We start from the raw sequence: 143,299 nt of genomic DNA, 5'->3' as shown, positions 1-143,299 counted from the left end.
GAATACAGCAAATAGCTGCTGTTTTTATGAGTAAGTTCATGTTTAAGTTGTTATTCAGCATTGTCAGCACATAACATGTGCATTCTCCCTACTTCCACTCGTGCTAAAACCAGCAGTGCAGCTGTAAAGTATGAGTATAGGAAAGTGTTCCCATAAGCTTGCCTTGTTATTATTAGCGGCTTGTTTCTTTTTTAATATCAAGGAATATTTCACTTTCTCTGGTCATAGGAGTAACTTTGTAAGTTGGTGCATGAGGCAGAAATAATGCAGTGCGACTTCAGTTTCGTCATCAGCTGGAAGACTGTGTCCCCTTTTCTCAGCGGAGGGAGGGCGAGATGGTGAGACAGCCTCCCCTCAGACTGACCATCAGATGCAGGCCATCAGTCCAGTAGAATGAAAAAAAAGATCATTATTATGCTCTCTCTGATGTGCCTCAAAAGTAATACAACACATATTACCAGTGTGATCATATACCAACAATGTTTAAATATAATTTCATAATGGTCTGTGAAGAACAATGACAGGGTAATTCAAGCATAGCCAATATGCAGTGATAATGTATTGGGCCTATAGCTTACTGTACAAACCTCATTGCTACAGAACTGTTAGGTTAATGTAGAATAAGCTTATGTTTTTAATAGGTTAATGTGTAGGCTTAAGTTTTTAAGCCATGTTTTCAACAACAAAAAATGATAGTAATAAATCTGAGAGGTAGATCTTTGCTGGCTTTTGGACTCCGTGATCTTGACCCAAAAGGTTGGTGACCATATCCCTACCTCGTCCTCTAAGTATGGTGTCCCCCTACCTCATCCTCTAAGTAGGGGGGGTCACCCCTACCTCGTCCTCTAAGTAGGGGGGGTCACTGTGAATTGTGCCGTAAAATTTGTTTTCATGTATGATTTTGGGTGGCAGGTAGCCTAGTGGTTAGAGCTATGGGCCAGTAACCGAAAGGTTGCTAGATCGAATCCCCGAGCTGACAAGGTAAAAATCTGTAGTTCTGTCGCTGAAGGCAGTTAACACACTGTTCCTCGATTAGGCCATCATTGTAAATAAGAATTTGTTCTTAACGGACTTGCATAGTTAAATAAAGGTTAAATAAAATAAAAAACAAATCTTAAAGGGATTTGAGCCCTAAGAAGTTTAACGGGATCGATTTGACAACAGCCAGTGAAAGTACAGGGCGCCAAATTCAAACAGAAATCTCATAATTAAAATTCCTCAAACATACAAGTATTGTACACCATTTTTAAATATGAACTTGTTGTTAATCCCACCAGTGTCCGATTTCAAAAAGACGAAAGCATACCATGCGATTATGTTAGGTCTAGTCACAAAAAAACAGCCATTTTCCAGCTGAAGAGAGGAGTCACAAAAAGCAGAAATGGAGATAAAATGAATCACTAACCTTTGATCTTCATCAGATGGCACTCATAGGACTTCATGTTACACAATACATGTATGTTTTGTTCGATAAAGCTCATATCCAAAAATCTCAGTTTACATTGGCGCGTTATGTTCAGTAATGTTTTGCCTCTAAAACTTCCGGTGATTTTTGCAGAGAGCCACATCAAATTACAGAAATACTCATCATAAATGTTGATGAAAATACAAGTGTTATACACGGTTTTAAAGAAACGTCTCCTTAATGCAACCGCTGTCAGATTTCAAAAAAGCTTTACGCTGAAAGCACAGCGCTCAGCAACCAAAACAAGCCATACAGATACCCGCCATGTTGTGGAGTCAACAAAAGTCAGAAATAGCATTATAAATATTCACTTACCTTTGATCTTCATCGGAATGCACTCCCAGGAATCCCAGTTCCACAATAAATGTTCATTTTGTTCGATAGAGTCCACTTATGTCCAAATACCTCCTTTTTGTTCACACGTTTAGTTCACTAATCCAAATGCACAAACCGCAGGCACTAAGTCCAGACGAAGTCAAAGTTCCATTACAGTTCATAGAAACATGTCAAACGATGTTTATATAATCAATCTTTAGGATGTTTTTATCATGAATCTTCAATAATATTCCAACCGGAAAGGAAAGGGAACGGAGCTTGTGCGTGACTAAACTAAAGGCTTTCAGCCAGACCACTAGTTAAAATGGCTCTTATTCGCTCCCCTTTCACAATAGAAGCCTGAAACAACGTTCTAAAGACTGTTGACATCTAGTGGACATCCATTTACACTGGATATTGGATAGGCAAATCACTTGAAATACTACAAACCTCAGATTTCCCACTTCCTGGTTGGATTTTTCTCAGGTTTTTGCCTGCCATATGGGTTCTGTTATACTCACAGACATTATTTCAACAGTTTTGGAAACTTTAAGAGTGTTTTCTATCCAAATCTACTAATTATATGCATATTCTAGCTTCTGGGTCTGAATAACAGGCAGTTTAATTTGGGCACGCTTTTCATCCGGACGTGAAAATACTGCCCCCTTGCATAAGAGGTTAACAAAAAAGGAAAGGTTTGGTTAAATATTTGATACACGGTGAAGCTGCAAATGCTAATATGACTATTGACTAGCCATCTGTAACCCTCTTTCACCTGACAGGTTGGCGAGTCGAAGGATGTGGTGCGTAAAGATGTGCGTGCCATCCTCACCATGCTGTGTAAGGTCTACCCTGCCAGCAAAGTCTTCCCATTCCTCATGGACGGGACCAAGTCCAAGAACTCCAAACAGAGAGCTGGTAAGAAAGAGATTTTAGTTGTGACTGAGGTTGACCAAGGCTATAAGGACTAAAACAGGTTATAGAACTCATTACAGTAAGTGATTGTGTCAGAAATGTTGTAATTCATTGTAAGAACGTTCAGGTTCTTAACCTCTCTAGGGTACGTGGGACGCTAGCGTCCCATCTGGCCAACATCCAGTGAGATTGCAGAGCGCCAAATTCAATTACAGAAATGCTCATTATAAAAATTCAGAAAACAAAACATATTTTACATAGGTTTAAAGATTAGCTTCTTGTTAAACCAACCACAGTGTCATATTTATAAAATGCTTTTAGGCAAAAGCATACCTAGCCCAGAACATACCTAGCCCAGAACATAGCCCAGTTGACAAATTATTACAAACGGTAACCAGCCAAGCAGAAGTGTTACAAAACTCAGAAATAGAGATAAAATTAATCCCTTACCTTTGATGATCTTCATATGGTGGCAATCAGAAGACATTCATTTACTCAATAAATGTTCCTTTTGTTCGATGAAGTCTCTTTATATCCAAAAACCTCCGTTTTGTTAGCGTGTTTTCTTCAGTAATCCACAGGCTCAAACACAGTCAAAACAATCAGACAAAAAATCCAAATTGTATCCGTAAAGTTCATAGAAACATGTCAAACGATGTTAATATTCAAACCTCAGGTTGTTGTTTAGCCTAAATGATCTATAATATTTCAACCGGACAACAACGTTGTCAATATAAAAGGTAAACAAGAAATGCGCATGAAAAAGCTCTGCAACACGGTAGGATACTCGTTCAGATTAGTCTTACTCTCTCATTTATAAGAATACAAGCCTGAAACGATTTCTAAAGACTTGACATCTAGTGGACGGCATAGGAACTGCAAATGGAGTCCTAAGTCAATGGATACTGTCATTGAATAGAAAACTACAAAACCAACAAACAAAAAATATTTCCTGAATGGATTTTTCTCAGGTTTTCGCCTGCTAAATCAGTTCTGTTATACTCACAGACACTATTTTAACAGTTTTGGAAACTTTAGTGTTTTCTATCCAAGTCTACCAGTTATATGCATATCATATTTTCTAGGCCCGAGTAGCAGGCCGTTTAATTTGGGCATGCTTTTCATCCAAAATTCCGAATGCTGCCCCCTACCCTAGAGAAGTTAATAAACACTCTATGGGTCTAGTTTCCCAGACACAGATTATGCTTAGTCCTGGATAAAAGCTATTACATTTTATGGGGGGAATATTAAAATATGTTTTAGTCTAAGACTAAGCTTAATCTGTGTTTGGGGAAACTCTGAATACCTGAAGTGTGACGTTCCTGTCTGAAAAGCTCCAGATCTTACCATCTCTCCCTGTATTTCCCCAGAATGTCTTGAGGAGCTGGGCTGTCTGATAGAAAACTATGGGATGAATGTGTGTCAGCCAACACCGGCCAAGTCCCTGAAAGAGATCGCTGTTCACATCGGAGACAGGGACAACTCCGTACGCAACGCTGCCCTCAACACAGTGGTGGCTGTGTACAACGTCTGTGGCGACCAAGTCTACAAACTCATTGGCAATGTAAGCTACTCACTAGTACAATGTACTGAAACAGTGTACAAAACATTAGGAACACCTGCTCGTTCCATGACACAGACTGACCAGGTGAATCCAGGTGAAAACTATGATCCCTTATTGATGTCACTTGTTAAATCCACTTCAATCAGTATAGATGAAGGGGAGAAGACATGTTAAATAAGGATGTTTAAACCTTGAGACAATTGAGAATGTGTGAACTTCAGAGGGTGAATTGGCAAAACAAAAAATGTAAGTGCCTTTGAATGGGGTATTGAGGTGCCAAGTGCACACCGGTTTGAGTGTGTCAAGAACTGCAACATGCAACTCAATATTAGGAAGGTGTTCAATATGTTTTGTACACAGTGTAAACTTCAGTACAATAGAGGGTATGTCACAACGCAGGATCATTGAGTTAACCAGCTAACTTGCTTAAATCTTCTGGAATTAATACATTTTTTAAAAAATATGCTTGAAATGGGCATGGACTTTTTCAACCAACAACCATTTAATGTATTAATGAACCATTAAAATCTGAATGTTTATCAAAGTTGGCCAATTTACTATCCTGCTTTGGACTAGACCCCTCTGGATATATCATCTCCGGTGTTAATCTCAAACATCCTGTCTTTCTCCTGCAGTTGTCTGAGAAGGAGATGAGTATGTTAGAGGAGAGGGTCAAGCGTTCGGCTAAGAAGACCCCGGCAGCTGCCCCACCACCCAACAGACAGACTGCAGAGAGGGAGAGGCTCCAGAGAGAGCACCCTTCCAACCCCAATGCTACCTTCATGAGGAAGCCTGCTCAGCAACCTCAGGAAGAAGTGCCCAACAAGCTCAAGTATGGGAAGGCTTAAGTCCCTGGCCTAGTGCCTCCTCAACTACCTGCCACAGCATGGCTCTCTCTCCTAACAAACCTACCTATGGGGTTTTTACTATACTTATGTCTGGTGATCTACTAGATAGTACCACTTTTTTACCATTACTAACATTCATGGTAAAGAAATTCTGTCCATGTCTTAAGACCTATCTACAAACCCTCGTAGAAATATCTTAATGCTCCTTCTCAATGTCTCTTGAATGTCTTTCCTCCTGCTCTAACCTATGTTTCATTGGGTACAACTAAAGGCATGTGACTGGCCTGCAACTCATTGACAGTCCAATGTCGGCAACCCTAAACTGACCCTAACTTTGAACAAACCCCTAACGCAAACTTCAAACCTAAATTGAACCAATTTTAAAATTCTGTGTGTTTGCTGGTCAGTCACCCTTTAGTTTTCCCAGTATCGTTGCATGGTGTGGTCTCTTAATCCAGAGCCTCTCTTCTCCTTTATAATTGCTCTTTTCTTATCGCTGCTCTGCTCTCCATGGACAGAATAATGTATCGCACATATAGGATGTGAGTACTGCCGAGCCTCTTCCAGTGCCTCTCCCAGTGCCCTCTGCTCTTCTCCAGAAGCACTCCGAATGGGGCTGTAATGTAACACTCACCAGTCTAAACTAAGTAGTTAATTTACTGTGTCCTCCCCTCCTCGTTTGTTGCAACTGTCTTAATGTGTCCATGGTAATCTTCCAGTGTCCATACTAGCCAACCACACTGTATTGGGCATGCATTCTAAGTAGTAGGCTAGTGGGGGATATTGGAACAGAGCTATTGTGTGCTGCCTGCCTGCCTCTCTGTAAGTGTTGGTTTCCATGACATGGTTCTGATTCTGAATGATCCTCTTCTGTCCTCCCTCCACCAGCCAAGCGCGGGCTCAGAATGCAGAACGGGAACACTCACACCCCTCTATCCCCAAGGAGTTTCAGCTGGATCTAGACATGATTGAGAACGACCACACACGGGTCAGTGAGCTGCCTGACCTGGTCCAACACAAACTGGAGGAACTGCTGGAGCCCATCATGATGCCAGAGCCCAAGTAAGTGTCCAGCTGCCCTGAGCAGCCCTGGTACTCTACCCAGCTGCCCTGAGCAGCCCTGGTACTCTACCCAGCTGCCCTGAGCAGCCCTGGTACTCTACCCGGCTGCCCTGAGCAGCCATGGTACTCTACCCGGCTGCCCTGAGCAGCCATGGTACTCTACCCGGCTGCCCTGAGCAGCCATGGTACTCTACCCGGCTGCCCTGAGCAGCCATGGTACTCTACCCGGCTGCCCTGAGCAGCCATGGTACTCTACCCGGCTGCCCTGAGCAGCCATGGTACTCTACCCGGCCAACTTTATTACTTTGTTCTGAAATAGCTGTGTTCTTAGCTGGCTGGGAGAGATGTGTGTTGATGGATCTTAAGTGCAAGAGACTTAAGGACCCTGTCATCATAAGACCAATCATCACGAGAGATCTCATAAGACACATGGTTATATAAGGTGTGAGTTGCTTGTCTTCCCTCAGGATCCGCTCTGTGTCGCCCCACTTTGACGACCTCCACAACAGTACTGCGTCCACCATCAACTTTGTCATCTCCCAGGTGGCCAGTGGCGACATCAACACCAGCATCCAGGCTCTGGCCCAGGTACATCATTGACTCTAGTGTAGGCACAGGAGGTTGGTGGCACCTTGGTTGGGGAGAATCAGTGGAACGGTATCAAACGCATGGTGTCCAGGTGTTTGATTCCATTTGCTCCGTTCTAGACATTATGAGCCGTTCTGCCCTCAGCAGCCTCCACTGAGGCATAGCAACATCACTCACTGGGGAAATACCAGGCTTTGCTGTTCAACTTTAAACCTCAGCTCGTTTTTATTTTTGTTGTTGCAATGTGTAATGAAAACATTAGAAATCCTATTCAACCAAGTTCTCACAATAATAACCACAAGAAATGGAATTAAGGTAATCTCTTAACACCCATGTATTTACCTGAGGTACTCTGCTCTGGTTAGGAGAGAGTAAACGGTTGATAACTGCAGTACCAAAGTGTGTGTGGTGTGGGCTTCTCTTGTCTCTCTGTCTGTAACCCTTGTGCCTCCCCCAGATTGACGAGGTGTTGAGGCAGGAGGACAAAGCGGAGGCCATGTCAGGTCACATTGACCAGTTCCTCATCGCTACCTTCATGCAGCTGCGCCTCATCTACAATACACACATGGCTGACGACCGCCTCGACAAGAAGGACATCTTCAAGCTCTACAGCTGCATCATCGGCAATATGCTCTCAGTGAGTGTGACTACACATGAACACCACTAGGGGGTTCTGTTTGACCATTTTAAGGCCTGAAGATTGGCAAAGGAATTGTTCTTTGTCATTGGTAAAATGTTATAATAAATACAAACGTTTTTTAGCCAAGCACACCTGAGTAGGCTTAGTAGACTAGTGTTGACATCTGTGTCCCTGTCCTGGGTCTGCCTCCTGTAGCTGTTCTCTATGGAGAGTCTTGCACGGGAGGCGTCGATGGGCGTGCTGAAGGACCTGATGCACGGTCTGATCACCCTGATGCTGGATGCCCGGGTGGAGGACATCGAGGACGGTCAGCAGCTCATCCGTTCTGTCAACCTGCTGGTGGTCAGAGTACTGGAGAAGTCTGACCAGACCAACATCCTCAGGTCAGATTCCACTCACTCTCATTTTTCTTCCTCCTGGTTTAATAAGGAATTTCTACTTTTCTCATCTTCTATTCATATTGAAATGTACCTACCCCCAAACAAACATCCTATGTTTCCTGATTGTATATGTTTGAGTTTCCAGTGAGTTCCAGTATCTAGTGTTTATACGGAGTCTCTGTTCTATGTCTATGCAGCGCTCTTCTAGTGCTGCTACAGGACAGTCTTACCACTTCATCAGGGTCACCTATGTTCGCTGAACTGGTCATGAAGGTAATATCTCTGTTTCACTATTTTCTTGTGGGAGAGTTTACTTTTGTTGTTTTACATACTATTAGGGCTGAGAATTGTTAGGGACCTCACAATATATTAACACAGTACGATATGTATTGCGATTCGTTACTGTGATTTTATTGCGATTTGATGTTACAAACATTGCTCACAGGTACAGCCGACTAGCAATTATTATTTATATTTTTACAAGTGAATACTTGCCATCAAAGTATCGGTATAATATTGCAATACTACATACTACATACTATGTACATTGTCACGTGATTTTCTCAGACATAAACTTCCTATTCTTTGTATTCCCAACGAACACATAAATGGAGGATACTGAATTTGACTTTAAAAAGTGGTGAATTTCTCCCTTTACACTGCCTGTACAATCTCAAACTGATGATTGGAATTAAATTGAATTTATTTTGTTCTGTGTCTGCAGTGCCTGTGGCGTATGATCCGGTTCCTGCCAGAGACCATCAACAGCATCAATCTGGACCGCATCCTACTGGATGTTCACAACTTCATGAAGGTGTTCCCCAAAGAGAAGCTCAAGCAGCTGAAGAGTGATGTACCCCACAGGACCCTCAAGACCCTACTGCACACACTGTGTAAACTCACTGGAGCCAAGGTACTGCGCGGACACACACACACACACACTGTGTAAACTCACTGGAGCCAAGGTACTGCGCGGACACACACACACACACACACACTGTGTAAACTCACTGGAGCCAAGGTACTGCGCGGACACACACACACACTGTGTAAACTCACTGGAGCCAAGGTACTGCGCGGACACACACACACACACACACTGTGTAAACTCACTGGAGCCAAGGTACTGCACACACACACACACACACACACTGTGTAAACTCACTGGAGCCAAGGTACTGCGCGGACACAGCCAAGGTACTGCACACACACACACACACACACTGTGTAAACTCACACACACACACACACACACACACTGTGTAAACTCACTGGAGCCAAGGTACTGTGCGGACACACACACACACACACTGTGTAAACTCACTGGAGCCAAGGTACTGCGCGGACGGACACACACACACACACACACACACTGTGTAAACTCACTGGAGCCAAGGTACTGCGCGGACACACACACACACACACACAGTGTGTAAACTCACTGGAGCCAAGGTACTGCGCGGACACACACACACACACACACTCACTGGAGCCAAGGTACTGCGCGGACGGACACACACACACTGTGTAAACTCACTGGAGCCACGGTACTATACATACACGTCATTCACAGACAATGGTTTAGTGATTTGTTATGTTTTATGTATACAGATGAATTTCCCCCTTGAACAATTAAGTTGTATTGAATTGAACCACCTTACTATTTATTAGTGCATTATTCAGGGGTACTGCTGTCTATTTTCTCTGGTCTTCATTATTCAGGAGTACTGCTGTCTGTTTTCTCTGGTCTTCATTATTCAGGAGTACTGCTGTCTGTTTTCTCTGGTCTTCATTATTCAGGAGTACTGCTGTCTATTTTCTCTGGTCTTCATTATTCAGGAGTACTGCTGTCTGTTTTCTCTGGTCTTCATTATTCAGGAGTACTGCTGTCTATTTTCTCTGGTCTTCATTATTCAGACAATGGTTTAGTGACTTGTTATGTTTTATTTTCTCAGATGTCTTCAATTATTCAGGAATTGAACCACCTACTGCTGTACTGTTTTCTCTGGTCTTCATTATTCAGGAGTACTGCTGTCTGTTTTCTCTGGTCTTCATTATTCAGGAGTACTGCTGTCTATTTTCTCTGGTCTTCATTATTCAGGAGTACTGCTGTCTGTTTTCTCTGGTCTTCATTATTCAGGAGTACTGCTGTCTGTTTTCTCTGGTCTTCATTATTCAGGAGTACTGCTGTCTGTTTTCTCTGGTCTTCATTATTCAGGAGTACTGCTGTCTGTTTTCTCTGGTCTTCATTATTCAGGAGTACTGCTGTCTGTTTTCTCTGGTCTTCATTATTCAGGAGTACTGCTGTCTGTTTTCTCTGGTCTTCATTATTCAGGAGTACTGCTGTCTGTTTTCTCTGGTATTCATTATTCAGGGGTACTGCTGTCTATTTTCTCTGGTTTTTGTTAAGTAGACCATAGGTAGGCTGTTGTGGTTGTTTTGACCATGTTGTTTTGCGGTGGCTAGATCCTAGACCACATGTCCATGATCGAGAACAGGAATGAGTCTGAGCTGGAGGCCCACCTGAGACGTGTGGTTAAACACTCTGGAAACTTCTCTGGCATGAAGTCTGACAGGGGCACAGAGAAAGGACAGGTATGTTCACATAACCCAACCTTTATTAGATTTATTGAACACCAAGTGAATACACTGAATTAAAGAGAATTGTCAAGCTTCCATGAAGCCTAATCTCTTCTTCCTGCTTCCAGGATGACAGGATGTCGAAAGCTAAAGTGAGCGACATCCTCTCTGAGATCTTCAAGAAGATTGGTTCCAAGGAAAACACAAAAGAGGTGATTTTATTTTCTTTATTATTCCTGTTCGTGTATTCATACCTTAGTTTTACTGTTTTCATCCCCCTGCTCAGTTCCTAATTGTAAAAGATGTGTTCCCAATAATTTCCAGTCCCACTCCAGAATTGTTTTAAGTTGGCTGTGTGTGGTGTGATCTCTCCAGGGTCTGACGGAGCTGTATGAGTACAAACAGAAGTACTCAGACGCTGATCTGGAGCCCTTCCTGAGGAACACGTCTCAGTTCTTTCAGAGCTACGTGGAGAGAGGCCTGCGCATGATTGAGTCTGAGAGAGAGGGCAAAGGCAGGATCCAGCCTTCTAGCACAGGTAATAACCCTGCAGGATTAAAAGGGAATTATTGGTCTTTACCTTTTTCATACTTTATCTGATATGACTAGTGTCTACCCTGGCCAACCCACAGACTTTAGTCCCAACCCTTCACCTGAGCAGTAGGGAATGTAATCCTATAACATTGGCTCCAGTGCTCTGGTATAAGGAGTGTTATTACTGTTGTGGTTTACTAGTAGCTAGCTACTGTATGTCAATCCGTTGATATTATATGCATCTGCTGTACTGGTTAAAAAGCAGCTCAGTAGCTGTGAAGAGTTGAAGTGTGATGTTTCTCTTTCTGTTCCAGTGATTCCCCAACATGGCCTAGACTCTGGCTCAGTGCCTCTGAACGGAGAGGAGATGAAACCTGCTGTGTACTATGAGAGACTGAAGATACTGAGACAGAGACAGGGACTGGAGAACAACTCCAGGGTTAGTTTAATATCGATCTCATTGATGCCACTTGGCTTACCAATTTCACATTTAGATTTATATATTTATATTACGATGTAGATTTGTAATACTTGCTGTATTGACGAGTGTCCCCATTATATTATAGCTATTGATGAGTGTCACACAATTGTAAACCTTACCACCTGTTCTCGCCTACCTTTTTTTCTATATATTCTCTCCCCTCCTCTCTCTCCCTCCTTCTCTCTGTCATTACAGCAGGCTCAGCTATTGCAGCAGGTGGAGGGGGACAGTGGACCGACGCGTCCCATCACGTCCCTGCTGTCCAAGCCCTCGGTGGCCTCCTCCACAGACATGCTCCAAAGCAAACTGTCTCAGCTCAAGGAGTCCCGTGAGTCCCACTTCCAGCAGGAGCAGTCCCACTCCCACAGCCCCACACGCTCCTCGTCCCCTGCCGCCAACCTTGACGACCTCAAGAAGAGGCTGGAGCGGATAAAGAGCAACCGCCAATGAGTGACCCCCTGACCCCACCTCTATACCCAGTCTATCCAATGAGTGACCCCTAACCCCACCTCTATACCCAGTCTATCCAATGAGTGACCCCTAACACCACCTCTATACCCAGTCTATCCAATGAGTGACCCCTAACACCACCTCTATACACAGTCTATCCAATGTGTTAGCCAGCCTCCACCCTGAAACCCACCGAGCATTGGCTTTACCCACCCCCAAACCCATCTCTTATCCTGGCCTTATTTTTCAGGGCAATCCCCTCTTCTGTGTATAAATTGAAAAAAAGAACCTGTCATTGTATAATATTCTATAAGTGGACTAGTTTCTGTTTAGTATCGTGGCACAATTGTTTGTACATACTCATGTGTGCTAACCACTCAATGCTTTTAAGTGTCAAGTTAGGGTTATAGTGTACAGTTTCCATGTGCAAAATGCTGTAATATGTGTAACTTAACCTGTCCTTTTTTAGGTTTTAGAACTCCATGGTCAAACCATAACATTTCTCTGAGCCTCCAGCAGGGTTGGAGTGTGTTCCATTTCAATTCATGAATTAAACTGACATTCCAATTTTTTTTGTATTGTCATACAGAAGTATTGAGGAAAATCAGAATTGGAATGTCAGTTTACTTCTGAAATTGAAATGGAATTGACCCCAAACCTGTTTCCAGGCCTTGTTAATTTATACCACTGTTTGCTGCACTTGCTAATGAGCTTTTTCATCTATGAAGTTAAGACTCATAAAACCTGAAGGATTCTGTTCTCAAAGTGAAGGAAGGAGCATGGCATGAAGGAATTCATGTTTTGTAAATAAAGTTTGCATTACTAAAATCTGCTGGTTTGATGATGTGCCCATCTTGCGTACTGTAGCAGAATGTTGCTCATTCTGACTCATTGTTTTTATTTAATTCAAATGGAAGTAGTCTTAAATTGTTGCTCTTATGAGTGTTTAATCTGTAGTGAAAATGGCAATAAAGCAAGTTTGTTTTTGAACAAACTATGTTTTGCATTTTATTCTTGATCATGACGCAGGTGCACCTTGTGCTGGAGACAAAAGGACACTAAAATGTGCAGTTTTGTCACAACACAATGCCACAGATACCTCAAGTTTTGAGGGCATGTGCAATTGGCATGCTGACTTCGGGCATGTCTGCCAGATAATTAAATGTTAATTTCTCTACCATAAGCCTCCTTCAACGTCATTTTGAAGAATTTGCCAGTATGTACAACCGGTGACCACACGTAACCACGCCAGCCCAGGACCTCAACATCCGGCTTCTTCACATGTGGGATCATCAAAGCCACCCGGACAGCTGATGAAACTGAGGAGTATTTCTGTCTGTAATAAATCCCCTTTGTGGGGAGAAACTCATTCTGATTGGCTCGGCCTGGCTCCCCAGTGGGCGGGCCTATGCCAACCCAAGGCCATGCCCTTTTTTGAAAGAATCTGCCAAAAACAATCAGATTCTGACAGAAATATGGCTGAGACGCAAAGAAAATTCGAGGGGATAAATTGTCAGTATAATACTGCCATTGAGAAAATCTAAAACAAATCGAAACATGATATCTTTCAAGGACAGTCTCTCAAAAAGAAGCATTCTTGCGTTTTTACTATTTTACTATTGCTATTCAAAATGCTCTGAACAAATTAAGGGACTCGTTTACAAACATTGGCATATTCTAAGTACGATGACAGAAACTGATTTACCACCCCAAAATACCCCTGTACAAAGTCTATTTGCGCCTCTGCCGGATGGAAACTTCAAGTGTAATGGCTGCGCGTAATGCAATGGCACTAACAAATGTTGCTCCTTCAAACACCCCCAAACAGGGAAACAAATCCCAATAAAATGTGTTATCACGTGCTCCAATAAGGCAGTTATTTATCTTAACTTGTCCTTGTGGTAAAAAGAACTCTACGTATCCAGTTACGGACCACTTTTTGGAAGCGAACCACTCGATATGTCCCTACGTTCTATCGGCATCGAACACGTGTCCCTCCCTAGGAGAGGGGTTGACCTCGACAATTTATTGTTAAAACGAGAGGCTGCCTGGGTCTTTAATTTAAAGAACCTTGCTCCCTTCGGTCTCAACGTAGACTTTGATCTGAAGCCATTCTTGTGGTTATTGTAATTGTGCTATTCATTGAAAATGTTTGTAGGTCTATGTAGCCAAATTGTATCTATGATCGTATGCTATTCATTTGTGTTTTTTATATGTTCTATTTATAGCTGTAAATGAACCAATGATATCAAACCAAACCCGGCCATGGTTACAGACACGTGTGTGTTCTTTGACACTATATTAACTAGTGACCCGCAGTGTTCGTCATTATATGAAGACAGTTTGTCAGTCGAAACGTTGGTTATGAGGTTATTAAGTTATTGCATCTGAGCTAGCTCCTAGAGTGTGCGGATCTCTGTTTCTTTTTCAACTGTTTAACTCCTCTCGCCAGCACCTCGCTTTAACATGTGTGCGTTTCTCTCGCCTCTCTGCAGTTCACGTGGAATCCGTAGATTAAGGTCTAATGAATTTATTTCAACTGACTGATTTCCTTATATGAACTGTAACTCAGTAAAATTATTGAAATTGTTGCATGTTGCGTTTATATTTTTGTTCAGTATACACTAAATGTATATTAATAAAGGTATTTCAGGATTTCAACAGGTTTAGGCCAAGATTTAATCCGAACATGGTTTATAATGCTACTGCGCTAGACAGCTGACAATGTGCCTGTTAAAGGCTACTTCCCAGCGGTTTGCGGAGTTCACATTCATGGTTAACCCTTTGAATGTCGGCTCAAGTGTAAATGACCTTTTCAAAGGCAAAATGTCCCCTATACCTCAGCTGCGCTATAGCATGCGTCGGATTGAATCCAAGTCTTAAAATGGTATTTTCAACATTTACAATAAAGGCAAATATACATATCGCAATTGTGTAGATAAATACAAAATCTGGGGTATTGCCTCAAATATCCATAAAACGCTGAAAAAGCACACTATTTAAAACAATCTCATAACTTAATTATTTTTCAATCCATACAATCTTTTAAAATTCGAGTACATCTCAAAGGCCAAAGGTTACCTGAAGATGTGGCATAAACATGCTGGAAAACATTTGTGATCAAATTGAAATTGACTGGCAGTATATTCAACTTCCCGTAGATATTTCTGTCTCCAAATCTTTCACTAAGCACGCTATCTTTGGTTTTGTATATCCTAAGTTGGTGTAAAAGAATGGAAAACACAGTAGATTCATATTGGCATATTCTAAGTACGATGACAGAATGGGTAATGTGTTTTTGGACCGTCCCTTGGTCGTATTCTCATGGGGCAGAAATCTCAGAGATCAATTAGTAAACTGATTTACCACCCCAAAATACCCCTGTACAAAGTCTATTTGCGCCTCTGCCCAAGTGTAATGGCTACGCGTAATGCAGTAGATTCAACAGTACAGCCTCCAAGCATGCTTTGTGACTACATACAAGGGAAGAGGAGGGCTGTATTCAAACAAGTGCAAGCATACAATACATTTAGAAACACTCGCAGCAGCCAAAGACAAATAGCATGACATATAAGAACGGCATGATCAACATTATGTGTAACGTGCCAAATTCTTGACAAATTACGATGTTTTCTGATTCAGTTGTAGGTACATGCAACACAAATTATTTGACATACAAGTTACACGTTGCTTATACAAAAGGCAGTGTCATTTTAGAACAGGGGAAGTTTGAGGTTGATTCATTCATTGTAGCCACAGTTTTTCTCTGTTGGGATGTGCTTATTAGTTCATTGAGCAGCTGACATGGCATGTTTACCTATAACTATGCTACAGCACACGCAAACAGATAGGGTTGGCAATGTATCTTTCATCAACATGTTTTCTATTGCAGATTTCTTGACAATGACATGCATCACAACAAACCTCATTCTTTTTTCAAATCTATTTAGTAACAGTGTTGAGTGCTGGGAGGACAAGTCTATAACCATTCTCCTAACCAGTGGGCTCAGAGTAGTTAAATAGAAATAAAATAAACAGCATTGTGGATGACTGGAGATTAAGCACAGTAGGCACCAAATCAGCCCTGTTCACTGTAAAATCGATCATAGGCCTACTGCTGTATTAAAGGGACGGTCTTTGTCAGAAGACAACATGCATAATCTTGGACTTTGACTTTCAATTTCCCTTTGTGTAATCTATAGAAAAGTGTGCAAACGTTGAATAGAGCGAACAACATATGACTACTGCAGAGTTGGTGAACTTTGTCACTTGTCCAGGAACAGACATTAGCACTGGGTCTGGCCCAGGCCTTTAGGAGGGAGTTTGAGCCCCAGGGAGTTGGTTCCTAGCGGGTCGATCATGTTCTTGTAGCGTTCTCCTCTGTGCTTCATCAGGAAGGGACCCCAGTCTGGCTGAGGGGCGCACACTAGCTTCAGACGCTGAAACACAGTAAAATTCATCACCATAAGATGTCATAATACCAGGGCACACATCAGGACAACATTAGAACACTGTTGTATAAAACCATTGTCCCTTGAGCCAGATGTCCTGGAACAAGTGTAGTAACATAGCATTAGAAGAATATTCCAATTATTTTCACTCTTTTGTAGGATCTTACCAAGCATCTCATCTCAATTTCACTATCAACCTACCTTAGGCATTATTATGCTACATTAACTTATTAGGATACATTATTGGACCACTACATAACATGGAAGATGAGAGAGACAGTAAATGTCTTTAGCAGGGGGAGGGGGAGCTATATTAAATGTCTTAAGCAGGGGGGGGGGGTACATTAAGCAGAGGGAGTGGGGAGCTACAGTAAATGTCTTAAGCAGGGGAGGGGGGGCTACAGTAAATGTCTTAAGCAGGGGAGGGGGGAGCTACATTAAATGTCTTAAGCAGGGGGGCTACAGTAAATGTCTTAAGCAGGGGAGGGGGGAGCTACAGTAAATGTCTTAAGCAGGGGAGGAGGGAGCTACATTAAATGTCTTAAGCGGGGGGAGCTACAGTAAATGTCTTAAGCAGGGGAGGGGAGCTACATTAAATGTCTTAAGCAGGGGAGGGGAGCTACAGTAAATGTCTTAAGCAGGGGGCTACAGTAAATGTCTTAAGCAGGGGAGGGGGAGCTACATTAAATGTCTTAAGCAGGGGAGGGGAGCTACAGTAAATGTCTTAATCAGGGGAGGGGGGAGCTACAGTAAATGTCTTAAGCAGGGGGGGTAGCTACATTAAATGTCTTAAGCAGGGGAGGGGGAGCTACATTAAATGTCTTAAGCAGGGGGGCTACAGTAAATGTATTTTAAGCAGGGGAGGGGGAGCTACAGTAAATGTCTTAAGCAGGGGGGCTACAGTAAATGTATTTTAAGCAGGGGAGGGGGAGCTACAGTAAATGTCTTAAGCAGGGGAGGGGAGCTACATTAAATGTCTTAAGCAGGGGAGGGGAGCTACAGTAAATGTCTTAAGCAGGGGAGGGGAGCTACATTAAATGTCTTAAGCAGGGGGAGCTACAGTAAATGTCTTAAGCGGGGGAGCTACAGTATATGTCTTAAGCAGCGGAGGGGGAGCTACATTAAATGTCTTAAGCAGGGGAGGGGGAGCTACAGTAAATGTCTTAATCAGGGGAGGGGGGAGCTACAGTAAATGTCTTAAGCAGGGGGAGCTACATTAAATGTCTTAAGCAGGGGAGGGGAGCTACATTAAATGTCTTAAGCAGGGGGAGCTACAGTAAATGTATTTTAAGCAGGGGAGGGGGAGCTACAGTAAATGTCTTAAGCAGGGGAGGGGAGCTACATTAAATGTCTTAAGCAGGGGAGGGGAGCTACATTAAATGTCTTTAGCAGGGGGGGGGGAGCTACAGTAAATGTCTTAAGCAGGGGAGGGGAGCTACATTAAATGTCTTAAGCAGGGGAGGGGAGCTACATTAAATGTCTTAAGCAGGGGAGGGGGAGCTACATTAAATGTCTTTAGCAGGGGAGGGGAGCTACAGTAAATGTCTTAAGCAGGGGAGGGGAGCTACATTAAATGTCTTAAGCAGGGGAGGGGAGCTACAGTAAATGTCTTAAGCAGGGGAGGGGAGCTACATTAAATGTCTTAAGCAGGGGGAGCTACAGTAAATGTCTAAAGCAGAGGGAGAGGGAGCTACATTAGTTAAATGTCTTTAGCAGGGGAGGGGAGCTACAGTAAATGTCTTAAGCAGGGAGGGGGAGCTACATTAAATGTCTTAAGCAGGGGAGGGGGAAGCTACAGTAAATGTCTTAAGCAGGGGAGGGGGAGCTACATTAAATGTCTTAAGCAGGGGAGGGGGAGCTACATTAAATGTCTTAAGCAGGGGAGGGGGGAGCTACAGTAAATGTCTTAATCAGGGGAGGGGGGAGCTACAGTAAATGTCTTAAGCAGGGGGGGTAGCTACATTAAATGTCTTAAGCAGGGGAGGGGGAGCTACATTAAATGTCTTAAGCAGGGGGCTACAGTAAATGTCTTTTAAGCAGGGGAGGGGAGCTACAGTAAATGTCTTAAGCAGGGGGGGGCTACAGTAAATGTCTTTTAAGCAGGGGAGGGGGGAGCTACAGTAAATGTCTTAAGCAGGGGAGGGGGAGCTACATTAAATGTCTTAAGCAGGGGAGGGGGGAGCTACAGTAAATGTCTAAAGCAGAGGGAGGGGGGCTACATTAAATGTCTTAAGCGGGGGAGCTACAGTATATGTCTTAAGCAGGGGAGGGGGAGCTACATTAAATGTCTTAAGCAGGGGAGGGGAGCTACAGTAAATGTCTTAATCAGGGGAGGGGGGAGCTACAGTAAATGTCTTAAGCAGGGGGGGGAGCTACATTAAATGTCTTAAGCAGGGGAGGGGGAGCTACATTAAATGTCTTAAGCAGGGGGAGCTACAGTAAATGTATTTTAAGCAGGGGAGGGGGGAGCTACAGTAAATGTCTTAAGCAGGGGGGGGGGGCTACAGTAAATGTCTTTTAAGCAGGGGAGGGGGGAGCTACAGTAAATGTCTTAAGCAGGGGAGGGGGAGCTACATTAAATGTCTTAAGCAGGGGGGGGAATCTACAGTAAATGTCTAAAGCAGAGGGAGGGGGAGCTACAGTAAATGTCTTAAGCAGGGGAGGGGGGAGCTACATTAAATGTCTTAAGCAGGGGAGGGGGGAGCTACATTAAATGTCTTAAGCAGGGGAGGGGGGAGCTACATTAAATGTCTTAAGCAGGGGGGGGGGAGCTAATAATAATAATAATAATATATAATATATATGCCATTTAGCAGACGCTTTTATCCAACAATTTTAAGCAGGGGAGGGGGGGGCCTACAGTAAATGTCTTAAGCAGGGGAGGGGGAGCTACATTAAATGTCTTAAGCAGGGGAGGGGGAGCTACATTAAATGTCTTAAGCAGGAGGGGGAGCTACATTAAATGTATTAAGCATGGGAGAGGGGGTACATTAAATGTCTTTAGCAGGGGGGGCTACATTAAATGTCTTTAGCAGGAGGGGGAGCTACATTAAATGTCTTTAGCAGGGGGAGGGGGGAGCTACATTAAATGTCTTATGCAGGGGAGGGGGAGCTACATTAAATGTCTTAAGCAGGGGAGGGGGGAGCTACAGTAAATGTCTTTAGCAGGGGAGGGGGAGCTACAGTAAATGTCTTTAGCAGGGGGGTGTGGGAGCTACATTAAATGTTTTAGCAAGGGGAGGGGAAGTTACAGGAAATGTCTTTAGCAGGGGGAGGGGGAGCTACAGGAAATGTCTCTAGTGGGGAGGGTGGCTACAGGAAATGTCTTTAGTGGTGGGAGGGGAGCTACAGTAAATGTCTTTAGCAGGGAGGGTGGCTACTGTAAATGTCTTTAGCGGGGGGGGGCTGCATTAAATGTCTTTAGCTGGGAGGGGGCTACAGTAAATGTCTTTAGTGGGGGGAGCGGGCTACAGCAAATGTCTTTAGCGGGGGGAGGGGGAGCTACAGTAAATGTCTTTAGTGGGGGAGGGGGGAGTTACAGTAAATGTCTTTAGTGGGGGAGGGGGGAGCTACAGTAAATGTCTTTAGTAGGGAGGGTGGCTACAGGAAATGTCTTTAGTGGGGGGAGGGGGAGCTACAGTAAATGTCTGGAGTGGGGGAGGGGGGAGTTACAGTAAATGTCTTTAGTGGGGGAGGGGGAGATACAGTAAATGTCTTTAGTAGGGTAAAGCTACAGCAAATGTATTTAGCAGAGAGGGTGGCTATAGTAAATGTCTTAGGAAGAGAGAGGGGGAGCTACATTAATTGTATTTAGCAGGGGAGGGTGGAGCTACAGTAAATGTCTTTAGCAGGGAGGGTGGCTACAGGAAATGTCTTTAGTGGCGGGAGGGGAGCTACAGTAAATGTATTTTGTAGGGAGGGTGGAGCTACAGTAAATGTCTTTAGCAGGGGAGGGTGGAGCTACAGTAAATGTCTTTAGTAGGGAGGGTGGCTACAGGAAATGTATTTTGTGGCGGGAGGGAAGCTACAGCAAATGTCTTTAGCAGGGGAGGGGAGCTACAGTAAATGGCTTTAGTGAGGGGATCTAGAGTAAATGTCTTTAGCAGAGAGGGCGGCTACAGTAAATGTCTTTAGCAGGGGGAGGGGGCGCTACATTAAATGTCTTTATCAAGGGGAGGGGGAGCTACAGTAAATGTATTTAGCAGGGGGAGGGGGAGCTACATTAAATGTCTTTATCAGGGGGAGGGGGAGCTACAGTAAATGTATTTTGCAGGGGGAGGGGGAGCTACATAAAATGTCTTTAGCAGGGGGATAGCTACAGTAAATCATTTCATACCTGGATGAAGGTGCCGGGGGCCAGGTGCATCTTGATGCCAAACATGATGGGGATCCAGATAACAGAACACACCACCATGAGCCAGCCCATCACCATGGACCAGGTGGGGTAGGTGTAGGTCTCATAGGTCATCACCTTCCAGTGGTACAGACTCAGACCCAGAATAAACTGTAGTACAGGCAGAAGACAGGGACAACCAAGACATTAAAGGCTTCTGAGCATTAGGTGAACTATAGAAATATAATTATTAGAAGGGATAAAGCCCCTGCATTTGGCTAGAACAGGGTGCACGTTATTGGTCCTGGGGCCCACCCTGGGTGCACGTTTTGGTTTTTACCCTAGCACATTTCACAGATGATTCAATAATCAAAGCTTGATGATTAGTTGGTTATTTCAATCAGCTGTGTAGTGCGAGGGCAAAAACCAAAATGTGCACCCAGGGTGGGCCCCAGGACCGGGTTTGGGAAACCCTGGACTAGAACACTCATGGAAACACTCAATATGACTGACATGGTAAAGTGATGCACAATGCCCATGTAATTCGACTTTTATGCAGTTAACACTGTTTCTTATGCTGAAAGCAACATGTTCTATATAAAATCACACAGAGCAACATGAGAATACAGAATATATTTAATCTTGGCCTGGGGATGGTAGCACCTACTGTGAGAATGGTGGGGGTCACAAAGGCCCAGCAGACCCTCCAGAACATGTTTGGCTGGAACCCGATCATCATTTCAATGTCTTCACAGAACCTCTTCAGACCTAGAACACAACAACCAGATAGTGTGAGTCCTTTCACACACAGTACCAAGGTTGATAATGTTACTCAACCACAATTAGTAAAGCATATCTTGAAAACATTTACAGGAAGGCTTATGCCATATAAGGTCTTTGTCGAATAAGGTATCTTTCGAATACAGTCTGAAAAAAACTGTACAAACACTGGATCAGTGCCTGTCAAGACGATACATGACTCACCATAAATGTATGATACTCCCACAAGTTCAAAGATGGCGATGATGATCAGAGAGTATGAGGCTGCATATGTGTCCACCAGCTGAAGCATATACATTCCATTCTGCCAGAATGGGATACAAGACCCATCAGAGCACTGAAAACATAGCAGTCCTCTACACAGCCTCACTGACTCTCAATGTCATTTTATTAGTTTGACTGTGTATCCTTAATGTTTGAGACGTGTCACTCAGACACCTAAACTGTATAATACATTTGCGATATTGACTTAATTACTAGGGCCGGGATCTAGTTGTTGCAGAGCAGCGCACGACACAGCGCCTTCTCAAGGCATACGTCATTTATGGTAAACGCTACAGATGAGTGAATGCTGAGGATCAGATTAGGCCTTACCTCTGTGATCATGGGGTACCCCAGGATGTAGAAAGAGGTGCAGCACCCCAGGGTGAAGAGGGCCTTGTACTTCCTCAGATATCTGGGGAACTCATCTGACACAGACGTCACTATGGTCTCAATGGTGGCAAACTGAGACAGGGACAGTAGATACTTAGTTAATACAATAGATTCCGTCGAGCAACAGAAAGCAAAATGACATAATCTTGGTACTACACATACTTACAATGAACCACTAAGACCCTGTGGAGGTCTTATCAAACACTAAGACCCTGTGGAGGTCTTATCAAACACTAAGACCTTGTGGAGGTCTTATCAAACACTAAGACCTTGTGGAGGTCTAATCAACCACTAAGACTTTGTGGAGGTCTTATCAACCACTAAGACCTTGTGGAGGTCTTATCAACCACTAAGACCTTGTGGAGGTTTTATCAACCACTAAGACCTTGCGGAGGTCTTATCAACCATGAAGACCTTGCAGAGGTCTTATCAACCATGAAGACCTTGCAGAGGTCTTATCAACCTAATGAACCATTAGGGCGACGCACAATTGACCCAGCATCGTCCGGATTAGGGGAGGGTTTGGTAGGACGTCATTTTAAAATTAAAATATGTTCTTAACTGACTTGCCTAGTTAAATAAAGATAAAATGTAAATAAAAGACCACCAAGTAATTAAATACAAACACTTACATCCACAGAAAACAGAAAGCAGAACAATAGTTACCATGGTATCCAGTCCCAGGGTGAGTAGCATGAGGAAGAAGATGATGGCCCAGAAAGGAGAGAGAGGAAGTCTGGTGAGGGCCTCTGGATACACTACGAAGGCTATGCCAGGACCTGCAGAATCACAACAAGACAACAGAACTGTCTAGTTACACTAATATTACCTCAAAAAGTTATTTTAATAGACTAGAATAACGGTTTTCTTTACCCCCATCAGCCACCTGTTCGATGGGCACTTTCAGCTCATGAGCCATAAACCCGATGACAGAGAAGATGACAAACCCTGCAAAGATGCTGGTGGCACTGTTGGTGCAGGCCACAATGATGGTGTCCCTAAAAGATCAAAGACAGTCTGAAATTGCATCTACAGTATAGTTTGCATGTAGGGCATGTTTCCTGGACCCTTAAGACTAGTTCTGGAGTAAGAAGCATACCCAATAGAGAATCTGTGTCCGGGAAACCGTCCCATAAGGTTTAACCCTGCTCACCTGTAGCAGTTGTTATGGAACTTGTTGTAGGAGGACAGCGTGATGAGTCCACCCCAGGCTGCTGACAAGGAGAAGAAGATCTGGGTTGCAGCATCCTTCCACACCTTGGCATCGTAGAGTTTCTCCCACTTGGGAGTGATGAAGTAGAGGATGCCATCCCCAGCTCCAGGCAGAGTAACTCCTCTGACCAGCAGAATCACCAGCACCACATAGGGGAACGTAGCTGTGAAATACACCACCTATAGAATAGAACAGAATCCAACAGAATCCAACAGAATCCAATCCAATAAAATAGAATAGAAAAACTTTAATAATCCTATAATCCTATTGTCAATCAGTGCAGCAACGTAGGCACAAAGACAACAATCCAAAAACAGACACCAATGACCACAACATATATCTCTGAAGAAAAGCATCAAAAGAATAATATAAGTATGTTGGCTGGAAAGTGACAATGATTACCTTCCCAGATGATTTGATTCCTTTAGCCAGTGAGGCGTAGACAATAGCCCATGCCAAGAGAAGACAGAGGGCCAGAGGCCAGCGGATTTCCCCTGGGTATTCTATTCCTCTGGAGATGTTCAGTACATTATATCTACATGGAGAGAGGGAGTGGGAGACATCAGGCTACAACGCAATGCCTTCAACTCAATAAGATATTATTTTCACTGACACACACACACACACAGCAGACATATTTTTTAAAAATTGTATTACATAGCCTAACATGATAAACAATACGTACTTAAAATACTCTTCACTTGGGCTGACATAGGTTTTGTTGATCTCAGATGTGATGTTAGTGAGTTTGCTCAGATTCCCAATGACATCAGCAGACAAACACAGTGTAGTATTCCTTATAGAGGTGGCGTTCGCATCACGCAGAATGCATGACTCTGACAGGACAACAAAAGCGAAGAAAGTGGGTGGTAGCATGTGTGAGTAGTTCTGTGGTGGCTAAAATTGATGGTATGAATAAATCCACGATGCAGCGCAAGAAGAACAGATGGATGCTAGAGGGCGTCACAGTAGCCTTTCCTCCAGCGAGAATTGTGTCAAGTAAGCATTTGCACGGTATCTTACATTAATGCTTTGCCATAGTATTCGATTGTGGCCTATTTATATGACTTACAATCCAAAGGATTTTATATCCCTGAATAAATGAAATGCACAGTATTTTCTCACAATAAACATTTCTAACAACAATGAATCCTTGCATTCCAAATTGGAAGGTGTTCTGTCTTCTGAATACTTACCAAGAAGAAGCATGTCTTTGTCCTTGCAGTGTTGAGTGTTCCATTTATTCTTGCAGTTCGCCCAGGGGAGTGAGCCCTTCAACGAAGCGAACAGGTAGTACAATGTCCAGCACATTATTATGTTATAGTATATGGCTATCAAGACTGATATTATCAACATGGCAATCCCGCAACCTAAAATAACGAATGAGACGAAATATAGAAATTACTCTTTTGCACCTGAAATGTATAGGTTATAATAAAAAATAGACTATGCTTACGTACTGTTCAAGTATGATCGCTGTTGTTTGGCTTACCTTGAAGAGCAGGGATTGCTTTCCATACGGACACGGGTCCTTGGCTTGCAAACTGCCCCAAGGACACCTCCAATAAGAATATGGGGATTCCAGCAAGACCCAACATTATTAGATAAGGAATCAAGAAAGCACCTTCAGGAAGGAAGTGGAAACGGAGTTGAATGTCAGGCAGCTCAATCCGATTACACTTTTGCATGAAACAGGCTGAATGGTGAAATTATTGGACAAGAAATATGTAATTTCACAGCATATAAATGTAAATTGTAGTTGAATCACAATTATTATTCGTTTTATTTAATAATATAAACTGCATTAGTATCAATATTAAACGAATCAATTAATTATTATTATTTTATGTAAATTGTTCATTTATTATTATTTAATTGATTAAAATAGGCTATTGAAATAATAGTCAAACGCTAAAACGAATAAAGTCTCCAAAATAAATAAACAGATAGGGATTTCATTATTTTATATATTCTGTTTTCTTTGCTGAGAATAGCAGATGCAGTTGATGAAGGGTGCAAACGAATCAAATTGTTTTGCAACATATATGTGTCCTTTACCTCCTCCATTTTGGAAGGCTAGGTATGGGAATCTCCAGACGTTTCCCAAACCAACAGCATATCCAACCATTGAGAGAATGAAGTCCATTTTATTGGACCAGTTTCCTCTCGCTTTATTCTCATCCCCTCCTTCGTCATCATCATCCTGAAGGAAACAATTAACGTTTAACGGTTATTTAAAAACACAAATATATGATTGATGTCGAAAAGTCTTTAATTATCACCGATCAATTTGATCTGTTCCTGCACATTTCACCATTTTTGTAATTATACATGTAGGACTATTCATTCTAATGATTCTGTTTCGATTAGGCTACAATCATGATGCGTTCCATCACTTCAACACAAAGGGCGCTATTTGGTTTGATATGTCCCCAGGGAAGGAGAGGAGAGGGCCTGCAGCGCTACAAACTACTCCGCAACACCCTGCTCTGCAGTAAGTAATGCATTGGGACGGAACACCAGCAAAATGCTATCAGGAAAGTGAAATTCGTTTAGGCAGCACACCAGTTTACACTTGACAGATGGAATCAGCCACTGGCTATGTTCTGGGCATGCTTTTTACTCGCGTCATGCCTGAGTAATAAAATAACGGACTCTTACCCCGTCCCCGGTCACTGTGCCAGGTAGAACCGAAATGTTTTCATCTGTCCCCAGTATCACAGTGGTGGGACTAATCACCGTCCCCGTGCCATTTTGCTCTACTGGGATCGTTGTAACACTTTCATTGGGACAGGGATCTGTGCCATGACTGTGTGTCGTAAAATGATCCACAGAGGCACATTCGGCTCCATCAACGTCGGTATTATGCGTTGCAGGTGCGTGGGTTTTATACGTTCCTTTTCTTGTGTTAGGCCTATCCACCGGTTGAGAAAAAGTTTGTTCATCGGTTTTTGAAGGATGCTGCCAGTTTGAAGAGGGTAGATCTGGGACATTATCTTGTTTGTTTATTGCTACTCCTACCGCTCCAGTATCTGATTGTGGTAACGACTCCTGAGTGGAAGGATCAGATACCTGCCGGTTGTTCATCTCTTCAGAACAATCCTACAAAAGGTGAAATTAAAATTCGTTAGAATATAGGCGTATACATACAACTGTACAAAGTAAATGGTAAAATAGACTAGAAAATCAAGTGACTTAATTGGTGGCAATTCACATATTGGATAACATATATACAGTTAGGCCTAGTGCATGTGTTGTTTTAGTTCAATACTATTATTGCATAATTGTGGCAATTCCTTGGTGGGGCATTGGTCGACTCTGGTTTGGTTATTTATTCATTATTGCAGAGATTCTTTAATTTTACGGCTCATTTGCTCTCGGTCATTCCGTGCAGCAGCAGCAGCGGCCCCTCTCTCTGATTGAATAGGCAATAGACAAGCTGTTGAGCCCCTCTCCCCCAGTCCTAGCCCAGCAAGCATTCTCCACCGCAGTAAAACGTAAACACAACAAACAGATCAAATGATTACCTGCGTAGAACCAAAAATCGTTATTGTTTTAAAATTGAGATACATAAAACTACTTTGCCAAAGTAAAAACACACAAACACAGGCACATATGCTATAAACATGACTAAGCTACTGACAATAGAAGAGAATCTTGCAAAAATTCAAAAATATATGCTGGAATAAGATTAGCCAATAAAATTACTGAACAGAAGTTACAATTAAACTGAACAGAAGAAGTCGAGTAAGGAATGTTTCGCTGCCTGGAGTAGAGAGAATGAGCTGTAAATAGACGCATCATAGTTTCAGCACAATGCATTTCAGCACCATGGACGGCGACCGTGGTTCGACTACTGTACAGTAGTCCACTCAGTGTTGACTGAATAAGTGCCACTTGTGATTTTTCATCAATTTTAGTCTAAAATAACTGTACGTAGCCACAATCATTGTTTAGGCTAGGAATTGAATATCAATGAACGCATCTCACCATGTTTGTAGTAAATTCCAGGACAGCCGGAAGCTGAGAAGAGAAGTCAGGACTGCAGCGAGATTGAAAGAAACTGCAAATGCAAAGCTCTGTCGGTGGGAGTTTATTTAGCCTACGTCATAATATTGCAAGGTGCCCTTCGAGGAACGTTTTACTGCTAATATGTATTCAATGCATCTTCAGTTGGAGATTCACAATTCTTACAGGAACAACTATTCATGCCTAATGCCGTTTGCACGCTTTGTCACTCGTCGTTCGCTGCCAGCTCTGGTGTTTGGCTGGACAAATTAATGGACAAAGTATACACGAGGGAATACACAAAACAATTAAAACCGACATTAATCTCGTCACATAAAGAGAAATGCGACTTAACTATGGACTTCACAGGTTCGTTTCAGGGCAATGTCCTGAATAATTGAAATACAATTATAATTATTTTATAGTTTCCATGTTATGATTAGTAAACCTACAATGTCAGAGTGCATCCAGATCTGACAATTTTCTGTTTTCTTCATCCCCTACAGCACATTTTAGCCATTCAGCAGGAATGAACGCCTCAGCAGCGCGAGGCGAGCTAAACATCTGTGCTTGGCAGGGATAAGCTCTTCCACATTTAACTGGCCAGTGCCCAATACCAGTTTAATTACTTTCTCAACCAAGATTAATTGTAATTGATTTATTTCTACACCTCTTTTCGTCTCCCCTTACACCATACTTTGTTTCTCAGACCAAGGCCATTCTGAGAAGAAATACATTGTAAAAAATAATTATCACATTTTTATTGAGTGGATTGGAAATATTTTCTATTGGATATCGTGCTCATCATATTTGCTAAAAGCAAGCAGGAAAACATGTTCAGTGAAAAATAACTACTATTTATTGCATTTAATTAATCAATATAGGCCTATTTAAAACAAATCTGACTTAAGGAAAGATAAACAAATTATGGCTGAAATGAATAATCAACACCATAATAACCTCATACTCATTACTAATAATTTATTATTTCAGTAAATATATTTGAATGTGTATCTGGAGGTGAGAGTTTCTGTGTGTTATTTCCTAACAGCTTCTGTTGATCTATGTGTCCAGTGTGCTTGTAGGGCCAATGATGCAGAACTAATAGCTTTTAGTCCTGAAACAGCTCCCTGCTCCCAACAGCAGAGAAAAACCCAAAGCTCTGGGTCCAGTTCGTTGTGTGTGTGTGTGTGTGTGTGTGTGTGTGTGTGTGTGTGTGTGTGTGTGTGTGTGTGTGTGTGTGTGCGTGCGTGCGTGCGTGCGTGCGTGCGTGCGTGCGTGCGTGCGTCAGGGGATAGTCCTTTAATGAACACTGGCATCCCACTAAAGGACTCCTCAAGATGCCATCTCCTAAACAAACTGTTTGCAGCCAAGAGGCAGAAGAGCTCCCGAGTGGCACAGCGGTCTAAGGCACTACATCTCAGTGCTAGAGGCGTAATTACAGACCTTGGTTAGATGCCAGGCTGTATCACAACTGGTCGTGTTTGGGAGTCCCAATTGGCCCAGCGCTGTCTGGGTTTAGCCAGAGTAGGCTGTCATTGTAAATAAGAATTTGTTTCTTAACTGACTTGCCTGGTAAAATAAAGAAGAGGGGGAGGGAGAGAGACAGAACACTGCTATCTCTCCCTAGGCAGGGTGACATAGATACTTATCAGGATCAACCTCAAAAGGTACAGAGAGTAATTAATCATTTTTCCTTTAGTGGTATCATGTGGGAACAGCGTGTGTCTGATGCACGTCAGTAGCATGTCTTAGGAATAGCCAGATAATGGGGTTGTATGGGGTTCAGTGAAGCGTGAGCTCCTCACACTCACCAGAATAAGGCACAGGGATAGTTGGCTTACTAAACTACTCTAGAATGACGGCGCATGCATAAGGTCCTAACCCTAACCCTAGCTTCATGTTCACAACCCGGCTCAACCCTAACCCTAGCTTCATGTTCACAACCCGGCTCAACCCCAACCCTAGCTTCATGTTCACAACCCGGCTCAACCCTAACCCTAGCTTCAATTACAACCAGGCTCAACCCTAACCCTAGCTTCAATCACAACCAGGCTCAACCCTAACCCTAGCTTCATGTTCACAACCCGGCTCAACCCTAACCCTACCTTCAATCACAACCAGGCTCAACCCTAACCCTAGCTTCAATTACAACCAGGCTCAACCCTAACCCTAGCTTCAATTACAACCAGGCTCAACCCTAACCCTAGCTTCAATTACAACCAGGCTCAACCCTAACCCTAGCTTCAATCACAACCCGGCTCAACCCTAACCCTAGCTTCAATCACAACCAGGCTCAACCCTAACCCTAGCTTCAATCACAACCAGGCTCAACCCTAACCCTAGCTTCAATTACAACCAGGCTCAACCCTAACCCTAGCTTCAATTACAACCAGGCTCAACCCTAACCCTAGCTTCAATTACAACCAGGCTCAACCTAACCCTAGCTTCAATCACAACCAGGCTCAACCCTAACCCTAGCTTCAATTACAACCAGGCTCAACCCTAACCCTAGCTTCAATTACAACCAGGCTCAACCCTAACCCTAGCTTCAATTACAACCAGGCTCAACCCTAACCCTAGCAGCTTCAATTACAACCAGGCTCAACCCTAACCCTAGCTTCAATTACAACCAGGCTCAACCCTAACCCTAGCTTCAATCACAACCAGGCTCAACCCTAACCCTAGCTTCAATTACAACCAGGCTCATCCCTAACCCTAGCTTCAATCACAACCAGGCTCAACCCTAACCCTAGCTTCAATCACAACCAGGCTCAACCCTAACCCTAGCTTCAATTACAACCAGGCTCAACCCTAACCCTAGCTTCAATCACAACCAGGCTCAACCCTAACCCTAGCTTCAATTACAACCAGGCTCAACCCTAACCCTAGCTTCAATTACAACCAGGCTCAACCCTAACCCTAGCTTCAATCACAACCAGGCTCAACCCTAACCCTAGCTTCAATTACAACCAGGCTCAACCCTAACCCTAGCTTCAATCACAACCAGGCTCAACCCTAACCCTAGCTTCAATTACAACCAGGCTCAACCCTAACCCTAGCTTCAATCACAACCAGGCTCAACCCTAACCCTAGCTTCAATCACAACCCGGCTCAACCCTAACCCTAGCTTCAATCACAACCAGGCTCATCCCTAACCCTAGCTTCAATCACAACCAGGCTCAACCCTAACCCTAGCTTCAATCACAACCAGGCTCATCCCTAACCCTAGCTTCAATCACAACCAGGCTCAACCCTAACCCTAGCTTCATGTTCACAACCCGGCTCAACCCTAACCCTAGCTTCATGTTCACAACCCGGCTCAACCCCAACCCTAGCTTCATGTTCACAACCCGGCTCAACCCTAACCCTACCTTCAATCACAACCAGGCTCAACCCTAACCCTAGCTTCAATTACAACCAGGCTCAACCCTAACCCTAGCTTCAATCACAACCAGGCTCATCCCTAACCCTAGCTTCAATTACAACCAGGCTCAACCCTAACCCTAGCTTCAATCACAACCAGGCTCATCCCTAACCCTAGCTTCAATCACAACCAGGGTCATCCCTAACCCTAGCTTCAATCACAACCAGGCTCAACCCTAACCCTAGCTTCAACCACAACCAGGCTCAACCCTAACCCTAGCTTCAATTACAACCCGGCTCAACCCTAACCCTAGCTTCATGTCCACACCCTGGCTTAGCCATAACGCTAACCATAACCCTAGCTTTATGTTCATACCCCGGCTCAACCATAACCCTAGCTTTGTGTTCATACCCCGGCTCAACCATAACCCTAGCTTTATGTCCACACCCCGGCTCAACCATAACCCTAGCTTTATGTTCATACCCCGGCTCAACCATAACCCTAGCTTTGTGTCCACACCCCGGCTCAACCATAACCCTAGCTTTATGTCCACACCCCGGCTCAACCATAATGTCCGCACCCTTTGTTTTTCATAAACATTGATGTTTTTCAAGGCAATTAAATACAAAATACTTGACAAATAGGAACGTGAATATTCCAGATCCCTTCATCTCTCTGAGCCATTTTCAAATGTTTGTCCCCCCATGATGTGGCTCAGTTGCTGTATTAGGCAGGACATCAAGTCCCCCATCACTTCCACTCATTTATCAAGACTAAAAGGCCCATCTCAGCCTGTCTTCTATGCATCTGTCTCTCTATGTCTAGGCACCTGTAATGAATTTTCTCCCCTGACAGTCCTGATTAGGTGACCCAGCTTGTTTAATGTCTGTGGACTGGGTGCTGATGTCTATCAGTGCCCTTTAATACACATGCTGTCACACACTCAAACCCTGCAGAGGCTAACCAGAAGAAGTGAACACAAATACAGACAGGTCAATGGATATTATGGGGATTGTCAGTTATTAATGTGTGGTATCAACAAAGAACACATAGCAATTCAGTCATCTGTAAGAAGTGAACCCAACTACAGAGCAAATGGATATTAAAGGATGTGTCAATTCGCTTTTAATGTGTGGTATCAACAAAAAACAACATTATTTTCCTCTTTCAGTGATTAACACCTACTGGTCAGTATTCAGTAGAGATGATGCATCAAATAACTCTCATACATCTAGAGACATTTAAGACTGAAGGGAGGTTCATGATGTGAGAGGACACTGTCATGATTTCCACAGCAGTCAGGCATACATTCGTAATGGACAGGAGGTGGCTGGTGTGGTGTTTCTAGTCTATATAACTCAGCAGGGCACCTCCACAACATCATGGAGTTCTCCTCAGAATGCTATTGACCCCTATGTGACCACATGTTCCGCTTCAGTGGGCGCCATATTAATCCTGATAGCATTCCATCACTGCCAGTAGCAGATGTAAGGTTTTGTCAACCTTATAGGAAAAGCTCTAGACAACACACTTTATTACTGAGAGCTGAGATTGTGGTCTCCAATTCACAAAACTAGAATAAGATTACATTTCTACGGTCAAACCCCCCACTCAGGAACACATTTAGTTGCTTATTCGTTTACCAACAACCCCGCAATCTTCTCCAAATCTCTCCTTTCCCTTCACCAATGGCTGACCTCCACTGTGGAATCTCCTGTATCCACTCAGCCACAGTGAATACACCCATCAACATACATGTTTATATACATCATTGGAATACACCCTGGGGGTCTATCTGCCCTTGGGCCAGGCAATGGTTTCCTTTATTACCCCCATCAGAGCAATATGGCCTCTGTGCATTGACTGCACAGACCAGCAGAGTACAGCCCTCATCTGTAATTTAAAATGTAATTTCACAGTCGGCTGCTGCCTCACTTCACCTGTAGCAGAGACATTTGTAGGGAGAATTACATCTGACATCATCTCCCACCATGTAGTCTCCTCGCTACAATGCTGCAGCCACAGCTCAGCTCAAGGACCATTTCCTCCTGTTTTGTTACGGTTCTTTTTACTCGATGGTTGAACGACTGAAGGTGTAGCTGTGTGACTGTGATGGTGTAGCCGTGTACGTGACTGTGAAGGTGTAGCCGTGTGACGGTGTATGTGACTGTGAAGGTGTAGCCGTGTGACGTGTATATGACTGTGAAGGTGTAGCTGTGATAAGTGACTGTGACAGTGTAGCCGTGGGACTGTGAGAGTGACGGTGTGTGACTGTGATGGTGTAGCTGTGTGACTGTGATAGTGATGGTGTGTGACTGTGAGCTTCAGCCCTACTGACAGGATGAGTGATTACTGTGTACGTCCTCAGTCTCTAAAGCTCCCAGAAGAGATAATGAGACAATGGGACTTCATTTATCTTCTATTTCCCCCTCTCCTCACACACAAACCGAGCAAACGGTCTTGCTGAAAAGTGGGAGACAGACACACACGACTAGACTTGAGGTCAGCAATCATTGGATAAAAGGTAGCAGATTTGACTTTGTCAAACTAATTTGGGCCACTCCCATTGTAGTAAGAGAGCAAATACATTAGGGCACTCCTAAAGCAAAAAGTATAAATAAATGGTCAGTATATATGTTAACTTCATATTCAAGCATGTAATACAAATGGGAATTCTTATAACACATTTTTTTTAACAGATCTGTATACATTTCTATTGAGCTTATAAGACCGGTAATTTCCTCTAGATAAAATTCTGGCTTCGAGGTGCCGCACATTTGTCATTTTTGTAGTTTCACACTGTATCACGGCTCATTTACAGATGCCTGTATGATGCTTTGCCACACTTTCAGCTAGTCAAAGACTGAGGCTGTGGTCATTCAACCAACGTGGTACTATTAATTTCATTGAAATTTGGGCAGAAATGCTGTACCTCAGATGGAAAATGTAAAGTAATATCAAGTTTTATGAAAGCTTTGGATTTGAAGTCAAGTGCCTCATTAGAGACCTGCGAGTCCTCCAGACCAGCAGTACGGATGGGAAAAGACACCAGAAGAGCCTTACCTCCAGCTATAGAAAAATCATTTGCACACCCATTAGATTACCAGGTTCATGGAGAACTGATATTTCCTAGACATACAATAACAGAATGGGGTTATAGGTCAAGCTAAAAGAGGGCTTAAACATGGGTCCATTCACACAGTATAGAACGTGCCAGTGGCGCCCTGGGGTTGCTTTTAACTGAAGCTCCCAAATGGCCTTTAACATATGACCTCTCACTGGGTACTGGCTGGGGGATGAAGTGTGTGTGCTTTGGTTGGGCTCAGGGTCTGAATAAAATAAAATCTCTTTCAATGAGCATCGCATTCACTTCATAGCCTCCGCATTCAATCTCTGCATTATTCTGTTATCGCGACAGCCAGACCGGTGTAACCAGACAGTAGAATTACTCAGTGCATTTACTACAGTCCCAGCCATGCTTTACAATGTATTTAGAGTTATCCTTAGCTTCCTGTCAGTGTCCCGGTCTGTGTAACAAATCTATTCACTATAGACAGCACTCCTTTTGACCAGGGCTATGGCCATCTCAGATACACCCTCGGCAGTCATGCAGTTCCCAGGACTGCAGGACTGAGGATAATGATAGTCCCAGTGGACCACAGAACAACACTGACATCAGCTAGAAAAGGGGAGGTAAAGACATGGAATTTCACCCACTAATTCATTCATAACCTTCATTGATACTTGCCACTCTTTTCCATAAATCAATTTGGCATCATCCTGTGAAGCACCCAATGCCATATTTATTTCAAAACAGTTGCAAAAGGAACACATAAAGAATAAGCTTTGTAGAGGATGTTTCATGCAGGCTGTATAAAAAGGTATGTTAAAAAGAGAGAAAAAAAGGAGAAATGAAACCAAAGACAAAGTAAATACATTTATAAAATCTATTTAAAGAAACGCAAGAAATAATCTCACACAGTAGAGGGCGCCCTTGAATTGTTCTGGGGCTGAATGTAAATTAAAATGAGAGTAGTCTATAGTCCTTTGGTTGTCCCAGCTTAACAGATCCATCTATATCTGCGAGTGCAACTAAAATTGTGGATGAAGATTGTCCAGGTAAGTAAAAAAAAACAAGTGAAACACTGAAAGTTGGAAACTCCCAATCAGCAGGGTAAGAGTCAGTCCTCCACCCAGGTAAAAGGCAGGCTGGAACGTACTGAGTGGTGTTCAATTATTTATAAACATGAATATTAAATTACCTATAAACATATGAATATGTAGGTCTATGGTGGTTTAGGGGTTTCTTGTCAGTGTAGACAGGCTGGAAAATTGGACAGTTAGGGTTTCTTGGGAGCAAAGACGACAGGTAGGACCCGTCGGGAGTTGCTTTTCACCCAGGGGTGGTTGATGACGCTCTGCAGGGGGAGCCGCATAGAGGGACTGTGGCGGAGCAGCTTAGAGACCAGGTCCCGAGCACCATCAGACACCACCTTGGGGAACTGCAGGTCAACCTGAGAGATGGGAGGTCATTCATTACAGTTTAAAAGCTGCGCCTTGGGTGAATATCTAACTACTACATGTATGCCTATTGTATTTAAATAGTCAGAAATCACAATGGAACTACTCAAGCGATTACACTTGAATTAGGGATAATATTACTACTGGATATACAAGTAATTGACGATTTTTTAAAAAAGCGAACCTTTGTGATGCGTTTGTACGTGTCGGTGTGGCTGGCAGTTTCAAACGGGGGGTTTCCAACTAGGCACTCGTAGCAGAGCACCCCGATGGACCAGAGGTCCACCTTCTCATCGTGGATCTTCCCCTCAATCATCTCTGGGGGCAGGTAGTCCAGCGTTCCACACATTGTGCGGCGCCTAGAGGGGGTAAGACAGCAGCTAGGTAAGTGACGAAGGTTTTCCTAACGGCAATATGTCTACAAATAGACAGTCAAGATGAAGAAAAACCCAGTGAATTCATGACATTCAGTGTATTTGAGGAGATCACTTTGAGCTAGGCAGGGTGCAGAATCTCCAATCTTGTTGACATAAACAAGTAGTTATTTGGGATGCAACAAGGTGATTTGTAGATTAGTAATTCTGTACAATCTGACGGTAATGTAGTCTCAAACATACAAATGGACAGTATAACATATGAGGCTATAGAGGGTTCAGTTCAGGGTTCGCTCACCTTAAGGATGGGGCATGGACAGACCAGCCGAAGTCTGCTATCTTCAGCTCCCCACGGAGACCCAGTAACAGGTTCTCAGGCTTGATGTCACGGTGTATCACCTTCCTCTCATGGCAGTACTGCAGCGCATCAGCCAACTCCTCCATGTACTAAAAAAAGGACACACAGATATTAGACATGACTTATTTCCACGTTGCAATTCAAATGCAAATAAAGTAATGCCAACTTAAATCAATGCCAAAATGTAGCTACCATTATCAGACCAAATGATTACTTTATTATTACAAATATACTATCTAACAACCAAATGCTATGATTGGAGGTCTTGGGTGAAAGAAGCAACAGATACTGATTATTCAGAATAGAATTAGCTTGTCTATGCAACAATAAAATGCCAACTTCTCTTACCGTAGCAGTGCGCTGGTCATCGAAGCGACCACATTTCTGCAGCTCTTTGTACATCTCACCCCGTGGGGCGTACTCCAGGATCAGAAAGACCCTTGAGTTGTCATGGAAGTAGTTGTAGAAGCGCAGGATGTTGGGGTGTCTAAAGGAACAGGAGGAAGGAATGATTTAAATCTACCTTCCCCAACCTGAGAAAATAAATACATCCTGAATTATAAAGGGAATACTGGTCAGTTTCTAAACACCAGCTGAAATCTACTTACTGAAGTATATTTCATGATGTTGGTGTTAACCAGCAAGTCAAAACATTTCCCGCAGAGAAATCACTATATTAAGGCAACATCACCCTATACCCCCACTAGGCTAGATTCAAAAAGTTGAGAAATTCCAAATCAAGGTACTAGTGACCTAAGATGGGACTGAATCTCAATCTCTCTTCGGAGCTGGTGCTCCACGCCTTCCTTCTCCATCTGAGACTTGAAGAGCACTTTCAGTGCCACAATGAAATTCAGCTTCTTATCCCGCGCAACGTACACGTTCCCAAACTTGCCCTTGCCCAGGGGCCGCCCGATGTCAAAGTCATGGATGGTGAATTTCCTGATGAGGAGAGACGTAGCGATTGTAAAACCACACCTTCATGACACATCTAGTTGATAAAACCTAAAAATGCTCAGGCGAATTGACCCTTCTTAAACAAATTCCAAATGCACAACATCAGGGTGAGGTGACGATATTACTGGACAGAAGACTTACTTTGCCGGAGCGGCACCGGAGGAAGAGGTGACAGGCTCTCTCCCAGGACCTGTTGTGACATCATGGGGATTCAGAATAGAGCAAAAAACATATTTGGTACATTGTTAGCACCATTAAAAGTGGTGTGATGTGTTTCTATACAGTTTCAGATGGCACATCAGACAGAATGGTAGCTATAGAAATGTACCTGTAATTGCGTTTTTGTCTGTAGTCTCTGGGGCAGAGGGTATTTGAACTCTCTGTGGACCCACAGAAACCATTGAAGTTGCCATCTATCAGGTAGAAAAACATCCTGGATTAAACCTAATTGCCTCTAGCTCACCAGCTCAAAGTTATGAATTCAAAATGGTAGCCAGCCAAATGGGCAACTTTATTTTATAGCAACTATAGCTAGCCAGGAATGGAGTAGATGGGGTTCCCAGCTTCACGATGTACATCACGGTGGAGTTGGGTTGCGACGACTGTTGGTAGAGTACCTCCGACTAGATCAAGTCGCTCACAGTCGATAGGAGGAGGTTGGTGGTTGTATTTGATTAACGTTTTATTAAAAAGGATGGATTTCATTTTTTTTTTTTTAAACAACAAAAAAAAGCTACCGAGGACAAACATTATATACACAGTAAGGGTTTCAGAATTTACATTTTGTAAGTATCGACCGACAGCGACACGATGTAGTCAGAGCTACAGGGTTGTCACTAGTTACAACAAAATCATAATTATGGATAAACCTCAGCCTTCTACAATGTTTCTTCTTAAAGGGAAATGTAAATGTTTGAACTCCATATTCATCATCTCCAGCACCACCCCAACACACACAAACTAGGTGGACACCACTTCAAAATTAGTGGATTCGGCTATTTCAGCCACACACGTGGCTGACCGGTGTATAAAAACGAACACACCGCCATGCAATCTCCATAGACAAACATTGACAATAGGAGGGCCTGTACTGAAGAGCTCACTGACGTTCAACGTGGCACCGTCATGGGATGCCACCTTTCCAACAAGTCAGTTCAATATTTTTGCTAGAGCTGCCCTGGTCAATTGTAAATGCTGTTATTGTGAAGTCGAAACGTCTAGGAGCAACAACGGCTCAGCAGTGAAGTGGTAGGCCACACAAGCACACGGAACAGGACAGCCGAATACTGAAGCGTGTAAAACTTGTCAGTCCTTGTTTGCTATACTCAATACAGAGATCCAAATTGCCTCCAGGAAACAACGCCAGCACAAGAACTGTTCGTCGGGAAATGTGTTTCCATGGCCGAAGATACGGCACACACGTCTAGGATCACCATGCGCAATGCCAAGCGCCGGCTGGCGTGGTGTAAAGCTTGGACTCTGAATCAGGTTTCACAATCAGGCAGTCCATCAGACAAATTTCTGTTTGGCGGACCTCAGGAGAATGCTACTTGCCACAATGCGTAGTGCAAACTTGTTAAGTTTGGTGGAGGAGGAATAGTGGTCTGGGGCTGTTTTCATGGTTCAGACTAGGCGCTTTAGTTCCAGTGAAGGGAAATCTTAATGCTTCAGAGCACAATGACATTCTATGCTTCCAACTTTGTGGCAACAGTTTGGGGAAGGCCCTTTCCTGTTTCAGCATGACATGCACAGAACCCTGACCTCGACCCCATCGAACACCTTTGGGATGAATTGAAACGCCGACTGCGAGCCAGGCCCAATCGCCCAACCTCACTAATGCTCTTGTAGCTGAATGGGAGCAAGTCCCTGCAGCAATGTTCCAACATCTAGTGGTAACCCTTCCCAGAAGAGTAAAGGCAGTTAAAGCAGCAAGGGCGGGGGGGCAACTCCAGATACCCATGATTTTGTTCGACGAGCAGGTGTCTACACGCTACATGACCAAAAGTATGTTGATGTTGGGGTGGTGTTAGAGATTATGAATATCACGCAAAAACGTTTTGAATTTAAACCTAACCACACTGCTAGCCTTATGCCTAACCCTGCCCTAAGCTTGTGGGTTAGATCTAACGCCAAGGAAGCTCCGATTCCAACATACAGCTCTGCAAGCGTATTAATGTCAAAATACATTTGTTACTCACAAAAATAATAAGTCTGTGGTAAGCACAGGCTTAGGAGATCTTATACATTTTGTTCTATGAAAATCTTTAACAGAAGAATTTGTATAAAACATGTTTTAAATAAGCACATAAATGCTTTAAAAATCAGAGGTTACCTGACTGATATCTCAGAACAAAACATATAATATCTCATAAGCCTGTGTTAATCTCAGACCCTATTCTCTGCGTTTAGTCATCCGTCGCCATCATCTCATGTTTCAGCATGATAATACACAGCCATGTCGTAAGGATCTATACACAATTCCTGGAAGCTAAAAATTTCCCAGTTCTTCCATGGCCTGCATACTCAGATATGTCACCCACTGAGCATGTTTGGGATGCACTGGATCAACATGTACAACATGGTACTCCAGTTCCTGCCAATATCCAGCAACTTCATACAGCCATTTGAAGAGTGGGATAACATTCTACTGGCCACAATCAGTGTGATCAACTGTTATGCTCCATGAGGCAAATGGTCATCAGACCAGATACTGACTGGTTTTCTGAACTATGCCCCTACTTTAAAAAATACAAATTATGGTATGTTACCAACAGAGGCATATCTGTATTCCCAGTCATGTGAAATCCATAGATTAGGTCTAATGAATTTATTTTAATATGAACACTAACTTGGTAAAATCTTTGAAATTCTTACATTTATATTTTTCTTCAGTATACATATCGGGCATAACGGGAGTAAATTAATACGAAACTCCATATTTGGTGAGTAACGTACGTATTTTGACATAACGATTGCTGCGCTGTCTAATGGGCTTTTGGTTTGTTGCTTCCAGCGCGTTAGTTAGGAGAACCGTAATACCCATCATATCTAACGCACAGATACTGGGGCAGCCTAACCTTACATTAAGACCAATAAGTTAGTTCACACGATATTGTCATTTTAACTGATTGTGGTAACTAGTGACACTCAATCCATTGATGTAGCTACATCGTGGAGTTGGGAAAACTCGGCAAGGAAAGGAGGGAATCATCAAGGTAAACAGGACCAGTGTGGCGAAACTTACCGGTCTTTGTAGGCCTTTAGGATCACAATTCTCCTTATTCTGCAAAGAGATTGAATAGTTTAACAAGCTAAGTTGGCTAACGTCATCATTGGCACTGCCCAGAAGTTGACGTTGGCCATAGATAATGTTTTAGCTAACTAGCTAGTACCCTGGCTAATGTTAGCTAGCCAAAGCCATTTTTCAAACAAAGCTAACGCAAGCTATTAGCTAGTGACAACAGTAATGTAGGAAGAAACTTTAGTAATTTAATTAACAATCAAACTCTTACCTGCATCATACTGACGCATTTAGCTATATGTGAAGTATAATAACTTTAAAACCAAACGGCACCCTATTCTTTGCGCTTCGACCGCCAATCTTTCAAAGCCACTATCGTTATGTGTGATTGGTTAGATCAAATGTACAACTCCTCGTTGATTGGTCAGCCCAGCAGTGACGCGCTTCCGTTTTACTTCCTGTGTTTTTCTGTTGTTGATGTTTGTGGTGTCGTGGTAGCTAGCTAGTTGTGGTGAGTTCCACAAAAAAAAGGCGAATATGATGACCATAATCAGAGGATACCTCGCGTCATTGTTATCTAAATATTGTTTTTACATTGGCTAATATATTTATTTACACAATATTTAGATAACAATGACGTGAGGGATCGAGCACACAGCCATGTAATCTCCATAGACAAACAATGGCCTAGAATGGCCTTACTGAAGAGCTCAGTGATCTTCAACGTGGTCACCCTTCCAACAAGTCAGTTTGTAAAATGTCTGCCATGCTGGAGCTGCCCCGGGTCACTATAAGTGCTGTTATTGTGAAGTGGAAACATCTAGGAGCAACAATGGCTCAGCCACTATGTGATAGGTCACACAAGCTCACAGAGCGGGACCAAAATTGTCTGTCCTCAGTTTGTGACAACCCTCCCACTCTGTGCCGTTTTTTTCTCTTTGCTCTTGTTTTCCTTAATAGGATGTCGGTGGGCGGAGCTGGAAGGGTCGTCAGCGACATGGTACACACCTGTGCCTGGGTGTGTCCCGGGATAAATACACCTCTTCCCCATTCAATGAGGAGATACAGGCCAAATGGACCACAGATACACCCATGTCCATAATGCTGAAACTGACCTAGAAGGGAGGAAAGGGGAGAAAGGAGAAAAAATACAATCAATTGTGTGTGTATGAAAGTGTCTCCCCCTGCACAGTTGTGAACTATAATTTTAATGATGTTAAAAAAAAAAAAAAAGTTTTTAAAAAAAAGTAAACACCACAAACTCATGTCGGGAAAAGAAAAAGGCGAAACTAATCTACGCCCGTTCTGATAAAAACCTTAGAGCATCTAGCCTCGGGGGATGCCTTGCTTGACCACACCCTCCTTCCTTGTTCCTGGCCTGCCCTGTCTCTTCCACCAATCCATTTGATTCTTTGTTTCTTCCAGCCTTGACAGAAAGAACCTGAATTGTTTTCAATGCCACTTTGTAATGTCATATTGTTACCAATGTACTGAAGAGATTAACTTTTACATACTCTGTCAATGTGTAAATAAAACAAATGTTACTTTATTTTTATATGAATAACTAGCAAAGTCAGTACTGTGCCATGTTGACAAAGAAGGAAAGTGGAGCCTTATGATAAACACTTGCTTTCTGGTCATACGAGGGTTTTGACGAAGACCTTGTAAGTCGCTCTGGATAAGAGCGTCTGCTAAATTACTTAAATGTAAATGTAAAAGAGCAGAAGCTCTGAGCTGTCCGATCAGGTCCATTGCTTACTGAGTGGCATTGAGGTGACTCCATGCAGACACACTGTTAGATTTTGGTTGTGTCCGTTTGTTTGCTTTGGCACCTAACACCCCTCATTATCACATTTATGCATGCAACCACTCATTTACACTACTGATTACACACACCATTGTTAATTGTATTTAGTTTACTTCAGTTAATAAATATATTTTGTTATTTCTTATCTCCAAGTTGTCTGCCGTTTAGTTATGAACTTTGAGACGTTTTGTGAGAAGTTGCAAAACCCCCTACAGTTTCAAACTGCCTCTGGAAGCAATGTCAGCACAAGAACTGTGTGTCGGGAGCAACACGAATTGGTTTCCATGGCTGAGCTGCTGTACACAAGCCTATGCACCATGTGCAATGCAAAGCACCGGCTGGAGTGGTGTAAAGCTCGCCGCCATTGGACTCTCACGTTCTCTGACGTGATGAATCACGCTTCACCATCTGGCAGTCTGACGGATGAATCTGGGTTTGGTGGATTCCCGAGAACGCTACCTGCCCCAATGCATTGTGCCAACTATAAAGATTGGTGGGGGAGGAATAATGGTCTGGAGCTGTTTTTCATGGCTCTGTCTAGGCCTCTTAGTTCCAGTGAAGAGACATCTTAAAACTACAGCATACAATGACATTCTCTGGACAATTCTGTGCTTCCAACATTGTGGCAACAGTTTGGGGAAGGCCCGTTCCTGTTTTAGTATTTCAATGCTCCCGTGCACAAAGCGAGGTCCATACAGAAATGGTTTGTTGAGATCTGCGTGGGAGAACTTGACTGGCTTGCACAGAGCCCTGACCTCAACTCCATCGAACACCTTTGGGATGAATTGGAACACTGACTGAGAGCCAGGCGCAATCACCCAACATCAGTGCCCGACCTCACTGATGCTCTTTTGGCTGAATGGAAGCAAGTACCCGCAGCAATGTTCCAACATCTGCAAATTAGTGGAGTCAGTTATTTCAGTAACTCCATATTAATGCCCATGATTTTGGAAATGATATTCGACGAGCAGGTGTCCACATACTTTTTTCTTTTTTTATAAACTTTTGGTGTGGCTGAAATAGCCGAATGCAGTAATTTGTAGTATCCACATACTTTTGTGTATATATGGTGTAATTTAAAAGTATGCATCAAGGTGTCTGTAATATAATTCATTTGTCAAAAACAAATGTATGCATAAAAAAATGAATCACTATTGCTTCCAAAATCTTTTTTTACAACTGAGGTGAAGTGCCAAGATGGCTGTTAGGTGGCTTCAATACAGTGCCCCCTATCAGTCATCCAGGGTTTATGCACATCATTGGTACAACTCCACTGTTCATTTTCACACTTCCTGTGGATGAAGTCAGGAAAATATGTCTCATAAAAATAAAAGTTCATTAAACACCATAAAGTATGCAGCGCTCATTGTTGAGAGCAACTTTGCAGAGGTGACCGCAGTAGGAGGATGCAGACGCCTCAAGAAAGGCTTCCTACCGTGTTCCATTGGAATGATATCAGCCCGGCCAAACAGAGACCTGTGTGAGAAAGGGTAGAGAGAACCCCTTCCCCTAGACCTACTTCCCCTCCCCTTGCAGTCGATGTGAAGCAGGAGGATACTCACATTCAGTAATGTGCAGTCACTGAGCCTGCAGCCCTGGATTTGGTCCTGATGAAGATCAAGGACCAATTTCTTAGAGATAGAGGAACTGCAGTAGAAGTTGAAGAATCTGGCAGCACAACACTGCTTTGGTCTGCAGAGATTTGCTGGGTCCGTTGAGAACATACGGTTGGGCTCTCAACTGGCGCAGCGGTCTAAGGCACTGCATCTCAGTGCAAGAGACATCACTACAGACTCTGGTTTGAGTCCAGGCTGTATCACAACCGGCCGTGATTTGGAGTCCCTTAGGGCGGTGCACAATTGGCCCAGTGTTAACTGGGTCAGAGTTTGGCCGGGGTAGGCCATCATTGTATATAATAATTTGTTCTTAACTGACGTGCCTAGTTAAATGATACTTTTGTTTAAAAAATTGCGAGGTATCAGAAAACCTCTCTCGTCATTGTGGTTGAATCGGTGTTTGCAATTAACTATTTTACTGAGGGACCATAATTGTATGTGTTGTGTATAGAGGTGAGGTAGTCATTCAAAAATCATGTTAAACACTATTATTGAACACAGAGTGACTCCATGCAACTTATTATGTGACTTGTTAAGCACATTTTTACTCCTGAACTTGGTTAGGATTGTCACGGTTTTCATGTGGTGAAGGAGGTGGACTAAACTAGTGATTCCATGTTTAATCATGTTAATCCAAAACACAAACTCTATTGAACACATACTAAGGACATCAAAACACTCAGGACAATCACCCACAATATTATTGCTAAATATGTGACAACGATAAACACCTGTTTGAGAACCACTTCAGACATTTTCCTAGAACACCCCACTAAGCTACAATTCCACTAAGCTACACACCACATACAAAAACCCATGTCACACCCTGGCCTGACCAAATACATGAAGAAAAACACAAAATACTACGACCAGGGCGTGACAAGGATTGCCATAACAAAGGGGTGGAATTCTTATTGACTCAAGACATTTCAGCTTTTCATTTTTTTATAATTTTGTAAACATTTATTATTATTATTATTCCACTTTGACAATTTAATCCATTTTAAATTCAGGCTGTAACACAAAATGTTTTTTTAAATGTTTTTGTCCAGATGACATGATTTTCATCCAAGGACCATTTGGGCGTTCCAAATAGTTTTCAGTGTCCCTGAACATGCTGGGATAAAACTGACATTGAAAAGCACTTTTTAGTATATCTTAACTACCGTATCCAACTATGTTTAACTAGACAGACACAATTGTACATATCTGCCTTTATATCAGTCATAATCAGAAGATTTACAAGTCACAAGCACCTGATTGGCACCTTCTGGCATTTGACTGAACCGGCGGCAGCAACAACAAAGATGGTCTGAGTCAACAAAGCTAAAACAGCCACGGCTAGCCTTCCTGGAAGAAAATCTGTAAGTGACTACTTACTTAAGTATAGTACAGTATTGTAAGGTGATCCAGTCTGGTTCCTGATCTGTTTGGGCTCTTGCCAACTCCATTGCTGTCATTGTCAAGCCAAACATTCTTTGTCACGATAATGAGTGACAAGGAGTTGGCATGATACTACACACACACAATGGTACTACTAATGAGGCAAGTGCTTTCAGGCTTTTAATGATCCAGGAGATCATAGAGCCTAATCAGGAAGTCTTGAGGAAGTAATGCTGCCATTTTAACTTATTTTCCCAACAATGAAGCAATATTTCTGCTTATGATAAACATAATGTTTATTACTATTGATTTCAAGAGTTATGTAAATGAAGGACAATCTATTTGATGACCAATATGTTTAGCTTTGTGTTCAATAGTCCCTGCCACAGATGGATGAGTGTTTCCTGTTCATGACTCGTCTTGCACTGGGCCTGAAGCAGAGGGACCTGGCCAATCGCTAAAGCGTCTGCCAGTCCACTGTGAGCCGCATCATCACTTCTTGGGCCAACATCTTGTACTGCCTGCTTGGCTCCGCCTCCATCTGGATGTCACCAGGGAGCGTCAGGGCCCACCTGCCCCTGGAGTTCAAGGACTATGCAGAAATAACGGTTCTGGTAGACTTTACAGAGCTCCGCTGCCACTCACCATCCTCCTATCTGCTGTCGTGTCTTTACTATCATTAAATTGAAGACTTGTAGTTTTTATCAAAGATTCTCTGTAATTAGTATTACTGATTAATCGTGTAAATGGAATTAACTAGGAAGTCGGGGCACCAAGGAAAAATGTTCAGATTACATAGTTATCATTTCCTAAAATAACTTTTCAGATATTTTATCTGATCAATTAGTCTTCGAATTAATGAATTATTTACTTTACCTCACGTTAGTCTCATTCCAAAAGTCGCAAATTGTTGGTTATCTGCACGAACCCAGTCTTCACTATGAGTCATCCATACATCAATTGTCTTAAATCATTTATTTATTACTAACTAAGTAATTCACAGAAATGCATAAACAAACAGTAAATATGGTTACAAGAAATGATAGGAGAATGTGCCCTAGTGGGCTAAACCGGCATGGCGGCTTGCTAGACAAAAGGGAAGTGGGGGTCGACTAAGAAGTCACTACAGAGTTAATAATTATAACAATTGAAATGCTAATCCTTTGCACATGAACGCTCACTCATTTGGGAACAATTGCAATCAATATATATATATTTACGCTCAGTGTGTCGTCTTGATCGCTGGTGAAAAGTTTGTTTCTGTTGGAGAGTTTCATCCTCTCTCTCTCTCTCTGTCTCTGTCTCTCTGTCTCTGTCTCTGTCTCTCTGTCTCTCTCTCTCTGTCTTGGTTAGAATGGATAGTTCAGAGACATTCATTCATTTGTTATAGAATGGATGTTTCGGCGGTTGTCGTTCTTCGCGTTCAATGATACCGAATTCCTAACTGCAGACTAGTAATTAATATCGCAGACTTGTTCTTATTCTGTCGGTATCGATAGTCTAAGAGTTTAACCACGTGGTATGGTTAAAAGATTCAGCAACGGTCTACAACCTTTGTCCCCTCCTAATGGAGAAAAACATGGTCTGGTGCTAATTTCTCAAAGTTGGGTTTTATTCAGAATTATTCAGCAGAAAGGGGCTGTCCCAGGACGCCTGACTCTAACTGGACTCAGGGGCGGTCCTCTGATTTAGTTGACTCAAATTCCGTTTTTGAGTTTTCCTTCATTAAACAGTCCAAAATCACATTGTAAAATTGTGTAAACAGTACCATACTCACTCATTCATCTTACACAACAATTAGATGTAAACCTCATATCTGAGGCTATTATACAAACAGAGTTATGGTAATGTGGCCACACGGTCTCCCATTAGCTTCCCCAAGTTGTAACAAATGGACCAGTTCATAGCTGGATTCTTCACCGATCTTTTATACTTTCTCTGGAACATGACATTTGTTCCTACATCAAGTTCTGTGAGGTGGAAGGAATTCCTTTGTTCTCTATGAAAATGTACTCTCTCTATACTATGTGTCCATTAGGAGATCCTCAGGGATTTACGATGTCTCTCTGGCCACAGCAGCCTAGTTGAAGGAGGAAAGGGGGAGGTAGGGAGAGGGGAATGGGGCTCGCAACACCCAAAGAGGCAACATCATGACACAGCTGTACAGTCTTTCTCCACCTTCAAGGTAATGGTGGGGATGGCACTACATGGCGCAGCCACGTCTGTATCTGCACTCTATCCTGGAGCTGTAAGTGTTTAGGAGATATTCCTGCAGTGTGGCATCGTTCCCCTACTCACTACAGACGTGGCCATTATGGTGGATAAGGGCCCCGGTGTGGACGACCTTTTAAGTTCCAACGGCCAACTTCCTGGTCAAAGGGCACACAGATGCCAGCAGGGCGCAATGTGATGGATGATGAAAGGGTAAGGGGATACCTAGTCAGTTGTCCAACTGAATGTATTCAACTGAAATGTGTCTTCCACATTTAACCCAACCCCTCTGAATCAAAGAGGTGCGGGGGGCTGCCTTAATCGACATCCATGTCTTCGGCACCCGGGTACTGCCTTGTTCAGGGGCAGAAAGACAGATTTTTACCTTGTCAGCTCAGGGACTCGGTCTAGCAACCTTCCGGTTACTGGCTACCTGCCCGATGAGACACAGATCATTGCAAAACTGAGGGGACCGGTAGAGAGGACAATGCGTAGAGTCAAAGACCACAAGCTCTTTGAGACAGTGATATACCTGTCAGATATAATAATTCAACTGTTCACAGTGGCATGCCTGCTGGTCAACTACCAACATGAACAACTACCAGCAATTAAAGTACCAAGGCACAGGCGGAAAGGAAATGAGGGGGGAGTTGGGCCTCTTGCTCCATCTACTCCTCTCTGGCCAAATACTGTACTGCTAGAAGGGGTTTTGAAGAACCAGTAGGGGGCACTACTCTCCTCTCTTGGTCTAAGTAGAACACAATACCCCACAAATGATGCAGTTCTTCAAAGAGATGTTCAATCAGTGGAGGCTGGTGGGAGGAGCTATAGGAGGACGGGCTCATTGTAATGGCTGGAATGGAATAAATTAAATGGTATCAAATACATCAAATATATGGAAACCACACATTTGACTCTGTTCTGTTTATTCCATTCCAGCCATTCCACTGTGATCAACCAATGCTCAAGAGCTTCACTAAGTTGTTGTTGTTGGTTGTTGTTTTTTTAAAGAAAATGTTTATTGTAATTCCAGGAAAAGAGGGCCACACATCACCCAATTCACCGAAGTCAATACTGTATGTGTAGAAAGCTCTACCTCATTCCTCAGAGTGGTTTGGACTGTATCACAGCTCCTCTGAAGATGTGAAAAAACAAGTGTTTTGTTCTCCACTGAAGAACAAAACAATGAAATAACACAGGAATCTTAAAACACACTTGTGTCAGTATAATTGCTGCAACATTAAAGACATGGCTGCTATACATCTGCTATTGAGAAAACATATGAAGAAAAGGCAATCACAGGTCATTCCTCTGCAAATGAGATATTGACTGGTTTATGAACGGTTTCTTATGATAGAGATGGTATTTTCTGTACAACTGTGTTAAGTGCTCTTTTGGAAACGGAAACACATTTGTCTGCATTTTATTTTATAACAAAAATACAACGTTGAACCCAATTAACGTTCAAATCCTCAAATATTTACTGTATGTCAAATATAACAGATAATAAAAGAAACCATAGAGCCTCCAACATATAATCAATATAAATGAATAGGCCCGTGAATATAAAACTTTAGTCTAAACGGTATGGTCCCTCCGTGTACCATTGACTGGGAGGTTGTGCCGTCCACAGACTTATAGTCCTAATGATCAGCCATTCTTTCTGACTGGCAGTCACCACAATACGAACACACTCAATGTCAAAGGCAATCTTGTGGTCCACGTCTTGAACCTCAATGTTGCCAAATTTAAACTCCCCTAACGTGATGTAGGAAGAACACTGCCTTCCTCTCTTTGTCCCCACCAGCTTCTCTCCTACTTCCAGAGCTCCATGGTGCAGGATGTCGTTCTGACGATCGTCCGTTCCTGTCACAATTTTTATCTTGCTGATTTGAGTTGGTTTGTGTAAGATAATGACAAAGAAGTCTCCGGTAGAGGGGTGTTTCCCCCAAAAGTATTCGTCCACACTGCTATAAGCCTTGGTGGCGTCATAGTTTTCAAATACTTGAATGTTTGTGTACAGGCTAGCAGGAGGGTTGTCAGGGATATCAATGGAGTCTTCTTCAAAGTCATCATCCTTCAACTTGTTCTCTGCCCCTTTATATGAGGAGTAGTAGCCCATGTGCTGGAACAAGGAGGGCTTGAAGCGGATCACGTCTTTCTGGGCAAGCAGGTCCCGGAAGTGAATGAGGAGCCAGTCACAGGGCATCTCCTGGTAGAACATGAGCAAGAAGTGGGCCAGGCGTGGCAGGTCTCTTGAGTGGTAGAGCTTCCCTATGTAGCCAAGCTTGGAGAACTCCAGCATCACCCAGTAGGACCCTTCCCTGGAGGTGACCACCTTCTTCAGGGATGTCAGAAAGTTCCGTGAGCAGCGCACATCATCCTCCAGCATCATGTAGAAATCAGAGAGGTTGGTGCAGAAGTTGAGGAGAAAGGCATAGTCCACGTTCTGTTTGGAGCGGAATCGTACCCTGTCCTCTGGGTCATTGTAGTTCCTTTTTAGCCCATCCAGTGATGGATAGTACTCCTCAGGGGCATGGATCACCAGGAGATGCCCAGCGATGATGTGGTGGGCAAACTTCCTGGAGATGTCCTGCACCAGGTTTTCACACCAGGCCAGGTCAAAGTCTGCCAGGTGGACCACCACCACAATCTCTTTCAGCTCCTCATAACTGGACTGGTCAAAAATAGATTTGATCGTCTCCATGAGGTAATTTCCTCTTTTTCTTTTCACGGATGACAATCCAATGGTTAGATATTCTGTAAACACAAACATTGATATGACTATATAAATAATAATAATAAAAAAGACAAATAAATGACTTTCAGGATCAAATACATGTGTATCTACAGGTATATTAAAAGGTACATTTACTCTTTCGGGGCACTGGGTTCCCAGCGAGGTAACGATATGTGACGTTTATGGTCCCAGAGAAATTAGTGAGGTCTCTGAAGGTGTGAACATATCTCTCAGTGTTTGAAGGATGCATTGATGTCTCTCTCAGCGGTCTTTTACCCGCCTCCTAAAAAAACGACGACAGCATTGTTACTCAAAATGTAAAATACAAATATGACATCATAGGAAGGAAGATCCAGAGACAGCCTACCATCATGTATCCATCCTCCATGTAGAGATTGAAGAAGAGGAGACAGGTGATCAGGACCCCCAGAAAGGGGATGGTGGAGCGTTTACGGAAACACCTCATCTTGTCCAGGGACTTCCACACCAGCCTCATGATGGAGACACTCACTGGTGGAAGAGAAATAACAGCATTAAAACAGAGCCTAATCAGTTAAAGGATATCATTGATGTGCACAGATTTCCTGTAGAGCTCTGGAAGATTTTTATTTAATCCCCTAAAGCAAGTTGTTTGAACAAATTGGTAGTTTTCATTCGCAAAAGACTGTCTGTAGACTGTCTGGTAGGTCATATTGATTTACATCCCCCAAAGTCAATCCAGTTTTGTTGAATGTACAGTATGTCTATGTGAGTGCGTACACAGAACTGCCTGTACAATGTGTTTTTTGTGCTTGTTTGAATTCAGCAGTGCATGTATGCATATGTAAGGGTATGTACACCTCTGAAAAAAATTAAGAGACCACTGCAAAATGATCAGTTTCTCTGGTTTTACTGTTTATAGGTATGTGTTTGGGTAAAATGAACAGATGTATTTATTTATTTGTTATTTTACCAGGTAAGTTGACTGAGAACACGTTCTCATTTACAGCAACAACCTGGGGAATAGCTACAGGGGGGAGGTGAATGAGCTAATTGTAAACTGGAGATTATTAGGTGACCGTGATGGTTTGAGGACCAGATTGGGAATTTAGCCAGGAGACCAGGGTTAACACCCCTACTCTTACAATAAGTGCCATGGGATCTATAATGACCTCAGAGAGTCAGGACACCCGTTTTAACGTCCCATCCGAAAGACAGCAGGCTACACAGGGCAGTGTCCCCAATGACTGCCCTGGGATATTGGGATATTTTTTTAGACCAGAGGGAAGAGTGCCTCCTACTGGCCCTCCAACACCACTTCCAGCAGCATCTGGTCTCCCATCCAGGAACTGGCCAGGACCAACTCTGCTTAGCTTCAGAAGCAAGCCAGCAGTGGTATGCAGGGTGGTATGCTGCTGGCATTGTTTTATTCTATAAACTACTGACAACATTTCTTCCAAATTCCAAATAAAAATATTGTCATTTAGAGCATTTATTTGCAGAAAATGACAACTGGTCAAAATAATAAAACAAATATGCAGTGATGTCAGAACTCGAATAATGCAAAGAAAATAAGTTCATATTTATTTTTAAACGACAAATTACTAATGTTTTAACTTAAGAAGAGTTCAGAAATCAACATTCAGTGAAATAACCCTGATTTTCAATCACAGCTTTCATGCGTCTTGGTATGCCCTCCACCAGTCTTTCACATTGATGTTGGGTGACTTTATGCCACTCCCGGTGCAAATATTCAAGCAGCTCAGCTTTGTTTAATGGCTTGTGACCATCCATCTTCCTCTTGATCACATTCCAGAGGTTTTCAATGGGGTTCAGGTCTGGAGATTGGGCTGGCCATGACAGGGTCTTGATCTGGTGGTCCTCCATCCACACCTTGATTGACCTGGCTGTGTGGCATGGAGCATTATCCTGCTGGACAAACCAATCCTCAGAGTTGGGGAACATTGTCAGAGCAGAAGGAAGCAATTTTTCTTCCAGGACAACCTTGTACGTGGCTTGATTCACACATCCTCCACAAAGACAAATCTGCCCGATTCCAGCCTTGCTGAAGCACCCCCAGATCATCACCGATCCTCCACCAAATGTCACAGTGGTTACGAGACACTGTGGCTTGTAGGCCTCTCCAGGTCTCGCACGCTCTGTGAAACTTGGCAGAGGATCGGTGATATGCATATGTATACATGTAATGTACTGTGTGTGTGTGCGAGTGTGTGTGTGTATGTATGTGTGGTGTGCATGTGTGCATGTGTGTGCGCTGACACATACACACACTTGTACAGTGTGTTGTACGGCCCTCGATCTCCAGCCATTCCCAGTGGACCTCTGGCAGAGAGCTAATCTGGGTCAAAGTGCAAACTTCTGAGAAGGGCCTGGGAGAGGCTCGCTTACACATGAATCAGTCCTCCCGTCCTCATTATGCTCGCCACTGATGGAACCACAAAGCCTTTCATGTTTCCTTCTGACCTTAAAGGTAAATACTCAGAGAGCTTTCACTCTGGGAGCAGCTTGGATCAAAAGCCTTATTCAATAGGAGCATATTGTTCCCCAATATAGGACAGAAGTGGGAGAGAGTTTGGTGTACCTGGAAGTGTTGCTGACAGACCTGCAGTATATTGGTAGAAATATGAGCTGTGCTATTGCAGGGTTGTCTGATTTACAAATGAACATTTTCTGTAATGTACAGTATAAACAGCCTCTGAGATGAATGTATGCTGACAGGAACAAATTGATCGTACTCTTCCCATAAAGAAAACATATTATTGAAGAGGTGAATATAGTCTTTACAGACAACTAACTGCCAGCACACCAGCCGAGGTCCACCTTTGGCTCATTTCCTAACAATTTCCAAACTTCCTGTAAATTTAATATGAATATACATCGCTGTTCGAGTCAATCCTTTTGCAATACAGAAGGATAATGAAGAAAAAGTGCTTTAAAAAAAGCCAATTAATCTTATGTAAAACGGCTGCTCAACGCGGCTAATGAGATGCCATTTTAATAAGCGGGTGTGTTGTACAACAAAGCCATTTTGGTAAACACTATTGTTCATTTGTTTGCTGTCAACATTCAGGTGACATGCAGCCTAGGCGCCAGTCTGTTTCTGCATCAGCCAACTTGTTGTTGCCGTGTCAAACATGGGGACCAGTGAGTCGATTTTAAAGTTCTCCAAGCTTTGCACCGGCCTCTTCAAATATTCATGTCCAACACTGTGTGTCGTCTTCAGCACAGTAATGTGATGTTCCAGTGTGGGCTGAAGAACTGCCACTAGCCAGCCACAGAAGAGCTTCATTGGTATTAAACCTACAATTTCATCAAATTCACCACTAAAAATACTAAATTATACTACAAATTACAGTCACATTTACCCTGTAAAAATGAGAAGTAGCCACCATGTGACACCAATCTCTTCAACCAACCCAGTCAGCTACTTGATCTATGAGGCCCTTATTGAATGGATGATGACTGTTATAGCCTTAAAATATCATATTCAACATATGATCATGGTGTACAGAAAGCTACACCATTTATTCACTCAGCTATAGCAGTCCATAAACAATGGCCGCCTCTCTCCTTCCAAATAGCAGTGACGCTGAATATGGTTATGGTGTCATTGAGTGTCCTCTCACCCCCCACCCCACCCTGCACAGTGCTGCTGGGCTGTGACGGACTGTGGAGTCCATTTTGTCACCTTGTTTCATTCTGTGTCAGATTGGAAATGCATGGAGGATTATTGCCTGGTGTTCAGGATGAGTGATGATGGGCACTGAGCCTGGCCTGCTCTTTCTCTCCTCTTGTTTGTGTGGGGATGTCAGAGCTCAGCTGAAGGAAAGAGTAATCGATTATCTTGGTCATGGGTGTTAGTGGACATTTCAGTTTGTTTTATTGTGTCTCGGGGAAAACATTCATAACGTCACTAATAACAATAGCAATGACTATTGAAACAACAAAGAAGAGGAATTAGGAAGATGGAGTACTTCTTCCAAATGATATGGATATATCCATCAGACATGCACACAGCTATGAGGAGCTGGAAATGCAGCTGAGATTTGCTGGCCAATTTGTATGTAGCCACAGGATTCCTTTAATTAAAACCTCTTAAATATAAGGTGTCCTTTCTGGTACCGGTTCCGACCATAATTTTTGCTTAACAATCGACATGTAGATGGAAATGGCTTGCATTGAGCAAAAGCCCTGGTTCCCACAGACAGTCATTTTTTTCTGTACCTGTGTGAAGTAGTATGCGAAATCTGAAACCACTTGAAGCTGGGATGTCCCACCTACCATTTCATTCGCTCTTCCGACTGTCCATCAACTCTTGGCTCCTACAGCTCAGCCACTGACAAAGAATACCATCGTTACATTGTAGCACATTCAGAGATTTATAGCCATTCATCTAAAAATAATTAATAGATTTTAAACAAAAAAACACTTTCTGTTTGTCATAGACTGAGGTGGGAGGCGAGTTCCTAACGAGTTCAGGAAGCCAAGCTAGAGCTCTGTGAAACATTTTGACCTAAAGAGACTTAAATAATATCCACATTTTCTCTAACACTAAACATACCAGTGGAGGCTCCTCTGAGGAGGAATGGGAGGACCATCCTCCCCAGTGAATTTCATAAAAATAAAAATTGTAAAACAATAAAAAAGTTATCCTTTTTAGATAAAACTATAAAAAATATATTGACATTTCGCCAAATAATTTACTAAAACACATTGTTTTGCAATGAAGGTCTACAGTAGCCTCAACAGCACTCTGTAGGGTAGAACCATGGTGTAGCCAGAGGACAGCTAGCTTCCATCCTCCTCTTGGTACATTGACTTCAATACAAAACCTAGGAGGCTCTTGGTTCTAACCCCCTTCCATAGACTTACACAGTAATTATGACAAATTCCAGAGGACGTCCTTCAACCTATCGAAGCTGTTGCAGCTTGAACTGACATGTTATCCACCCAATCAAAGGACCAGAGAATGAATCTAGTACTGAAAGCATAGACTACAGCTAGCTAGCATTGCAATGCAAAAAAATGTGGTGAGTAGTTGACTCATAGAGAGAGAAAGACAATAGTTGAACAGTTCTCAGCAAATCGATTTCTTCAGGAATGAAGTAGAAGCAAGAGAAAGAGAGAGAGGGAGAGATTATTATGTTTTTTTTCACTTTCAGTTTAACTTAACTTACAAACACCCGGCTCAAACAGAGGGACGCTATGTTAGCTAGTTGGCTATGACTATCCAATACAACATTGGAACTCTTCCAAGTCAAGGTAAGTTTTTGGTTTTATTAATGTATTGCCACCGGGGCCCGCCAGTGTAACTGCTAAACTGCTTATTGACTTTACACTAACGTTACTGCACGATTGTAGCGGGTTTACTAACGCATCAGTTTTATTAGCTATGTTGACTAGGACATTACTTGAGCTAATATGGGGACAATGATGTACCCCGTGTGTAACGATTAGGACATGGTTTGGTTTGGAAAGGTTATTTAGCCTGGTTACGTACAGCTGATGTGTTGTGCATTGAAGTCCACAAAAGAAGGGAAAGGGTGAGAGGAGGAAAGTACATAGAGGCGAGAAGGAATACAACGTGGCTGCTATGAAAATTATCTGTGTTTATGTGTGATCAGTGGTGTATTCATTCCACCAATTCTGTTGAAAAAAACACTTCTTAAACATGTGGCAAACGAAACAGGGATAAAAATACCTGACTTTGTCCAATTGAAACTCTTGTTTGCAACAGCTGTCTGTCACCTCCAATGAGTCTTCAGCAGTTTATATATTTTTTTAATAATTTCTTTGAGTATGCAGCATTACTAGTTATTGTTTATGGCTGCCTCATAATAAATTATGACTATTTATTTATTTATTTATTTATTTATTTATTTATTTTACCTTTATTTTTAACTAGGGAAGTTAGTTAAGAACAAATTCTTATTTACAATGACGGTCTACCGGGGAACAATGGGTTAACTGCCTTGTTCAGGGGCAGAACGACATCTTATATTTTTACCTTGTCAGCTCGGGGATTTGATCCAGTAACCTTTCGGTTACTGGCCCATCGCTTTAACCACTAGGCGTAGATTACATTTTCGTTTACATTTAGTTGCACTTAACTGGTTAATTACATCATCTCTGTTTTTATCTCATGCTGTTCCACCTGAATGTTTCCAGTGCAACTGTTGATATTTGATGTCAGATGAACTGTCAGTTCCCAGGGCTGATCAATTGGTTACTCTACATTATTTTACAGATTGTAAAATCTAGAACTAGTGGACCACTGGATCCATCCAGACCCCTGTGTTTCTACACAGGGAGAGAGTCAGTGAACAGTGCAAGTTATACTGGGCACATACTGGTTGAATCCATGTTGTTTCAACGTAATTTGTCAAGTATTGTGATGTGGAATCTATGTAGAAAAGACATTGGATTTGCAAAAAGTGACATTTCAACCACTTAATTATGTCATCACGGAACCAATTTTCAACATAGACAAATGAAATATGAAATATGTTGAATTTGATCATACATACATCATAAATGGATTATTCCTGTAATTTGAAAGTTACACATCTTGAAAATGTCATTGCTGTCAAGCAAAAACATGTTAGAACTATGGCAACAATGGACAAATTAAAAGAATCCCAAAAGATAGTTTTGGGAGGAATTTACCTTTAATAATGAATATGTTGGATTCATGTCTCCATTTCAACCAAAATCTAAGTTAAACTAAATCAAATAAAACTTCATTAAACATGCATTTAAAGTTTGATTTGATGTCCTTTTCTTTAACTTAGATTTTTTGGTTGAGATGGAGACGTGAATGCAACATATCAATTATACATTTGTAGACAAACTGGAATTAAAATCACACTAGATCACTGGCACAAAATATACATCTCCTTCAAATGTTGATATTTTGTGTTGACAACCAAACACAAACTCAATGTCACTTTTGCAAATACAGTAAATACCTTGTTGACAAGTTAATAGGCTATCAAATTATATGTTGGATTCACATCTCCAACTAAACCAAAAATAAAAGTTAAAAAATAGGATTAAGCTAGTGGCTCAGATGAAACTATCCAAGCATTAGATACAATGCATTCGGAAAGTATTCAGACCCCTTGACTTTTTCCACATTTTGTTACATTACAACCTTATTCTAAAATTGATAAAAATGTTGTTGTTTTTTCTCCTCATCAATCTACACACAATACTCCATAATTACAAAGCAAAAACAAGTTCTTCGAATTTTTTGAAAATGTATATAAAAAAAACCTGGAAACATTTAGATAAGTATTCAGACCCTTTACTCAGTACTTTTTTGAAGCAACTTTGGCAGCGATTACAGCCTCCAGTCTTCTTGGATATGAATGACACTACAAGCTTGGCACACCTGTATTTGTTGAGTTTCTCCCATTCTTATCTGCAGATCCTCTCGAGCTATGTCAGGTTGCATGGGGAGTGTTGCTGCACAGCTATTTTTAGGTCTCTCCAGAGATGTTTGATCGGTTCAAGTCCGGGCTCTGGCTGGGCCACTCGAGGACCTTCAGAGACTAGTCCCGAAGACACTCCTGCGTTATCCTGGCTGTGTGCTTGGGGTTGTTGTCCTGTTGGAAGGTGAAACTTTGTCCCAGTCTGAGGTCCTGAGCACTCTGGAGCAGGTTTTCATCAAGGATCTCTGTACTTTGTTCCGTTCAGCTTTCCCCCAATCCTAACTAGTCTCCCAATCCCTTCTGCTGAAAAACATCCCCAAAGCATGACGCTGCCACCACCATGCTTCACCGTAGGGATGGTACCAGGTTTCCTCCAGGCGTTATGCTTGGCATTAAGGCTAAATAGTTCAATATTAGTTTCATCAGACCAGAGAATCTTGTTTCTCATGGTCTGAGTCCTTTAGTTGCCTTTTGGCAAACTCCAAGCGGGCTGTCATGTGCCTTTTACTGAGGAGTGGCTTCCGTCTGGCTACTCTACCATAAAGGCCTGATTGGTCGAGTGCTGCAGAGATGGTTGTCCTTTTGGAAGGTTCTCACATCTCCACAGAGAAACTCTGGAGCTCTGTCAGAGTGACCATTGGTTTCTTGGTCACCTTCCTAACCAAGGCCCTTCTCCCCTGATTGCTCAGTTTGGCCAAGCTCTAGGAAAACTCTAGGTGGTTCCAAACTTCTTCCATTTAAGAATGATGGAGGCCACTGTGTTCTTGGGGACCTTCAATACTGCAGACATTTGTTGGTACCCTTCCCCAGATCTGTGCCTCGACACAATCCTGTCTCGGAGCTCTACAGACAATTCATTCAACCTCATGGCTTGGTTTTTGCTCTGACATGCATTGTAAACTGTGGATACTTATATAAACTGGTATGTGCCTTTCCATATCATGTCCAATCAATTGAATTTACCACAGGTGGACTCCAATCAAGTTTTTGAAACACCTCAAGGATGATCAATGGAAACAGGATGCACCTGAGCTCAATTTTGAGACTCATAGCAAAGGGTCTGAATACTTATGTAAATAAGGTATTTCTGGTTTTTATTTGTAATAAATATGCAAACATTTTTAAAAACCTGTTCTCACTTTTTCATTATGGGGTGGTGTGAGTGGCACAGAAGTCTAAAAGCACTGCATCTCAGTGCAAGAGGCGTCACTATAGTGCCTGGTTAAAATTCAGGCTGTATCACATCCGGCTGTGATTGGGAGTCCCATGTGATGTGTGCAGAGGGTCCCTGGTTCGCGCCCGGGTATGGACAAGGGGACGGTCTAAAGTTATATTGTTACATTGATGCTGTTGACCCGGATCACTGGTTGCTGCGGAAAAGGAGGAGGTCAAAAGGGGGGTGAAACGGCTAGCTTAGTTAGCGGTGGTGCGCACTAAATAGCGTTTCAATCGGTGACGTCACTTCCTCTGAGACCTTGAAGTAGTTGTTCCCCTGCGGCTTTTGTGGAGCGATGGGTAACGATGCTTTGTGCGTGACTGTTGTTGATGTGTGCAGAGGGTCCCTGGTTCGCGCCCGGGTATGGGCGAGGGGATGGTCTAAAGTTATACTGTTACACCTAGTTACATTTTTTAAAATAAAGAAGATGGGAGATGGAGAGAGAAAACACTGCTCTCTCTCCCCCCTCAGGGTGAAATAGATACTTATCAAGACCAACCTCAAAAGGTAAAGGGAGTAATTCATCAGCTTTCCTGTAGTGGTATCATGTCAGTAGCATGCCTTAGGAACAGCCAGATAATGGGGTTTAGTGAAGCGTAAGCTCCTCACACTTTGGAATAAAGCTGTAACGTAACAAAATGTGGAAAAAGTCAAGAGGTCTGAATACTTTCAGAATGACCTGTACATCTCCTTTAAATGTTGATATTTGGTTGCATAGTCAATGTATCACAATTCAATATGACTTTTGTAAGTACAGTAGATAGCCTTAACTTTAGACTATCCTACAAACTAATGTAACAACCTTAAAATTAGTGAGGTTACTGTAACTGTAAAAGTATTATTATGTAAACATAGAACGCATGCATGGTCAAGATAGCATGTCGCAGGTCTGTGGAGATCTTCACAATATAAATATGTCAGAATCTCCAACAGCATCGATCACTTGCACTCTGTACTTGTAATGTAATCTCAACTGCCATCCAGGTCATTTGGTTCTGCTGGATGAAGCACAGTGATAACACATTAAGTTGCTGTATAAATACAAAACATCTGATATTGTATTCCCATGTGAATTTGGTTGTGCTTTTAGATGGTTGAAAAGATAACCCATAGGGAATTCAACAAACTTCTGGCGGTCTTTTTGACTGGGTGAATAAAGGTAGAAATCTGACTGTGTCAACCAAAAATGGCCCACATTTCTACAGTATGTTGAAATGACGTTTAAAAGAAAAAAAAGTTTACTCAATCGTTAATCTCGGCACCCAGAACAAAATTGCTCAATTGTTGATGTATTTGTCTCATGAATCATCCATTGGCCCAATAAGCATCAATGGGAGGTGATTCGCATCTTGGCATGTGGGTGGGTACACTACTCACAACACATTTGACTGAGGTCATTGCTCAGTCTGCTCTCCAGCGTAGATATAATCAATTCCCTGTTATTACATTATTCCAGTTGCTTGAGGCCCTGGGCCATCAGGCTGTGGAATATGATATTGTTGGAGACTTTCCCAGTGTGATGACTGTCTCTCAGCGTTGCACCAGGAGGAGGATTGGGAACTATCCAGCTAGTCTGAGTCCCATTTCCAATGACGAATAGCCCTCTTGTCAATAATGCCCCGAGGGACCATACTTGCCATGGATCATTCAGGAGACATGACAGTGTGTGTTGTTGCACAAATGCCAAGAAGAGAATAGGGGTGATATCAGACTGTGGGAAAATCTGTTATTTAGATTTTTCATTTGATTTCAAATGATTTTACATGTGAGAGAATGGCTGTAGATACAATAGGGAATAACATTATTCGGTAAGATATTATTACAGATGAAAATGACAACTTTTGCTAAGTCCATCACATTTACATTGATGTGAACGCTGAAACGTTGTGTAATGTGCCCTGCCCATGTCAAATAAAACCTGTATTCACAAGCCTATTGACTTGTAAACACCTCACTTCCCTCCCTTATACTACCTTGTAGTAAAATTCACTGGGCATGTTTTGTTAGTGTTTCCAACCCAAAAAATACCAATAAAATCACTACAGTCTTGAAGTTAACATTTCAGGAGATAGTAGGAGAAGATTCAATGGTGCTGTATACAGGTCTCGATTAGATGTTGGTCTCCATAGTGACCACCAGAGTAATTGTAAGGTAGCATCAATAAGTGGGTCCTGCAGGGTTGATCTCAGTGGTACAGGTAAAGGGGAAAAAAGAATGTAATGACTGATGAACATAGTTATATACAATTGTTTCCAACAGGCAGTGTTGATTAATCACACAGGGTGTTGGTGACACCAGACCCAACCCCCTCTATTGGAGCTGGGTAGTGAGGCTGCAGGGAGGCGCTGCTCTAGAACACAGTGACACAGTGACTCAGCTGACAAGAGGGGTGAACATGTAGTAGCAGAAGTATCTGAGTTGGGTTCAGGATCAGGGACAGGATCAGGTTCAGTTTCAGGATCAGGTTCAGGATCAGGGACAGGTTCAGGATCAGGTTCAGGATCAGGGAGAGGATCAGGTTCAGGGATAGGATCAGGATCAGGGACAGGGATAGGATTGTGTTCAGGGACAGGATTAGGTTCAGGGACAGGATCAGGATCAGGGACAGGTTCAGGTTCAGGGATAGGATCAGGATCAGGGACAGGGATAGGATTGTGTTCAGGGACAGGATTAGGTTCAGGGACAGGATCAGGATCAGGGACAGGTTCAGGTTCAGGGATAGGATCAGGACCAGGATAAGGGACAGGATTGTGTTCAGGGACAGGATCAGGTTCAGGATCAGGTTTAGAGACAGGATCAGGATTAGAGACAGGATCAGGATTAGAGACAGGATCAGGATCAGGGACAGGATTAGGATTAGAGACAGGATCAGGATTAGAGACAGGATCAGGATTAGAGACAGGATCAGGATTAGAGACAGGATCAGGAATAGAGACAGGATCAGGATTAGAGACAGGATCAGGATTAGAGACAGGATCAGGATCAGGGACAGGTTCAGGATGTGTCAGGCAGCAGCAGTTATTGGTAGAATACTGATGAAGGGGTGATATTCCTCATACTACCCGTCCTGTATCCACAGAACTCACACTGTCTGCTTTGCCATCCCACAAACAGTTTGGGTGGAACTAAGTGTGGAAAACCCAATCACCTTTTATCCTACTAGGATTACTTGCAGAAAAGGCTGACAAATAGTTCTGTAGAGAATGATAAGGCAACCTAACAGCCAACTCTGCAAAAACGATACCAACAACTAATTGGCACTGAACAGCCAGACTCAATTAACCTGAGGCATTCTATCATTCCTAGCCTGTCTGTCTAGTTCCCAATCTGCTCCTCTGTCGGCCTGTCTGTCTAGTTCCCAATCTGCTCCTCTCTAGGCCTGTCTGTCTAGTTCCCAATCTGCTCCTCTCTAGGCCTGTCTGTCTAGATCCCAATCTGCTCCTCTGTCGGCCTGTCTGTCTAGTTCCCAATCTGCTCCTCTCTAGGCCTGTCTGTCTAGTTCCCAATCTGCTCCTCTGTCGGCCTGTCTGTCTAGTTCCCAATCTGCTCCTCTGTCGGCCTGTCTGTCTAGTTCCCAATCTGCTCCTCTCTAGGTCTGTCTGTCTAGTTCCCAATCTGCTATTCTGTCGGCCTGTCTGTCTAGTTCCCAATCTGCTCCTCTGTCGGCCTGTCTGTCTAGTTCCCAATCTGCTCCTCTCTAGGCCTGTCTGTGTTCCCAATCTGCTCCTCTGTCGGCCTGTCTGTCTAGTTCCCAATCTGCTCCTCTGTAGGCCTGTCTGTCTAGTTCCCAATCTGCTCCTCTGTCGGCCTGTCTGTCTAGTTCCCAATCTGCTCCTCTGTCGGCCTGTCTGTCTAGTTCCCAATCTGCTCCTCTGTAGGTCTGTCTGTCTAGTTCCCAATCTGCTCCTCTGTCGGCCTGTCTGTCTAGTTCCCAATCTGCTCCTCTGTCGGCCTGTCTGTCTAGTTCCCAATCTGCTCCTCTCTAGGCCTGTCTAGTTCCCAATCTGCTCCTCTGTCGGCCTGTCTGTCTAGTTCCCAATCTGCTCCTCTGTAGGTCTGTCTGTCTAGTTCCCAATCTGCTCCTCTGTAGGTCTGTCTGTCTAGTTCCCAATCTGCTCCTCTGTAGGTCTGTCTGTCTAGTTCCCAATCTGCTCCTCTGTCGGCCTGTCTGTCTAGTTCCCAATCTGCTCCTCTGTAGGCCTGTCTGTCTAGTTCCCAATCTGCTCCTCTGTCGGCCTGTCTGTCTAGTTCCCAATCTGCTCCTCTGTAGGCCTGTCTAGTTCCCAATCTGCTCCTCTGTCGGCCTGTCTGTCTAGTTCCCAATCTGCTCCTCTGTAGGTCTGTCTGTCTAGTTCCCAATCTGCTCCTCTGTAGGTCTGTCTGTCTAGTTCCCAATCTGCTCCTCTGTAGGTCTGTCTGTCTAGTTCCCAATCTGCTCCTCTGTCGGCCTGTCTGTCTAGTTCCCAATCTGCTCCTCTGTAGGCCTGTCTAGTTCCCAATCTGCTCCTCTGTCGGCCTGTCTGTCTAGTTCCCAATCTGCTCCTCTGTAGGTCTGTCTGTCTAGTTCCCAATCTGCTCCTCTGTCGGCCTGTCTGTCTAGTTCCCAATCTGCTCCTCTGTAGGCCTGTCTGTCTAGTTCCCAATCTGCTCCTCTCTAGGCCTGTCTAGTTCCCAATCTGCTCCTCTGTCGGCCTGTCTGTCTAGTTCCCAATCTGCTCCTCTGTAGGTCTGTCTGTCTAGTTCCCAATCTGCTCCTCTGTAGGTCTGTCTGTCTAGTTCCCAATCTGCTCCTCTGTCGGCCTGTCTGTCTAGTTCCCAATCTGCTCCTCTGTCGGCCTGTCTGTCTAGTTCCCAATCTGCTCCTCTGTAGGCCTGTCTGTCTAGTTCCCAATCTGCTCCTCTGTAGGCCTGTCTGTCTAGTTCCCAATCTGCTCCTCTGTCGGCCTGTCTGTCTAGTTCCCAATCTGCTCCTCTGTCGGCCTGTCTGTCTAGTTCCCAATCTGCTCCTCTCTAGGTCTGTCTGTCTAGTTCCCAATCTGCTCCTCTGTCGGCCTGTCTGTCTAGTTCCCAATCTGCTCCTCTGTCGGCCTGTCTGTCTAGTTCCCAATCTGCTCCTCTCTAGGCCTGTCTGTCTAGTTCCCAATCTGCTCCTCTGTCGGCCTGTCTGTCTAGTTCCCAATCTGCTCCTCTGTAGGTCTGTCTGTCTAGTTCCCAATCTGCTCCTCTGAAGGTCTGTCTGTCTAGTTCCCAATCTGCTCCTCTGTAGGTCTGTCTGTCTAGTTCCCAATCTGCTCCTCTGTCAGCCTGTCTGTCTAGTTCCCAATCTGCTCCTCTGTAGGTCTGTCTGTCTAGTTCCCAATCTGCTCCTCTGTCGGCCTGTCTGTCTAGTTCCCAATCTGCTCCTCTGTCAGCCTGTCTGTCTAGTTCCCAATCTGCTCCTCTGAAGGTCTGTCTGTCTAGTTCCCAATCTGCTCCTCTGAAGGTCTGTCTGTCTAGTTCCCAATCTGCTCCTCTGTCGGCCTGTCTGTCTAGTTCCCAATCTGCTCCTCTGTCGGCCTGTCTGTCTAGTTCCCAATCTGCTCCTCTGTAGGTCTGTCTGTCTAGTTCCCAAACTGCTCCTCTGTAGGTCTGTCTGTCTAGTTCCCAATCTGCTCCTCTGTCGGCCTGTCTGTCTAGTTCCCAATCTGCTCCTCTGTCGGCCTGTCTGTCTAGTTCCCAATCTGCTCCTCTGTAGGTCTGTCTGTCTAGTTCCCAAACTGCTCCTCTGTAGGTCTGTCTGTCTAGTTCCCAATCTGCTCCTCTGTAGGTCTGTCTGTCTAGTTCCCAATCTGCTCCTCTGTAGGCCTGTCTGTCTAGTTCCCAATCTGCTCCTCTGTCGGCCTGTCTGTCTAGTTCCCAATCTGCTCCTCTGTCGGCCTGTCTGTCTAGTTCCCAATCTGCTCCTCTGTCAGCCTGTCTGTCTAGTTCCCAATCTGCTCCTCTGTAGGTCTGTCTGTCTAGTTCCCAATCTGCTCCTCTGTCAGCCTGTCTGTCTAGTTCCCAATCTGCTCCTCTGTAGGTCTGTCTGTCTAGTTCCCAATCTGCTCCTCTGTCGGCCTGTCTGTCTAGTTCCCAATCTGCTCCTCTGTCAGCCTGTCTGTCTAGTTCCCAATCTGCTCCTCTGAAGGTCTGTCTGTCTAGTTCCAATCTGCTCCTCTGAAGGTCTGTCTGTCTAGTTCCCAATCTGCTCCTCTGTCGGCCTGTCTGTCTAGTTCCCAATCTGCTCCTCTGTCGGCCTGTCTGTCTAGTTCCCAATCTGCTCCTCTGTAGGTCTGTCTGTCTAGTTCCCAAACTGCTCCTCTGTAGGTCTGTCTGTCTAGTTCCCAATCTGCTCCTCTGTAGGTCTGTCTGTCTAGTTCCCAATCTGCTCCTCTGTAGGTCTGTCTGTCTAGTTCCCAATCTGCTCCTCTGTAGGCCTGTCTGTCTAGTTCCCAATCTGCTCCTCTCTAGGCCTGTCTGTCTAGTTCCCAATCTGCTCCTCTGTAGGCCTGTCTGTCTAGTTCCCAATCTGCTCCTCTGTCGGCCTGTCTGTCTAGTTCCCAATCTGCTCCTCTCTAGGCCTGTCTGTCTAGTTCCCAATCTGCTCCTCTGTAGGTCTGTCTGTCTAGTTCCCAATCTGCTCCTCTCTAGGCCTGTCTGTCTAGTTCCCAATCTGCTCCTCTGTAGGTCTGTCTGTCTAGTTCCCAATCTGCTCCTCTGTAGGTCTGTCTGTCTAGTTCCCAATCTGCTCCTCTGTAGGCCTGTCTGTCTAGTTCCCAATCTGCTCCTCTGTCGGCCTGTCTGTCTAGTTCCCAATCTGCTCCTCTCTAGACCTGTCTGTCTAGTTCCCAATCTGCTCCTCTGTAGGCCTGTCTGTCTAGTTCCCAATCTGCTCCTCTGTCGGCCTGTCTGTCTAGTTCCCAATCTGCTCCTCTCTAGGCCTGTCTGTCTAGTTCCCAATCTGCTCCTCTGTAGGTCTGTCTGTCTAGTTCCCAATCTGCTCCTCTGTAGGTCTGTCTGTCTAGTTCCCAATCTGCTCCTCTGTAGGTCTGTCTGTCTAGTTCCCAATCTGCTCCTCTGTAGGCCTGTCTGTCTAGTTCCCAATCTGCTCCTCTCTAGGCCTGTCTGTCTAGTTCCCAATCTGCTCCTCTCTAGGCCTGTCTGTCTAGTTCCCAATCTGCTCCTCTCTAGGCCTGTCTGTCTAGTTCCCAATCTGCTCCTCTGTCGGCCTGTCTGTCTAGTTCCCAATCTGCTCCTCTCTAGGCCTGTCTGTCTAGTTCCCAATCTGCTCCTCTGTAGGTCTGTCTGTCTAGTTCCCAATCTGCTCCTCTGTAGGTCTGTCTGTCTAGTTCCCAATCTGCTCCTCTGTAGGCCTGTCTGTCTAGTTCCCAATCTGCTCCTCTGTCGGCCTGTCTGTCTAGTTCCCAATCTGCTCCTCTCTAGGCCTGTCTGTCTAGTTCCCAATCTGCTCCTCTGTAGGCCTGTCTGTCTAGTTCCCAATCTGCTCCTCTGTCGGCCTGTCTGTCTAGTTCCCAATCTGCTCCTCTCTAGGCCTGTCTGTCTAGTTCCCAATCTGCTCCTCTGTAGGTCTGTCTGTCTAGTTCCCAATCTGCTCCTCTGTAGGTCTGTCTGTCTAGTTCCCAATCTGCTCCTCTGTAGGCCTGTCTGTCTAGTTCCCAATCTGCTCCTCTGTAGGCCTGTCTGTCTAGTTCCCAATCTGCTCCTCTCTAGGCCTGTCTGTCTAGTTCCCAATCTGCTCCTCTGTCGGCCTGTCTGTCTAGTTCCCAATCTGCTCCTCTCTAGGCCTGTCTGTCTAGTTCCCAATCTGCTCCTCTGTAGGCCTGTCTGTCTAGTTCCCAATCTGCTCCTCTGTCGGCCTGTCTGTCTAGTTCCCAATCTGCTCCTCTGTAGGTCTGTCTCTCTGACAGAGTAATGAAAGACCAGTACTACCACACAGATTTCCTCCAAGACCACTGGATCACTACTTCACTGCAGGCGGTTGAAAGGTCTACCCATGTTCTCACCAAATCAATTGTAATTGGTTTCATTCGGGCAATAATTTGCTCATTGCTCTGCTATTTCAGTCTAAATGCAGCTCAAAGCATCAATCTACAGGTTATGTGGTTAAATACAAGTTCTAACAGTCGTATAACCTTGTAACAATGTGTGGAAAGTGTAAGGTGTTGTACGTGAACAGGGCTGTGGTTGCCTATGTTAAAAGGTTCACCACCGGGTTCACCACCGGGTTCACCACCGGGTTTCACCACCGGGTTCACCACCGGGGTTCACCACCGGGTTCACCACCGGGTTCACCACCGGGTTCACCACCAGGTTCACCACCAGGTTCACCACCAGTTACACCACCGGGTTCACCACCGGGTTCACCACCGGGTTCACCACCAGGTTACACCACCGGGTTCACCACCAGGTTCACCACCGGGTTCACCACCGGGTTCACCACCGGGTTCACCACCGGGGTTCACCACCGGGTTCACCACCGGGTTCACCACCGGGTTCACCACCAGGTTCACCACCAGGTTCACCACCAGTTACACCACCGGGTTCACCACCGGGTTCACCACCGGGTTCACCACCAGGTTACACCACCGGGTTCACCACCAGGTTCACCACCGGGTTCACCACCGGGTTCACCATCGGGTTCACCACCGGGGTTCACCACCGGGTTCACCACCGGGTTCACCACCGGGTTCACCACCGGGTTCACCACCAGGTTCACCACCAGGTTCACCACCGGGTTCACCACCGGGTTCACCACCGGGTTCACCACCAGGTTCACCACCAGTTACACCACCGGGTTCACCACCGGGTTCACCACCGGGTTCACCACCGGGTTCACCACCGGGTTCACCACCGGGTTCACCACCAGGTTCACGCACGGGTTCACACACAGACTGTTAAACAGCCACCACTAACATAGAGTGGCTGCTGCCAACACACTGACTCAACTCCAGCCACTTTAATAATGGGAATTGATGGAAATTGATGTAAAATATATCACTAGCCACTTTAAACAATGCTACCTAATATAATGTTTACATATCCTACATTATTCATCTCATATGTATATGTATATACTGTACTCTATATCATCTACTGCATCTTTATGTAATACATGTATCACTAGCCACTTTGAACCATGCCACTTTGTTTACATACCCAACATTACTCATCTCATATGTATATACTGTACTCAATACCATCTACTGTATCTTGCCTATGCCGCTCTGTACCATCACTCATTCATATCTTTATGTACATATTCTTTATCCCTTTACACTTGTGTCTATAAGGTAGTAGATTTGGAATTGTTAGGTTAGATTACTTGTTGGTTATTACTGCATTGTCGGAACTAGAAGCACAAGCATTTCGCTACACTCGCATTAACATCTGCTATCCATGTGTATGTGACAAATAAATTGGATTTGATTTGAGGTTCACACACAGGTTCACCACCGGGTAAAACAGCATCACTCAAATGAATAAGAGCAACACTGAAGATTCAGCTCTGGTACACCTGAGGCCAGATGGGAGTCCACAGACAGACAACAGGTAGACTGTCTTGGACATATTTTTTTTTCTCATTTAGACATCAATGCGGTACTGTGTGTTTCCCCAGACCTGGCATATATGTATGAGATGCAGCCTGTCTTGCACTCAAAAAGTTCAGTCAGTGATGATTTCAAAGAATGTGTGAATGAATGCTACTTTGAACCAGACGTTATACCTCCAGCTAATACAAAGGTCTCATATGTAGAGATTGTCCACATAAGCAGAAAAGAGAAAGGTGCCATGCATGTACTGCTCCCAGTGATGTTGTGACAAGGGAATGTGTCATTTATGTGATAACGACTGTTTATGAGAGTGCTAAGCCAAGGCATTGATGGGCTTTGCGATGCTGGAGAAATGCCAGACAATAAAGAGCAGTCAGGATCAGTAGAGCTGGTCTCCACTGACTCTCTGCAGTCAGGATCAGTAGAGCTGGTCTCCACTGACTCTCTGCAGTCAGGATCAGTAGAGCTGGTCTCCACTGACTCTCTGCAGTCAGGATCAGTAGAGCTGGTCTCCACTGACTCTCTGCAGTCAGGATCAGTAGAGCTGGTCTCCACTGACTCTCTGCAGTCAGGATCAGTAGAGCTGGTCTCCACTGACTCTCTGCAGTCAGGATCAGTAGAGCTGGTCTCCACTGACTCTCTGCAGTCAGGATCAGTAGAGTTGGTCTCCACTGACTCTCTGCAGTCAGGATCAGTAGAGCTGGTCTCCACTGACTCTCTGCAGTCAGGATCAGTAGAGCTGGTCTCCACTGACTCTCTGCAGTCAGGATCAGTAGAGCTGGTCTCCACTGACTCTCTGCAGTCAGGATCAGTAGAGCTGGTCTCCACTGACTCTCTGCAGTCAGGATCAGTAGAGTTGGTCTCCACTGACTCTCTGCAGTCAGGATCAGTAGAGCTGGTCTCCACTGACTCTCTGCATTGTTGATGCTTCGCTCCCTGGGAGTCTCGCTACGTTATCAGTGATCATCAAAGGCACTGTCAAGAAAATTTGAAACTGGGGCTTCCAGAGGCTGAAACTGGGGCTTCCAGACGCTGCCTGCGACGCTAGACACATCTAAATGAGACAGGCTTATTAATTCTTCAAAAGCCACCAAGTTTCCTTTTCCCTAAGACTGATTTTGGTACATTTAAAAAGTGTAGAAACTCAGTTTGTGTACATTTTACTTGAGGTAAACCTGAGAGACTGTTTTATGCTTATGGGGTCAAAAAAATTACCTTGCACAATGCACATCTACGTACAGTGTGAAATCTACATCCCAACTGTCTGAAACATCAACGCTTTAGTTATATTTATGATTGCAAAGTAGATTGACTCTTTAAACAAGAGAGAAGAAGCCAGTACTTCAAAATGCACAGAATTTAATACCACTTCACCAATTTAATACCACCCAATATTTCATTGGCTCTCTCTCTCTCTCTCTCTCTCTCTCTCTCTCTCTCTTCTCTGGAAGGGATGATGAAATGATGCAGATAAGCTCTGGAAGGGATGATGAAGATGCAGATAAGCTCTGGACCTCCCTCTCCACAGGAAGATATAATGGTCTTCTCCTTTTTGAAAATGTCACAAAAAAAAGGGAACTGTTAATCTCAATAACTTGAAAATAATAATAATTTAATTTGGTGGGTGCTTGTATTTGTCCAATTTCACACATGCACAAGTGTGTATTAATTAACACGTGTGAATTGGAGAATTGGAATGACTCAACCTGACAAAGGAACTGAAACAGAGCTCATTCCAAACCGACAGGTCATTTATTCTACACTCCAATTCCCGGCGCATGCAGTAACTCAATTTTCCCATTTTTGGTAAATTAGTCTAGTCAGCTATCTAAACTTGTTGTAATCATGGTCGAATTACTGACCGGACACACCAGGCACGTGCCCAGGTGCCCTGACCTCCAGGGGGCCCCCATTGATTTAGTTAGTCTCACACAGATATCATATTAACATGGCAGAAGTCCTGGCAAAATGTGTAGAATTGCGGGAAATTATCTTAAAAACTGCAAAAATATTTCTCCACCTTATGGCAAAATGTGTAGAATTGCAACAAACTTGCTGTGAAATTAGTTATAAAATTGCAAACTCTCTAAAAATCTGCCTAGGGCCCCAAAAATGCTAGGACACACACTCCCTCCCTCCTGACCTCCTCACACCTCCTCTCTACTCCATGCCTGGAGCCAGACTCTTGTGTTGTCTACCTCAGAGAAGCTGGTACTTGGCATAAAGAAGAGGCTCCAGTGGATTCTGTGCTCCGCCTGCCAATGGACTCTTTTGATCAGCCGCCAGGTGATGACAGACAGGTGATAATCTCTCCGTCCCTATCTTATTCCCTTTCTATTTGTTTTTGTATTCTGTATTCTCTCTCTTTTATACTCTCTCTCCTATTCAATTCAATTCAAAAGGCTTTATTGGCATGGGAAACATATATTTAAAGGAATAGACATCTCAAATGTCATATTATGGCTATATACAGTGTTATAATGATGTGCAAACATCTCCCCACTTCCTCTCTCCTTCTCCCTGATCTGGAATGTGAGCACACAGGCTTTGGTTCCTGTTGTCTGTCCTGTAGGAAGAACAGCTGTTTGCATGAATCTTTAATGCACATTGTTCATTCACCCACATCAGTGTATCTCCATTCTAGCAGATGTATATCTGTATCCCCTCATTCTCACTTTAAACAACTTCAAGAGCTGGTTATTCATAGTGCTCAAATCTGTATTCACTCATCGTTTTTCTATTCTATGGGGATTGCTCAAATTGAACTTGATCATTAAAATGTTTTAAAAGCGTTTCAACAACTTGCAAGTGGTAGTGAGACAAAGTAAGATTAAGAATAACAATCTCCTCAAAATATAACAATCACATCTGCATTTACCTAAAGTGTGAGAGAATTAGTGGCTTTTGTTTGTCCATGAATATAATAGGAAAAAGGGGATACCTAGTCAGTTGCATAGGGAAAAGGGGATACCTAGTCAGTTGTATAGGGAAAGGGGGATACCTAGTCAGTTGTATAGGGAAAGGGGGATACCTAGTCAGTTGTATAGGGAAAGGGGGATACCTAGTCAGTTGTATAGGGAAAGGGGGATACCTAGTGTCAGGATTTGGCCAGGGTTGTTCCGGTTTTTGGTCACTAGAGGCCCCCATTGTGCCTTTTGACCTTTTGTTTTCCCTTGATCCCCATTATTATTTGCACCTGTGCCTCGTTTCCCCTGATTGTATTTAAACCCTTTGTTTTCCTCAGTTCTGTGCTCTGTGTTTGTATGTTAGCACCCAGCCCTAGTACTCTGTGTACTCTTGTTGATCCCGGTGGACTCTCTTGAGGAATTCTGTTTTTTTGTTCTTGTTTGTTTGTTTGTTTTTTGAGTATCTTTTGAGGCTTTTTGTGCTATTCCTTCCACCTTGTGGATTTACCTTTTTGTCTTGGAGGATTACCTTTGTTCTTATGGAATTCCTTTTGAGGTTGTGGAGTTACATGTTTTCCTGAAGAACTTCACTTTTTACTTCATTAAATACACCGTCTCAAGTACTGCTGTGTCTGCCTCATCTTCTGGGTTCTGCCGACTATTCGTGGCTCAGTTGGTTAAGTGACTGTTTCTCACTCCGGAGACCCGGAGTGACCGGGTCCTGACACCTAGTCAGTTGTATAGGGTAAGGGGGGATACCTAGTCAGTTGTATAGGGAAAGGGGATACCTAGTCAGTTGTATAGGGAAAGGGGATACCTAGTCAGTTGTATAGGGAAAGGGGATACCTAGTCAGTTGTATAGGGAAAGGGGGACACCTAGTCAGTTGTATAGGGAAGGGGGGATACCTAGTCAGTTGTATAGGGAAAGGGGGACACCTAGTCAGTTGTATAGGGAAAGGGGGACATGTAGTCAGTTGTATAGGGAAAGGGGGATACCTAGTCAGTTGTGTAGGGAAAGGGGGATACCTAGTCAGTTCTATAGGGAAAGGGGGATACCTAGTCAGTTGTATTGGGAAAGGGGGATACCTAGTCAGTTGTATAGGGAAAGGGGGATACCTAGTCAGTTGTATAGGGAAAGGGGGATACCTAGTCAGTTGTATAGGGAAAGGGGGATACCTAGTCAGTTGTGTAGGGAAAGGGGGATACCTAGTCAGTTGTATTGGGAAAGGGGGATACCTAGTCAGTTGTATAGGGAAAGGGGGATACCTAGTCAGTTGTATAGGGAAAGGGGGATACCTAGTCAGTTGTATAGGGAAGGGGGGATACCTAGTCAGTTGTATAGGGAAAGGGAGATACCTAGTCAGTTATACAACTGAATACATTCAACTGAAATGTGTCTTCCACATTTAACCAAACGTCTCTCTCTGAATTAAAGAGTTGCGGTGGGCTGCCTTAATCCACATCCGCGTGGGTTAACTGCCTTGCTCAGGGGCAGAACGACAGATTTTTCCCCTTGTCAGCTCACCCAACGCTCTAACCACTAGGCTACCAGTCAAACATATTTATTTTGCCACATGATGGGGCTGTGTGCTTAACCCTGTGTTGTTGCCCGCAGCAAGTCAACATTCAAGCCTGATGGTATAGGGATGCCTCACTGCACTGAGATGCTCTCGTACAAAGAGCAAATTACTTTCCTTTCCTTTGGGATGTAGTTCAGTGGATTTTTAAAAGACTACTTGGTATAGTCTTATTGCTACTGTATACGTGTGTGTCTGGTGTTGAAAGGACTTCTCTGCTAACCGGCCAGTTATCCTTCCAGGTAAAAGGACTTAAGCCGTCCCAGGCTCATTATGGCAAATCTCCAAAAGCATAGATGGAAATAAAAATGTTCTTATGACTGTAGAAGAGGCTTATTACTGAAGAAATCAAACCAAAATGCATTCATGGCATTTAGGCATGTATCAGAAGACATACCTGCTCGCTAAAGTCAATTTACTTTGTGGGTTGTAGGAGAGCCTAGGCTGGCGTCATAGATGGATACATTAATGGCTCTGTCATTAGTTGTGGCGGACTGTGAAAACAAGAGCAATGATCAACAACATAACCTCATTACCTTGGTGTTTTCAAAAATCACAAGTTTCACATGCCTCTTTTCAGAGATTCTGGGATCTTCACAGGGAAGTGAATGGGCTGAGGGTGAAGGAGAAAGAGTAAACCAGAGAGAGGGAAAAGGAGAAAGAGGGTGGTCCACAAGGCCCATCTCATTATTCAGAGAGACACTCGAGGCCACCGGAAAAAGCGCACTTCATTGTTTTTGTCAAACTCAGTCCGGCTTTATGGCGTGTTCAGTTCTTAGGGCCTCGTAAAGAGAGAGAGAGACAATCTGATCACCTCACCCTGTTTCATACACAGTGCTGCCTGACCTCAACACAGTATTCTGATATTAACTCACAGCCATAGACGTACCACTGATATATTGTCTTTCCTCACAGTATAAATGTTACTGCATGACTTCATTAAAAAGCCATTACCAGGGACTTTATGTCATGGATTTTGGCCAAAACAAAAAGGGAAATGTGGACTAAAGTAGATATATACTGGTAATGACATTAGAAAGACACTCTTTAACCTGTTGAGTGTAGGGGGCAGTATTTTGATGTTTGAATGAAAAACGTACCCAAACGAAACTGCCTATTTCTCAGGCCCAGAATCTAGAATATGCATATAATTGTCAGATTAGGATAAAAAACACTCTAAAGTTTCCAAAACGGTCAAAATATTGTCTGTGAGTATAACAGAACTGATATTGCAGGCGAAAACCTGAGGAAAATCCAACCCGGGAGTGCTGTTTTTCCTGAAAGCTCTCTGTACCATTGCTTGCCTCCGCTCCATTTAAAGAGATATCAACCAGATTCCTTTTCCTATGGCTTCCACACGTTGTGAACAGTCTTTAGACATAGTTTCAGGCTTTTATTTTGAAAAAATGAGCGAGAAAGAGCACATCACATCATTGTATGGCTGTTTTGCATGCGCAACAGTTTGCAGCAGACATTTTCTCTCTCTCTCCTATTGAAGAAGGTACAGTCCGGTTGAAATATTATTGATTATATATTGTAAAAACAACCTGAGGATTGATTATAAAAAAAACGTTTGACATGTTTCTACGAACTTTACGGATACTATTTGGAATTTTCGTCTGCCCGATCGTGACCGCTCGAGCCTGTGAACATAACGCGCCAAACAAATGGAGGTATTTTGGATATAAAAATTATCTTCATGGAACAAAAGGAACATTTATTGTGTAACTGGGAGTCTCGTGAGTGCAAACATCCGAAGATCATCAAAGGTAAGCGATTCATTTTATTGCTTTTCTGACTTTCATGACCAATCTGTTTGTACTGTTTTGTCTGCTGAGAGAGATGTCCTTACATAAACGCTTGGTATGCTTTCGCCGAAAGGCTTTTTTGAAATCTGACACGCCAGGTGGATTAACAACAAGCTAAGCTGTGTTTTGCTATATTGTACTTGTGATTTCATGAAAATTAAATATTTTTAATAATTTAATTAAAATTTTGTGCTCTGCAGATCAGCGGATGTTGACGAAAATGATCCCGCTAACGGGATGGGTGTATCAAGAAGTTAACCACACGTCTGATACACACAGTAGAACATTTCAAACCCACACATATTACGGTAATATCACACACTTAAAAATGCAGTGACACTCAGGCTAATCCATAAGTTCTTTGTTTCCACAAAGTGAAAGGCCACTACAGATTTCTTGAAAACACTACTGTCTCTGCCACCCCTTAGTGAAATAGATTGGCTTGTAACTCTGGATGCTACTTCTCTCATCACACTTCTAGAGCTCACAAATTATTTTTTTGTATTTTACCCCCAATTTTGTGATATCCAATTAGGATCTTGTCTCATCGCTGCAACTCCCCAACGGGCTCAGGAGAGGTGAAGGTCGAGTCATTCGTCCTCCGAAACATGACCTGCCAAACCGCACTTGTTTACACCTGCCCGCTTAACCCGGAAGCCAGCCGCCCCAATGTGTCGGAGGACCTGACGACCAAAATCAGCCGCAGGCGACAAGGAGACGCTAGAGCACCATGTGCCAAGTAACACCCCCCACCCAAATCCTCCCCTAACCCGGAAAACACTGGGCCAATTGTGCGCCGCCCTGTGGGACTCCCGATCACGGCCGGTTGTGACACAGCCTGGGATTGAACCGGGTCTGTAGTGACACCTCAAGCTTGCGCCACTCGGAAGGCCCCCGTTAATAGGATCTGTGTCTTCAGAGCTTACAGAGTGAAGCACAAAGTCAGATCCTATTGAAATAGAATGAGTGAATAATCCACCAAGAGGCTCTTACTTTGTCAGCTTCTCCTTTGTGCCAATATGTGTGACCCGCTGGCCGCTTTTTCACAGATCAAACAGTCACGCATCTGAAAAACAAAAAAACAAACAGAGATGTTAGCCTTAAAGCCATAGACACATACCAGACACATTTTCAGCTGGTATCTATCAAATCAGATTGGTTAGCAGATGTTAATGTGAGGGTAGCGAAATGCTTGTGCTTCTAAGTTCCAACAGTGCAGTAATATTTAACAGTAATCTAACAATTCCCCAACAACTACCGAATACACACAAATCTTAAGGGATGGAATAAGAATATGTAGATATATATATATATATATATATATATGAGCATATCTATATACTGTATATTGGTGGGGAAGGAGCAATTTGTTATTTTTCCATTAGACTAACTGGGTGATACACAGATACTGGGCACCTGTTCAACTTGTTCAACCTGAGGCCTTCCAGCCCTTCTCCCCAGTTGAAGGTTTTTAGAATGTAATTTGTGCCTAATGGCCACACTCATTAGTGGCATCTCAAAAACATTGTGGTCATTACCGAAACACATTTACAGTGTGACTTCAACCATCAATCACCCTTCATTCCATGGCAGTTGGTTGGCAAAATATAATTAATGCAATGCCGGAATGTTCTAATAAATCTGTAAAGCGCTATCCTTACACGATCCTTGCTATCCTTACACGATCCTTGCTATCCTTACACGATCCTTGCTATCCTTACACGATCCTTGCTATCCTTACACGATCCTTGCTGTCCTTACACGATCCTAGCTGTCCTTACACGATCCTTGCTATCCTTACACGATCCTTGCTATCCTTACACGATCCTTGCTATCCTTACACGATCCTTGCTATCCTTACACGATCCTTGCTATCCTTACACGATCCTTGCTATCCTTACACGATCCTTGCTATCCTTACACGATCCTTGCTGTCCTTACACGATCCTTGCTGTCCTTACACGATCCTTGCTGTCCTTGTTCGGGAGTTGAACGTGCAGGAATAACCAAAATGGACCAAATAAGAAGGTAACAGGTGAGTGAGTCACATAAGGCACCTTTCATAACACCTTTCTGACTCTATTTATGACATCTTTTTGAGTGTTGCAGTATCATTCACAACAACCTTCATAACAACTATCTCCATCAGTATTCCATTTTCCAGTGAGCTTGTTTTGACTAGGTATAATTGTAGTCAATGTAGCGAGAAACCTGGTTTGAGGGAAACATCCATCATTGACTCCTACACTCCTACACGCTGACCACAACGCCCGCATCGCATGCGCGAACATTGCAAAATACATTTACACATATGTTATTCATCCATTGCACCCACACTACTCGCACACAGCAATGAGCGTCTGCGTAGCCACGCGCTAAAATAGAACTTAGATTTATTTGTGATGCTTGACGTGCTGCAAGTCCCGCCTCTCCCATCTCCTCATTGGTTTTTATTATCATATATCCATGTGGGTGATTGAAAGATGAACTGAGGTCCACACTCCAGTCCGGTCGGTGGTGGGTAATGCACCTTAAAGTTGGTTGTCAATCACCATATAAAGTCCAAAGAAGAACAAGAAGCCTGAAGGAGGAGAGATTACTAGAAACAAACTCGGTTTACCCTTTAATCTGTGGATTATTTTTTATAAATGTATTTTATTTCACCGTTATTTAATCAGGTAGGCTAGTTGAGACAAGTTCTCATTTACAACTGCAACCTGGCCAAGATAAAGCAAAGCAGTGCGACACAAACAACAACACAGAGTTACACATGGAATAAACAAACATACAGTCAACAACACAATATATATTTTTTTGTTGGAGTAGAGGACCTTGTGCATTTCAGGTAAATATGCTGTTATACCAGGACAAATTAGCTAGCAACAGCAAGCTAGCTAACTAAATTACCATAAATGTTTAATGCTTTTTTGACCGCGTGTCCTGATCACATCTGGTGTGGGTGGACAAAATCAACATGCGTGCGAGCGGTGTGGTCAGCATGTTGGAAAAAAGGGTTCCAAAGGGGTTCTTCAGCTGTCCCCATAGGAGAACCCTTTTGGTTCGAGGTAGAACCCTTTTTGGTTCAAGGTAGACAGACGAAGAACCCTTTAATTCATAAAGGCCTAAGCTGTTAGGGGGGTTGCTCTCAAACGACTAGATGTTCTTTACCATTTGGCCATTAAGATTTGCCACCAATGCTCCTCATAGAACACGTCACTGCACTCTATACTCCTCTGAAAACTGGTCATCTCTGTATACCCGTCGCAAGACCCACTGGTTGATGCTTATTTATAAAACCCTCTGTCTGAGATATCTATTGCAGCCCTCATCCTCCACATACAATGCCCGTTCAGCCAGTGACATTCTGTTAAAGGTCCCCAAAGCACACACATCCCTGGGTTGCTCCACTTATCAATTCGCTTTAGCTAGCGACTGGAACGAGCTGCAAAAACACTCAAACTGGACAGTCTCTTCATTCAATGACTCATTCATGGACACTTACTGACATTTGTGTATGCTTTGCGCAATGTATTGTTGTCTTTACTTTCTTGACCTTTGTGCTGTTGACTGTGCCCAATAATGTTTGTACCATGTTTTGTGCTGCTACCATTTTGTGTTGCTACCATGTTGTTGTTATGTTGTGTTGCTACCATGCTGTGTTGTCATGTGTTGCTGCCTTGCTATGCTGTTGTTTTAGATCTCTCTTTATGTAGTGTTGTGTGTCTCTCTTGTTGTGATGTGTGTTTTTGTCCTAATATATTTATTTTATTTTTCTTATTTTTAATCCCAGCCGCCGTCGCCGCAGGAGGCCTTTTGCCTTTTGGTAGACCGTCATTGTAAATAAGAATTTGTTTTTAACTGACTTGCCTATTTAAATAAATGTGAAATACAAATAAATAAATAGACACACAATGAATAACACATTCATGAATGTCAAAAAAAGAGTGTCAAAAAAAGAAATCATAAGGTTTGGAAGTGTCTGTCTTAAATCTAGGAGATATAAGAAAGCTCAGGAAATATATATCTTTACACATATTTAACCCCTTATTTTTGTTAGCACAAAACAACCTCCATACTTCCACTAATTTGCATGGGTTACCTTCAGATTAAGGTTTATATACTGTATATATGTCTCCATACTTCCATTCATTTGTATGGGCTTCATTATGTTACTTCGATCGATGCACCGGTGCGTCAACAGACTCTAGGGGGTTCTGGATTTGGTTGGCACTTTTAAAACATCACGTAAAAACAAAATCGCTCAAGTATAGAATAAAGTTCTGTTATACTATATTCCATTCCATTCCATTTCATTCTATTCTACAGCTTTTCCACGTCACCTAGCATGCATTAGTCTCTGTACCGGTACGCCCTGTATACAGCCTCCCTATTGTTATTTTACTGCTGCTCTTTAATTATTTGTTACTTTTATTATTTATACTTTTAAAGGTATTTTCTTAAAACTGCATTGCTGGTTGAGGGCTTGTAAGTAAGCTTTTCACTGTAAGGTCTACTACACCTGTTGTATTCAGCGCATGTGACAAATAAACTTTGATTTGATGTCTTTAAGGAAGAAGCATGGAACACTATGGGGTCCACAGTTACCGCTGATCGTGAATATATCTGTGAAAGATAACATCAGCAATGACAGCTTTGATATAGATACAGTTTGACCATGGGAAGTCACACATCTTCTGGTGTGTTTGGGAGAGTTTAACGTGTGAACCAATTAGGACCCAATCTTAACTTGACCCAATCTTAACTCTGCAATCACAGCAAATTTGCGGATTTAAAAAAATCTTGGTGTTGAGGCACTTACACACCATACAGGCTACAGGACGGCAAGCCATCTGTCACTAGCAAAAACAGTCATGGGTGGTACTGCTTCCTCTAAAATTCAAAAAGCACCCTCGGAAATAAATGTGCAAAATAGGCTTTACACCCTACAGTGTTAAAACAACCACTAAAAATGAGTTACTGTAAAATCACAGGTGTTTATTCCTTAACACTGAGAAAGTACAACATCCTCAGCTCTAATAAAGTGTTCATTTAAGTTGGAATTTGCAACACCCATGGTGTAGGGAGCCAACACACTGGAGGTGTTAGTTTATCAACACTGAATAGTGTAATTTTAACGTTATTCTGGTGGTTCACAGACACACACTAAGAAAGTGTTAAATGTAACACTGTGGGTCTTAAAATTCTGATCTCAAATTTGTGGTGCACCTAACTATAACTTTTGCGAAATCTTCAATTGACATCAAAACATGACAGAATATTTTTCCATCTGCTCTACAGATAACTGCCTCTCAGGTATGAGATTTGTCAGCGTCACTTTCTCAGATGATCTGACAGGTCTATCTCAGTGCTAGAAGAGCTCCCCACATAGCGCCTATCCAGCCTGGTCACCGTCTCATTACACCCCACACAGATCAGCAAAGAAAAAGGTGGCATAACTATTGATTTTTAAAGTCAATATTTCAGTCAATACACTCCTGTTACGATACAACTCCAGCCCAGCTTTTGTGGTGAGACTGATAGAAGGGGAACAATAAAAGAGATAAGTTACTTTTGCAATAAGAGCCACAGTTGATAAGTATCCAGTGGCCAGTTGATAAGTATCCAGTGGCCAGTTGATAAGTATCCAGTGGCCAGTTGATAAGTATCCAGTGGCCAGTTGATAAGTATCCAGTGGCCAGTTGATAAGTATCCAGTGGCCAGGCCAAACGACATGAAAATAGCCCCAGGTACATCCTTTACCCAAACAAGTTTGCGTCTCAAATGGCACCATGTTTCCTACTTAGTGTGCTACTGTTTATTTTTTATTTAACCAGGCAAGTCAGTTAAGAACAAATTCTTATTTACAATGACGGCCAAACCTTAACCCGGACGACACTGGGCCAATTGTGCACTGCCCTATGGGACTCCCATAGGCTGGATGTGATACAGCCTGGAATCGAACCAGTGTCTGTAGTGATGCCTCTAGCACTGAGATGCAGTGTCTTAGACCGCTGTGCCACTCAGGAGCCCCCAGGACTGATAGGCCTCTGTTCAAAAGTAATGCACTATATAGGGAATAGTTTGACATTTGGGGACACACAACCCAAAATTTATGGACAGCGGTTTGACTGACTGTGTATCCAATCTGTGATTAAAGTACTTTTTAATTTAAAAAGCGATGCTACAGAAGTTTTGTATAATTTCAGCCAGTAGTTTTGAAAGTAACGCTTACGAGACAAAATTTATCCCCAAAAATAGTGCACAATTGTGTACAACGTCATCCATTTCGTTTGATACATCCTGCCAAATGTTGTATTTATTTTGTATCCTGAAACGTGGATGTGGATGTTACGAATTTCAATTTGCACAATATGTTATGAATTTGTAAGTGCTTACGATCCTGTTCAATCTCTTAAGGGCTCCCTAAATGATTGTCTAGCACCAGAAAGAGAATATATACTGTCTTCTATTCTACTGTATCTTAGTCAATGCCGCTCTGACATTGCTCGTCCAAATATTTATATATTCTTAACTCCATTCCTTTACTTTAAATTTGTGTGTATTGTTGTGAAATTGTTAGATATTACTTCTTAGATATTACTGCACTGTTGGAGCTAGAAACACAAGCATTTCGCTACACCTGCAATAACATCTGCATGTGACCAATACAATTTGATTTAATATAGATTTGGCTGCAAGTTAAGCCCAAATTTCCCCCTATTTCCTACATAATGCACTACTTTAAACCAGAGACAATTCTTCCCTTTTGGTCAAAAGTAGTGCACTATATAAGGAATAGGGTGCCATTTGTCTAACACCTCGGTTAGTACCGGGAGGTGTAGGGGGTCACCAACATAAGTATCAACTGGTTTGGCACGTTCTAACACGATGTGCTTAGTGGAAGCCGCTCAAATCTGTGCAGTCTGACAGAGAGGAGAACACACCATCTAGGACACAACATAGGAAACCATTAGATGATGCTATTATAGGTCGAGCCAGCCACAAACACCCTGGCTGACAGAGGTGAGAGCAGTAGTGCATCATCTCAGTGTAATCTGGCGGGGAGATGAGAGCAGGTTATTCCCACATCGCTGAGAGGAAGGGGATTTGTGTCACCAGCAAAGCCATGATAAAACCCGGGACACAGCGCCATCACTCAGGATAAAGCGGTCTCAGTTAGAGGAAAGTGGGTTTTACAATGGAACAGTAGTTCAATGCGACCAACACATACCCATGTTAGCATTTTTACATTACAGCACAAAATGAAGAGGTAATAACATGGTAATAGTCGGGTAAAAGTTATAGTTACCCACAAAGAAAGAGCGAGAGAGCGAGAGCGAGAGAGAGAGAAAGAGAGAAAGAGCAGCATTACAGCACAGAATAGAAGAGCAGAATCTGCTTCAATAGCCCATGCAGCTACATGCATACTCACCTGCCTGCTGTACGTCTCATGTTGTCAGTGTGAGGAGCGTGAGGGAGTTCTGCCGATGTTCTGTGCTGCACGCTGTCACCAGTCTAAATAATCTCCATGACTCACACAAGAGCAGATCATTGGCTCTCAGAACAGTGCAGTAAACACTCATCATAACGCCGGCTACTAGCCTCTCTCTCTGTCTCTCTGTGTCCATTCCTCTCTCTCTCTCTCTGATCTCCACCTCTCTTTTTCAGCCCTCTCCCTCTCTCTCCACCTCCCTGCCCCTCTCCCTGACTCCCCTCACCAAGGTGTCAGACTGTGTCTGCACACCCTACTTCTCATTGGTTGTCCATTTTTCCTTCTCCTAACCCTCCTCCTCCCCTTTCCAATGTTCTGTCTTAAAGTCGTAACATATTGAAATGCACCCCCCAGCCTCAACTCCCCTTGGCTTGAGATAAGCCTCTCACTCTCAGTCAGACAGAGATTTAAATCAATCAAAATTCAGCCAAAGACCATATTTTAAGGTTGTTAAGGGACAGATTTCAGTGATTGTAAAGAGAGTACTGGTGCATGATTGAAAGTAAAGAGCCAAGAGTTACACAGTCCCCGTACTTATTTAGAATTAAAATGCGTCTTTCTACACCTTAAAATGTAGATATATACAGTACATATTCTACTGTGCCATCCATGATGTGCTCTCTCTCATGCAATATTTATAATGCCTTGATATGAATCCTAGATTAATGTGTGAATATTGAATAATAACAATGGCAGTGGTGAGGCTTTGTGGTGTAAAGTGCTCCGCTCTGCGTACTCATGGTGTTACTAAGGCATTTCAAATGAGCTGCTGCAGTTTAAATGGAACAGTCTCGTCTAAATCATTCAACACACACCATGTAACAGGCACAGCTAGAACACAACGCCTAGGACATTGCTCGTCTTGAACACAATGACACAAGTGAGGTTCACTGCTGTAAAGCATGAACCCAATTCAACTGTGCTTTATTTGAAGTGAGGAAACCATGTTATCCTACATACAACAGGAACATCCCCTAAGATCTTGTAATAATCTAATATAATGCAATGTTCAAAAGAAGTATGAGGTAAAACGGTAACTCTGATTTTAACAGTCTAGGTTGAAACTTCAGGTTGAGCCCAGGGGTAAATCACCCTGGGGTGAAATTGCCAGCAGTGTGAAAACGCCTCAAGTATACTTTGTCTGCACTCTACAGCAATGTCACCCTGAGGGAGAATAGACAACAAGCGCCGAACAATTACCATGCCTGATTATGAGCGACAGACAGTCTGCTCCGTAGTCTGTTGGTTAAACTGGGGCTCTTTGTGTACTTAGGATATTCTTCATGTGTACTTTGGAAATGAGCTTGACTAAGTTAATGAATAGATGAATAAATACATAAAAAATTAATGTTGTGATATCATGTTCTCTCAAGGGCATCCGTGGATGACTAACTCACCTTGCAACTTAAATCCAGCACTCGGTAAAAACTGGTTGAATCAACTTAGTTTCCACATAATTTCTACCCACCAAAGATCTATTGTGATGATGTAGAATCAATGTGGAAAACTGATTGGATTTGGATAAGTCTTCAACTTAAGGGCTTTTATTTTTCTACACAACTTTTGACCTAAATCCAATGACATGGTGACATTTGTTGTTGATTTCACATTGAATGCACATTCGTTGAAAACTCAACCAAATGTAAATCAAAACTAGACGTTGAACTGACGTCTGTGCCAAGTGGGAGGGAGTTTAAAGCAATGGCTGCCTCCCCCTCAAATTTCACCAATAAAATCAAATGGTAAAATAAGAACAGAGGACAGGAGGAATGCTTTGACAAAAAATGATGGCTTGGTCAATGAACATACGACTATTAACAAACCTGTACTTTAACTGACATGCAAAGTGCCATATTATAAAGGAGGTCATGTATGATTTTGACCGTTCTTACAACGCATTTATAGCTGCATTACAATGCATTACACCTGCAGGCTAATCAAAGCCTAACCGACACATTGTATTGATTGCTTTACAACACTCAGTGAGCCATAGCCTTCTTGACAGACAGGTATGTGATTACTAGTCTAGAGGGTCAGGCATTAAAAGGTTGGAGGTAAAAGGAGAGGTTAGGAACATCTCTTCTTCTCCAATACACCTTCCTCTGTTGTTCCTGCAATGCATTAATAATTCCATAGTCAGACTCAAGCTGTCTGACAACCTACAGTCAGTCTAATCACTCTCACAGTTATCTCCAGTCAGTCCAATCACTCTCACAGTTATCTCCAGTCAGTCCAATCACTCTCACAGTAACCTACAGTCAGTCTAATCACTCTCACAGTTATCTCCAGTCAGTCTAATCACTCTCACAGTAACCTCCAGTCCGTCCAATCACTCTCACAGTAACCTCCAGTCCGTCCAATCACTCTCACAGTAACCTCCAGTCAGTCCAATCACTCTCACAGTAACCTCCAGTCCGTCCAATTACTCTCACAGTGTGGAACTAATTTACATGCCATTCTGTCTGCCTGAAAGTCTTGTATATCAGCCTGTCAAGTGATAAAATAGACACTTTTTGGTTAAGAGTCAATCCAAAAATAAATTGTAAATGTAGAGAATCAGAGAAAAACTTCATTCAGGTTGACAGGACATGTATGTCAATTTTATATTGGCACAACCATGCAGCATTGTAGGGCCATTCAGCTTTTCAGAAAAGCCATTTTTGACAGAACATTTTCAAATTGTTGAAAACGTGTTTTTATCCTTTATCCACAGAACAAGTGAATTGTCACTACTGCCATTGTTGGCCGTGGTTATGGCAATGAGCCACCATGACGACCATGTGTATTGGCAGGAATAATAGTGGTCAGATCTGTGTCTGGGTCTCTCTACAAAATGAACAAAACTACTACTTAATTTACTATTCTGATCATGAAAGAGGAATGTTTCCATTGGGTCTTTGAGGCCAAGATGAGAGCAATACAATTTTTTTTCAATCACTTTGGTTACATTTTCAGATGTAAGTGGTATATTTTCAAAACTCTAAGTGCGTGGGTGTGTTGTGAGTGTGGGAAATGTGAGTGTTATTGAGGGTTCATTCAGGTGAAAGATTGTTCGCATCACATCCATCACAACCCCATGCTAGGCATGCAGGACAATTCAATTTTACAGCCCGCCCATTTCCTCAGGCTTCAGAGGCCTGGGAATATTCAGGGTTGATAGGATGTTCCCGTGGCTTCTTCACATACTAATGCGAGACAACCAGGGTGAAAGTGAATATGTCCTTTCCACAGACCTTGGAGCAAGTGAATATGATATCTTATGATGCTTACCTATCCATTGAATAGCATAATGGAGGAGTGCCCTCAAATTGTGTCAAACTCTACTGTCGTGGTTTTAACAGTATTGATTATATACTTTATCTATAGGAATGTAGGACAGGGTGCTGCGCATAATAATAGGTCCTTGTGTTTTATAAACATGTTATGCAACAAGGAATCATTGTAACACAGACTGGAGATGGCAGGGGGTAAAGTGCAGGGGTGTGCTTTTTGGTACCTATGCCATCACACAATCCTGAGTCAGACGATGAAGGACATTATGAGTGAACAAAAAAAAATAGCCCATTAATGTGGGGGCCTTTATGAATCTATGTCAAGCAGAGCGTGGGTTGGAACAGTCCAATGGCAACTACAGGGCGGAGTTAGAAAGGCCCCTGGAGTTCACAGTTGAGCCAATCACAACTATCCTGAAAACCACTCATTAATTTCAAAATGTTTTATCCAGTGATATTTTCTTAAAACGTAAGGGGGATTGGGTTTGGGCGTGGTTATAAAGCAATGGACTGGTCAGTCACTGTAGGCGATCGTGTTACAATTATTATTATAAAACCAAAGACACTGTGTAATCATTAAACACCCATATGCCTGTATGAGACATTACCTATATTCCTCTCACAACGCAGCAGCTGGCTTCACTTATGATAATGTATCATTAAATCAGCTATAGGTGTTTGATGATTACACAGTGTCTTTGGTTTTATAATAATAATTGTAATAATCCTAATATTGTTTGTATTTATTTATTCATTATTTGATTGTGTTGAAGCAGAATGTGTAGTGTTCATGCCGGGGTTAAGCTCAACACATAGATCCAGCACCCCTAGGAAGGTTGGGAAAAGGAGACATTTAGACCTGTAGACAAGTAGACCTGTTTAACCAGAGGTATTATAATAATATACTGATAATAGGTGTTTTAAAATCTATTCTGGTAAAACATGTATAAGATCTTGTTTTGGACATCTCAACCATTTGGGTCATTTGCGGTATGACAATGAACTAAAAGACCTGCAACCCTGGCCAGAACTGTTTTTACATTTCTTACATTTTAGTAATTTAGCAGACGCTCGATCCAGAGCGACTTACAGTAGTGAGTGCATACATTTTCATAGTTGTTCGTACTGGTCCCCCATGGCGTTGTAAATGCCATGCTCTAGCAACTGAGCCAGACAGGACCAGTGCAACCTATAAGACCGGTCGTGGTAGTGTGACCAGTGAGTACAGGACCAGTCAGTGCATCAGATGGATTCCTTCGAAGAGGCTTCAATGAACTGTATTGTCGGCGAACAGAACATTGGCGAGGCTCACATTCCCTTAGTACCACAACACAACAGCAAACCAACAGGTTCTCATTGACTCGTAAGCAGAGATCTAAAAGACCTGTTAAGCCTAGTGAGAACACTGACAAACTTGGAGGAATTCAACACCAACCTCAACCATAACACCAACCCCGTCACGGCTAATCTGATCACAACAAACCCCTTGCCATTCATTACAGCCACACACAGTCACTCTACGGACCCTCTGTCTTCAGGTTTAATACTACCCCATTATGAGGCATCGCTTTCTCAAACTAGACACTCTAATGCACTTGACCTCTTGCTCAGTGCACCAGGGCCTACCACTCCTCTTTCTATTCTGGTTAGGGCCAGTTTGCGCTGTTCTGTGAAGGGAGTAGTACCAAGCATTTTACGAGATCTTCAGTTTCTTGGAAATTTCTTGCATGGAATAGCCTTCATTTCTCAGAAAAAGAATAGACTGATGGGTTTCAGAAGAAAGTGCTTTGTTTATGGCCATTTTGAGCCTGTAATTGAACCCACAAATGTTGATGCTCCACATATCAACTACTCTAAAGAAGGCCAGTTTTATTGCTTCTTTAAACAGGACAACAGTTTTCAGCTGTGCTAACATATTTGCAAAAGGGTTTTCCAATGATAAATTAGCCTTTTAAAATGATAAACTTGGATTAGCTAACACAACGTGCCATTGGATCACAGGTGGGATGGTTGCTGATAATGGGCCTCTGTACGCCTATGTAGATATTTAATTTTAAAAATTAAGAAATCAGCGGTTTCCAGCTACAGTAGTCATTTACAATATTAACAATGTCTACACTGTATTTCTGATCAATTTGATGTTATTTTAATGGACAAAAAAAATGCCTTTTCTTTCAAAAACAAGGACATTTCTAAGTGACCCCAAACCTTTGAACGGTAGTGTATGTATATATATATTTGCAAAATAATATATGGGGGATTGGAAGTGATTACATTGATGGAAGCTACAATCAATATTAAAGCTGATCTACCCCTAAAAATAAATAAATAAAATACAAATTGTCATCATATTAGCACATTCGATTAAACCATATTTCATACTTTCTGTTTCTACAGAAATACATTTTCTGACCAGTTGACATGTAAATTATATAGGTTTACCAAAGTGATCATCAATAAAGAGTAGTTGGATTAAGAAATAGTCAAATGTATTTTAACAAAAAAAGAAGAGTAATGTGAGCATTGCATTGTGGAAGGCAATTACTATATATGAACATGCATTGCAATGTCAAACATGTATTTCTAGATGAAACACTGATTAAAGTTTGATGATAAAATTACTTTGAATTTGTTTGTTGTACTCAGTCAATTGAAAATGTGCTTAGAGTTGTTTTGAAACATGAGGCATTTTGATGATCTGTTTTCTTTTTTGGGCTGTTGTGAAAATTGCACAAAAGTGATTGGAAAAAAAACTGTAAATAGATCAATTATGTATTTTATAAACATAACTGCATTTGGGTTTCCCTTAAATTGTTTTTATTTTGAAACATTAAATAGGTAAATCACATAAAAACTGGATTGACATTATGCTGCTCTTATAGTAGGAAGTTTTAACCAGGGCAAAGTCAATGTTACGCTTCCCTGATGCTAATTACTGTCTCTTTACATACTCTGATTACAGGCTTGGATTGACAAGCATCAAGGTCATCCTTTAGTGTCAGGTTAGTGTTACTCAAAGGTGAATGCATAGTTGAATGCGTGTGCAATGCTTTGAGAGCAAAGGACTTCTTACAAAGGTCGTCACTCTAATCAGCCTGCCAACCTGCCATGTAGGTTCGGACTGGCTATCCCTGTGGAGTTGGAAGAGTCAGAATTTTTCATATCCTCTATTTTGAGGTGTTGTGGTAAATCCTAATTTCACTGAATATTTAATGAAGCAGAGTGGCACCCAGATTCAGATTCCACGTAAGTGAAACAGGAAAATATCCTCTTTCTACTGTACAAATATTTTCCTTCTGTTTTTTTTCTTTCAGTAGTGGTGGCAGAGACTTCCAGTATTATAAGATAGCTAACTAGTTACCCTGGAGGCTTCTCAGATGATCTGATCAGATGAGAGAGATCAATTGAGGCTGTTCTGAGGGCAAAAGGGGGTGCAACTCAATATTAGGAAGGTGTTCTTAATGTTTTGTACACTCAGTGTATATATTTTCTGTTTTTGGGGAGTGGAGGCAACACTTTAACAGCAGTGGTACACCACTAACAAATGAATATAGGAGAAACACTGACTGCACAGATCAGATGCCACCAGTGTGTATCTCTGGTTGTGAGATTCACAGAAATATTCAATACAATTATTTATATGTGTTATAAGTACATTAGCACTGATGACCTGAAAAACAGGGGGAGTGAATGGGGCACCATCAGCATGCTTGAAATTACCTACTGCCAAAATCACCTTAAAGTAACTGGCAGCAAACCACGTCATTAAGAGACAGACACAAAGCACCCTGGGAACTGATTTGTAATTGAAGAGAATAAAGTTTGCTTTGCTTGAGGTTGAAATGATTTGGGTAGAGAGTCGGAGGGTGAACTATCTTGTCAAAGACAGCTCAAGTTCAGCTCACAAAGGTTATTTAGGGCCTATTCAATCAAACCCACAAATTCGGTTTTCTGAGATTTTGATTCAAAGAAGTGTATTTCTTCAATTATGCAAATATACAGTACCAGTCAAAAGTTTGGACACAACTACTGATTCAAGGGTTTTTCATGATTTTTTAAACTATTTTCTACATTGTAGAATAATAGTGAAGACATCAAATCTATGAAATAACACATATGGAACCACCAAAAAAGTGTTTAAAAAAATACAAATATATTTAAAATTCAACCTTTGCCTTGATAACAGCTTTGCACACTCTTGGCATTCTCTCAACTAGTTTGACCTGGAACGCTTTTCCAACAGTCTTGAAGGAGTTCCCACATATGCTGAGGACTTGTTGGTGGCTTTTCCTTCTCTCTGCAGTCCAACTCATCCCAAACCATTTCAATTTGGTTGAGGTCAAGTGGTTTTAAAGGCCAGGTCATCTGATGCAGCACTCCATCACGCTCCGTCTTGGTCAAATAGCCCTTACACAGCCTGGAGGTGTGTTGGGTCATTGTCCTGTTGACAAATTAAATGATAGTCCCACTAAGCCTAACCCATATGGGATGGCGTATTGCTGCAGAATGCTGTGGTAGCCATGCTGGTTAGCTGTGCCTTGAATTCTAAATAAATCACAGACAGTGTAACCAGCAAAGCAACCCCACACAATCACACCTCCTCCTCCATGCTTCACAGTGGGAACCACACATGCAGAGATCATCCGTTCACCTACTCTGCGTCTCACAAAGACACGGCGGTTGGAAACAAAAATATCAAATTTGGACTCATCAGACCAAAGGACAGATTTCCACCGGTCTAATGTTCATTGCTCGTGTTTCTTGGCCCAAGCAAGTCTTCTTATTGGTGTCCTTTAGTAGTGGTTTCTTTGCAGCCATTCGACCATGAAGGCTTGATTCACGCAGTCTCTTAACAGTTGATGTTGAGATGTGTCTGTTACTTTTACAGTTAACTCTAATGAACTTATCCTCTGCAGCAGAGGTAACTCTGAGTCTTCCTTTCCTGTGGCAGTCCTCATGAGAGCCAGTTTCATCATAGCGCTTTATGGTTTTTGCACTTGAAGATTCTTAAAAAATATTTTTATGTTCCGCATTTACTGACCTTCAGTTCTCTTTGCTTATTTGAGCTGTTCTTGCCATAATTTGGACTTGGTCTTTTACCAAATAGGCCTATCTTCTGTATACCACCCCTACCTTGTCACAACTCAACTGATTGGCTCAAATGCATTCCACAGATTGTTTTACAAGGCACACCTGTTAATTGAAATGCATTCCAGGTGACTGGAATGAAGCTGGTTGAGAGAATGCAGAGTGTGCAAAGCTTAACACTTTAGTTACTACTTGATTCTATGTGTGTTATTTCATAGTTTTGATGTCTTAACTATTATTCTACAATGTAGAAAATAGTAAAAATAAAGAAAAACTCTTGAGTGAGTAGGTGTGTCCAAACTTTTGACTGGTCTATTGATCTCTCATTTCCACCCAATTATAGCAATTTAGTCATTTGATTTGAACACTTAATAAAAAAAATGTATCAAGGATATACTCTGCATAATTAATGATATGCATTGTGATGGGAAAAACCCTGCCTTTTGTTTTCCTTTCAATGTGAACTTCAAAAGCAAAAAGCATCAACCACAAGTGCCTGTTTAAGAGAAGAGTTCTCCTAAAACAATGTAATAATCCGCATTTGAAAGGAATAAATAATGGATTTCCAATCAGGCATTGTTCAATAGAGCACGCTCCAACAGTAAGTGCTCCAACGTAATTATGATTGCATTACATTAGATGGTTCCTCCTACCCAATATTGGGAGTTGTTGTCACTGATGTATTCAAGTCCATCTAAATCCAAATATTGTGTTAACGATGAATATTAAAGGCAGAGCCCAGTGACAGGTTAATGTGGAAGTGGGGGTCAATGACCGTTTAAGGTTAGAATACATAACAGGGAGATCACAATTCATACGTTTATGACAGGATAGGCTGCATATTATTAACAACAATGGATTTATAGAACATGTCTTGATAGTAAGTAACAGCTCCTAACAAAGTCATTAACAAGAAGTAGATTCAAGTGCCATTTTATCAAGAGCAAATGGAACAACTGATCTGGCTCATTGTATTTTCAATCTGATTAAATATTGCACTGCATAAGAACATAGATAAAATGTACATTCCTGATGAAAGTTTAAAAGTGGTTTCTGATCACAAGAAGTGACATGGACTCCACTGCAGGCTACCAGACTAGGGTCTTGACTGGCTCAGTTGTCTCTGTGAATAACACACACAGACTTTGACAGACATGAGTCCTGTCATGTGGGTTTTCATCAACTCTCCTCCAACAGTATAATCATGGGTGACGTGGGCAACAAAACACTGTTTCCTTTAACAGAAGAAGCAAAGAAAAGAAAAACTGACTAACTACAAAACCAGACTGCAGAGCAGTAATATATCTCAGGATGAATCATCTAATGTAGGCCTGCTACGTGTAGGGTTGTCTTGACCTGCTGTCAATACAAGCCCACTTGAAATGTATTTCAAGGAATTTTAGCTGAATTCTGGTGAGCGGTAATAAATGAAACGTAAGATGACAAAGTAATTATTTTCCATGCGTTTCATTAATGTGACCCAATGTCACCTTGTTCTCGGACAGAAAAAAAACACACAGAAAGCAGAGCAGCGCCATAATGAGATGTTTGGCCACAGGCCTTTAAAGGAGAAATGATGCTGTCACTCTGCCGTCATGACAACTGCCCTGTGGCACTGAATCACTGACACCCTCAATGTCCTGTATGTTTCGTAGAGGGCAAGGAGGAACTAGTTGATCTGAGCATTTACCTTACCAAGTCTATTCTCTACACCAGTGGATTGAGTTCTGATGGATTTTTGGAATAGCCAGTACTTTATGTAGTATATCATATTGTCGTCTCTACCTTCTGGCCCTTTGTGCTGTTGTCTGTGCCCAATAACATTTGTACCATTTTTGCGCTGCTACCATGTTGTGTTGCTACCATGCTGTTGACATGTTGTGTTGCTACCATGCTGTGTTGTCATGCGTTGCTGCCTTGCTATGTTGTTGTCTTAGGTCTACCTTTATGTAATGTTGTCTCTCGTCGTGATGTGTTTTGTCCTATATTTATATATTTTTAATCCCAGCCCCCATCCCCGCAGGAGGCCTTTTGGTAGGTCGTCATTGTACATAAGAATTTGTTCTTTAACTGACTTGACTAGTTAAATAAAAGTTCAAAAAATGACAAATAAACAACTTATAAATGTGGTGGCATTTCAATAAAAAGGGAAATGTAATGTGTTGTCTGGCTGTGAATGTTGTTGTTGATATCTATGAGCAGAACGTTCCCTGCTGTGTGTGATTGTAACGTATACACAAGGAGCCAGGAAGCAGGTGCAGAAGGTGTTTAATAATAAGAAACATAAGATAATACAAACCAGGTAAGGCGTACTGGGGGCCCCTCAGGGGTAGTGTGCTCAGTCCCCTCCTGTACTCCCTGTTCACTTATGACTGCACAGCCACGCACGACTCCAACACTATCATTAAGTTTGCTGATGACACAGCAGTGATAGGCCTGATCACCGGCAATGACGAGATTGACCTCCTCATATAGGCTAAGACCTGGCCGTGTGGTGCCAGGACAACAACCTCTCCCTCAACGTGATCAAGACAATGGAGATGATTGTGGACTAAGAGGGCGCGACAAATCCTATTCCCCCTCAGGAGACTGAAAAGATTTGGCATGGGTCCTCAGATCCTCAATAGGTTCTACAGCTGCACCATCGAGAGCATCCTGACTGGTTGCATCACTGCCTGGTATGGCAAATTCTCAGCCTCCGACCACAAGGCACTACAGAGGGTAGTGCGTATGGCTCAGTACATCACTGGGGCCAAGCTTCCTGCTATACAGGAACTCTATATCAGGCAGTGTCAGAGGAAGGCCCTAAAAACTGTCAAAGACTCCAGCCAGCCAAGTCATAGACGGTTCACTCTGCAACCGTATGGCAAGTGGTAATGGAGCGCCATGTCTAGGTCCAAAAGGCTTTGCATTGCCCCCTTTTTTACACCGCTGCTACTGTTTGCAGTCACTTTAATAACTCTTACCTACATGTACATATTACCCCGACTAACCGGTGCCCCCGCACATTGACTCTGTACCGGTACCCCCTTTATATAGTCTTTAAAATTTGTTTTTTTTTTACCCCTTTTTCTCCCCAATTTCGTGGTATCCAATTGTTTAGTAGCTACTATCTTGTCTCATTGCTACAACTCCCGTACGGGCTCAGGAGAGACGAAGGTTGAAAGTCACGCGTCCTCCGATACACAACCCAACCAAGCCGCACTGCTTCTTAACACAGCGCGCATCCAACCCGGAAGCCAGCCGCACCAATGTGTCAGAGGAAACACTGAGTGCGCGCCCGGCCCGCCACAGGAGTCGCTGGTGCGCGATAAGACAAGGAGATCCCTACCGGCCAAGCCCTCCCTAACCCGGACGGCGCTAGGCCAATTGTGCTTCGCCCCACAGACCTCCCGGTCGCGGCTGGTTACGACAGAGCCTGAGCGCGAACCCAGAGTCTCTGGTGGCCACTGCGCCACCCGGGAGGCCCTCCTTTTATTTCTTACTTGTATCTTTTAAACTGCATCGTTGGTTCAATAAGCATTTCACTGTTGTATTCTGCGCATGTGACTAATACAATTTGATTTGAATATAATACTGCCTGAAGACTGAGGCTACTGAGGGCTAAATAAAGGTCAATTATGAACTCGAGGAGTGCATAATGATGGGGAGCAGTTGTGCGAAATGATGGTTGCCAGGTGTGTGTAATGTGGGTCGCCAGGACCGGTGGTTAGTAGGCCGGCGGCGTTGAGCGCCGGAGAGAGGGAACGGGAGTCGGCGTGACAGTGATGATGTCATATTCCTGAGTCTCTTGGCTGCTTCCTAGTGGGTTGTGTCGCAGCTGTATCAAACACTCCAGGATGAAGTTTCCCCTCGGTACAGAGCTAGAATCAGCTTCCTCTGCCCCAATCCTAACTCGAACCATTTGTCCTAAAATATACTAAACTGACGCAAGATCAGCATGTAAGGGCAACTTTACCCTATAACACATCAAACAATTGAGGTGACTATGTCAAATAGCAGAAAGTGCTGAATCATATTCCAACAGAAACCCTGACCGTCAATACATGCAATTCGGTTGATCTCCATTCCTCTTCTGGCAATATATTAAAAGTTACAACCCAATAAATAATTCAAACAAAGGTATAATAGCCTGTTCAGAGAAACATTGAATATTTATCCAATTTGAAATTATAATCATATAACTACAAGGTACTTGACGTAAAAGGGTTTTCTACAACAGCAGAGTATTCAGGCAGCTAATAGCGCTGCTCATTAGTATGCACCAAGTCCAGCCTCAGACAAAGAGAGAACCATGGTTCTGTACACTTTACAGCAGGCCATTTCAATCTTCTCTCACTCATATTCCGAGCTGTGGATCGATTCGGAATACAGAAACAAAAAAGTAGAAAAACTGTCCCTTTTATATTCAAATGAGAAGTAAGCCTATATGGGGAAATTGGATTTCTCAGAAATGAAGTTCCTGATGGCAAATTGTTTTGGATTATCTTGGTGTATTAATATTCAGGCTATGAAGATCAGTTGGCTAGTCCCATTCTTCCCTTCACAGCACAAAGGCAGGTAGAGTAGAACACTCAGTTCACAAAGGAACTGCACTAAAATGATGTTCTCTGTTCAGACTGACTCGCATTTCCATTCCACTTTCAATGTTCAAACAATTCCCCTTTAAGCACGTTAAGGGATATCCTCCTTGTTAATTTACATATGAAAAGGCGCTGACGGATCACTAGAATTAGATGGTGATTTTGGACATTAGAAAAGGTCCCAAGAACATTGATATGCCTTCCTCTGCCAGACAGACAGACAGAGGCAATCATAATTCAAATGAGGATACATTGAACATTACAGAGAAGAGAGAGAGAACTTTGCTTGACAATTAAGTATTTCAGCTCCTACCAAAATTCAATGGCCACATCCTCACAGAACAAGGGGAACATAGAACAAGGGGAACCTACACAAAGTGTACAAAACGTTAGGAACAACTTAATATTGATTTGCACCCACTTTGCCCCCAGAGCAGCCACACTTTTTTGGGCATGGTTTCTATAAGGTGTCAAAAACATTCCACAGGGATGCTGGCCCACGTTGACTCCAATGCTTCCCATAGTTGTGTCAAGTTGGCTGGATGTCCATTGGGTGGTGGACCATTCTTGATACATACTGGAAACTATTGAGAGTGAAAAACCCAGCAGCGTTGCAGTTATTGACACTCAAACCGGTGCGCCTGGCACCTACTACAATACCCCATCAAAGGCACTTTTTGTCTTGCCCCTTCACCCTCTGAATGACACATACACAATCCATATCTCAATTGTCTCAACGCTTAAAAATCCTTCTTTAACCCATCTCCTCTCCTTCATCTATAATGAGTGAAGTGGATTTAACAAGTGACATCAATAAGGGATCATAGCTTTAACCTTGATTCACCTGGTCAGTCTAGGTCACGGAAAAAGCAGGTGTTCATAATGTTTTGTACACTAAGTGTATATACTATGTTATATCCTATAACCAAATCATCATATCCAAGTGAGAGGGTCAGTATGTGATTATTTAACTGATTCTTTAAACAGAACAATATAAGAACCTTTATACACTTTGCAAGAAATTGAAATGATTCAAATTTCTCAAGTATTAATTTATTTCCCAAATAAACATTTGCATTTGTTGTTATGTAAGCCATTTAAAATACTCACAGAGAATCCAACATATTCAGTCAACTAACACTCAAAATAATTTAGCGTAATAAAAATGTTTCCCCCCCCCAAAACAAAAATACTGCCAGTTGAAGCTCCAGGGGTTTATCTTCAGAGCTCATCTTTGACTAATATTACTTCTGGAGATTCAGTCATTTTTGGAAGTAATTTTGCCAAGCAGGTTCCCTTCAGTAAATCATCATGTAAACTTCTTGTTTTACAGTCTTCCAATTCACTCAGCGACATGCAAACCCCCGATGTAGCTGTCCCAGAAACCCACTACATCTGGTGCATGGGGACAGGACTGCTTATGCTGAGTGGCTGAGCTAAATGTCCAGGGCCGGTAAGTTGTGGATGTGAAAGGTTTAGGATGGATTGGGGAGCAAGCTGGGCAGAGTCCCCCCCCTTCTGTTCAACATGAATGGTTCAATAAAGAGCTTTTAAAATGGCGGAGGCAGTGAAGGCTAGACTAGAGGGCCATGACAGTGAGTGTATCAGCATACCCAGGCAGAGATATTTCTACTTGGCTGCAACGTCCCCGTCCGGCCTCATGCTGAAGGGCTCCAGGCGTTCACACTCCGGCAGCAGGTTGTTGAGCCTCTCCATCAGGGGGACGGTCTGGTCAATGCCCATCTGGATACGTCTCAGGATCATGGACATCTCGTTCACCTTCTGGATCTGCTCAGCGTACTTAGCATAGCGCTTCTGACGCTGCTGCATGATGCTGAACAACGTCTCCACAGACAGGTCCATCTGGGAGGGAGGGAGAGAAAGTGTGAGATCATTCTAACAACTTCACTTTGTCTTTATTTCAATAGACGTAGCGTGGCTTCTTCCCCTCCCTTATCTATGCGCATATGAAACCCAAAGACAAATGAAAGAAGATGGAGGCCTATTGGGGAAGCTGCTTTCACCAGACTCCAGTCTGTCAGACTAGTGCAGATGAAGGAAAGGAGAGGTGCCTGCATACACAGACAGGGTGATTTTAACCTCTTTGATCCTCTTGACCAGGGCGTTCTGGTCGAAGGCCACGGCCTCGGCACACTGGTGCAGGTGGTCCTGGTAGCGGATGCAGAGCTGCAGCACCTGGGCAGAGTCCAGCCTCTCTAGACACAAACTGCTGGGGGACATCTGTCCGCTCAGCACACCTAGAGACATGGACAGACTGACCCTCAAAGCATAATCTATGATCACTCTTTCTATCAACTTCATGGTCATAAAGGAATGTCTAGGCCTATCCATAATTGTACACATTCTCATATGGAACATTATTACAATACTGTAGAGACAGAGGACAGGTCTAGATCTTGATTAGAGGCCCTTAGCTTACCTTTCAACAAGGGCTGAAAAGTGGGGATTTCCTGAAGCTTGATGACATCAGGGTCATTTTGGATGTTGCGCAATGACTGTGTCCCCTGAGCCACCACCACAATGTCGTCCATTTTAGCCTTCTGCTTCGCTGGAGAGGGCACCACTGCGACGACAAAGCATTTCAATACATTTTTCCATCAATTAGTAACCGTTTTTGTGTTGAAAGATAGCTAACCGCTAGAGAAGCTCCTAAAAAAATGACATGAGACTATGGGCCCTGGTTAGCAATAATGAACTAAATAGGGAATAGGGTATCATTTGAAACATCCTGCAAATATGAAACAATGCACTTTTAACCAATGTTCCCTCAAAAAATGTTCAGCACTGAGCACATTTCAGGTCTGCTGAGCGCAAAATGAATGTTGTGAAAATTCTGTGCAACTTCCAACGCATGCTTACTGTGAACACTGAGGCAGTAAACTTTTTCAATTACAGTTATAAAAAGGTGGCCAAGAAGGCTACTGAGCCTATTTGATCATAATGTAGGCTTACCAGAGAGGACTACCATCAAAAATAATTGTGAAAACATTTTAACATGGAAATAGTTGTTCTATCAATCAAATCAAATGTTATTTGTCACATACACTGAATACAACAGGTGTTGACCTTACAGTGAAATGCTTACTTACGGGCCCCTAACCAACAATGCAGTTTAAAAAGTATGGATAAGAATTAGAAAGAAAAGTAACAAGTAATTAAACAGCAGTAAAATAACATTAGCGAGACTATATACAGGGGGGTACCGGTACAGAGTCGATGTGCGGGGGTACCGGTTAGTTGAGGTAATATGTACATGTAGGTAGAGTTATTGACTATGCATAGATAATAACAGAGTAGCAGCGGTGTAAAAGAGAGGGGGCAATGCAAATAGTCTGGGTAGCCATTTGCTTAGGTGTTCAGGAGTCTTATGGCTTGGGGGTAGAAGCTGTTTAGAAGCCCCTTGGACCTAGACTTGGCGCTCTGGTACACGCTTGCCGTGCGGTAGCAGAGAAAACAGTTTATGACTAGGGTGACTGGAGTCTGACAATTTTTAGGGCCTTCCTCTGACACTGCCTGGTGTAGAGTTCCTGGATGGCAGGAAGCTTGGTCCCAGTGATGTATTGCCAAGCAGTTGCCATACCAGGCAGTGATGCAACCATGCTCTCGATGGCGCAGCTATAGAACCATTTGAGGATCTGAGGACCCATTCAGCCTACAGTAGCAACTAATGTGTGGTGTTTAATGTAGGCCTACATTCTATAGCAATTTTGGAGAAGAACAAAACATGCAGGGCTTGACATGAACCTGTTTATTCACTTGACATGAACCTGTTTATTCACTTGTCCTTCAGATAAGGAGGTGACTGAAAATCTTGTGTTTGACGCAAGAAACCACTTTACAAAATAAAATGCATTATTATCCCGATACCATTATTACTGGTAATCTGACAAATTATGCTACCCTCTGTCTATCTGCTACTTCGCTTATTATAGCCGGGCTCAAAATACAACACTGCCCCTTTAAGACAAAGAGATGTAGCTCTAGCTTTGATCTCAAAACAAGCGCATCTAAATCAAATCAAATTTTATTTGTCACATACACATGGTTAGCAGATGTTAATGCGAGTGTAGCGAAATGCTTGTGCTTCTAGTTCCGACAATGCAGTAATAACCAACAAGTAATCTAACGAACAATTCCAAAACTACTGTCTTATACACAGTGTAAGGGGATAAAGAATATGTACATAAGGATATATGAATGAGTGATGGTACAGAGCAGCATACAGTAGATGGTATCGAGTACAGTATATACATATGAGATGAGTATGTAGACAAAGTAAACAAAGTGGCATAGTTAAAGTGGCTAGTTATACATGTATTACATAAGGATGAAGTCGATGATATAGAGTACAGTATATACGTATGCATATGAGATGAATAACAGATGAGTAACATTATATAAGGTAGCATTGTTTAAAGTGGCTAGTGATATATTTACATCATTTCCCATCAATTCCCATTATTAAAGTGCCTGGAGTTGGGTCAGTGTCAATGTCAGTGTGTCGGCAGCAGCCACTCAATGTTAGTGGTGGCTGTTTAACAGTCTGATGGCCTTGAGATAGAAGCTGTTTTTCAGTCTCTCGGTCCCAGCTTTGATGCACCTGTACTGACCTCGCCTTCTGGATGATAGCGGGGTGAACAGGCAGTGGCTCGGGTGGTTGATGTCCTTGATGATCTTTATGGCCTTCCTGTAACATCGGGTGGTGTAGGTGTCCTGGAGGGCAGGTAGTTTGCCCCCGGTGATGCGTTGTGCAGACCTCACTACCCTCTGGAGAGCCTTACGGTTGAGGGCGGAGCAGTTGCTGTACCAGGCGGTGATACAGCCCGCCAGGATGCTCTCGATTGTGCATCTGTAGAAGTTTGTGAGTGCTTTTGGTGACAAGACGAATTTCTTCAGCCTCCTGAGGTTGAAGAGGCGCTGCTGCGCCTTCTTCACGACGCTGTCTGTGTGAGTGGACCAATTCAGTTTGTCTGTGATGTGTATGCCGAGGAACTTAAAACTAGCTACCCTCTCCACTACTGTTCCATCGATGTGGATAGGGGGGTGTTCCCTCTGCTGTTTCCTGATGTCCACAATCATCTCCTTAGTTTTGTTGACGTTGAGTGTGAGGTTATTTTCCTGACACCACACTCTGAGGGCCCTCACCTCCTCCCTGTAGGCCGTCTCGTCGTTGTTGGTAATCAAGCCTACCACTGTTGTGTCGTCCGCAAACTTGATGATTGAGTTGGAGGCGTGCGTGGCCACGCAGTCGTGAGTGAACAGGGAGCACAGGAGAGGGCTCAGAACGCACCCTTGTGGGGCCCCCGTGTTGAGGATCAGCGGGGAGGAGATGTTGTTGCCTACCCTCACCACCTGGGGGCAGCCCGTCAGGAAGTCCAGTACCCAGTTGCACAGGGCGGGGTCGAGACCCAGGGTCTCGAGCTTGATGACGAGCTTGGAGGGTACTATGGTGTTGAATGCCGAGCTGTAGTCGATGAATAGCATTCTCACATAGGTATTCCTCTTGTCCAGATGGGTTACGGCAGTGTGCAGTGTGGTTGAGATTGCATCGTCTGTGGATCTATTTGGGCGGTAAGCGAATTGGAGTGGGTCTAGGGTGTCAGGTAGGGTGGAGGTGATATGGTCCTTGACTAGTCTCTCAAAGCACTTCATGATGACGGAAGTGAGTGCTACTACTAACAATAAGGGCTGTTGTGGTGCCCGTATTACCGCCACATGAAGGCAGTCAAATTCCACATGACCGTTTAGTATGGTAACGGTAACTAGGCTTCTCCAAGTGCTGATGCTGCTGATCATTAGTAGCCTACTAAACTTGCTAACTGCCTGGTACTCAGCACTAGCACTCAGTAGCCTAGGGGTTAAAGCATTGGGCCAGTAACCGAAAGGTTGCTGGATCAAGTCCCCAAATTGACAAGGTAAAAATATGTTGCCTGCCCCTGAGCAAGGCAGTTAACCCACAAGGCAGTTAACCCACTGTTCCTAGGCCGTCATTGAAAATAAGAATTTGTTCTTAACTGACTTGCCTAGTTAAATAAAGGTTAAAAAAATATATAAAAAAATAGAACTGACTAGGTATCCCTCTTTCCCTATACAACTGACTAGGTATCCCTCTTTCCCTATACAACTGACTAGGGTAAGTAATCCTTCTCACCCCCCCTAAAAGATTTAGATGCACTATTGTAAAGTGGCTGTTCCACTGGATGTCTTAAGGTGTATGCACCAATTTGTAAGTCGATCTGGATAAGAGCGTCTCCTAAATGACTTAAATGTAAATGTAATGTATCCCATGTTCCCTATACAACTGACTAGGTATCCCCCTTTCCCTATACAACTGACTAGGTATCCCTCTTTCCCTATACAACTGACTAGGTATCCCTCTTTCCCTATACAACTGACTAGGTATCCCCCTTTCCCTATACAACTGACTAGGTATCCCACTTTCCCTATACAACTGACTAGGTATCCCCCTTTCCCTATACAACTGACTAGGTATCCCCTTTCCCTATACAACTGACTAGGTATCCCTCTTTCCCTATACAACTGACTAGGTATCCCCTTTCCCTATACAACTGACTAGGTATCCCTCTTTCCCTATACAACTGACTAGGTATCCCTCTTTCCCTATACAACTGACTAGGTATCCCTCTTTCCCTATACAACTGACTAGGTATCCCATGTTCCCTATACAACTGACTAGGTATCCCCCTTTCCCCTATACAACTGCCTAGGTATCCCCCTTTCCCTATACAACTGACTAGGTATCCCCCTTTCCCTATACAACTGACTAGGTATCCCCCCTTCCCTATACAACTGACTAGGTATCCCCCTTCCATATACAACTGACTAGGTATCCCCCTTCCCTATACAACTGACTAGGTATCCCTCTTTCCCTATACAACTGACTAGGTATCCCCCTTCCATATACAACTGACTAGGTATCCCCCTTCCCTATACAACTGACTAGGTATCCCCTTTCCCTATACAACTGACTAGGTATCCCCTTTCCCTATACAACTGACTAGGTATCCCCTTTCCCTATACAACTGACTAGGTATCCCCTTTCCCTATACAACTGACTAGGTATCCACCTTTCCCTATACAACTGACTAGGTATCCCCTTTCCCTATACAACTGACTAGGTATCCACCTTTCCCTATAGAACTGACTAGGTATCCCCCTTTCCCTATACAACTGACTAGGTACCCCCTTTCCCTATACAACTGACTAGGTATCCACCTTTCCCTATACAACTGACTAGGAATCCCTCTTTCCCTATACAACTGACTAGGTATCCCTCTTTCCCTATACAACTGACTAGGTATCCCCTTTCCCTATACAACTGACTAGGTATCCCCCTTTCCCTATACAACTGACTAGGTACCCCCCTTTCCCTATACAACTGATTAGGTATCCCCCTTTCCCACTCTTATTGTCCCTTTAAATCACTCTGACATAAAATGATAAAAAGACGATTTATTATCACTTGTGAATGATGCCCAGCATAATAAACAATGCCTTTTTGTTTGCAACTTTTTAGAAACATAGTCGCACACCTCATGTGGCCTAGCCCATAGGCCTATATTTGTTAATCAAGTTTGTATCACAACTAAAAGTGGCCAAATAACTTCTTAAAATTAAGCACATTAATCCACTTTACAAGGGGTGTAGAGCCTAACTGGCATATAAGGAGCACGTGAGTTTCACGTTTGGAGAAGATAATTTTCACCCCAAAAATGCACCTTTTATATAATAAAAGCATTACATTCACAATTGCATTTGCGGCCACTTTTGATAATGGTGTGTTCCACTAATGGAACATTCGTGCTTATAGCCTACTACCATGAGTGCATTGCTGCACTTATGTGAATAAATAGCCTAATAGTTTATCAACATTTTAAATTAAATGTTCTGATCTGTTGCATCAGCCACATTGCATAAAACATGTTTTTTTGATGCTAGTGGTTGTATTCATTTGGGATCTATCGCAGACTATGTTTGGAATATTTATTTCTCGAACAGAATAGGTGGACTTTTGTACTATGGGGGATAGTAGATTGACATGGGCTAGTGCTTTTGCTGTTCGTTAGGTCACTCATCTTGTAGGCTGACGAAAAGTAAATGTGGACAGTTCTTCCAATATCTTCAAGATGCGCCTCGGAATTGGATAAGGACGAGCGCAGTCGCGTCCCTGATGTGCCCGTCTTCACTTGTAGCCTGTGAGAAAGACCTGATCAGGTGACGGAGAGTCATGTGAGTGAGAGAAGCTTTGGATTGCGCAGTACACTCAGGGAGAAGGACACAACGCAGCACTCAGGGCCGCAAAAATAATGTATTTTTTAGGGAGCATGAAGGCCACAAAGGGGATGCTGCTGTGAAATTCGAGCCATTATCAAGTACTTGTCAAATTGTGAATGAGAGACTATTGCAGCCTGCGAGAAAAATCAAAGCAGAGCTCATGCCTTTCAAGCAACTTTTTTCAAATCATCATTAGTCGCATCATGCAGCCTTACAATGTATTAAATCAAAGCATATAGCCCAACATTTGTAGAACAACTAAAGTTAAATTAATAACAAAAAAATGAATAACTATTTTCTGCTAAATGAACTAGTGTAGCCCACATCCACTTGGGCATCAGGACCTAACATAAGGACAACTCAGAATATGCTATTGTAACGGATGTGAAACGGCTAGCTTAGTTAGAGGTGTTGCGCGCTAAATAGCGTTTCAATCGGTGACGTCACTTGCTCTGAGACCTTGAAGTAGTGGTTTTTGTGGAGCGATGGGTAACGATGCTTCGTGGGTGACTGTTGTTGATGTGTGCAGAGGGTCCCTGGTTCCCGCCCGGGTATGGGCGAGGGGACGGTCTAAAGTTATACTGTTACACTATTATTTTCTTCCGAAATAGACTACATTTTCTTCATACCGTGCCTCTTTAGACCTGTCTAAAATAAATAATGGATTTATTGTGACGGTAGACTATACTACATGGATTTATTCTACTTTTTAAAATGGCTTGTAGGCTGCGTGTGGAAGCCTGGAGATGCTAAATGTGTTTATGTTAATTAACGGTCAATTACCGTGAGAATGACAGTAATTTTTTTGACAATCACCAGCTGACGAAATTGTGACCACCACAGCCCTACTCACAACCACAGCTGTAAACACAATCCAGTTCAAAGTGAATGGCACAGATCCATATATTTTAATTGTCTATTTGCAAATAGGCCTACCGCAGCTCTGATTGGTTATGCCACAACCAGTCTGTGTAGAGTACAGGCTGAGTTGTGGGCACAATAGAATCCTTCTCTGATGTGTTCTGCCTACAACAAAATATCTTGCATAGTTCGTTTTGATTCAGTACGTTGCATTGAAAGTGGCTAATAGTGGGTTGATTCAATCACAATTCCCACAATAAAAGGAAACATTGACAGTGTTAACAGGGAAAACTCTAGAAAATTGAGTGAAGTTCAATCATGTGCTTCTCTCAGTGGGCTGATAGAAAAAAAGAATGTCAAGTACACATTTGAGTATCCTATGTGCAAGAGTTGAGGGAATAATATAGCACTAGAACTTTGTGTGTCAATGGCTACGTCTCCTTCCTCCCAAAGTATGCACTTGTTCACCTCCTTTCACTGACTTGAAAGGAAATAGTTGATGTAAGGAATATGGTTTTGAGTTGTGGAAAGTAGGGAACGTGTACACTTCAGGAGAAATAACATTACTGGGACGCACACACAGACAACCAGTGGTGTAAAGTACTCAAGTAAAAATACTTAAAAGTAACGTTACTACTTAAGTCGTTTTTTAGCAATTACATTTACTTTTGAGTCAAATACTTTAAAACTTTTACTCGGGTAGTATTTTACTGGGTGACTTCCACTCGAGTCATTTTCTATTAAGGTATCTTTCCCAACACTGCAGACAACATGCCGGTCCTCCCTTCTTACCCGAGGAACTGTAGTCGGTGTGTTTGTGCTCAGAATCACCGCTCTGCTCGGCCCCCATGGTGTCAGTTATGTTATGGCTTCAATTCACCACCTCAGGAGACCTACAGCCAAACATAGATACGTTAGTTTTCAAGCGAACGGTAGCTGTACCACGCAGACATTGGACTGATAAACAAGCCACGTTAGCTAAGTTGCTGTTAGCGAGCTTAGCACATCTCTTACCTTCGTTGTGTTTATCTTGTTCTGTTAGACCACGCCTGTTTTGATTTCTATTATATTTTTACCATCATGATAGTTTCATGATGTAGCAAACTATAATTAATTTAAGTAAATATGTTAACAAGCTGAAAGATATCGAACTAGCTAGCTACTTCCGTAAACACACAACCACCCCTCTTCTTCTTCTATGCTATCATTGCGGTCAGCAAACAATCTTTTAAGTGCATGCTGCCATCTACTGTGCTGGAATGTACGATCAATCATGATCAATTCTGTACTACCATGAAAATAAAATTCATATAAATCCCCACTACTACCAGTGTAGTGATCACAATATAGTAGCCATATTTAGGAAAACCAAAGTTCCAAAGGCTGGGCCTAATATAGTGTATACTGACTGAAATTATTGCAACACTTAACAAAGAGCTGCAGTTAGTTTCATCAATCTACACACAATACACCATCATGACAAAGTGAAAACAGGTTTTTCGAATTTTTGGCGAAATATATATATATAAAACAGAAATACCTTACCTTACATAAATATTCAGACCCTTTGCTATGAGACTCGAAATTGAGCTCGGGTGCATCCGGTTTCCATTGATCATCCTTGAGATGTTTCTTCAACTTGATTGGATTCCACCTGTGATAAATTCAATTGATTAGACATGATTTGGAAAGGCACACACCCATCTATATAAAGGTCCCACAGTTGACAGTGCATGTCAGAATAAAAACCAAGCCATGAAGTTGATGGAATTGTCCATAGAACCCAGAGACAGGATTGTGTTGAGGCACAGATCTGGGGAAGGGTACCAACAAATGTCTGCAGTATTGAAGGTCCCCAAGAACACAGGGGCCTCCATAATTCTTAAATGGAAGAAGCTTGGAACCATCAAGACGCTTCCTAGAGCTGGATGCCCAGCCAAACTGAGCAATCGGGGGAGGAGGGCCTTGGTCAGGAAGGCGATGCTCCCCATCCAACCTGACAAAGCTTGAGAGGATCTTCAGAGAAGAATGGGAGGGAGGAACTTCCCAAATACAGGTGTGCCAAGCTTTCAGTGTCACACCCAAGAAGACTCAAGACTATAATTGCTACCAAAGGTGCTTCAACAAAGTACTGAGGAAAGGGTCTGACTACTTATGTTAATGTGATATTTCAGTTTTACATTTTTAATACATTTTTTTTTAAATGAAGATGGGAAAAAAATGATTTAATCAAGTTAGAATAAAGGCTGTAATGTAACAAAATGTGGGAAAAAATCAAGGGGTCTAAATACTTACCGAATGCACTGTATGTAGTGTGTGTGAATGTATGTGGGGTTTTAGTGGGAGTGTCAATGTGGTGTGTGTGAATGTATGTGGGGTTTTAGTGGGAGTGTCAATGTAGTGTGAGTGTGTATATCACAGGAGGCTGCTGAGGGGTGGACAGCTAATAAATGTCTGGAATGGAGTGCCATTACTATGAGCCCGTCCTCCCAAATGAAGTGTCACCAGCCGCCGTCTAGTGAGTGTGCGTAGGGTCAGTGCAAGATAGTTTGGGTATCATTAATTTACTATTTAGCAGTGTAATGGCTTGGGGGTGGAAGCTGACTCAGATCCTGGTGGTCCGAGAGCCAATGCTCCGGTACCGTTTGCCGGACAGTAGCAGAGTGGACAGTCCGCCTGATATAGAGGTCCTGGATGGCAGGGAGATTGGCCCCAGTGATGTACTGAGCTGTCCTCAAGGGCAATGTATTTTCCATACAAAGCTGTGATGCAGCCAGTCAAGATACCCGTTGTTGCAGCTGTAGAACGTTTTGAAGATCCGAGGGTCCATGCCAAATCTTTTCAGCCTCCTGAAGGGGAAGAGGCGCTATATTGGTGCATTGGAACACTGGGACGTGTTCAACGTGATCATTTTGCGGTCCATCTTATGGCTCAGCAACGGTTTCAGATGGAAGACCGACCACAATAAGCAACTCAGTAGATTTACTGAGTGAGAATGTTTCTGTTTTATTCTCACAAATACTAATCTGTGTTCATGAAATATTTAGTGTTAAATTAGATATGAGACAATGAAATGAGAACAACAGTGACAATAACAACAATCTTTGAGAATCTTAAATTATAAGCCATGCTATATAAATGTTTTCTGCAACATGTTATGCATACAATTTATGTACTAGATATTGTTCTTGTGATTATAATGAATATAAATAATTCAATATGATTGACAGCACAGGGGAGGGCCCTCCATCCATATTAAGATAAGGTAGAATGTGATCTGTAATGGAGTGAAGCTGGAGACTTCAATAGCGGGTATACCTGCCTCTTCAAATTCATCACTGAAGGGGTAGTCTTTGTGCTTCAGCCCCCTATGGGAAGAAAACAGCGGAGGACAGTCACACAGAGATACCGAAGATCAGTTGAGGCTTTAAAAACGGATGTATGATCACGTTTGACAGAGGTGATTGGCACTATAATTACATATGAGAGCAGAGGAAAAACTGTAGTTCCTGTTCAGTGATAACATGGTCCTTATGTCCTCTTTGCTCAGTTCAAAGTCAAACACCTGGAATGAAAACCAACATCTACAGTCTTTGGAACGTGCGTCGAAGATGTCGTTCCCATAGCAACGATAAAAACACTCCCTAACCAGAAACCGTGGATTGATGGCAGCATTCGCGTGAAACTGAAAGCGCGAACCACTGCTTTTAATCAGGGCAAGGTGTCTGGCAACATGACCGAATACAAACAGTGCAGCTATTCCCTCCGCAAGGCTATTAAACAAGCTAAGCGTCAGTACAGAGACAAAGTGGAATCTCAATTCAACGGCTCAGACACAAGAGGCATGTGGCAGGGTCTACAGTCAATCACGGACTACAAGAAGAAACCCAGCCCAGTCACGGACCAGGATGTCTTGCTCCCAGGCAGACTAAATAACTTTTTTGCCCGCTTTGAGGACAATACAGTGCCACTGACACGGCCTGCAACGAAAACATGCGGTCTCTCCTTCACTGCAGCCGAGGTGAGTAAGACATTTAAACGTGTTAATCCTCGCAAGGCTGCAGGCCCAGACGGCATCCCCAGCCGCGCCCTCAGAGCATGCGCAGACCAGCTGGCCGGTGTGTTTACGGGCTGTTTCTGTACAGCACTTTGAGATATCAGCTGATGTACGAAGGGCTATATAAATAAATTTGATTTTGATTTGATTTGATTTGACATATTCAATCAATCCCTATACCAGTCTGCTGTTCCCACATGCTTCAAGAGGGCCACCATTGTTCCTGTTCCCAAGAAAGCTAAGGTAACTGAGCTAAACGACTACCGCCCCGTAGCACTCACTTCCGTCATCATGAAGTGCTTTGAGAGTCTAGTCAAGGACCATATCACCTCCACCCTACCTGACACCCTAGACCCACTCCAATTTGCTTACCGCCCAAATAGGTCCACAGACGATGCAATCTCAACCACACTGCACACTGCCCTAACCCACCTGGACAAGAGGAATACCTGTGAGAATGCTGTTCATCGACTACAGCTCGGCATTCAACACCATAGTACCTCCAGGCTCGTCATCAGGCTCGAGACCCTGGGTCTCGACCCCGCCCTGTGCAACTGGGTACTGGACTTCCTGACGGGCCCCCCAGGTGGTGAGGGTAGGCAACAACATCTCCTCCCCGCTGATCCAACACGGGGGCCCCACAAGGGTGCGTTCTGAGCCCTCTCCTGTGCTCCCTGTTCACTCACGACTGCGTGGCCACGCACGCCCCAACTCAATCATCAAGTTTGCCTCACGACACAACAGTGGTAGGCTTGATTACCAACAACGACGAGACGGCCTACAGGGAGGAGGTGAGGGCCCTCGGAGTGTGGTGTTAGGAAAATAACCTCACACTCAACGTCAACAAAACTAAGGAGATGATTGTGGACTTCAGAAACAGCAGAGGGAACACCCCCTATCCACATCGATGGAACAGTAGTGGAGAGGGTAAGTTTTAAGTTCCTCCATACACATCACAGACAAACTGAATTGGTCCACTCACACAGACAGCATTGAAGAAGGCGCAGATGCCTCAGGAGGCTGAAGAAATGACTTGTCACCCACTTCTACAGATGCACAATCGGAGCATCCTGGCGGGCTGTATCACCGCCTGGTGGCAACTGCTCCGCCTCAACCGTAAGGCTCTCCAGAGGGTAGTGAGGTGACTTCAAAACTTGCCCTCCAGGACACCTAACCACCCGATGTTACAGGAAGGCCATAAAGATCATCAAGGACATCAACCACCCGAACCACTGCCTGTTCACCCCGCTATCATCCAGAAGGCGAGGTAAGGTGCATCAAAGCTGGGACCGAAGACTGAAAAACAGCTTCTATCTCAAGGCCATTATGTTAAACAGCCACCACTAACATTGAGTGGCTGCTGCAACACACTGTCATTGACACTGACCCAACTTAGCCACTTTAATAATATTGATTGATGTAAATATATCATTTAAACAATGCTACCTTATATAATGTTATAACATTATTCATCTCATATGCATACGTATATACTGTACTCTATATCATCGACTGCATCCTTATGTAATATTAAGCCACTTTAACTATGCCACTTTGTTTACTTTGTCTACATACTCATCTCATATGTATATACTGCTGGATACCATCTACTGTATGCTGCTCTGTACCATCACTCATTCATATATCCTTATGTACATATTCTTTATCCTTACACTGTGTATAAGACAGTAGTTTTGGAATTGATAGTTAGAATACTTGTTGGTTATCACTGCATTGTCGGAACTAGAAGCACAAGCATTTCGCTACACTCGCATTAACATCTGCTAACCATGTGTATGTGACAAATAAAATTTGATTTGATTTGCTTTGATTTGAAAACAGAGGGAAAACTGGATCAACATTGAAAGAAAGTTCCAGAATATTACTGTAAACATCATCTTTCATGTCTTTGCATCCTCTCACAATGGGCGAGTTCCTTTTGCATCATCCTGTGCCGTGGGTAGGTGGAGATTTCACTTCAGGACCAATGGAATGGTCTTAAATGCACAAACTCCACCCTACCGGGCACCAGGCGACGCAAAACGCACTCGCCCAATCATTCTAATGTACCTGGAGGTTGCCCAGGTACATGTGTTGGGGCGTGGTTGATTTTGGAATTACACACACTTCCCTTTGGACCAGAAAACGAAGCAGCACCTAATAGGATGCTCCCATGATGAGATTAAGGGATAACAGAGAGCGAGGTCCATAGACCCTTTACCCATTTTCTCTATGTAGCTAACAGTTAGACTATGTTACTGTGGCTATCACTTTTACCTGATATATAGTCCTCTGGTGCTTATCAGTTATGTCCTTGATGTTTGGGTCTTGAAATAAACAGGGGTTGTCTGGTTTGACCCTAATACAAGAACATCAGATCAGACAGTTACCGTAGAAACTTACGAATAATGTGTGTGTGTAACATTTCCCTCCATGTGTCTGTACTGTGTCTATCCGTGTGTTGTTTACCATGGCCTGGTAGGTAACCCCAGGGGGCTGTATGCTGTGACAGTGATGCCTTGGGAGTGACAATAGTTGATCAGCTTTTGCTGGGACAGATATGGGTGGCACTCAATCTGGTCAGAGCAGACAGGGTGTAACAATGTGCACTGAGAGTCGGGAAGCAAGTTCAGGGAGTGAGTGATGTAATCAAAAAACGAAACAACAACGCACAACCATGAAACTGAAACAGAAACAATGACGCCTCAGGAAGGAACCAAAGTGGGTGGCATATATAGGGCAGGTAATCAAGAAGGTGATGGAGTCCAGGTGAGTGTCATAATGCGCTGATGCGCGTAACGATGGTCACAGGGTTAACTCCCATATTGACCTGGGAGAGGCGAAGGTCGAGAGCCATGCGTCCTTACGAATCACGACCCTGCCAAACCGCACTGCTTCTTGAAACACTGCTCGCTTAAGCCGGAAGCCAGCTGCACCAATGTGTTGGAGGAAACACTGTACAACTGGCCACCTAAGTCAGCGTGCATGCATCCGCCACAAGGAGTCGCTAGAGCGCGATGGCCAAACCCTCCCCTAACCTGGACGACACTGGGCCAATTGTGCACCGCCTCATGGGTTTCTCGAATTCCAGGCGACAGAGCCAGGGATCGAACCCGGGTCTGTAGTGACGCTGCGTCACTCGGGAGGCAGCCTACTACATAAGTTATAGTATGGTTACATGCACACACTAATGCGATTATTGTGGATAATCAGATTAATATAATAGATGGATTGAAAAGTTTACATTCTTTGCAAGGAGACATATTTCCCTAATAATCCTGAAACATCTGAAAATTAGGCTACTCTGGTAAATGCAGAAAATTGCCAATCAAAATATAATTGTTCTACCACAGCAACCCTGTTATTTTTGGGAAGAATATTGGATTCTAAGTTTGTATGTGAAAACTAATTCTAAGGTGCATACATTCAGTTGTTCCGAACCCTCACTTCACTCCTGCTAAAGAGGGAGGCTTGCTTGGGTTGTTGCTAGCACATGCGTAGATCAAATACACAACTGGAACGCTGATGAAGGTGTTTACAGGTCCTAGTAATTTGAAAGATTGCTCAGAAAACCAGGTGTTTTAATCGGCGTATGCTTACTTCGATTTTGACCTTTCTGACAATTAAGATAGGCAGCAGTGTTTACATGACTTTTGCATAATCTGCATACTGCCATAATCAGTTTAATATTGAATTAATGCTTTGCATGTAAACGTACTCAATGACACTGTGATTAACTCTGAATACCTGTTATGCTCTAAAGATCACAAATGCAAAGTGCCATTTTGGGCTGGGAGAGAGGGCAAAGAACACCTGGTTGTTGGCAGGTTTGTTCTTGAGGCCTGGCGTGTTCAGAATGGATTCAGTTCGATGGCTGTTGAAATTGGAGATTCCAATGGCTTTTACTAACCCTGCATCCACAAGCTCTTCCATGCCCCGAGAGGCGCTGAACAGACAGAACACCCAAATGGAAAAGGGTGTGAGTGATGAGGTAAAAAATTACCCAGAAATCGTCTTCATTTAACTTCCTGTCATTCTCACCTCCCAGGTATCCAGGAATCTGGTTTCCACGGCAACAGTGAATCCCTCGCTGTCCACGAGCTCATCCCTAATCTACAACAAAACAAGTCATGATTGAGTGATGATCCGTGCATATCACGCCCCCAACATTTCATCAAAGTGTGAAAATGTTTTTCTAAATTATGCATGACAAAAAGGGCTGAAGAAATTAAATAAAAATGAAAGTGTGAGCAAAATGCATTTGTAAAGGCAAGCCATGCACTATAAGCTTTAAATACAAGCATTTTGTCAGAACAAAAATAATAATAATAATTTATTCAGTTCAAGTGTTTATTACAATATTTTACAAGAGACAAGTGGTGAGGATATTTCAAATACATGTTGAAACAGTATGCATGTCAAGAAAATTCATTCCCATTGGTTTTCGTGGGTGAGGTCGAAGTCTAGATAGTCCAGTTTAAGGTTACTCAAGGTATTCTGACAGGCTGCTCTAGCCAGAGACTTCTTATGGAAGATACACCACAGCTGGTGGAGAGAGAAGCACAGGAATGGCAATCTGGATTGATTGGGGCTGCATCCACAACGGCCCAGGCTCCCCATATAAGCCACTACTTGTGGCCAGATCAGACAGTAGTGCACTATGGGTTATAGGGAATAGAGTGCCATTCGGTGACATAGCCTGGGAAAACACTCAAGTAGGCTACGTCACCTGAAAGATTCTATGGAATAACAGTATTCACAATTTAACAATCACTTCCATCAATTCTCACACACACAGTATGCTATGAATGAGTGTGACATTTGAAGTAGCACCTTGCTGACGATGAACAGCTCCTCTCTCTTTACAGTACCCTCCTGGATCATAGCCTGGATGCCCTTTCCCACCTCATTCTGGTAGAGGAAAGCCCCGTCAATGAGTCTGTAGCCAGCAGATGGAAGCTTTTACTGCCTCTCCTACTTTAGCTGGAGGAGACTAAGACACAGAAGGACTGGTAAAAAGCTTAGTTTGGGTGAAGTACATTTTTGATTCAATGCATAATTAAGGAGATTATCATCCATTATTTCCTATGATGACTTTGAGTTTACTGATGGAATTTGACCCCTATTTAACCTGCCAGTAAATATGTAAGCATGTAAGTCCAAGGGGGTTTACACTGAAAAAGGAATGTATTCAAGCACAATGATTCATGATATTTAATTACATGGTATACATACATCATTTTCATTGTATTAAAGTACATTAATAATATCTCAATGTTGTTGAGAGATTTTGCATGTCATTGCATTTCCCATGTGGAAAGGTGAGTGAAGGAAGCGCACAAGGCTTTTTAGAGCGTTTAAAACATTGTATCAAGTATTTACATACTTGCAAACCTGTACATATCAAGGCACATTGTCATTGACATTACCGAGGTAAAGACAGATTCAGGTTGGATATTCGACGGATATTCACCTGTAGTTTTCCTTACATCCACCAACAGCAGTTAGGGACCGTCAACATAGTGACAATCAAATGTTTCACATTTCAATAGCTCTTTAACCATTACTCCTAACACTTTCAAAACTGCTTCTAGCTAACCCGATGGCATAGACACACACTGCACACACTTTTCTTTTGTCGGTTTACATCTCACACTATTTTAAATTACTTATTTAAATTTCTGAAATTCAAAAGCACCTTGGTCATGTGACCCACACACCTCAAAAACGTTTAATAATGTACACTCAGTGGGCCTACACATTGCACACCCTTTTGTTTGTCCTTTTGCATCTTATGAGATTTTACGATCATTTTTAAAATATTAAAAATTTCAAAATCTCCTTAGTCTTACGACCTACAACCCTCAAACTGCTGTCAGAATATCCACTGAGTAGCCTTATATGTAGCACAACCTGTTGTTTGGCCATTTTAATCTCACACGATTTTACATTCATTTTCAATGTTTCTCATTTCAATAGCTCCTTGGACATGTGACCTACTGGACTCAAACAAGGTTCAGAATGTACAATCAGCGGGCCTACACATTGCACACCGTTTAGTTTGTCAATTTTCATCTCACACATTTTTACATACATTTTTTAAACTTTCTAATTTCAATAGTTCCTTGGCCATGTGACCTAATGACCTTTGAAAAGGTTCAGAATGTCCACAGAGTACCCTTCTATATTGTGCATCCTTTAGTTTGTCCATTTTCATCTCACACAGTTTTCATTTCAATAGTTCCCTGGTCATGTGACCTACAACCCTCAAACTACTTTCAGAATATCCATTGACTAGCCTTATACATGTCACACCCTTTTGTTTGTCCATTTTCATCTCACACAATTTTACATTAATTGCCTGCTCTGCTCCCCTGAAGGACAGTGTCACTCACACACCTATTCACTTGGGCCTTCTCCCTGGGGCCTTCCTGACCGCCAGACAGCCCCCCATTGACCTGGAGACCTCTGACTCCAGGCCTCCATGCCTACACTCCCTGCCCGCCTGCTTACCCTCTCCCTGGGCTTGAGGGTGTATAGCTTACTCCCTGGAACTACAGACCTCCAGGCCTCCACACCTACTCTCCCTACCTGGTCAACACCCCTCTCACTGGGCATCATTGCGTCTCGGCAGGGGCTCAGCCATCTCCATAACTTTGCCCACCAGGCGAACCTCGGGTACCCACACTTAAGCAATCCTCCCAGGACATGAAGACATCTATATTCAAGCTGTCAGGAACCACGTGCATCTGGTAACTCAAAACAGGCTCTGTGCACCTGGTGACCCGCCCGCTTTTTTTCTCCACTCAGAGACGAAGTCCCCACTCAAACCTCCATGGCCCCCGTGTCCGGACCCCTGCTTGGACTCTGAGTTTCCCCCGCCTTGATAGAGGCTTCCTCGTGCACCTGGTGACCCTTTGACTTCCATGGCGAATCCCAACCTGACTCACAGTCCCACCAGAGGACGAGCCCCGGCAGATGGGCGCCCACCACCTAGCCCCGTACCTGGTGGAGGAAGAGGAAGACGCCTTCCGTCCCCAAAAAAAGCTTGGATCGAGGGCTGACTTTCAATGGATTGCAGCGAGTGAGCTGCTCTGCTACGTACGAAACCCTGACCCAGAATCTGGTCGTCTACAAGTGATTTAGCACCAGGTTCCCCACAAAATGCAGTGTGCATCAGGAGAGGGGCTGCAACTCATCCAGGTGCACCCCAACCCCGTCACAAACGGCTCTACTCATCTGCCAAAAGAGGCAGGTTATCTCGGGCCAACCGAAGATCCGTGGTGCTACGGTATCGTTACATTTAGGGGGGATTCTGACTGAGAGGCATTCAGTCATAATCCCACAGATGGTAGCTTCGCATCATTGGCTCCTCAGCCAAGCACATACACCAAATGTACTTGGGTGATTTGAGTGCGACCACGACAGGTGGGTACGCTCCTTTGAATTTCATCAAGTTGATATTCAGTGATCCGTGCCCAGAACCTAGACCTCTTCCGTCCGTTTTATGGGTCCGCAGCAAATCAATGGGCATGGATAGTACTACCCACATCAGATGTAGGCCTCCCTCCCCAGACAAGCTGGAGATATCTCTCTCCACTTCGTAGGGCATGATCCAGATCCATGCAATGCCCTATCAAAATGGGTTTAGTCTCCGCCTCGAGTCTAGTAAGCGTAGAGGAGACCTCCCCACCTACAATGTGTGATGTCCCACACTCAGGCAAGCCTGAGGCCTGGTAGTGTCAGCTAATGGTAAGGCACATGCCATCTCCACTACATGTTTCAAAGAGCGTTGAGGAGAGCTCCCACATAGAATGGGTAGAGTCCCGCAACCAGGCGGACCTGAGATCTGGCAGTGTCCATAACCGCTAAGCATATTCCATATCTCCATTTAATGCTCCACTGTTAGCGGGTCCAGTCGAAGCCAGCGTTCGATTCAAACCTTTGCGGTTTAGAGTTAGCTAAATATACGGGAGACGCGTCTTTAAGCGTTTTACCACAGCCGCTCTGTAGTACACCTTCATCAGCCATCTCCCAGGACTAAACTCCCCTCTCCCAGCCAAAGCTGGAATGCATTCGATCCATCATTCTCTGATTGGCTTCCTGTCAAGGTCAGGATTCGTTTCCAAGAGCCCCGCAGCAAATCACTGGTGGAACCGGCCTCACATTTTCATGCTTGACCAAAAGCCCCATATTCCAGGACCGACTGCCGCCTTCCATTAACAATCAACAGCAGTCACCATCTGCGGGACTCTCTTTGCGTACGGACTAGTACCGAGGTAACTCCTGTTTGGTTTGCGTCCTTTACGACACCTGAAAGCATGTGACATACAGGGAGGGATTGGAAGAGCCCTGCTAGAGGGCTACCTCGTTATCTCCCTTACTAAGGCTAAGGACTCCTTAAGACAGTCATTGTTACTCCCACCGTTGACCCGCGCTTCATTGAATTTCTTCACTTTGACATTCAGAGCACTGGGTAGAAATCACATCGCATCAACACCCACCTCGGGCCTTCACGATGCTTTGTTTTAATTAATCAGTCGGATTCCCTTGGTCCGCACCATTTCTAAATCATCTGCTAGGCGACGTCCGATGCGTCCCACCGGAGACCCAGCACGAACAGGGCCGGTGAGACCCGTAGGAGGGGAGATCCATGAGAAGGGGGCTAGCGCGCATCCAGAGTCATCGCCAACTGACCCAACCACCCACCGCTCTGCCTTCGGCCCGCCGATGGACACCACCTCGACGAACTCCCACACGCAGGCCCTTGCGAGACCACGCAAGATGGGCTGCAAAACAAACTTCCAATGGTGGCGAAAGGAAGACGACTGCTCCCCCAGACGCGGCTTGAGTCCCACTTCGCACCCCAGCCCGACTGACCCAGCTCTTAGAGCCAATCCTTTTTGCGAAGTTACGGATCTGACTTTCCGTCTACCTTTACCTACATTGTTCTAACATGCCAAAGGCCGTTTACCATGGAGACCTGCTGCGCGAGATTTACACCCTATCCCAGGATTTTCAAGGGCCAGCGAGAGGTCACAGGAAGCCACTGGAACTAAGACGCTTTCCAGGGCTTGAGCCCCTCTCTTGGGGCAAACCCATTCCAGGGCGCCCTGCCCTTCACAAAGAAAAGAGAACTCTCCCCGGAAGCTTCCCTCAAGTCCTTAGGAAACGGTGCAGTATTTAGTTTATGTATTATTTCTTATATTGTTAATTGATAAGAACTATTGGATATCAGAGAGACATCAACTTACCAGGACAACCAGCACTACGACCAAGAATACGACTTTCCCAAAGCCAATCCTTCGGAGAGGGTGCCGGAGCGGTCTTCTAGTGGGGCTAGTCCCTATTTAACAAAGTCGACAAAATTAGGGCAAGCGTTTCCAAAGAGATATTCGGGATTGTAACATACTCTGTTTCACAGAGACATGGCTAGCTGGGGACATGCTGTCGGAATCCGTACAGTCAACGGGATTTTCAGTGCATCGCGCCGACAGTAACAAACATTTCTCTAGTAAGAAGAAGGGAGGGGGTGTATGTTTCATGATTAACGACTCATGGTGTAATTGTAACAACATACAAGAACTCAAGTCCTTTTCGTTCACCTGACCTAGAATTCCACACAATCAAATGCCGACCGTATTATCTCCCAAGAGAACTCTCCTTGGTTATTGTCACAGCCATGTATATTCCCCCGCAAGCGGATACCAAGACTGCCATCAAGGAACTTCACTGCAATCTGGAAACCATATATCCTGAGGCTGAATTTATTGTAGCTGGGGATTTTAACAAAGCTAATCTGAGAACAAGGCTACCTAAATTCTATCAGTATATTGATTGCAGGGTCGTCAAAGACGGTACAGTATGAAACTCTCTGGGATGACTTCACTAGTTACCACCACCACAAAGTGATAAACACGCCTATTTATACAATTTATCTTCTCAGCGATATGACATAGATGCAGAAAGTAAACAGCATAGTGGGTACAATTTTCACAACAACTAAGAGCGTTGAAGTGTGAGGCTCAACTTATCTGCTGTTTTGGTGCTCTGGCTACCACGTTGTGAACAGTTTGAAGCGAACCCATGCACTTGTGCAGATATTGTGTGTGATTGTGTGAGAGAAAAAGTCTTGCATCTTGCTCATCTCAATATCTCCAGTGCTGCAACCTGATTTTGCTAAGTCTATGGCAGCAGCCCAAACGCAAAGTAGACAGCCCTCGGCCCTAAACCCTCAGCACTCAAATTATGTTGGACATCATCTCATCCGAGTGTACCTTAAATGTCCTTTGCCCAAGCGAGGGAGAGTGATGATCGGATGCAACGTCCTTGATGGAAATCTTGAAGTTGAGCTTAAAAAACACCAACCTAAAGCTATTAATGTAGCAAGCTAACGTAGCTAGCTAGCATTTTGTCAGGTAGATAGCTAGAGTTACATTACTTAGCTGGCTAGCTAATTTTATAACTTGGTCATTTATTCCAATACATTTCAGAATTCCCCAAAATATGTTTATGAAGCTAGCTACGTTTTATAGGCTCCTCACTACGAGACTAAGCCAATTTGAGCGGCACTCCCATTTGCCAACGCTAAAATAAATGTCATCTATATATTTGTTTTGCAAGACAGTATCATAATTGTGTCTCACATGCCAAATATGCTGCCATGTTGATAAAATTTGACACTTCGCGGCAACCAGAGTTTGACACGTGACTACAGTTTGCATTGAATTGTGGGTCATATCAGCCCCACAAGTAATCAAAGTTCTTCACTCGCTCCCTCGAGCTAAATTGAGGGCCGAGGGGGTAATGTTTGTGAATTGGACCTACACTTAAGATGGCAAACTGCATCCTGTTTCAAGAGAGAGGTATTGAGCTCATGGGTTCCTGAGTTCTTCTGCAAAAAGATAGAATTAGAGTTGGATAAATGTAGATCAAATATTTTTGCAAGGACTTAGAGGATACTAACCTCAACATCAAAACCTTCAATCCAAATCCAAATTCCATAGCTAAAAGGGTGATTTTGGACAAAACTACCTAAATGTACTAATACTAGTAAGGACTATCAAGAAAAAACTTCTAACAAACCTGCAGAAGAAACACAGTGGAACCTGTAATTACTATCCAACACAAAACTGAGTGAGTAATGTTAAGTCTGAACCTACACTACTTCTGAAGCCAAAAAGTAAAATACAATAATCTCTAGGTAATTTAGTTATATAAAGCTTAATAAATAAGGCTACTAAGCTACCAAGCTGCTAGGACAGAACTGACCTGGCTGCAACGTCAATTAGCACTGAAGTGTGAAGTGTGAAAACTCTTGAGCCTAACAATGGCAGAAGAGTTTCATAGCCCCACCCAAATGCAGAGGCCTTTGAAGCCCCAATGGCTTATCCCGTGCAGAGGTCATTACAATACAGTACCACATGGATATTGAAAATAACACTGCACAGAATAAGTACAAAAAGAAGCTCCTCAAGGACAATCCAGAGACACTATTTGCTGATGGCAACAAAGAGGGGAACATAAGCAACTTCATTTTCCACACAGATCTTCCCCTGGCATAGCACAGTGCTATGAGAGCACACTACACCTATGTCAAGAGAGACTATTTTGGCCCAGGGTGGAAACTCAGAATACTAGACATTGAGGAAATTGAAACATCCTCTATAAACGTGTACAAATCTGGGACAGTAATGGTGCAGGGTCTCCTCATGCAGTTCCAGCGGAACTTTTACTGGATCAAAGAGAGAGAACAGCAGATACAGCTCTCCCTCTGTGATGACTCCCCATCCTGAGTGAGTCTGATCACACCTCTTCAAACTGTTCTGCAGACGAGGATAGTCTGATCACACCTCTTCAAACTGTTCTGCAGACGAGGATAGTCTGATCACACCTCTTCAAACTGTTCTGCAGACGAGGATAGTCTGATCACACCTCTTCAAACTGTTCTGCAGACGAGGATAGTCTGATCACACCTCTTCAAACTGTTCTGCAGACGAGGATGGTCTGATCACACCTCTTCAAACTGTTCTGCAGACGAGGATAGTCTGATCACACCTCTTCAAACTGTTCTGCAGACGAGGATGGTCTGATCACACCTCTTCAAACTGTTCTGCAGACGAGGATAGTCTGATCACACCTCTTCAAACTGTTCTGCAGACGAGGATAGTCTGATCACACCTCTTCAAACTGTTCTGCAGATGAGGATAGTCTGATCACACCTCTTCAAACTGTTCTGCAGACGAGGATGGTCTGATCACACCTCTTCAAACTGTTCTGCAGACGAGGATAGTCTGATCACACCTCTTCAAACTGTTCTGCAGACGAGGATGGTCTGATCACACCTCTTCAAACTGTCCTGCAGACGAGGATGGTCTGATCACACCTCTTCAAACTGTTCTGCAGACGAGGATAGTCTGATCACACCTCTTCAAACTGTTCTGCAGACGAGGATAGTCTGATCACACCTCTTCAAACTGTCCTGCAGACGAGGATGGTCTGATCACACCTCTTCAAACTGTTCTGCAGACGAGGATAGTCTGATCACACCTCTTCAAACTGTCCTGCAGACGAGGATGGTCTGAACACATCTCTTCAAACTGACCTGCAGACGAGGATGGTCTGATCACACCTCTTCAAACTGTTCTGCAGACGAGGATAGTCTGATCACACCTCTTCAAACTGTTCTGCAGACGAGGATGGTCTGATCACACCTCTTCAAACTGTCCTGCAGACGAGGATGGTCTGATCACACCTCTTCAAACTGTTCTGCAGACGAGGATGGTCTGATCACACCTCTTCAAACTGTTCTGCAGATGAGGATAGTCTGATTACACCTCTTCAAACTGTCCTGCAGACGAGGATAGTCTGATCACACCTCTTCAAACTGTCCTGCAGACGAGGATGGTCTGATCACACCTCTTCAAACTGTTCTGCAGACGAGGATAGTCTGATCACACCTCTTCAAACTGTTCTGCAGACGAGGATAGTCTGATCACACCTCTTCAAACTGTTCTGCAGACGAGGATGGTCTGATCACACCTCTTCAAACTGTTCTGCAGACGAGGATGGTCTGATCACACCTCTTCAAACTGTTTGCAGACTAGTCTGATCACACCTCTTCAAACTGTTCTGCAGAAGGATGGTCTGATCACACCTCTTCAAACTGTCCTGCAGACGAGGATGGTCTGATCACACCACTTCAAACTGTTCTGCAGACGAGGATAGTCTGATCACACCTCTTCAAACTGTCCTGCAACGGGATGAACACATCAAACTGACCTGCAACGAGGATGGTCTGATCACACCTCTTCAAACTGTTCTGCAGACGACGATTCTGATCAGCCTCTTCAAACTGTTCTGCAGAACAACACCTCTTCAAACTGTCCTGAGACGAGGATAATCACCCTCTTCAAACTGTTCTGCAGACGAGGATAGAAAAAACTGTTCTGCAGACGAGGATGGTCTGATCACACCTCTTCAAACTGTTCTGCAGACGAGGATAGTCTGATCACACCTCTTCAAACTGACCTGCAGACGAGGATGGTCTTATCACACCTCTCCAAACTGTCCTGCAGACGAGGATGGTCTGATCTCACCTCTTCAAACTGTTCTGCAGACGAGGATAGTCTGATCACACCTCTTCAAACTGTTCTGCAGACGAGGATGGTCTTATCACACCTCTTCAAACTGTTCTGCAGACGAGGATAGTCTGATCACACCTCTTCAAACTGTTCTGCAGACGAGGATAGTCTGATCACACCTCTTCAAACTGTTCTGAGACTAAGTCTGTCACACCTCTTCAAACTGTTCTGAGACACTGATCACACCTCTTCAAACTGACCTGCACGAGGATGGTCTGATCACATCTTCAAACTGTTCTGCAGAGAGGATGGTCTGATCATCTTCAAACTGTTCTGCAGACGAGGATAGTCTGATCACACCTCTTCAAACTTTCAAGACGAGGATGGACACTCTTCAAACTGTTCTGCAGATGAGGATGTCTGATTACACCTCTTCAAACTGTCCTGCAGACAGGATAGTCTGATCACACTTCAAACTGTCCTGCAGACGAGGATGGTCTGATCACACCTCTTCAAACTGTCCTGCAGACGAGGATGGTCTGATCACACCTCTTCAAACTGTTCTGCAGACGAGGATGGTCTGATCACACCTCTTCAAACTGTTCTGCAGTCAATGGTCTGAACCCTGCAGACAGGATGCTGATCACACCTCTTCAAACTGTTCTGCAGACGAGGATATCTGATCACACCTCTTCAAACTCTGCAATGGTCTGATCACACCTCTTCAAACTGTGCAGGATGGTCATATCTCTTCAAACTGTTCTGCAGAAGACAACACCTCTTCAGACAGACGATGGTCTATTAAAACTGAAGACTGAATATGGTCTGATCAACCTCTTCAAACTGTTCTGCAGACGAGGATGATGTCTGATCACACCTCTTCAACATTCACTGTTCTGCAGAAGGATGGTCTGAACACACCTCTTCAAACTGTCCTAGACGAGGATAGTCTGACACAAGACAAAATGAGGATAGTCATAATTACACCTCTTCAAATTGTCTAACTGATCATTTAATTTGTTTTTACACCTCTTCAAACTGTCCTGCAGTATGTTCTGACTGGTCTCCACCTATTCAAACTGTTCTGCAGTTTTGAGTTTTGTCTGACTTTTCTTCAAACTGTCCTGCAGATGGGGATTTCATTTCTGGGGGATTCACACCTCTTCAAACTGTTCTGCAGACATAATGGTCTGATCACACCTCTTCAAACTGTCCTGCAGACGAGGATGGTCTGATCACACCTCTTCAAACTGTTCTGCAGACGAGGATAGTCTGATCACACCTCTTCAAACTGTCCTGCAGACGAGGATGGTCTGAACACATCTCTTCAAACTGTCATCCTGGGATTTATCACACCTCTTCAAACTGTTCTTAAAATAGTCTGATCATCTTCAAACTGTTCTGCAGAGGGATGGCTGCATTTCAAACTGTCCTGCACACTGATCACACCTTTCAAACTGTTCTGCAGAAAGATCACACCTCTTCTGTCTGCATTTACCCTCTTCAAACTGTTCTGCAAAAAAAAAACCTCTTAAATAGACGAGGATGGTCTTATCACACCTCTTTGTCCTGCAGACGAGGATGGTCTGAACACCTTTCAAACTGTTCTGCAGACGAGGATGGTCTGATCACACCTCTTCAAACTGGCAGACGAATGGTCTGGCACACCTCTCAAACTGTTCTGCAGACGAGGATGGCCTGATCACACCTCTTCAAACTGTCCTGCAATCCAGGGTTAGTCTGATCACACCTCTTCAAACTGTTTTAAACATCTCTTCAAACTGACCTGCAGACGAGGATGGACACACTGCTTCAAACTGACTGCAGACGAGGATGCCACACCTCTTCAAACTGTTCTAAAGGATTAATCTTCAAACTGTTCTGCAAAATGGTCTGATCATTTTCAAACTGTTCTGCAGACGAATGGTCTTCACCATCTAGCCAATTTTGACTGTTCTGGATGTGGATAGTATCACACCTCTTCAAACTGTTCTGCAGACGAGGATAGTCTGATCACACCTCTTCAAACTGTTCTGCAGACGGGAAAACATATGTTTCCTATGCCAATTGTAACGTCGTCGGTGGAAGGTGAGGACCAAACGCATTTTAACTGAACATTAAAAACCAGGCTGGTTTTTACATTTAAAAACAACTCAAGGGTGAAAACAGGCTGCCTGGTTTCTCAATCAGGGACAACGATTGACAGCTGCCCCTGATTGAGAACAATACCAGGCCAAACAGAAATACCAAATCATAGAAAAAAAGAACAGACTGCCCACCCAACTCACGCCCTGACCATACTAAAACAAAGATATCACAAAGGAACTAAGGTCAGAACTTGACACCAATAAAGCACCTTACATTTAAATTGATTCCCCCAAGAGAAAGGCTGCATTGCAAACACTTAAAAGTCACACCCTCTCCCCTCAAATTAAGTGGACACTTCTGATGATGTATCATGGTGTCTGACAAGTTGACACTTGCAGGGCAAGGGAATAATAAATTCATTTTAAATGGACTGCTTTTGCCCCGGAAATGTATTACTTCATTCATCCTACGGTTGTTTTCAGTCAATTGGAACCAAAGGTAGAACACAAATGACAATATCTTGGCTAAAGAGGAAATCGATTTTATAACTAATCTGAATATATCAGGTAAATCGAAAATTGCAATGCATAAGTGTGATGTCAGGGTATATGTGCAAGACAACATTTCCAAATGCTAACCAAACAAAAACATAATTACTTTCACAATTTCTAACTTATTTACATTTGTTTTTACTTACACTTACTTGTATGTTGACTTCTCCATATTAATGTTGGTTTTGAGTTTTGTCTGACTTTTCTTAGCGGATGGGGCATTTCATTTATGGGGCATTTCAGGACCCGGATTTGAACATAATTGTACACTTTTAGGTGAAAGATGGCTGCTTTTGGCTTAATTACATTAGTTGTTTATACACATCCTGGTTTAAAATCAAAAGGAATTCCACAGGAAATCAAAAGCACACCCTCTTCCATTTACCCTCGGTCTATGCAAAAAAAAAAAACCTTTTAAATACAGGCCAATAAAGTTACAAGCGCCATGCTCTACCAACTGAGCTACAGAAGGATCTTTGCTTCTACTGGGGATTGCCAGTATGGGTGAATGTTGGCTTCAGATTCTCAGTGGCCTATACATTGCATCAGCAATCCAGGGTTAGTATACATAATTGTTTTAAACCTAACCTTAGACACACTGCTAACCTCATGCCTAACCCTAAATTAATACCAAAAAGCACATTTTTGTTTTCATGAATTATTACCATCTAGCCAATTTTGACTGTGGATGTGGTATATAGTGGAAACCCAAATGTAGCTGAAAACAGCAGTCGGGGGCATGGGAAGGTTCAGCCAAACCACTTCTGCATATTTAAAGTAGGCTGGTTTTTACATTTAAAAAATGGTTGTAATCAGAAGTCCTCATTGACCTGAAATAACATGGTATATTTGAAAAGCCTTGTTACAGCTCATAAACTGGCACACTGCTGCCACCTGTTATCCACTATTCACATTGCACAATGCCATTTGATCTGTGTGATTACAGGGATTTTGGGTTGTAATGATGAATAGATAATTCAGTCCAAAAGAACACAAAGACAATATAAAGAGGAAACGATTTATATTAAATATAAAGTAAAACAGTGAAATCGAACCCTGGTATATTAAAATGCTTCAAGCTAAACAATGATAGAAAAGTATTGAGAGGGAGTACAACATCCTCAAACCTCCGGAATAAAAATCAACGTAACAAGCAATATATTAACATTAATAAACAAACATTTTAGGTGAATGCTTTTGACGATTTGTTTAGTACTATCCCAAGAGAAACAGGAAATCAGCTGTCAGGGTCTATCACATCAGGCCAATAAAGTATATCTTTGATTGTTTGTTCTTTCTTTCTTTACATCTCCTTCTCTATCTCTGTTCCGTTCTCTTCGTTCAGGGGATAGGGACTTAGGTCCAGCGTCAGCATGCGGCTGAACATGCACTCGTTAAACTGAGAGAAAAAGAAAGACAGTTAAGTCACAGGGACTGATATCCTCGCCTCCTTCTCAAGACACATTGGAGGAAAGCACCCTAGGTTCTTCTTTGGTGTTTTGGGAAGATGCAAAAAGGGCAGCAGAACCAAGAAAGATGGTCTGGAATAAAGGTGTTTTGGTACTGTACCTCAGGGTAGACCCCCAGCAGAGCGTCAGCTCTAGAGTAGAACTCCTCCTTCAGAGAGATGACGATGATCTGGAGGCTCTCTCTCGACTGCTCCCTGATAAAGCTGGTCACCTGCATCCACAGAGACAGACAGGTCAGCTGTATTGCCATATTCGTAGCTACAGCCCATATTTAATCCCAATTAAAATGTCAACTTGCTTTGCCAATATTGGTGTTGTCCAGGGCTGCATCAACCTCATCCAGGACAAAGAACGGAGCTGGACGGAAGCTGATTGAGAAAACACAAACACCAGACAGTGGTTCAGTGCTGTAGGGTACCCTAGTGGTTAGAGCGTTGGACTGGTAACCGAAAGGTTGCAAGTTCATATCCACGAGCTGACAAAGTACAAATTTGTCGTTCTGCCCCTGAACAGGCAGTTAACCCACTGTTCCTAGGCCATCATTGAAAATAAGAATTTGTTCTTAACTGACTTGCCTAGTTAAAATAAAAAATAAATAAAAATACTGATGGGCATATCTCATGTCTGCTGTGTGTGTTAGCTGTGTAAAGCCAACACGAGAGCAGCGATGGCCTTCTCTCCTCCAGTAAGGTTGTCCACAGCCATGAACTTCTCTCTCCCTCTCTCTCTCTCACCTATGTATGGCAAAACCAAAGCCAAGGCAGCGATGGCCTTCTCCCTTCCACAGGCTGTCCATGGCCATGAACTTCTCTCTCTCTCTCACCTGTGTATGGCAAAACCAAAGCCAAGGCAGCGATGGCCTTCTCCCCTCCAGACAGGCTGTCCACAGCCATGAACTTCTCTCTCTCTCACCTGTGTATGGCAAAACCAAAGCCAAGGCAGCGATGGCCTTCTCCCTTCCACAGGCTGTCCATGGCCATGAACTTCTCCTTCCACCTGTGTATGGCAAAACCAAAGCCAAGGCAGCGATGGCCTCCACAGGTTGTCCATGAACTTCTCTCTCTCTCTCTCTCTCTCACCTGTGTATGGCAACCAAAGCCAAGGCAGCGATGGCCTTCTCCCCTCCACAGGCTGTCCATGGCCATGAACCTTTTCTCTTTCTCTCTTACCTGTGTATTGCGAACACCAGAGCCAGGGCAGCGATAGCCTTCTCTCCTCCAGACAGGTTGTCCATGGCCATGAAGCGTTTCCCAGGAGCAATACAGTTGTAATTGATGCCATCCAGGTAGGGCTCATCTGGGTTCTCAGCACTCAGAATGGCCTGGAGGAAGCAGCACACATTCAGGCATATACACACCCGTACATTACACCAGGGTTTGTACAGACAGTGGTGAGTCAAATTCAAGGACTTTTTCAAGCACTAATATTTATTTTCAAGGACCATCAATTTGTAATACTTCCTATTATGCAATTGTTTCTAGTCACAACCAGATGGCTGTATATCGCCACAACCTCATGAAAACAACGAACTAACTTACTAGTCATCACTACCTTAGAAGTGCCTCTCAATGATACGTGTTTCACTACTTATTTATTACATACAGGAGTGGTAAGTCAGTAATGATGGTGTTGTAATTTGAGTAGTGATGAGCTGAATTTTGGGACACGCCTACTGGTGAACACATGTCCTATTCACATTACTACACAATTCCAACTTAATGACCCTATTTATTGGCCATTTGGGAATCTACTACTTAAGGAGTTCCCATATATGCTGAGCACTTGTTGGCTGCTTTTCCTTCACTCTGCGGTCCAACTCATCCCAAACCATCTCAGTTGGGTTGAGGTCGGGTGATTGTGGAGACCAGGTCATCTGATGCCGCACTCCATCACTCTCCTTCTTGGTCAAATAGCCCTTACACAGCCTGGAGGTGTGTTGAGTCATTGTCCTCTTGAAACACAAATTATAGTCTCACTCAGCGCAAACCGGATGGGATGGCGTATCGCTGCAGAATGCTGTAGTAGCCATGCTGGTTAGCTGTGCCTTGAATTCTAAATAAATAATTGGCAGTGTCACCAGCAAAGCAACCCCACACCATCACACCTCCTTCTCCATGCTTCACAGTGGGAACCATACATGCAGAGATCATCTGTTCACCTACTCTGCATCTTACAAAGACACAGCGGTTGGAAACAACATTTTCAAATTTGGACTCATCAGACCAAAGGACAGATTTCCACCGGTCTAATGTCTATTGCTTGTGTTTCGTGGCCAAAGCAAGTCTCTTCTTATTGTTGGTGTGATAAATAAAAGATCCCAAAAATGTTCCATTAGCACAAAAGGCAGGATTGTATCTACAATTGCCCAGCATTTTAGCTATCAATGTGACATTTGGCTGTGCCTAATCAGCCAGTTCTGTCACTGCCTGGCTCAGTGGCAGTGTGGGTTGAACGAGTGAGCTCACCTGGCAACCACAGCCTGAAACACGTGAAGAAATCAAACTCAGTAGTCTGCCTGGAAATTAATTTGCAAGACCAATACATTTTTCTGATATTTTTCAGAAATGTATTTGCTCATGTTCTCCTCTCATTTGAATTGACGTACTTTTGAAGTACCTACTTGAGAAAATGTCAGATTTTCAAGGTACTCCAAATTGAAGTACTTTAAGCATCTCAAGCACCTTTTGCAGACCCTGTTACACACACACATTACAAACACGACACATACTACACATCCACAAACCTGATAAGTGCGTCTATTACACAGTAGTATGAAGATTGCTTTCAGGTGTGTGTGTACAAGTGTTTCTGTATGAGTAAAGCCTTCACACCTGAGCGCTGGTGTTCCTGCACAGTTGTTTGTAGATCTGGTCGATGACGACAGAGACGTGTTCAAAGCACTGACTGAAGAGTCTGAAGCGTTTGGCTTTAACTTGCTCAAACTCCTGGTTACTCCTTCTGGCTGCCTTGGTGCTGGCATCAAACGCTGGAGCACACAGAGGGAGACAAAGGCAATCAGATGAACATCATTGAGCCATACACACACACACACAGATATGTATTGCACCATTAACTTTAAGGGACCACAACAGAAAAAAGTGATTCGCTTTATTGTGTTATCCCTGTCAAGTTTTTAAAATGTATGGAACCTCACTGAATATGGCTTTTTTTAACTGGCTATTTAAAATGTATGTCGATCAAAGATCTTTAGGCACTAAAAAGTTAGGTCCCGCCGTGGTATTGGGAGAAGAAATGCTGCAATGCATTTGAAATATGCCACTCTAGCATCTTAAAAGTTTGTCACTAAAACCTGTTTCCTCTGGGTTTTAACTTTTTAGGGCCCTCAATGGGTTCCCACAATACACTCGCCAATACAAGTAAAGCGATAGCGTTTGTGTATTGAGGTGTGTGTCGCCACTATACAGTTGGTGTATAGAGGTGTGTGTCGCCACTATACAGTTGGTGTATTGAGGTGTGTGTCGCCACTATACAGTTGGTGTATTGAGGTGTGTCCACTATACAGTTGGTGTATTGAGGTGTGTGTCGCCACTATACAGTTGGTGTATTGAGGTGTGTGTCGCCACTATACAGTTGGTGTATAGAGGTGTGTGTCGCCACTATACAGTTGGTGTATTGAGGTGTGTGTCGCCACTATACAGTTGGTGTATTGAGGTGTGTGTCGCCACTATACAGTTGGTGTATTGAGGTGTGTTTCTGCACTTTGTACCGTCCACCACCCCCTGGAATTTGTCCTTGACCACCCTCATTTTCTCCAGGGCTTTAAGGTTGGGGGCTGTGGAGCGCTGTAGGACCCCCTCTAGAGAGGACACTGTCTCCTTAAGACGCTCTACCTGGGGGTCCACCTCCTCCTCTGCAAGATCCTGTTGGACATAAAGACACACACAGGTTTGGACAGCATAACGTTAGATACATAACTGTCCTCTGGGGTGAATATAGTACATTAACTGTATGATATTGATCAGTTCTTAAAGCTAAGAGACTGAGAAGGGATACTGTATTGAGTGATGATTGATTAATGAGGTCTACCTTCAGCTCAGCTCCCAGGCCAGAGTAGTCGATGACCATCAGCGCCTCTCTCTCGTAGATGTCCATAGTGGTGCAGGTGCTCTCTGTGAGTGACTCTGAGTCCAGCTGGCAAGGCAAGATCAGTCAATCAGACATAAGAGAGAGAGAGAACTTTATTCTCCCCCGATAGTGAATTTTAATTACACATATGAGAGGTAAACAACTGTACATCCAAGTACACAATACACATTCAGTACAAGGAGAACGTGAACACGGCCCGTCATCTGGGCAGGTCCTGGATTTTACAGCCCTACTGTACACTACCCTGGTCTATGCCCCCCCCTCACTCTGTCTCTGATAGTGGAGGCTACTGAGGGGAGGAAAGCTCATAATAATGGCTGGAACAGAGCAAATGGAACTGCATCAAACATATAAAAAACATTTATTTCGCTCCAGCCATTATTCCCCAATTAACATTCTACCAACCTCCTGTGGTCTCTAGTCTGTCCTACCTGCACCTCACTGATCTCGTCCAAGCTGCCAGACAGCAGCGTGATGGGCAGGCCCTGGATCTTACAACCTAGCAGCAGGTTGTGTTTCCAGATCCTCAACTGCTCCAGGGCTGTCTCAGCTGAGATAACCTCCCTTTGCAGCTTCACCTGCTCTCTGGTGGGGAGAAGGGTTAGACAATGGAGAGGGGACAGAGAAAGGAAGAAGAGAAGGGGGAGGGAGATAAAGAGAAAACAGAAAATGAAGAGGGATCGGGCGGAGAGAGGAGAAGATCAGCTTTTAGAGAGGGCGATGAGACCAGTGAAGTGACCTGCAATCGATTTGATACACTGGACAAAAATAACTGACGGTAGAACAGCCACAGTCAGTAGTACCTGGAGCTCTCCTGAAGGCTCTTCATCGTTTGGTCCACCTGGGCCTTAGAGTCAAAAGCCTGGGTCTTCTTCCCCAGCAGATGATTCTTCAGATCCAACACTTTAGATTGACTCTCTTCCATCACCACCAGCAGCTTCTCTTCCTCCTAGTGGAGACACAAGAGAACAACACAACACTGGGATTACATTCTGTGTGATTTTAGAGGAGGATTTGAGAAGCTGATGGGAAAAGGGAAGGAAGGGAGGTATGAAGGGACAAGAAAGGAGATAACATGAGAGGGAAGTTGAGAAAAGGAGAGAACGGAGGAGAGGAGGTATGTTTTGCCTGCTTCTGTTCTTCCACTCTGCACTGCTCCATGGCGATGGTCTCCTCTAGTTTCTTCATCTTCTTCCTCTGCTGCTCCAGTTGACCCTGTTCATACTCCAACTGGGCCTTCAGACAGGTCCGCTGAGACTCAAACTCCAACCTGGGAGAGGGGTGGGAAAAGAGAGGGGGGTTGATTATACTCAGGCAGTGACAGAAAAGAGATGTGGGAGAGGAGATGGCCAGAAAAAAATATTATAATATTTGCGAACAATACACAGTGCATTCGGAAAGTATTCAGACCCCTTGACTTTTGCCACATTTAGTTACGAGGCACAGAACTGGAGAATAGTACCAAAACATTTAAGAACGAAGTGTCCTCCGTTCTTTAATGGAAGAAGTTTGGAACCACCAAGACTCTTCCTAGAGCTGGCCGCCTGGCCAAACTGAGCAATTGGGGCAGAAGTGCCTTGGTCAAGGAGGTGACCAAGAACCCGATGGTCACTCTGACAGAGCTCCAGAGTTCCTCTGTGGAGATGGAAGAACCTTCCAGAAGAACAACCATCTCTGCAGCACTCCATCAATCAGGCCGTTATGGTAGAATGGCTAGACAGAAGTCACTCCTCAGTAAAAGGCACATGACAGCCCACTTAGAGTTTGCCAAAAGGCTTCTCAGACCATGAGAAACAAGATTCTCTGATCTGATAAAACCAAGATTGAACTCTTTGGCCTGAATGCCAAGTGTCATGTATGGAACCTGGCTACATCCATACGGTGAAGCATGGTGGTGGTACTATTATGCTCTGGGGCTGTTTTTCAGCGACAGGGACTGCGCGACTAGTCAAGACTGAGGGAAAGATGAACGGGGTACAGTACAAAGATATCCTTGATGAAAACCTGCTCCAGAGCGCCAGGGACCTCAGACTGGGTTGAAGGTTCACCTTCCAACAGGACAATGCCAACAGGACAATGACCCTAAGCACACAGTTAACACGGAACCCAAACCGGCTGCGCGCGTGCTCCCTCGTGCGCTATTGTGCATACATTTATTTTGTCCCCCTACACCAAGCGCGATCACGACACGCAGGTTAAAATATCAAAACAAACTCTGAACCAATGACATTCATTTGGGGACAGGTCGAAAAGCATTAAACATGTTTGGCAATTTAGCTAGTTAGCTTGCACTTGCTCGCTAATTTGTCCTTGGATATAAACATTGAGGTATTTTACCTGAAATGCACAAGGTCCTCTACTCCGACAATTAATCCACACATAAAACGGCCAACTGAATAATTTCTAGTCATCTCTCCTCCTTCCATCGGACCGAGGCTCTGCATCTGTCCTCGTGCTCCTAGACCTTAGTGCTGCTTTTGATACCATCGATCACCACATTCTTTTGGAGAGATTGGAAACCCAAATTGGTCTACACGGACATGTTCTGGCCTGGTTTAGATCTTATCTGTCGGAAAGATATCAGTTTGTCTCTGTGAATGGTTTGTCCTCTGACAAATCAACTGTAAATTTCGGTGTTCCTCAAGGTTCCGTTGTAGGACCACTATTATTTTCACTACACATTTTACCTCTTGGGGATGTTATTCGAAAACATAATGTTAACTTTCACTGCTATGCGGATGACACACAGCTGTACATTTCAATGAAACATGGTGAAGCCCCAAAATTGCCCTCGCTAGAAGCATGTGTTTCAGACATAAGGAAGTGGATGGCTGCAAACTTTCTACTATTAAACTCGGACAAAACAGAGATGCTTGTTCTAGGTCCCAAGAAACAAAGAGATCTTCTGTTGAATCTGACAATTAATCTTAATGGTTGTACAGTCGTCTCAAATAAAACTGTGAAGGACCTCGGCATTACTCTGGACCCTGATCTCTCTTTTGAAGAACATATCAAGACCATTTCGAGGACAGCTTTTTTCCATCTACGTAATATTGCAAAAATCAGAAACTTTCTGTCCGAAAATGATGCAGAAAAATTAATCCATGCTTTTGTCACTTCTAGGTTAGACTACTGCAATGCTCTACTTTCCGGTTACCCGGATAAAGCACTAAATAAACTTCAGTTAGTGCTAAATACGGCTGCTAGAATCTTGACTAGAACCAAAAAACTTGATCATATTACTCCAGTGCTAGCCTCTCTACACTGGCTTCCTGTCAAAGCAAGGGCTGATTTCAAGGTTTTACTGCTAACCTACAAAGCATTACATGGGCTTGCTCCTACCTATCTCTCTGATTTGGTCCTGCCGTACATACCTACACGTACGCTACGGTCACAAGACGCAGGCCTCCTAATTGTCCCTAGAATTTCTAAGCAAACAGCTGGAGGCAGGGCTTTCTCCTATAGAGCTCCATTTTTATGGAACGGTCTTGCCTACCCATGTCAGAGACGCAAACTCGGTCTCAACCTTTAAGTCTTTACCGAAGACTCATCTCTTCAGTGGGTCATATGATGAGTGTAGTCTGGCCCAGGAGTGGGAAGGTGAACGGAAAGGCTCTGGAGCAACGAACCGCCCTTGCTGTCTCTGCCTGGCCGGTTCCCCTCTTTCCACTGGGATTCTCTGCCTCTAACCCTATTACAGGGGCTGAGTCACTGGCTTACTGGGGCTCTCTCATGCCGTCCCTGCAGGGGGTGCGTCACCTGAGTGGGTTGATTCACTGTTGTGGTCATCCTGTCTGGGTTGCCCCCCCCCCCCCTTGGGTTGTGCCGTGGCGGAGATCTTTGTGGGCTATACTCAGCCTTGTCTCAGGATGGTAAGTTGGTGGCGGAAGATATCCCTCTAGTGGTGTGGGGGCTGTGCTTTGGCAAAGTGGGTGGGGTTATATCCTTCCTGTTTGGCCCTGTCCGGGGGTGTCCTCGGATGGGGCCACAGTGTCTCCTGACCCCTCCTGTCTCAGCCTCCAGTATTTATGCTGCAGTAGTTTATGTGTCGGGGGGCTAGGGTCAGTTTGTTATATCTGGAGTACTTCTCCTGTCCTATTCGGTGTCCTGTGTGAATCTAAGTGTGCGTTCTCTAATTCTCTCCTTCTTTCTTTCTCTGAGCCCTAGGACCATGCCCCAGGACTACTGACATGATGACTCCTTGCTGTCCCCAGTCCACCTGGCCATCTGGAGGACCTGAGCCCTCCAGGACCGTGCCCCAGGACGACCTGACATGATGACTCCTTGCTGTCCCCAGTCCACCTGACTGTGCTGCTGCTCCAGTTTCAACTGTTATTATTATTCGACCATGCTGGTCATTTATGAACATTTGAACATCTTGGCCATGTTCTGTTATAATCTCCACCCGGCACAGCCAGAAGAGGACTTTCCACCCCACATAGCCTGGTTCCTCTCTAGGTTTCTTCCTAGGTTTTGGCCTTTCTAGGGAGTTTTTCCTAGCCACCGTGCTTCTACACCTGCATTGCTTGCTGTTTGGGGTTTTAGGCTGGGTTTCTTTACAGCACTTTGAGATATCAGCTGATGTACGAAGGGCTATATAAATAAATTTGATTTGATTCCAGGCCTTTTCATCTTTGAATTCATATGGTGATTGGCATCTACACTTTCACCACAACGATAGGCAAAACATTTTGTCTTTCAATCACCCACGTGGGTATAACCAATGAGGAGATGGCACGTGGGTACCTGCTTCTATAAACCAATGAGGAGAGGCAGGACTTGCAGCGTGATCTGCGTCAGAAATAGGAATTACTTCTATTTTAGCCCTTGGCATCGCAGACGAGCAGTGTGTGTGCAATAATTGAATAACATGGATTTGCAACGCTCGCGCACGCGACGTGTCCGGTCTGTTCAGCATGTAAGACAACACAGGAGTGGCTTCGGGACATTTCTCTAAATGTCCTTGAGTGGCCCAGCCACAGCCCGGACTTCAATTCGATCAAACATCTCTGGAGAGACCTGAAAATAGCTGTGCAGCGACGCTTCCCGTGCAACCTGACATAGCTTGAGAGGATCCGCAGAGAATAATGGGAGAAACTCTCCAAATACAGGTGTGCCAAGCTTGTAGCATCATACCCAAGAAGACTCGAGGCTGTAATTGCTGCTAAAGGTGCTTTAACAAAGTACTGAGTAAAGGGTCTGAATACTTATGTAAATGTGATTTTTCTATTTTTTTTATCTTTAATACATTTGCTAAAATTTCTAAAAACCTGTTTTTGTTTTGTCATTATGAGGTATTGTGTGTAGATTGAGGGGATTTTTGTATTTTTTTTAATACATTTTAGAATAAGGTTGTAATGTTACAAAATGTGGAAAAAGTCAAGGGGTCTGAACACTTTCCGAATGCACTGTACACCGTATAAGAACAAGCATACTGTACAATCAGTCCATATAAACTTGTTAGCATCATCGTTCCATAGACCATATGTAATGTGAGGAGGTCCAGTCCAATACCGTTTCCTGTCTACATCCTGCTGCTGTTTGAGATGCTCCTGTTCATACTCCCTGATGTTGGCCACTCCTATCTCAGCACAGAAGTCTGAGAACACCACGTCCTCCATCTGAACACAGAACAATAACAACATGACCACGAACCTGGTCCCCCTAGACATAGTAGGCAGAACGTTCCTACTCTATGGCAGTGACATACTACAAATATTTGGTAGTGCGGCAGGTAGCCTAGCGGTTAGAGCGTTTGGCCGGGAATCAAAAGGTTTGAATCCCCAAGCCGACAACGTGAAAAATCTGTTAATGTGATCTTGATCCAGGGCACGTTGTTCCTGTAAATCTCTCTGGATAAGAGTGTCTGCTAAATTATGTGAAAGTATAGTCCCATGTGGCTCAGTTGGTAGAGCATGGCACTTCCCACTTTGAAGTGTTGGGATCAATTCCCACTTGACTTCAACATGTGTCTACTTTCTTCTTTTCCAACAAGAGCATAGTAGGCCATCAACAGTTTTTCAGTCTTGGGCCGATGTTTTCGAGTTTTTAAAATGTATGCACTCACGACTGTAAGTCTCTCTGGATAAGAGCGTCTGCTAATTGATGTAAAACCTTTGGTGTTGTTTGTGTTAGCTATGACACGCCACTAATAACAGGTGTCTGCTATTTAGCGGATGCTCTTATCCAAAGCGACTTACGATAGAAATTAGAGTTAAGTGCCTTGCTCAAGGGCATATCGACAGTTTTTTCCCCCTTAGCCGTCTCAGGGATTCAAACTAACAACCTTTTGGTTACCCAATGCCCAATGCTTTTAACCGCTAGGGTACCTGCCAATTTAGACATTATTCTAAAAATTCTTGGTAGCAGTGCATCCTGACCTGGTTGATCCTGTCTTGGAGCCTCTTCATCTCCAGCTCCTTGATATCCATGTTCTCTTTCTGCATCTCCAGCTGAGACTCCACGTTGGCCAGCTCAGCCTCCAGGCGAGACATCTCCTGAAGGGAGACATGAGACGTGCGCGACATGGGCCACAGATTGAGAAAACTCTTATAGTATTGAGAGACTTACAGTAGAGCGCAAGCATACATTTTCAAAACTCAAAAACATCACCCAAGCTGAAAAACTGTTGATGGCTTACTATGCTCTTTTTGGAGTAAAAATAAGTAGACACATGTTGAATTCAAGTAGAAGTGGTGGTTTGCAGATGGTGTAGTCAGAGTAAGTTACAGTAACAGTGTTAGTGTAGTTTACCGCGTGGCAGTTGGGAATGCTCTTCTTGCGGAGGGTGTCCAGTTCTGTGTGGGAGTACTTCAGACGGGTCTGAACACCCTGAGCCTGAGACTGGATCTGTTTCAGCTCAGGCTCCTTACGCTTCAGCTTCACCAGACCCTGTCACATGACACATGAAGTGGAAATAAAGGACTGTATCAGATAATTGGTCAGAAAATTGACACTCCTTGAACCAGAGAGAATAAGTTTGCGGTTTTGCAGTGCATATTATAGAATCGAGACTTACAATAATAAAAAATGTATTAGATTCCCAGACTTTAAAAATCTAGATTCTGAAAGTGTGCAAAGACCCAGACTCACACGTAGCTCTGCAGTCAGCTGTTCTTTGAGCTCCTTCAGCTTGGTCATGTCCTTCTCGTCCCAGCGCCGGGCCTTGCTCCGCAGGTGGCTGGAGCCCCCAGAGATCACCCCTGACTTGGAGAACATGGTACCATCCAGAGCCACCGTCTGGGGGAAAATATCGAGGTGGGTGCTACCACAGTAAAGTGGATGGGGGGGGACTCTGACTGGCTGGCTGGTTGACTGACTAATTGTGCATGTTTGAGATTGTCTACTGTACATTGCAGTCGGACTGCGCAGAATTACTGATCTATATATCTCCTTGAATCCCATAGCCCTCAAACAAGCTGAATGACTGACTAACTCACCTTGAGTCGCTCAGGCCCGTCGAAGGCGATGGCTCTGGCCTCTTTGAGTGTCTCACAGACCAGAGCGTTGCCACACACAAACTGGATGACTTTCTTCAGCTGAGGAGCGGTAGGGGAACACTGCACCACGTCCACCATCATCTTAGCTCCACGCACCCCGCGCAGCCGCTCATTCAGAGGGCTCACCTGGGAAGGGACAGGGAGGTGGGACAGCCTCAGTGAGGTTTGTGTGTTGGGTGTGTTAATCAAAGCCTCTTTTGTTAGTTTTAGGTAGTTCTGGTTGTGTTTCTCCATCCCCCATCCCTCAGCTTTATAGCAAATGTAGCGGAGCTGCCGTTTTTGTTGTTTTTTAAATTAAGGAGAAGGCCTACAAACAATCTCAACTTCTTTGTCCACTGACTCACGTCCAGGTAATCTATGGGTAAGAAGGTTTCTGGTTCGGCCCTCTCCTCTTTGACAAAGCGGATGCAGTCCCGAGCCACCTTCTCTGACGACACTACTATGGCGTTCATGTAGCGTCCAAACACCTTGGTGACGGCCAGCTGGTACTTCTTATGGATGGGGCTGCACAGGTCCACCAGACGACCAAACTGGGAAATAGAGGAACAAATACACCCTGGCAGAAATCTTCCTCTGGATGCTGACAAAGATCTTGGAAGATCCTACGAGACCTTTAGATAGATCTTACTGGATACTAGTAACAGGATCTTAAAATATCTCAAGATTCTACGAGATCCTAAGCAAGATTGCTACCAAGGCAATCCCTACAAGCTCACATTCAAATGACTGCAATAAGGGATGAGGGGGGAGGAGGGGGTGCACTATGGAAGATGATATTTTCCCAGTTTGATCTAATGAGGTGTTGGTGGCAGTGAGACAGGGATGTCTAGGGATGTCTCACCAGTGTGTCAGGGCAGAGTCTGCGGAGGTTTTCCAGGACCTCGTTGCGTTGCTGCTGCCTCTTACTCTCCTGGCTGTCCAGCCTGGCGTTCTGCAGCTCTCCCAGTACCTCCCCTAACTCCTGGTTCACCTCCTCCACCCTCACCCTCCCTCTCTGCAGTTCCGCAGACAGCACCTCCTCCTGCTGACGAGACTCCCCCAGAGAGCTCCTGAACAGAAGAAAAACAAATACAGTTTGTCACTCTTTTCCCTTCTTTCTCTCTCCTTCTCTATCTCTCTCCTCTCTCTCTCCTTCTCTATTTCTCTCCTCTCTCTCTCCTTCTCTCTCTAATTATCTATCTCTCTCTCCTTCACTCTCTCCTTCTCTATCTCTCTCTCTCTCCTTCTCTATCTCTCTCCTTCACTCTCTCCTTCTCTCTCTAATTATCTATCTCTCTCTCTCTCTCCTTCTCTAATTATATATCTCTATCTCTCTCTCCTTCTCTCTCTCTCCTCTCTATCTCTCTCCTTCTTGCTCTCTCATTCTCTCCTTCACTCTCTAATTTTCTCTCTCTCTCTCCTCTCTCTCTCCTTCTCTATCTCTCTCCTCTCTATCTCTCTCCTTCTTGCTCTCTCATTCTCTCTCTTTCTCTCCTTCTCTCTCTCAGTAGTTTAGTATGTCAGCACAGCCAAGAGAAGCTTTATAAAGAATGGGGTGCTTAACACTGACAAATGTATTTAAGTAGTGTTCTCCTTCAAAAAATAACAGCAACACATACATACAATAGGGGTGGGAATTGCCAGGGGCCTCCCAATACGACATTATCACGATACTTAGATACGATATGTATCGTGGTTCTCATAATTCTATGTATTGCGATTCGTTACTGAGTTTTTATTGCAATTTGATGTTCCAAACATATTGCTCACTATATGTCTGCTGCAGATAGACTTATAAAATGAGTTTGATCAGTCATGGAAATAAGTGCTGAAAACCTGTTGATTCAATATTTAAAAAGAAGATGGAGAACACACTATAGGATAAAAAAATTGCTGAGTTTTGGCACAGGCACAGCCGACTAGCGCTACCTAGCAAAAAATCTATTTAAAAAAAATCCTAAATACTTTGAAGTCAAAGTATATATATAATGTCCAAAATAATATTGTGATATGTAACTACAGTTGAAGTCAGAAGTTTACATACAATTAGGTTGGAATCATTAAAACTTGTTTTTCAACCACTACACAAATTTCTTGTTAACCAACTAAAGTTTTGGCAAGTCGGTTAGGACATCTACTTTGTGCATGACACAAGTAATTTTTCCAACAATTGTTTACAGACAGAATATTTCACTTATAATTCACTTTATCACAATTCCAGTGGGTCAGAAGTTTACATACACTAAGTTGACTGGGCCTTTTAAACAGCTTGGACAATTCCAGAAAATTATGTCATGACTTTAGAAGCTTCTGATAGGCTAATTGACATAATTTGAGTCAATCGGAGGTGTACCTGTGGATGTATTTCAAGGCCTACCTTCAAACTCAGTGCCTCTTTGCTTGACATCATGGGAAAATCAAAAGAAATAAGCCAAGAGCTCAGAAAATAAATTGCAGACCTCCACAAGTCTGGTTCATCCTTGGGAGCAATTTCCAAACGCCTGAAGGTACCACGTTCATCTGTACAAACAATAGTAGGCAAGTATAAACACCATGGGACCACGCAGCCATCATACCGCTCAGGAAGGAGACACGTTCTGTCTCCTAGAGATGAACATACTTTGGTGCGAGCGAAAAGTGCAAATCAATCCCAGAACAACCGCAAAGGACCTTGTGAAGATGCTGGAGGAAACAGGTACAAAAGTATATATATCCACAGTAAAATGAGTCCTATATCGACATAACCTGAAAGGCCGCTCAGCAAGGAAGAAGCCACTGCTCCAAAACCGCCATAAAAAAGCCAGACTACGGTTTTCAACTGCACATGGGTACAAAGATCGTACTTTTGGGAGAAATGTTCTCTGGTCTGAACTGTTTGGCCATAATGACTATTGTTATGTTTGGAGGAAAAGAGGGAGGCCTGCAAGCAGAAGAACACCATCCCAACTGTGAAACACGGGGGTGGTAGCATCATGTTGTGGGGTTGATTTGCTGCAGGAGGGACTGGTGCACTTCACAAAATAGATGGCATTATGAGGAGGAACAATTATGTGGATATATTGAAGCAACATCTCAAGATATCAGTCAGGAAGTTAAAAAACTTGGTCGCAAATGGGTCTTCCAAATGGACAATGAACCCAAGCATACTTCCAAAGTTGTGGCAAAATGCCTTAAGGACAACAAAGTCAAGGTATTGGAGTGGCCATCACAAAACCCTGACCTCAATCCTATAGAAAATTTGTGGGCAGAACTGAAAAAGCATGTGCAAGCAAGACCTATAAACCCGACTCAGTTACACCAACTCTGTCAGGAGGAAAGGGCCAAAAGTCACCCAACTTACTGTGGGAAGCTTGTGGAAGGCTACCCGAAACATTTGACCCAAGTTAAACTATTTAAAGGCAGTCCTACCAAATACTAATTGAGTGCATGTAAACTTCTGACCCACTGGGAATGTGATGAATGTGAATCTGAAATAAATCATTCTCTCTACTATTATTCTGACATTTCACATTCTTAAAATAAAGTGGTGACCCTAACTGACCTAAGACAGGGAATGTTTACTTTGATTAAATGTCATGAATTGTGAAAAACTGAGTTTAAATGTATTTGGCTAAGGTGTATGTAAACTTCCGACTTCAACTGTATCTATTTTTTCACTCATCAGTAACCAATAACACACCACAACTCATGACTTCTTACTTGCAGGTGTTGGTGTACTCCTCCAGTTTATCTGCTCTCCTGGTGAAGTCCCCCAGCTGAGTATGGCTGTGCTTAATGCTTACCTATATACACAGAGAAAGTCAACACCAATTTCTGTTTTCACACAAACACGCACACACACACACTCTCTAGTACCTACCTCCACTTCTTTCTTCCTCCGCTGGTCAAACTCGATTTTCTGGTGGTCAGCCTTGACCTCCCAGTGCATCTTCTTAGTCTGCTGGGACAGGAGGGCCCCCTGCTTCCTGGCCAGCTCCTTCAGCTCCTTATAGCGCTCCAACTAGACACACAGAATATACACACACACCAACTTTAAACATTTGCTATCTGAGCAGCTAACCGATCGCTGCAGCTGTACATAGTCCATCAGTAAATAGCCCACCCAATTTACCTACCTCATCCCCATACTGTTTTTATTTATTTACTTTTCTGCTCTTTTGCACACCAGTATCTCTACCTGCACATGACCATCTGATCATTTATCACTCCAGTGTTAATCTGCTAAAATTGTAATTATTCGCTACCTCCTCATGCCTTTTGCACACAATGTATATAGACTCCTTTTTCTTTTTTTCTACTGTGTTATTGACTTGTTAATTGTTTACTCCATGTGTAACTTTGTGTTGCTGTCGGTTCACACTGCTATGCTTTATCTTGGCCAGGTCGCAGTTGTAAATGAGAACTTGTTCTCAACTAGCCTAACTGGTTAAATAAAGGTGAAAAAAAAAACACACACACAAATTGCACATGGACCTAAACTACACTGAACAAAAATATAAACGTAACATGTAAAGTGTTGGTCCAATATTTCATAAGCTGAAATCCCTGGGTCGCTCCTCTTTTCAGTTCTCTGCAGCTAGCGACTGGAATGAGCTGCAAAAAACACTCAAACTGGACAGTTTCTTCATTCAAAGACTCAATCATTGACACTCTTACTGACAGTTGTGGCTACTTTGCGTGATGTATTGTTGTCTCTACCTTCTTGCCTTTGCGCTGTTGTCTGTGCCCAATAACGTTTGTACCATGTTTTGTTGCTACCATGTTGTTGTCATGTTGTGTTGCTACCATGCTGTGTTGTCATGTGTTGCTGCCATGCTATGTTGTTGTCTTAGGTCTCTCTTTATGTTGTGTTGTGGTGTCTCTCTTATTACCTGTTCCTCCTCCAGCTGTATGTCAGCGTTCCGGTCGGTCAACTCCTCCTGGGCATGTCTCTCATAGTCCCTCCAGGCCCTCTCCAGCTCCTGGAGCTCCTGATGGAACTCAGCCAGCTCCTCCTCTTTCTTGGCACCCATCCTCTGGCTCTTCTCCAGGGCCCCACGGGTATCATCTACCTTCTTTAGGTGGTGGGCCGTATTCACCTTGGCCTTGATGTACTGGGACCGACGCAGGGACAGGGTCTGCTCCTGCCCACTAGGGGAGAGGGAGAGGTTAGTTTAGTTAGTAATAAACACACACACCTCTCTCTACACACACTTCTCCCTCCTGACTCCTACCCACCGGATCTCCTTCTCAATCTGCTGCAGCTCTCTGGTAAAGCGTCCATGTTCTTTCTTCTGGGCCTTGATGCTCTGCTCCCACCCATTCAGTCCTGTCTTCTGACCGGCCACAGCCTCCTGTCTCTTCATCAGGGTCTTTGACAGGGCACTCAGGCCCTGCTGGTTGTGGTACAGCTGGAACAGGTTTAGCTGCAGCCTCCCCTGGTTCAGGTCGTCCACCAACTCCTGGTACTTCTGGGCCTGAGGATGAAGAGAGGGACAGGGTTCATTTTTTAAATGTATTTAACCTTTATTTAACTTGGCAAGTCAGTTAATAAGAATGAATTCTTATTTACAATGGCGGCCTACACCTAGGGTGTTTGTAGTGACACCTCTGGCACTGCGATGCAGTGCCTTAGACCGCTGCGCCACTCGGGAGCCTAAGAGCATATACATGAATTGAGCAATAAACATTGTGAATTGAAATTCCAAAACTTTTCCATGACTTTTAACCACATTTCCAGATTGTTGTAATGATTTAATGTGACTGGGTAAAAAGCAAGTTGTCATTTACTAACTGTTACGACAGTGTTATGTTAAGTCTTATGAGAGCTAAATGGAGAATATCCCCTCTCTGTGTTCTTATCCTACCTCCACTTTCTCTGAGGAGACCTGCTTCTTCTCTGCGGTGGCTGTCCTCTTCTTGTTGAAGTGGAACTGCGTGTCTTCTTTAGCCTTCTGCAGAGCCTCCTTCTTCCTGTCATAGTCATCAGACAGCTCCAGAGACTGGCTG

At 43.4% G+C, this 143,299-nt stretch overlaps 6 protein-coding genes, 1 long non-coding RNA gene and 1 pseudogene across 34 annotated transcripts in view; 2 read left to right on the top strand and 6 right to left on the bottom strand.

Moving 5' to 3' along the window:
* The window catches only part of LOC118395973 (cytoskeleton-associated protein 5-A-like), a 38,969-nt gene extending 26,150 nt beyond the window's left edge, over window positions 1-12,819 (top strand). For 2 of the 25 annotated variants that reach the window (XM_052466297.1, XM_052466298.1), the window contains exons 30-44: window positions 2,563-2,698; window positions 4,066-4,259; window positions 4,895-5,091; window positions 5,996-6,169; window positions 6,637-6,757; window positions 7,215-7,394; window positions 7,593-7,780; window positions 7,975-8,050; window positions 8,502-8,690; window positions 8,847-8,900; window positions 10,244-10,372; window positions 10,486-10,569; window positions 10,733-10,895; window positions 11,206-11,330; window positions 11,568-12,819. In XM_052466297.1, coding sequence (XP_052322257.1) covers window positions 2,563-2,698; window positions 4,066-4,259; window positions 4,895-5,091; window positions 5,996-6,169; window positions 6,637-6,757; window positions 7,215-7,394; window positions 7,593-7,780; window positions 7,975-8,050; window positions 8,502-8,690; window positions 8,847-8,900; window positions 10,244-10,372; window positions 10,486-10,569; window positions 10,733-10,895; window positions 11,206-11,330; window positions 11,568-11,822 — 2,265 coding nt within the window. In that variant the 3' untranslated portion in view covers window positions 11,823-12,819. Of the gene's footprint in view, window positions 1-2,562; window positions 2,699-4,065; window positions 4,260-4,894; window positions 5,092-5,995; window positions 6,170-6,636; window positions 6,758-7,214; window positions 7,395-7,592; window positions 7,781-7,974; window positions 8,051-8,501; window positions 8,968-9,013; window positions 9,230-9,274; window positions 9,690-10,243; window positions 10,373-10,485; window positions 10,570-10,732; window positions 10,896-11,205; window positions 11,331-11,567 lie in introns of those variants that run through there. The other 23 variants (XR_008066829.1, XR_008066828.1, XM_052466308.1 and 20 more) reach the window with 23 other exon arrangements.
* A 2,536-nt stretch (window positions 12,820-15,355) lies between these two features.
* On the bottom strand, window positions 15,356-27,463 carry LOC118396061 (sodium- and chloride-dependent glycine transporter 2-like). The gene is made up of 15 exons (XM_035790195.2): window positions 27,448-27,463; window positions 25,915-26,015; window positions 25,312-25,456; window positions 24,746-24,877; window positions 24,450-24,623; window positions 23,939-24,089; window positions 23,656-23,788; window positions 23,194-23,432; window positions 22,914-23,038; window positions 22,707-22,819; window positions 21,981-22,112; window positions 21,591-21,690; window positions 21,274-21,374; window positions 20,610-20,777; window positions 15,356-16,261 (listed from the first exon to the last, which is right to left on the bottom strand). Exons 1-15 carry the CDS (start codon window positions 27,461-27,463, stop codon window positions 16,109-16,111), a joined length of 1,983 nt encoding a protein of 660 aa, XP_035646088.1. The 3' UTR covers window positions 15,356-16,108.
* A 6,943-nt stretch (window positions 27,464-34,406) lies between these two features.
* LOC118395972 (aurora kinase B-like) lies at window positions 34,407-40,499 on the bottom strand. 2 transcript variants are annotated; one of them, XM_035790089.2, is made up of 9 exons: window positions 40,351-40,499; window positions 40,083-40,121; window positions 37,167-37,251; window positions 36,980-37,028; window positions 36,635-36,823; window positions 36,230-36,368; window positions 35,822-35,970; window positions 35,334-35,508; window positions 34,407-35,142 (listed from the first exon to the last, which is right to left on the bottom strand). In XM_035790089.2, exons 1-9 carry the CDS (start codon window positions 40,357-40,359, stop codon window positions 34,969-34,971), a joined length of 1,008 nt encoding a protein of 335 aa, XP_035645982.1. In that variant the 5' UTR covers window positions 40,360-40,499; the 3' UTR covers window positions 34,407-34,968. The 2 variants fall into 2 exon arrangements, with proteins under 2 accessions (XP_035645982.1, XP_052322256.1); XM_052466296.1 differs by having other exon boundaries at window positions 37,167-37,218.
* Window positions 40,500-48,512: 8,013 nt separating this feature from the next.
* Window positions 48,513-75,435, bottom strand: LOC118396190 (alpha-1,3-mannosyl-glycoprotein 4-beta-N-acetylglucosaminyltransferase C-like). 2 transcript variants are annotated; one of them, XM_035790293.2, is made up of 4 exons: window positions 75,360-75,435; window positions 50,204-50,346; window positions 49,972-50,119; window positions 48,513-49,856 (listed from the first exon to the last, which is right to left on the bottom strand). In XM_035790293.2, coding segments are annotated over exons 1-4 (1,479 nt in total). In that variant the 5' UTR covers window positions 75,361-75,435; the 3' UTR covers window positions 48,513-48,669. The 2 variants fall into 2 exon arrangements, with proteins under 2 accessions (XP_035646186.2, XP_052323029.1); XM_052467069.1 differs by lacking the exon at window positions 75,360-75,435 and having other exon boundaries at window positions 50,204-50,999.
* A 20,397-nt stretch (window positions 75,436-95,832) lies between these two features.
* On the bottom strand, window positions 95,833-105,194 carry LOC118395971 (BLOC-1-related complex subunit 5-like). The gene is made up of 5 exons (XM_035790088.2): window positions 104,993-105,194; window positions 104,771-104,871; window positions 97,242-97,385; window positions 96,902-97,059; window positions 95,833-96,664 (listed from the first exon to the last, which is right to left on the bottom strand). Exons 2-5 carry the CDS (start codon window positions 104,826-104,828, stop codon window positions 96,431-96,433), a joined length of 594 nt encoding a protein of 197 aa, XP_035645981.1. The 5' UTR covers window positions 104,829-104,871; window positions 104,993-105,194; the 3' UTR covers window positions 95,833-96,430.
* Window positions 100,976-102,028, top strand: LOC127908324 (uncharacterized). Its single transcript, XR_008066825.1, has 4 exons — window positions 100,976-101,251; window positions 101,400-101,489; window positions 101,611-101,640; window positions 101,962-102,028. It is a non-coding gene; the product is annotated as an uncharacterized LOC127908324 (long non-coding RNA).
* Window positions 105,195-106,583: 1,389 nt separating the features above from the next.
* LOC118396060 (aldo-keto reductase family 1 member B1-like) lies at window positions 106,584-114,656 on the bottom strand (annotated as a pseudogene).
* Window positions 114,657-125,261: 10,605 nt separating this feature from the next.
* Window positions 125,262-143,299, bottom strand: part of smc1b (structural maintenance of chromosomes 1B) — a 20,349-nt gene continuing 2,311 nt past the window's right edge. Inside the window, exons 4-25 of one of the 2 annotated variants that reach the window (XM_052466294.1) lie at window positions 143,158-143,299; window positions 142,529-142,767; window positions 142,183-142,441; window positions 141,171-141,311; window positions 141,011-141,093; window positions 138,174-138,381; window positions 137,677-137,862; window positions 137,273-137,458; window positions 136,926-137,072; window positions 136,587-136,724; window positions 136,214-136,330; window positions 135,348-135,454; window positions 130,962-131,103; window positions 130,637-130,782; window positions 130,265-130,418; window positions 129,774-129,878; window positions 129,454-129,607; window positions 128,558-128,712; window positions 126,896-127,047; window positions 126,025-126,094; window positions 125,827-125,937; window positions 125,262-125,656 (exon numbers count right to left, since the gene is read on the bottom strand). The exon at window positions 143,158-143,299 is cut by the window's right edge and continues 62 nt beyond it. In XM_052466294.1, coding sequence (XP_052322254.1) covers window positions 125,561-125,656; window positions 125,827-125,937; window positions 126,025-126,094; window positions 126,896-127,047; window positions 128,558-128,712; window positions 129,454-129,607; window positions 129,774-129,878; window positions 130,265-130,418; window positions 130,637-130,782; window positions 130,962-131,103; window positions 135,348-135,454; window positions 136,214-136,330; window positions 136,587-136,724; window positions 136,926-137,072; window positions 137,273-137,458; window positions 137,677-137,862; window positions 138,174-138,381; window positions 141,011-141,093; window positions 141,171-141,311; window positions 142,183-142,441; window positions 142,529-142,767; window positions 143,158-143,299 — 3,238 coding nt within the window. In that variant the 3' untranslated portion in view covers window positions 125,262-125,560. The remainder of the gene's footprint in view (window positions 125,657-125,826; window positions 125,938-126,024; window positions 126,095-126,895; window positions 127,048-128,557; window positions 128,713-129,453; window positions 129,608-129,773; window positions 129,879-130,264; window positions 130,419-130,636; window positions 130,783-130,961; window positions 131,104-135,347; window positions 135,455-136,213; window positions 136,331-136,586; window positions 136,725-136,925; window positions 137,073-137,272; window positions 137,459-137,676; window positions 137,863-138,173; window positions 138,382-141,010; window positions 141,094-141,170; window positions 141,312-142,182; window positions 142,442-142,528; window positions 142,768-143,157) is intronic. The other variant, XM_052466295.1, reaches the window with a different exon arrangement.

Source organism: Oncorhynchus keta, chromosome 17, assembly GCF_023373465.1.
Source record: "Oncorhynchus keta strain PuntledgeMale-10-30-2019 chromosome 17, Oket_V2, whole genome shotgun sequence".
Classification (NCBI taxonomy): domain Eukaryota; kingdom Metazoa; phylum Chordata; class Actinopteri; order Salmoniformes; family Salmonidae; genus Oncorhynchus; species Oncorhynchus keta.
This window is presented reverse-complemented; position numbering and strand designations above follow the sequence as displayed.

Coding starts and splice junctions, on each gene's coding strand:
- LOC118396061 (XM_035790195.2), bottom strand. Junction 22,820..22,913: donor CGAACAGGTGGCTGATGGGG/GTAAAGAAAACC, acceptor GTGATTCTGCAG/GTCCTGGCATAGCCTTCGTA. Junction 21,375..21,590: donor GGGAGTATCATACATTTATG/GTGAGTCATGTA, acceptor GTTGTGTTCTAG/GTCTGAAGAGGTTCTGTGAA.
- LOC118395972 (XM_035790089.2), bottom strand. Junction 36,824..36,979: donor TCCGGTGCCGCTCCGGCAAA/GTAAGTCTTCTG, acceptor TCTCCTCATCAG/GAAATTCACCATCCATGACT. Junction 35,509..35,821: donor GTCCATGCCCCATCCTTAAG/GTGAGCGAACCC, acceptor TACCCCCTCTAG/GCGCCGCACAATGTGTGGAA.
- LOC118396190 (XM_035790293.2), bottom strand. Junction 50,120..50,203: donor TGGAGGATGGATACATGATG/GTAGGCTGTCTC, acceptor TCGTTTTTTTAG/GAGGCGGGTAAAAGACCGCT. Junction 49,857..49,971: donor GAACCCAGTGCCCCGAAAGA/GTAAATGTACCT, acceptor TTGTGTTTACAG/AATATCTAACCATTGGATTG.
- LOC118395971 (XM_035790088.2), bottom strand. CDS start 104,828: ATGGGGGCCGAGCAGAGCGGTGATTCTGAGCACAAACACACCGACTAC. Junction 97,386..104,770: donor CACCGACTACAGTTCCTCGG/GTAAGAAGGGAG, acceptor TTGTCGTCGCAG/TGGTGCCCTCTCCAGCGAAG. Junction 96,665..96,901: donor TGGTCAAGAGGATCAAAGAG/GTTAAAATCACC, acceptor CCTCCCTCCCAG/ATGGACCTGTCTGTGGAGAC.